The sequence below is a fragment of the Lonchura striata genome, chromosome 31 (assembly GCF_046129695.1).
Source record: "Lonchura striata isolate bLonStr1 chromosome 31, bLonStr1.mat, whole genome shotgun sequence".
Lineage (NCBI taxonomy): Eukaryota > Metazoa > Chordata > Aves > Passeriformes > Estrildidae > Lonchura > Lonchura striata.
In genome coordinates, this window is record NC_134633.1 from 4870448 (window position 1) to 5009901 (window position 139454).

At 51.1% G+C, this 139454-nt stretch overlaps 9 protein-coding genes and 1 long non-coding RNA gene across 16 annotated transcripts; 7 read left to right on the forward strand and 3 right to left on the reverse strand.

Annotated features, from left to right (window-relative positions):
- Positions 1-360: 360 nt before the first annotated feature.
- On the reverse strand, positions 361-4986 carry LOC110475817 (uncharacterized). Of its 2 annotated transcripts, none has more exons than XM_077789160.1 (2): positions 3762-4986; positions 361-3254 (listed from the first exon to the last, which is right to left on the reverse strand). In XM_077789160.1, exons 1-2 carry the CDS (start codon positions 3893-3895, stop codon positions 1652-1654), a joined length of 1737 nt encoding a protein of 578 aa, XP_077645286.1. In that variant the 5' UTR covers positions 3896-4986; the 3' UTR covers positions 361-1651. The 2 variants fall into 2 exon arrangements, with proteins under 2 accessions (XP_077645286.1, XP_077645285.1); XM_077789159.1 differs by having other exon boundaries at positions 361-3257.
- Positions 4987-5069: 83 nt separating this feature from the next.
- Positions 5070-21757, forward strand: LOC144247724 (uncharacterized). The gene is given in 4 exon segments (XM_077789171.1): positions 5070-5692; positions 6197-7608; positions 19992-21080; positions 21082-21757. Coding segments are annotated over 4 exon segments (2775 nt in total). The 5' UTR covers positions 5070-5509; the 3' UTR covers positions 21173-21757.
- LOC144247725 (uncharacterized) lies at positions 16846-18685 on the reverse strand. Its single transcript, XR_013341283.1, has 2 exons — positions 18487-18685; positions 16846-17446 (listed from the first exon to the last, which is right to left on the reverse strand). It is a non-coding gene; the product is annotated as an uncharacterized LOC144247725 (long non-coding RNA).
- Positions 21758-23353: 1596 nt separating the features above from the next.
- On the forward strand, positions 23354-26565 carry LOC144247719 (uncharacterized). Its single transcript, XM_077789165.1, has 2 exons — positions 23354-23976; positions 24484-26565. The coding sequence occupies exons 1-2, from the start codon at positions 23794-23796 to the stop codon at positions 25894-25896; spliced, it is 1596 nt and encodes a 531-aa protein (XP_077645291.1). The 5' UTR covers positions 23354-23793; the 3' UTR covers positions 25897-26565.
- A 1696-nt stretch (positions 26566-28261) lies between these two features.
- LOC110469049 (uncharacterized) lies at positions 28262-34281 on the forward strand. The gene is given in 2 exon segments (XM_077789161.1): positions 28262-28622; positions 29130-34281. Coding segments are annotated over 2 exon segments (1635 nt in total). The 5' UTR covers positions 28262-28440; the 3' UTR covers positions 30583-34281.
- A 5391-nt stretch (positions 34282-39672) lies between these two features.
- On the forward strand, positions 39673-57316 carry LOC144247723 (uncharacterized). The gene is given in 3 exon segments (XM_077789170.1): positions 39673-40023; positions 40528-41713; positions 55023-57316. Coding segments are annotated over 3 exon segments (2523 nt in total). The 5' UTR covers positions 39673-39837; the 3' UTR covers positions 56174-57316.
- A 1164-nt stretch (positions 57317-58480) lies between these two features.
- On the forward strand, positions 58481-61452 carry LOC144247717 (uncharacterized). Its single transcript, XM_077789162.1, has 2 exons — positions 58481-58867; positions 59372-61452. The coding sequence occupies exons 1-2, from the start codon at positions 58685-58687 to the stop codon at positions 60785-60787; spliced, it is 1599 nt and encodes a 532-aa protein (XP_077645288.1). The 5' UTR covers positions 58481-58684; the 3' UTR covers positions 60788-61452.
- Positions 61453-80647: 19195 nt separating this feature from the next.
- Positions 80648-119366, forward strand: LOC144247716 (uncharacterized). 6 transcript variants are annotated; one of them, XM_077789158.1, is made up of 3 exons: positions 80648-81088; positions 82148-83082; positions 87183-91360. In XM_077789158.1, the coding sequence occupies exons 1-3, from the start codon at positions 80906-80908 to the stop codon at positions 88531-88533; spliced, it is 2469 nt and encodes an 822-aa protein (XP_077645284.1). In that variant the 5' UTR covers positions 80648-80905; the 3' UTR covers positions 88534-91360. The 6 variants fall into 6 exon arrangements, 3 of the variants coding, with proteins under 3 accessions (XP_077645284.1, XP_077645282.1, XP_077645283.1); XR_013341280.1 differs by lacking the exons at positions 82148-83082; positions 87183-91360 and adding an exon at positions 81596-81679 and having other exon boundaries at positions 80977-81088; XR_013341281.1 differs by lacking the exons at positions 82148-83082; positions 87183-91360 and adding an exon at positions 81593-81654 and having other exon boundaries at positions 80983-81088.
- Positions 119367-120309: 943 nt separating this feature from the next.
- Positions 120310-123447, forward strand: LOC144247718 (uncharacterized). The gene is made up of 2 exons (XM_077789163.1): positions 120310-120819; positions 121324-123447. Exons 1-2 carry the CDS (start codon positions 120637-120639, stop codon positions 122737-122739), a joined length of 1599 nt encoding a protein of 532 aa, XP_077645289.1. The 5' UTR covers positions 120310-120636; the 3' UTR covers positions 122740-123447.
- Positions 123448-134601: 11154 nt separating this feature from the next.
- On the reverse strand, positions 134602-139203 carry LOC144247721 (uncharacterized). Its single transcript, XM_077789167.1, has 2 exons — positions 137466-139203; positions 134602-136958 (listed from the first exon to the last, which is right to left on the reverse strand). Exons 1-2 carry the CDS (start codon positions 137646-137648, stop codon positions 135798-135800), a joined length of 1344 nt encoding a protein of 447 aa, XP_077645293.1. The 5' UTR covers positions 137649-139203; the 3' UTR covers positions 134602-135797.
- Between the last annotated feature and the right edge of the window lie 251 nt (positions 139204-139454).

The following is a 139454-nucleotide window of genomic DNA, read 5'->3' on the forward strand; positions in this document are numbered from 1 at the left end:
GATTGAGTTTTAAGGTGGGAACAAGCAATTCGAGGTGGAATTTCAGGATCTGTGGGTCAAAATTCAGTTGTTTTCAGTGGAATGTGAGTGGTTTTGAGGTGAAAGATCAATTCCTCTTGGCTTTTGGAGTGCAGAGAGTTTGTGAAGATATAAAATTAAAGGTCAACACAAAAGGAGAAGCAGCCAGGTGTGTTCCCAACATGGATCACAGGGAATGTGGGTCACCAGGGCTGTGCCCAGTGTGGCTCCTTGTCATGGTTTGACACTGGCACAACACCAGCGCTCCCATGAAAATGTAATCTCTCCCTTGAATGCTGTGAAGTGGAATCAAGAACAGAGCAAAGCAGGCCCAAGCTTATTAACAGCGAAAAAAAAACTTTATTAAACTACGACTACAAAAGAAAAAAAGAAAGGAAAAAGAAAAAAAAAAAAAGCACACAAAGATCAAAATGAAAACCTTGCACAACATTCCTCCTCCCACCACTCAACTCCACCAAACCACAGCGAGACACAATCTGGACCCCAATCAGGTTTCCACCCTCCAGAGAATCAACACTCAGCCCATCAAGGGAGACAGGAGTCTCTCCTGTGCTACAGACCCCCAAAAACACAGCTGGAACATCCTGAGCTTCCATGTCACACATGGCACCGCCTGGAGAAAAGTTTGCCATGGTGACCCTTCTCCTTTCCATGCACAGTGCTCTCACCACCAATGCATGGATAGACAGACTGCTTTTAGGATTTTTCCTTTCAAGGATGCCCTGCCAAGAGGGGAGAAAACAACAGTTCAGTTTTTCACTGTTTGGGACCACAGTGCCCCCCATTTTCGCATTTCCCCTGGGGCCGAGGGTCCAAGAACAGAGATCTTCTTCTCTTCTCTTTCCTTTCCAGGACAGGGGCGCCACCACAAACCCCCTAACCTTTTCTCCGTTCACTCCACTTCTGTCTTTTTCCCAGCTGAAGCAGGTCTCTTGACTCACTGGCATCCTCCCAAAACACAGTCTCTCTTGGAGGAGAAGATTGGTTCAGGTTGTGGCTAACACGGAAAAGTCTAGCTAAAAGCTACTCTTTGTCCCCCTCCCATCTAGAATTCTTCCTTCTAACATCCCAGGGTCCAAGGGGTCCCTCTTCCTCTCTTTCAAACCGAGGAGGGGAAAGGAAAATTCACAACGTTTTCATTTCTCAAGGAAGGGTTAAAAGTCCGAACGCCCCGGATGGCCCGATGCCCAGACATTCAGCAACTCCCACGCACTGAGCACCTTGCATCTCCCCCCGCTCCTCCTTCCTCGCGGTGGAATTGCTGACGAAACTGCCGCCGCCTCTTTCTCTCTCTTTCTAAGGAGAGAAACTCTGGGGGGAGAAATGGAGACATCCCAGATTTATTCCACCCTTCCATCTGCAGGGGCCAGCCCGGTTCCAGTCCTTCCACCACCTTTAGGATTACCTTCCTCAGGCCATGGACCTTCCCTTCCCACACCCAGCTCCACGCTGGGCAGGGGAGAGCCCACACTGCGCGCTGACCAGACCAAAGAGAGTGAGTTTCCCTGGGAATGCTGCTTTTAATCCCTCTGTGTTCTCAGAGGCGTGTCCACCTTCAATTGCTCAATATCTAAATTGACCTCCTCCTTCCAGAAAAAATTCTCTTTCCGTGTCAAACCACAACAGGTCTCTCCCTGGTGTGGATCCTCTGATGCCTGATCAGGCTGGAGCTGCAGCTGAAGCTCTTCCCACACTGGGGACACTCGTAGGGCCTCTCCCCTGTGTGCATGCGCTGGTGGGAGATGAGGGTGGAGTTGTCCCTGAATCCCTTCCCACAGTCGGGGCAGCAGAAGGGCCTCTCCTTTCTGTGAACCAGATAGTGCTGGAGGAGATTGGCTCTGGTCTTAAACCTCTTCCCACACTCAGAACACTCGTAGGGCCTCTCCCCTGTGTGAATCCTCTGGTGCTGGATCAGGTGGGAGCTTCGGCTGAAGCTCTTCCCACACTCCCCACATTCGTAGGGCCGCTCCCCTGTGTGGATGCGGCGATGCTTGATGAGGGTGGAGTTCTTCCTGAATCCCTTCCCACAGTCAGGGCAGCAGAAGGGCCTCTCCTCTCTGTGAACTGGATAATGCTGGAAGAGATTGGCTCTGGTCTGAAACCGCTTCCCACACTCAGAACACTCGTAGGGCCTCTCCCCAGTGTGGATCCTCTGGTGCTGGGTCAGGCTGGAGCTGTGGCTGAAGTTCTTCCCACACTCTCCACACTCATAGGGCCTCTCCCCAGTGTGGATCCTCTGGTGCTGGATCAGGCTGGAGCTGCATCTGAAGCTCTTCCCACACTCAGAACATTCGTAGGGCCTCTCCCCAGTGTGGATCCTCTGGTGCTTGACGAGGTCTGAATTCTGCCTGAATCCCTTCCCACAGTCGGGGCAGCAAAAGGGGCTCTCCTCTGTGTGACTCTGATAGTGCCTGAGGAGATGGGAGCTGGTCTGAAACCTCTTCCCACACTCAGAACACTCGTAGGGCCTCTCCCCCGTGTGGATCCTCTGGTGCTTGATCAGGCTGGAGCTATGGGTAAAGCTCTTCCCACACTCCCCACACTCATAGGGCCTCTCCCCTGTGTGGATCCTCTGGTGATGGATCAGGTTGGAGCTGCATCTGAAGCTCTTCCCACACTCCGCACACTTGTAGGGTCTCTCCCCGGTGTGGATGCGCCGGTGGGTGATGAGGGTGGAGTTCTGCTTGAATCCCTTCCCACAGACGGGGCAGCAGAAGGGCCTCTCCTCTGTGTGAACCAGATAGTGCTGGAAGAGACAGGAGCTGGTCTGAAACCTCTTCCCACACTCAGAACACTCGTAGGGCCTCTCCCCAGTGTGGATCCTCTGGTGTACCGTCAGATTAGAGCTCCACCTGAATCCCTTCCCACACTCGGAGCACTTGTGGGGCTTCTCCCCATCACGGAGCTGCTCAGGGTCCCCCAGCTCCGAGCTCTGGCTCCGTCTCTGGCCGCCTCCCCGGCCCAGGGTGGCTCTTTCCCCCTCAGATCCCCGCGATCTGCCTTTGCAGCCCCTCCTCGTGCGGGATCTCCGGGGCTTTTCCTCCCCGTCGGGTTCCTGCGCCGTGGAGCCGCTCAAAACGGCCTCTTCCACCAGGTTCTGCCGCGGGGATTTGTCCTCCCTGCTCTCCATCCTCGGCTCCTGCTCGGGGCGAGGAAGGACCAGGAGAGGCTCTTCCTCTTCCTCGCAGCCTCCCAGGGGCTGGGAATGGGAACTCCTGCTTTGGGGAAAACAAGGGATGGGCACGATGAGCTGGAAGCTCCCTCTGTGCCAATCCATCTCGAGAAGTCCCCGGCCACCTGGGCTCCATAAGAACCTCCCAAACACCGAGATCCAGCCCTGAAAAAGCCTCCCAGGAGCTCCCCGTCCCTGCTCCCTCCCCTCGGCTCTTCGGGGCTCCCCCCTGTCCCAGCTGCGGGGGTCACGCTGGGATTGGGGGTCCCCCTTCTCCTCGCTGCCCGCCCTCCCCAGGCTGCCGGCAGTCCCGGCCATCCCAAAAGCTCCCCCCTCTTGGCTCTCCCCATTCGGGGCTGCCGGGGCTGCTCGGGCTCCCGGGCTCCCTTCTGCCCTTCTTCTCCGCTCGGGGCCGCAGGGGCTCCAAGGAGTCCCCCCGAGGGGCCTTTTCCGCTCCGCTTCGCACTTCTTCCTTCTCCAAACACGCCCCAAAAAACCCAGCCCCGGCACCCCCCAGGAGATCTGGCCCGAGCTGCCCCTCCCCGCTCACCTGCGGGATGGGGGCGATGATCCCACACGTGGGGGCTGCGAATTCAGGCAGGGCTCCACCGCGCCATCCCCTCGGCTCCGCTCCATCCGCCTTTGTCCCTCCTCTTCCTCCTCCTGCCGCTCCTCCTCTTCCATCCCCCCTGCTCCTCCTCCTCCCTGAGCCCACCTCCCGCTCCTCCTGCATCCCTGCCCTTCCCTCCCTGCCCTTCCTTCCCCCTCCTCCTGCTCTCTGTGCCCACCGCCTTCTGCTCCCTCATCCCTCCTCTTCCATCGCTCCTCCTCCTCCTCCTCCTGTGTCCCGTCCCCTCCTGCCTGTCCTCCTTCATCCCTTCCCTTCCATCCTCCTCCTCCTCCCCCTCGCCATCCCCACCTCCTTCTCCTCCTTCATCCCTCCCCCTCCTCCTCCCCGGCAGCGCTGGGAGGGACTGGGCTCTGCCGGAATCCTACTGGGATCCTACTGGGAGCGACTGGGACTGTACTGGCACCGTACCGGGATCATCCTGGAACCATACTGGTGTTATAAATGAGAATTTATTCAGCCAGATTAAAAATAAATATCATTTTGTTATGATTGAGCACAAGAGGCCATCTGATCCGATTAACATAATTAATTTAATTAATTTAATAGAGTATATGAGAGCAAAGCAAAGCAGCGCTGCGGCGACAGAGGGGAGCCAGCGCTCCGCCAAACTGCCGCGCTTGTGGTCCCTTAGTTCGCTCTTTTATCTTCCTCCTTAGTTCACTCGTTTCTTCTGCACAGTCTCATTCTGTTGCTAGGTGGTCGTTTTCTGCCTCCTGATGGTCGTGGGATGAAGGCTGGTTGTCTTCCTCACAGGTGTCCTTTGATCTGGGGATTCTCACAGTCTCAAGAATACGTGTTATCTTAGAAATGCGTGTTATCAGTTAAGCAATGCAAAGCCTATTGCCTACTACCGCTGTAAAAACTTAGGAATGCGTGTTATCAGCAATTCACAGCCTATTGCCTACTGCCCCTGTAAAAACAAATTTGCTTACATTATATCCTTGAAAAAAATTAACATCTGCAGCTACATCGAACAAAAAGGTCACCCTTCTCTTACAAAACTTTCATATTTACTGATTTCTTTGCCGTTCATTCCCAGTCCGTGGCAGGTCTGTTTGCAGAGCGCCGCCTCACAGAGCGTCCCCTCCCAGTTCCGCCCTTGGCCGGAGCTTGGCCCTTTCCCCTCCCGGTCCCGCCCTTTCCTCGCCCCTTTCCCCTCCCGGTCCCGCCCTTTCCTCGCCCCTTTCCCCTCCCGGTCCCGCCCTTTCCTCGCCCCTTTCCCCTCCCGGTCCCGCCCTTTCCTCGCCCCTTTCCCCTCACGGTTCCTCCCTTCGGGAGCGGGGATTGTGTGGGGCAGTGTGGTGTCAGTCCAAAGCCAGTACAGCCCCATTCCATCCCAGTATGGTTCCAGGATGATCCCGGTACGGTGCCAGTACAGTCCCAGTCGCTCCCAGTAGGATCCCAGTAGGATTCCGGCAGAGCCCAGTCCCTCCCAGCGCTGCCGGGGAGGAGGAGGGGGAGGGATGAAGGAGGAGAAGGAGGTGGGGATGGCGAGGGGGAGGAGGAGGACGATGGAAGGGAAGTGATGAAGGAGGACAGGCAGGAGGGGACGGGACACAGGAGGAGGAGGAGGAGGAGCGATGGAAGAGGAGGGATGAGGGAGCAGAAGGCGGTGGGCACAGAGAGCAGGAGGAGGGGGAAGGAAGGGCAGGGAGGGAAGGGCAGGGATGCAGGAGGAGCGGGAGGTGGGCTCAGGGAGGAGGAGGAGCAGGGGGGATGGAAGAGGAGGAGCGGCAGGAGGAGGAAGAGGAGGGACAAAGGCGGATGGAGCGGAGCCGAGGGGATGGCGCGGTGGAGCCCTGCCTGAATTCGCAGCCCCCACGTGTGGGATCATCGCCCCCATCCCGCAGGTGAGCGGGGAGGGGCAGCTCGGGCCAGATCTCCTGGGGGGTGCCGGGGCTGGGTTTTTTGGGGCGTGTTTGGAGAAGGAAGAAGTGCGAAGCGGAGCGGAAAAGGCCCCTCGGGGGGACTCCTTGGAGCCCCTGCGGCCCCGAGCAGAGAAGAAGGGCAGAAGGGAGCCCGGGAGCCCGAGCAGCCCCGGCAGCCCCGAATGGGGAGAGCCAAGAGGGGGGAGCTTTTGGGATGGCCGGGACTGCCGGCAGCCTGGGGAGGGCGGGCAGCGAGGAGAAGGGGGACCCCCAATCCCAGCGTGACCCCCGCAGCTGGGACAGGGGGGAGCCCCGAAGAGCCGAGGGGAGGGAGCAGGGACGGGGAGCTCCTGGGAGGCTTTTTCAGGGCTGGATCTCGGTGTGTGGGAGGTTCTTATGGAGCCCAGGTGGCCGGGGACTTGTCGAGATGGACTGGCACAGAGGGAGCTTCCAACTCATGGTGCCCATCCCTTGTTTTCCCCAAAGCAGGAGTTCCCATTCCCAGCCCCTGGGAGGCTGCGAGGAAGAGGAAGAGCCTCTCCTGGTCCTTCCTGCCCCGAGCAGGAGCCGAGGATGGAGAGCAGGGAGGACAAATCCCCGCGGCAGAACCTGGTGGAAGAGGCCGTTTTGAGCGGCTCCACGGCGCAGGAACCCGACGGGGAGGAAAAGCCCCGGAGATCCCGCACGAGGAGGGGCTGCAAAGGCAGATCGCGGGGATCTGAGGGGGAAAGAGCCACCCTGGGCCGGGGAGGCGGCCAGAGACGGAGCCAGAGCTCGGAGCTGGGGGACCCTGAGCAGCTCCGTGATGGGGAGAAGCCCCACAAGTGCTCGGAGTGTGGGAAGGGATTCCGGTGCAGCTCTGAGCTGACCAAGCACCAGAGGATCCACACTGGAGAGAAGCCCTATGAGTGTGGGGAGTGTGGGAAGAGGTTTAAGAGCAGAGCCGATCTCTTCCAGCACTATCTGGTTCACTCAGAGGAGAGGCCCTTCTGCTGCCCTGACTGTGGGAAGGGATTCAGGAAGAACTCCACCCTCATCACCCACCGGCGCATCCACACTGGGGAGAGGCCCTACGAGTGTGGGAAGTGTGGGAAGAGCTTCAGCCGGAGCTCCCACCTGACGAGGCACCAGGTGGGCCACACTGGGGAGAGGCCCTACGAGTGTTCTGAGTGTGGGAAGAGGTTTAAGACCAGAGCTGATCTCCTCCGGCACTATCTGGTTCACAGAGGAGAGAGGCCCTTCTGCTGCCCCGACTGCGGGAAGGGATTCAGGGGCAACTCCGGCCTCATCCAGCACCGGCGCATCCACACTGGGGAGAGGCCCTACGAGTGTGGGGAGTGTGGGAAGAGCTTCAGATGCAGCTCCAGCCTGATCCATCACCAGAGGATCCACACTGGGGAGAGGCCCTACGAGTGTTCCGAGTGTGGGAAGAGGTTTAAGACCAGGGCCAATCTCTTCCAGCACTATCTGGTTCACAGAGAGGAGAGGCCCTTCTGCTGCCCCGAATGTGGGAAGGGATTCAGGAGCAACTCCACCCTCATCAAGCATCGCCGCATCCACACAGGGGAGAGGCCCTACGAGTGTTCTGAGTGTGGGAAGAGGTTTAAGAGCAGAGCCGATCTCTTCCAGCACTATCTGGTTCACACAGAGGAGAGGCCCTTCTGCTGCCCCGACTGCGGAAAGGGATTCAGGGACAACTCCACCCTCATCTCCCACCGGCGCATCCACTCTGGGGAGAGGCCCTACGAGTGTGGGGAGTGTGGGAAGAGATTCACTCAGAGCTCCAGCCTGATCCAGCTCCAGAGGATCCACACGGGGGAGAGGCCCTACGAGTGTCCCCAGTGTGGGAAGAGATTCTCACAGAGCTCTAACCTGACCCAACACCAACGGAGGCACCGGTAAGGGAAGCCCTGCGAGTGCCCCGAGTGCGAGAAGAGCCAAACTCCATCCCCCACGGGAGGAGCCACACTGGGCACAGCCCTGGTGACCCACATTCCCTGTGATCCATGTTGGGAACTGTCCTAGGGTGACATTATGATGCTGGTATCCCCAGTCGTGTGTTCTGTTTTTGTTTGATATTATGTTCTGTGCTTTCAGAACTGACTCTGAAAGTGCAGGTTTGTCTTGTTATCAGCCAGCTCACCTCCCCTCATGGTGTGTTGTCTAGAAGAGGCTGGTGCTGCCTGGCTGGTTTTTGCTTGCTTTGCTTTGCTTTGCTTGCTTCTGCTTTTGCCTTTGCTTTTGAGTTAGTTTAGCTCAGCAGTCCAATTCTTTCCCTGGACTGTTTTTTTTATGTTTCCCTTTCCTGAATGTCACTCCAAGCTGCTCCGGAGTGGCACCTGGGAAACACCGAGGAGCACCCAGAGCCTGCGCTCTGTGATCTGCAGCAGCCATCCGCAGTGCCCAGAGCAATCCCCAGCGCCCAGACCCGGCGGCCACTCCCAGGAGAGACTTTCTGGATTTGTCATCTCTCCAGAGTGCTGAAAGAGTTCTCTTGTCATCTAGTGGTGTTCATTTCTTTGGTGCTGGGGAGGGTTTTGTTTAGTAAACAAACAGGTTCTTTTCCACTTCAATCTGAGAAAATTCTTTTCTAACCAGGTGAGTGGGGAGAGGCCGTGGGGATTTGTTTTCGGGGGGTTCTTTGCACAGGTTTTTATCCCAAATTTGCCCTAAGTTAGGACAGGGACACACCTGGCTCCTTCTCCTTTTATGATGACCTGAATGTGTTTCTCTTCTCAATCTCTCTGTGCTCCAGAAGCCAAGAGGGATCACTCGTTCACCTCAGATCCACTCACATCCCACTGAAAACAAGTGAATTTTAACCCTCAGAGTCTCAATCCCACGTGTCATGGTTTGACACTGGCACAATGCTAGTGCCTCAATGAAAATGTGATCCTTCTCTTGAATGCTGTGAAGTGGAATTTAGAACAGAGCAAACCGGCTTAAGCTTAATAATAGGAAAAAATCTTTATTAAGCTATTACTACAAAAGAAAAAAAGAAAGTAAAAATGAGAAAAAAAAAACAAACTACACAAAGATTAAATGAAAACTTTTCAAAGCATTCCTCCTCCCACCATTCAACTCTAACAAACTACAGTGAGACACAATCTGGACCTAAATCAGGTTTCTACCTTCTAGATAATCGATACTTAGCCCTTTCGAGGGAGGTAGGAGTCTCTCCTGTGCTACAGACTTCTTAAGAAAACACAGCTCCACATCCTGTGTTTCTATGTCACGCATGGCACTGCCTGGAGAAAAGTTTGCCATGGTGACCCTTCTCCTTTCCATGCACAGTGCTCTCACCACCAATGCATGGATGGACAGACTGCTTTTAGGATTTTTCCTTTTAAGGATGCCCTGCCAAGAGGGGAGAAAGACAACAGTTCAGGTTTTCATTTTTTGGGACCACAGTCCCCCCTATTTTCACATTTCCCCTGGGGCCGAGGGTCTAAGAAGAGAGATGTTTCCTTTAAGGTCAGGAGGCGCTACTAGAAACCTCCTAACTTTTTCTCTGTTTACTCTACTTCTTCACTGTTCTGGTTTGAAAGTAAAACCAGTGAGAGACTCCAAGTCAGAAATACAATTTATTGGGAAAAGGGGAAAAGGACAAAAATACATGCAATAATACAAAGGGAAAGGCTACTGACAAAGTCAGAATACAACCTGGCCAGCGTGCTGGTAGCAGTCCAAATGGAAGAGCTGCAGTCGTCCTGGGATGGCAGATGTAGTTGCTGTGTCTTCTCGGAGAACCTGTGAAAAGGCTCTCCTCTGTCTAGAAATCTCCACTTTTATCCAGGTGGGAATGCCTAGCTCCTCCCCTTGGGCAGAGCATCTCACAATGGGTTATTAGGAGTCACAAGGTGTGTCCTTAATCACCTCCTCCTCCTGCACAGTGTTATCTCTGAGTCATGTGGCCAGGCATTGATGGGGCCATTAAGAGCAGATAAGGAAAACTGCCCCAAGGCAACTCCTACTCAGATGGTAATTGGAAAACGTTTTTTTTTTTAAACTTGGACATTATCCACCCCTTTTCCTATTTCCATCTTCGTCATGATGAAACCTTACACATAGTTCTCACTTAAGACCAAGTTTCCCTGTGGTACACAATGGGTTTGCCCATCCTTCTGCATTACCCACCAAGTATAACCGGGTCCTTGAGCAAAAACAATCCCACGGGTGGGTTTGTCTTTGCCTGAGGTGGGATTAATCCAAACAGTCTTTCCTAAAATACCTTTCATATGGACCATAGGGACTTTATCTCCATCCACTGTCTGCAAGGGTTCAGATTGGGCAGGACCAGCTCGGTTGATGGACCCTCGGGTGTTGACCATCCAGGTAGCTTTTGCCAAGTTCAGTTCCCAATTCCTGAAAGTTCCCCCACCGAGTGCCTTTAGGGTGGTCTTAAGCAGTCCATTGCATCGTTCAACTTTCCCGGCAGCTGGAGCATGATAGGGGATATGATATATCCACTCAATCCCATGTTCTCTGGCCCAGGTGTTGATGAGGCCATTCTTGAAATGTGTTCCATTATCTGACAATTCTCTCAGGGATGCTGTGTCTCCACAAGACCTGTTTTTCTAGGCCTAAGATGGTGTTCCGGGCAGTGGCATGAGGCACAGGGTAGGTTTCCAACCATCCTGTGGTTGCTTCCACCATGGTCAGTACATAGTGCTTGCCTTGTCGGGTTTGGGGAAGCGTGATGTAGTCAATTTGCTAAGCTTCCCCATACCTGTATTTCAACCATCGCCCACCGTACCACAGAGGCTTCATCCGTTTGGCCTGTTTGATTGTAGCGCAGGTCTCGCAGTCGTGCATGACCTGTGAGATGTTGCCCATAGTAAGGTCCACCCCTCGGTCTCGTGCCCATCGGTATGTTGCGTCTCTCCCCGGATGACCAGAAGCGTCATGGGCCCTATGAGCTAGGAATAATTCTCCCTTATGCTGCCAATCTAGGTCTACTTGTGATATTTTCACTTTGGCAGCTCGGTCTACCTGTTCGTTGTTGTGATGCTCCTCAGTAGCCCGACTCTTGGGTATGTGTGCATCCACGTGTCGAATCTTCACGGTCAGCTTTTCTCCTCGGGAATCAATGTCCTGCCAGATCTCGGTGGCCCAGGTGATTTTCCCTCTGCGCTGCCAGTTAGCCTTCTTCCAGCGACTCAGCCATCCCCAGAGAGCATTAGCTATTGTCCATGAGTCGGTGTAGAGATAGAGCCTCGACCACTTCTTTCGCTCAGCAATATCTAAAGCCAGCTGGACTGCTTTAAGCTCTGCAAGCTGACTTGATCCACCTTGTCCCTCAGTAGCTTGTGCCACCTGTCGTGTGGGGCTCCACACTGCAGATTTCCATTTCCGGCTAGTGCCTATGATTCGGCAGGAACCATCCGTAAAAAGGGCATATTGTCTTTCAGTTTCTGGTAGCTCATTATATGTTGGGGCCTCTTCTTCAGCACGTGCCACTTGCTCCTCTTCTTCAGAAGACAATCCAAAAGTCTCCCCCTCAGGCCAGTTTGTTATAATTTCCAGAATCCCAGGGCGATTCGGATTTCCAATATGGGCGCGCTGAGTGATGAGGGCAATCCATTTACTCCATGTGGCATCAGTGGCATGATGTGTAGAAGGAACCTTTCCTTTAAACATCCACCCCAGCACTGGTAGTCGGGGTGCCAGAAGCAGCTGTGTTTCAGTGCCAATTACTTCTGAGGCAGCTTGAACTCCTTCATAGGCAGCCAAGATTTCCTTCTCTGTGGGAGTGTAGTTTGCTTCAGAGCCTTTGTAGCTCCGGCTCCAGAATCCCAGTGGTCGACCCCGAGTCTCCCCAGGCACCTTCTGCCAAAGGCTCCAGGACAAACCATGGTTCCCGGCTGCAGAGTAGAGTACGTTCTTGACCTCTGGTCCTGTCCTAACTGGGCCAAGGGCTACAGCATGAGCGATCTCCTGCTTGATCTGGGTGAAGGCTTGTTGCTGCTCAGGGCCCCAGTGGAAATCATTCTTTTTTCGGGTGACCAGGTAGAGAGGGCTCACAATCTGGCTGTACTCGGGAATGTGCATCCTCCAAAAGCCTATAGCACCTAGGAAAGCTTGTGTCTCCTTCTTGTTGGTAGGTGGAGACATAGCAGTGATCTTGTCGATTATTTCTGTCGGGATCTGACGACGTCCATCTTGCCACTTGACTCCTAGAAACTGAATTTCTTGAGCTGGTCCCTTAACCTTGCTTCGTTTAATGGCAAAACCAGCTTTCAGTAAAATCTGGATAATTTTTTCTCCCTTTTCGAAGACTTCCCCTGCTGTGTTCCCCCACACAATGATGTCATCGATATACTGTCGATGTTCGGGAGCCTCGTTCTTTTCCAGTGCAGCCTGGATCAGTCCATGCCAGATGGTGGGACTGTGTTTCCACCCCTGGGGCAGTCGGTTCCAGGTGTACTGCACTCCCTTCAAGGTGAAGGCAAACTGAGGTCTGCATTCCGTTGCCAAAGGAATGGAGAAGAAGGCATTTGCAACGTCAATGGTTGCATACCACTTTGCTGCCTTGGACTCCAGCTCGTACTGAAGCTCCAACATGTCTGGCATGGCAGCGCTCAGTGGTGGTGTAACCTCATTCAGGCCGCGGTAGTCCACCGTCAGTCTCCATTCCTCACTGGACTTGCGCACTGGCCATATAGGGCTGTTGAAAGGTGAATGGGCCTTGCTGACCACCCCTTGGCTCTCCAATTTACGAATCATCTCATGGATGGGGGTCACAGAGTCTCTGCTGGTACGATATTGCCGACGGTGCACTGTTGACATGGCAATTGGTACCTGCTGTTCTTCAACTCTCAGCAGTCCCACAGCAGAAGGGTCATCTGAGAGACCAGGCAAGGTATTCAGTTTCCGGATGTCTTCTGTCTCTACAGCAGCTATCCCAAAAGCCCAGCGATGTCCTTTTGGGTCTTTGAAATATCCATTTCTGAGATAGTCTATGCCAAGGATGCATGGCGCCTCTGGGCCAGTCACGATGGGGTGTTTCTGCCACCCGTTCCCAGTTAAACTCACTTCAGCCTCTAATACAGGAAGCTGCTGGGATCCTCCTGTTACCCCAGAAATAGAAATGGATTCTTCTCCTACATATCTTGATGGCATCAGGGTACATTGGGCACCGGTGTCAACCAAAGCTGTATATTTTTGTGGTTCAGATGTGCCAGGCCATCGAATCCACACGGTCCAATAGATCCGATTGTCCCTGTCCTCTACCTGGCTAGAGGCAGGGCCCCTCTATTCCTGGTCATGGTACACGTTGCTCTCTTCTGGTAAATAGGTTCTTGAGGTTCCTTCAAGAGGATCAGTTATATCATTATTCTTATATTGTCTGGAATTCTGTGTTTGAGAGACTGGAGCAGCATTGACACTTTTTGTGTTAGGTGTTCTTTTTAGTTCACGTACTCGGGCTGCTAAGGAAGAGGTGGGTTTTCCATCCCACTTCCTTATGTCTTCTCCATGCTCCTTAAGTTCCTTTTTTAGTTTCTTATGACTCTCTTCAATCAAGTCCCGGACTTGCTCAGCCAACCTTGTTTCCACGGACTAGACATGGGTACGAAATGGGGCAGTGACCATAACCTCGTAAATTCTTAATTTATTGGCTAAGACGCCCACCCTGTCCTCGCCTTCTCTCCACTGCAGTGTTGCCAGGTAACGAGAGTACATCTCTGGTCCAAGCCGTGCAAATCTCAACCACATTTGTGATGTGCACTGGACACAGTCCGGACTTTTAGGAAATCTCTCGTCTTTTGCGAAAATTATCTCCAACACAGCCAATTCCCTCAGGCATCGGATACCTTGTTCCGTGGTATTCCATTTTCCTTGGAGCACCTGGAGGTCTTCTTTATAAAGGTATCTGTCCCTCACACTTGCGAGCAGTCGCCGCCAGAGGCTGAGAGTTTCCTGGGTTCTCCCAATCCCCTGGTCAATGACCACCTCCCGGGATAGTGATCCCAGTTGCCTGGCCTCACTTCCATCCAGAATGGTGTCATTGGCTGCAGCGTCCCAGATGCGGAGAAGCCAGGTCAGGATGGACTCATTTGTCTGGCGGGTGAATTCTCTCCGCAGGTCACGTAGCTCACCCAGGGATAGAGAGCGAGTGATGATCTCTGGTTCCGTCTCTTCCGCTGGGTGTGAGGGTCCTGCAGTGTCCTCATCAGTCACTATGCGGACTGATTTGCTCCTCGATTTCTTCTTTTGAACGGGGGCAACTACTACTGGGTCAGGCGGCTCTGCTTTGGTGATGGTTTGTGTGGAGATGCTGATGGCGCTTTCGGTTCCTTCCTCCTCTGTGCCGGTCTGTGTAGACATAGACACTTTTGCTTTGTTTTTTGTTTTTTCCTTCATGACAGTCTGAGTAGACACGGACACTGTTGTTTTCCTTTTGGTTCCTTCTTTCTCTATGGCAGCCTGCGTTGACATGGATGCTGTTGTGGTATTCTGTACAGGCACGGACACTGCTGCTTTGCTTCTTGTTTCCTCTTCCTCAAGAAGATGGTGCACCACACTATGTAGTGTTTTGTTTCTAAGCATGTTGCAGATTGTGCAGAGAAGACAAAGAAGAACTAACAACAACATTATGCTGTCCTTGGCATCCAGAGGGAACTTAACATTTTCAAAAACTGCTGTGTCAAGCCTGAAAGGTTTGAAAGAATCAATCTTTACCCCTCCCCCCAGGGGCTGGGTGAGGTTGCCGAGGCCCCAGATGTAGCAGCCTAGATTAGGACAAGCAAACAGAATTGAGTACATATTCCAAATCATGTTCATTGCCTCAGAGGTCATAATGTAATAGACATAGTAGACCAATAAAGCAATTCTTATACCATACCCTGGTCTACACATGAGTATTACAATTGCCAAATGATTCCCCACATTCGGGAAAATATAGAGAACTAGGTATAAGACCCAAAAAAGCATGTTAAGCATCATAGTGAATAGGTACCCTCTACAATACAAGATTGTAATTCTGACTTCTCTCAGTACTTTCTTGCCGCACGTTGGGCACCAAAAATATGTTCTGGTTTGAAAGTAAAACCAGTGAGAGACTCCAAGTCAGAAATACAATTTATTGGGAAAAGGGGAAAAGGACAAAAATACATGCAATAATACAAAGGGAAAGGCTACTGACAAAGTCAGAATACAACCTGGCCAGCGTGCTGGTAGCAGTCCAATTGGAAGAGCTGCAGTCGTCTTGGGATGGCAGATGTAGTTGCTGCGTCTTCTCGGAGAACCTGTGAAGAGGCTCTCCTCTGTCTAGAAATCTCCACTTTTATCCAGGTGGGAATGCCTAGCTCCTCCCCTTGGTCAGAGCATCTCACAATGGGTTATTAGGAGTCACAAGGTGTGTCCTTAATCACCTCCTCCTCCTGCACAGTGTTATCTCTGAGTCATGTGGCCAGGCATTGATGGGGCCATTAACAGCAGATAAGGAAAACTGCCCCAAGGCAACTCCTACTCAGATGGTAATTGGAAAACGTTTTTTTTTTAATCTTGGACATGTACTTACTAGCATCTTTTCAAAACACGGTCTCTCTTGGAGGAGAAGATTGGTTCAAGTTGTGGCTAACACGGAAAAGTCTAGCTAAAAGCTACTCTTTGTCCCCCTCCCATCTAGAATTCTTCTTTTTAACACCCCAGGGTCTAAGGTGTCCCTCTTCCTCTCTTTTAAACTGAAGAGGGGAGGGGAAAATTTATAAAGCTTTCATTTTTTTAAGGAAGGGTTAAAAGTCTGAACTCCCTAGAGATGGCTCGATATCCAAACTCTGGCAACTGCCACGCATTAAGCACTTTACAGCTCCCCCCACTCCTCCTTCTTTGCGGTGGAATTGCTGACAGAATTGCCGCTGTCTTTTTCTCTTTCTCTCTCGGGAGAGAAACTCTGGGGGGGGGAATGGAGACATCCCAGATTTATTCCACCCTTCCATCTGCAGGGGCCAGCCCGGTTCCAGTCCTTCCACCACCTTTAGGATTACCTTCCTCAGGCCATGGACCTTCCCCTCCCACACCCAGCTCCACGCTGGGCAGGGGAGAGCCCGCACTGCGCGCTGACCAGACCAAAGAGAGTGAGGTCCCCTGGGAATTCTGCTTTTAATCCCTCTGTGTTCTCAGAGGCGTGTCCACCTTCAATTGGTCAATATCCAAATTGACCTCCTCCTTCCAGAAAAAATTCTCTTTCCGTGTCAAACCACGGCACCGCCTCAAATTGCTTGTTCCCATCTCAAAAAAAACCCTCATTCCCACGCCAAACTCAGTCGATTCCAGAGCTGCCAGGGTGGGATGGGTTTGGGAGGAGATTGGGAGAAGTGGGATCCCAATTTGGAGCGCTGGGATGGGGATTGTGTGAGGCTGGGAGGCTGGGATGTATTTGATAGCAAATAAAACTTTCATATTTACTGATTTCTTTGCCGTTCATTCTCGTTCCGTGGCAGTTCTGTTTGCAGAGCACCGCCTCACAGAGCGTCCCCTCCCAGTTCCACCCTTGGCCGGAGCTCGGCCCTTTCCCCTCCCGGTCCCGCCCTTTCCTCGCCCCTTTCCCCTCCCGGTCCCGCCCTTTCCTCGCCCCTTTCCCCTCCCGGTTCCTCCCTTCGGGAGCGGGGATTGTGTGGGGCAGTGTGGTGTCAGTCCAAAGCCAGTACAGCCCCATTCCATCCCAGTATGGTTCCAGGATGATCCCGGTACGGTGCCAGTACAGTCCCAGTCACTCCCAGTAGGATCCCAGTAGGATTCCGGCAGATCCCAGTCCCTTCCAGCGCTGCCGGGGAGGAGGAGGAGGGGGAGGGATGAAGGAGGAGAAGGAGGTGGGCTTAGGGAGGAGAAGCAGGCGGAGGAGGAGGCATGGGAGAGGAGGGATGGAAGAGGAGGAGGAGGTGGGGATGGCGAGGGGGAGGAGGAGGAGGATGGAAAGGAAGGGATGAAGGAGGACAGGCAGGAGGGGACGGGACACAGGAGGAGGAGGAGGAGGAGGAACGATGGAAGAGGAGGGATGAGGGTGCAGAAGGCGGTGGGCACAGAGAGCAGGAGGAGGGGGAAGGAAGGGCAGGGAGGGAAGGGCAGGGATGCAGGAGGAGCGGGATGTTTCGCTGTAGGACACGTGAAAGCACGACGCGAGCCACCTGCTATTTGCATGGTAAAGAAGAAAGTTTATTATCCGACTGTGTTTTTTATACTTTCCCAAATGTGACATTGGATTGGAGAGTGAATGGGCCACCTCTCCAAAGACATTCGACAAACCACCAGTACATCAAGTGTTCTCCACCCCCATAAAAGAATGTAAACAATATGTTGTTTACAGAAATTGTGTGGGAAAGTTCTCCAAAGGAATGTAAACTCAGAAGGCTTTAGAAAGTCTTAAGAATCAGGGTGACATGTCACCCTTTTTAGTTTAAAAAGAAAAAAATATAAGGTTCAATGTCCATTTGCGGAGGAGTCATCAGAGTGGTCACCCGCCATCATCCTCAACTGAGCCATCACTCGACAATCCATCCATTCAATACCTTTCAGTTTGGTCACGGTTTCCATGTTGCCGTTGACCGGGTTCTGTCTCTGTGGTTGCAGATCAGGATGAACACACTTCGAAGGTACCCAGCGCACCCCAGTATCTGTGGACACACAAGCGTACCCACGCCCCGAAGCGATAAGGTCATAGGGACCTTCCCATTGTTTAGTGACTAAATTCCGCACTTGAACTTTTGCTCGAGGCTGATGTGCCTCGTCTGAAGCCTGCAACGAGAGATGATGATTTAAAATGACAGGGTTATTTGAATTCTGCTGCCCCTTAAGATGATTGATAGTGTACAATGCTTTCTCCAACCGACTGTGCAAGGTCTCACCCTGCATTCCCCGTTTTTGTTTTTGAAGAACCCGCTTCAGAGTACCATGAGCGCGTTCTACAATAGCTTGGCCAGTTGGAGAGTGGGCAGTACCAAACTTGTGTGACACCCCCCACAACTGCAGGAACTGCCGCACCTGCTGTGATGCGTAAGCAGGACCATTGTCGGTTTTCACAGCAGAAGGTATGCCCAGAACGGCAAAGGCCTGCCTCCAGTGGGCAATGACATCACGGGCCTTTTCTCCAGCATGAGCAGAAGCCCACATTGCAGAGGAGAACGTGTCCACCGTGACATGCACATACTTGAGCCGGCCAAACTCAGCAATCTGGGTGACATCAGTCTGCCAAAGCTCCAGGGCCCTAAGGCCTCTGGGGTTTACCCCTGCTGGTAGAGGTGGAGCAAGTGCATGGCAGTCGTCACAGGACTCAACAATGCCATGAGCCTCTGTCGGTGTCAGCTGAAACTGCTTCTGCAGAGTATGTGCATTCTGATGGAAAAACCCATGCGATGCCTTGGCCTGCGCGAGTGTATCAGGCTGAGGTGCTACCCACGCTGGATTAGCCAACCTGTCAGCCCTCGCGTTACCTTCCGCCACAAACCCTGGTAAATTGGTGTGACTTCTCACATGCAGAACGTAAAATGGATGAACCCGGGCCTGAATAGCACACCACAAGGTCTTCAGTAAATGAAACAAGACAGGGTTACTGACCTCCTTCAAAACCGAATGACCCAACAGCTGTGCGATGTCAGCCACATGGGCAGAATCCGTGACCAAATTGAAAAGTTCCTGGGAAACTCTCTCAAATGCCATAACAGCAGCCCTCAACTCAACCAATTGGGCCGACCCCTCCTGAAGAGCTTTCAAAGTTCTCCATTACCAACAATACCAACAGGCAGAGCGCTGGACAGAGAGAGAGAAAAAAATCTCACCCGCGGGAGTTCAGCCTGAGCTGCAATACACGGGCGCGGTCAGCAGATGTCGCTGTAGGACACGTGAAAGCACCACGCGGGGCTCCTGCTATTCGCAAGGTAAAGAAGAAAGTTTATTATCCGACTGTGTCTTTTATACCTTCCCAAGGCTGACATTGGATTGGAGAGTGAATGGGCCACCTCTCCAAAGACATTGGACAAACCACCAGTACATCAAGTGTTCTCCACACCCATAAAAGAATGTAAACAATATGTTGTTTACAGAAATTGCGTGGGAAAGTTCTCCAAAGAAATGTAAACTCAGAAGGCTTTAGGAAGACATAAAAATCAGGGTGACACGGGAGGTGGGCTCAGGGAGGAGGAGGAGGAGCAGGGGGGATGGAAGAGGAGGAGCGGCAGGAGGAGGAAGAGGAGGGACAAAGGCGGATGGAGCGGAGCCGAGGGGATGGCGCGGTGGAGCCCTGCCTGAATTCGCAGCCCCCACGTGTGGGATCATCGCCCCCATCCCGCAGGTGAGCGGGGAGGGGCAGCTCGGGCCAGATCTCCTGGGGGGTGCCGGGGCTGGGTTTTTTGGGGCGTGTTTGGAGAAGGAAGAAGTGCGAAGCGGAGCGGAAAAGGCCCCTCGGGGGGACTCCTTGGAGCCCCTGCGGCCCCGAGCGGAGAAGAAGGGCAGAAGGGAGCCCGGGAGCCCGAGCAGCCCCGGCAGCCCCGAATGGGGAGAGCCAAGAGGGGGGAGCTTTTGGGATGGCCGGGACTGCCGGCAGCCTGGGGAGGGCGGGCAGCGAGGAGAAGGGGGACCCCCAATCCCAGCGTGACCCCCGCAGCTGGGACAGGGGGGAGCCCCGAAGAGCCGAGGGGAGGGAGCAGGGACGGGGAGCTCCTGGGAGGCTTTTTCAGGGCTGGATCTCGGTGTTTGGGAGGTTCTTATGGAGCCCAGGTGGCCGGGGACTTGTTGAGATGGACTGGCACCGAGGGAGCTTCCAGCTCATGGTGCCCATCCCTTGTTTTCCCCAAAGCAGGAGTTCCCATTCCCAGCCCCTGGGAGGCTGCGAGGAAGAGGAAGAGCCTCTCCTGGTCCTTCCTCGCCCCGAGCAGGAGCCGAGGATGGAGAGCAGGGAGGACAAATCCCCGCGGCAGAACCTGGTGGAAGAGGCCGTTTTGAGCGGCTCCACGGCGCAGGAACCCGACGGGGAGGAAAAGCCCCGGAGATCCCGCACGAGGAGGGGCTGCAAAGGCAGATCGCGGGGATCTGAGGGGGAAAGAGCCACCCTGGGCCGGGGAGGCGGCCGGAGACGGAGCCAGAGCTCGGAGCTGGGGGACCCTGAGCAGCTCCGTGATGGGGAGAAGCCCCACAAGTGCTCGGAGTGTGGGAAGGGATTCAGGTGGAGCTCTAATCTGACGGTACACCAGAGGATCCACACTGGGGAGAGACCCTACGAGTGTGGGGAGTGTGGGAAGAGGTTTAAGACCAGAGCCAATCTCTTCCAGCACTATCTGGTTCACAGAGAGGAGAGGCCCTTCTGCTGCCCCGTCTGTGGGAAGGGATTCAAGCAGAGCTCCACCCTCATCACCCACCGGCGCATCCACACAGGGGAGAGACCCTACGAGTGTGGGGAGTGTGGGAAGAGCTTCAGATGCAGCTCCAAGCTGATCAAGCACCAGAGGATCCACACTGGAGAGAAGCCCTATGAGTGTGGGGAGTGTGGGAAGAGCTTTACCCAGAGCTCCAGCCTGATCAAGCACCAGAGGATCCACACTGGGGAGAGGCCCTACGCGTGTTCTGAGTGTGGGAAGAGGTTTAAGACCAGAGACAATCTCTTCCAGCACTATCTGGTTCACACAGAGGAGAGGCCCTTCTGCTGCCCCGACTGCGGGAAGGGATACAGGAGCAAATCAGAGCTCATCAAGCACCATAGGACCCACACGGGGGAGAGACCCTACGAGTGTGGGGAGTGTGGGAAGAGCTTCAGATGCAGCTCCAGCCTGATCCAGCACCAGAGGATCCACACAGGGGAGAGGCCCTATGAGTGTGGAGAGTGTGGGAAGAACTTCAGCCACAGCTCCAGCCTGATCAAACATCAGAGGACCCACACAGGTGAGAGGCCCTACGAGTGTTCTGAGTGTGGGAAGAGGTTTCGGACCAGCTCCTGTCTCTTCCAGCACTATCCGGTTCACAGAGAGGAGCGGCCCTTCTGCTGCCCCGACTGTGGGAAGGGATTCAGGGACAACTCCACCCTCATCCAGCATCGCCGAATCCACACTGGGGAGAGGCCCTACGAGTGTGGGGAGTGTGGGAAGAGCTTCAGCCACAGCTCCCACCTGATCCAGCACCAGAGGATTCACACAGGGGAGAGGCCCTACGAGTGTTCTGAGTGTGGGAAGAGGTTTAAGAGCAGAGGCAATCTCTTCCAGCACTATCTGGTTCACACAGAGGAGAGGCCCTTCTGCTGCCCCGACTGTGGGAAGGGATTCAGGGACAACTCCACCCTCATCTCCCACCGGCGCATCCACACTGGGGAGAGGCCCTACGAGTGTCCCCAGTGTGGGAAGAGATTCTTAGTGAGCTCCCACCTGAAACGACACCAGCGGAGGCACCGGTAAGGGAAGCCCTGCGAGTGCCCCGAGTGCGAGAAGAGCTAAACTCCATCCCCCACGGGAGGAGCCACACTGGGCACAGCCCTGGTGACCCACATTCCCTGTGATCCATGCTGGGAACTGTCCTAGGGTGACATTATGATGCTGGTATCCCCAGGCGTGTGTTCTGTTTTTGTTTGATATTATGTTCTGTGCTTTCAGAACTGACTCTGAAAGTGAAGGTTTGTTTTGTCTTGTTATCAGCCAGCTCACCTCCCCTCATGGTGTGTTGTCTAGAAGAGGCTGGTGCTGCCTGGCTGGTTTTTGCTTGCTTTGCTTTGCTTTGCTTGCTTCTGCTTTTGCCTTTGCTATTGAGTTAGTTTAGCTCAGCAGTCCAATTCTTTCCCTGGACTGTTTTTTTTATCTTTCCCTTTCCTGAATGTCACTCCAAGCTGCTCCGGAGTGGCACCTGGGAAACACCGAGGAGCACCCAGAGCCTGCGCTCTGTGATCTGCAGCAGCCATCCGCAGTGCCCAGAGCAATCCCCAGCGCCCAGACCCGGCGGCCACTCCCAGGAGAGACTTTCTGGATTTGTCATCTCTCCAGAGTGCTGAAAGAGTTCTCTTGTCATCTAGTGGTGTTCATTTCTTTGGTGCTGGGGAGGGTTTTGTTTATTAAACAAACAGGTTCTTTTCCACTTCAATCTGAGAAAATTCATCCCGAACCAGGTGAGTGGGGAGAGGCCATGGGGATTTCTTTTCCGGGGGTTCCTTCCACAGGTTTTTCTCCCAAATTTGCCCTAAGTTACGACAGGGACACGCCTTGCTCTTTCTCCTTTTATGACGACCTGAATGTATTTCTCTTCTCAATCTCTCTGTGCTCCAAAGGCCAAGAGGGATCGCTCGTTCACCTCAGATCTTCTCACATCCCACTGAAAACAAGTGAATTTTAACCCTCAGAGACTCAGTCCCACCTCAAGTTGCTTGTTCCCATCTCAAAAAAAAAACCACCTCAATCTCACGCCAAACTCACTCGATTCCAGAGCTGCCAGGGTGGGATGGGTTTGGGAGGTGTCTAGGTTCGAGACAGGAATCTGCGAAGGAGGGCTAAAGGCTCCTGTGCAATGGAGAAGGTAAACCCCCTCCCTCTGAATTACTAGGAGTTTTAAATCAAAAGGCTCTCAGGCAAAGATATGGGAATGGGAGTAACAATTCTTTACTAGGAGAAAACTAGACAACAATTTAAAAAGGCAAATGCAATCGGTACAAACAAAACCAGTGAAAAAGTCCAGAACCTGAGAATTCGGGGTGTCAGTAGCAGTCCTGCTGGGACGATTGATCCCCTTGCAGTAGTTGATGAATTGCAGATGCAGTGGACCTTTAGAAGGGTATAGTTTTCCTCTGAAGATCTGGTGGCAGTGAGGCCGGTCTTCCTCTGCGCCGGGGTTGCCCCCGAGCTCCGCCGCTGTCGCCTCAGCGCGCTCCGGCTGCTTCGCTGCAAGTGCCGCCGAAGAGAGCTGCTTCTCTGGGAATCCCACGAAGAGAGAGAGCCAGCTGCCTCTCTCCCCAAAAGCTACCCCTTTTTTACAATAATAGAGTGCTTGGCTTCCCCCTCTGGGTGGGACCCCTTAGTTCGCTCTTTTATCTTCCTCCTTAGTTCACTCGTTTCTTCTGCACAGTCTCATTCTGTTGCTAGGTGGTCGTTTTCTGCCTCCTGATGGTCGTGGGAGGAAGGCTGGTTGTCTTCCTCACAGGTGTCCTTTGATCTGGGGATTCTCACAGTCTCAAGAATACGTGTTATCTTAGAAATGCGTGTTATCAGTTAAGCAATGCAAAGCCTATTGCCTACTACCGCTGTAAAAACTTAGGAATGCGTGTTATCACCAATTCACAGCCTAGTGCCTACTACCGCTGTAAAAACAAATTTCCTTACATTATATCCTTGAAAAAAATTAACATCTGCAGCTACATCGAACAAAAAGGTCACCCTTCTCTTACAAAACTTTCATATTTACTGATTTCTTTGCCGTTCATTCCCAGTCCGTGGCAGTTCTGCTTGCAGAGCGCCGCCTCACAGAGCGTCCCCTCCCAGTTCCGCCCTTGGCCGGAGCTCGGCCCTTTCCCCTCCCGGTCCCGCCCTTTCCTCGCCCCTTTCCCCTCCCGGTCCCGCCCTTTCCTCGCCCCTTTCCCCTCCCGGTCCCGCCCTTTCCTCGCCCCTTTCCCCTCCCGGTCCCCCCCTTTCCTCGCCCCTTTCCCCTCCCGGTCCCGCCCTTTCCTCGCCCCTTTCCCCTCCCGGTCCCGCCCTTTCCTCGCCCCTTTCCCCTCACGGTTCCTCCCTTCGGGAGCGGGGATTGTGTGGGGCAGTGTGGTGTCAGTCCAAAGCCAGTACAGCCCCATTCCATCCCAGTATGGTTCCAGGATGATCCCGGTACGGTGCCAGTACAGTCCCAGTCGCTCCCAGTAGGATCCCAGTAGGATTCCGGCAGAGCCCAGTCCCTCCCAGCGCTGCCGGGGAGGAGGAGGGGGAGGGATGAAGGAGGAGAAGGAGGTGGGGATGGCGAGGGGGAGGAGGAGGAGGATGGAAGGGAAGGGATGAAGGAGGACAGGCAGGAGGGGACGGGACACAGGAGGAGGAGGAGGAGGAGCGATGGAAGAGGAGGGATGAGGGAGCAGAAGGCGGTGGGCACAGAGAGCAGGAGGAGGGGGAAGGAAGGGCAGGGAGGGAAGGGCAGGGATGCAGGAGGAGCGGGAGGTGGGCTCAGGGAGGAGGAGGAGCAGGGGGGATGGAAGAGGAGGAGCGGCAGGAGGAGGAAGAGGAGGGACAAAGGCGGATGGAGCGGAGCCGAGGGGATGGCGCGGTGGAGCCCTGCCTGAATTCGCAGCCCCCACGTGTGGGATCATCGCCCCCATCCCGCAGGTGAGCGGGGAGGGGCAGCTCGGGCCAGATCTCCTGGGGGGTGCCGGGGCTGGGTTTTTTGGGGCGTGTTTGGAGAAGGAAGAAGTGCGAAGCGGAGCGGAAAAGGCCCCTCGGGGGGACTCCTTGGAGCCCCTGCGGCCCCGAGCGGAGAAGAAGGGCAGAAGGGAGCCCGGGAGCCCGAGCAGCCCCGGCAGCCCCGAATGGGGAGAGCCAAGAGGGGGGAGCTTTTGGGATGGCCGGGACTGCCGGCAGCCTGGGGAGGGCGGGCAGCGAGGAGAAGGGGGACCCCCAATCCCAGCGTGACCCCCGCAGCTGGGACAGGGGGGAGCCCCGAAGAGCCGAGGGGAGGGAGCAGGGACGGGGAGCTCCTGGGAGGCTTTTTCAGGGCTGGATCTCGGTGTGTGGGAGGTTCTTATGGAGCCCAGGTGGCCGGGGACTTCTCGAGATGGACTGGCACAGAGGGAGCTTCCAACTCATCGTGCCCATCCCTTGTTTTCCCCAAAGCAGGAGTTCCCATTCCCAGCCCCTGGGAGTCTGCGAGGAAGAGGAAGAGCCTCTCCTGGTCCTTCCTGCCCCGAGCAGGAGCCGAGGATGGAGAGCAGGGAGGACAAATCCCCGCGGCAGAACCTGGTGGAAGAGGCCGTTTTGAGCGGCTCCACGGCGCAGGAACCCGACGGGGAGGAAAAGCCCCGGAGATCCCGCACGAGGAGGGGCTGCAAAGGCAGATCGCGGGGATCTGAGGGGGAAAGAGCCACCCTGGGCCGGGGAGGCGGCCGGAGACGGAGCCAGAGCTCGGAGCTGGGGGACCCTGAGCAGCTCCGTGATGGGGAGAAGCCCCACAAGTGCTCGGAGTGTGGGAAGGGATTCAGGTGCAGCTCTGAGCTGATGGTGCACCAGAGGATCCACACTGGGGAGAGGCCCTACGAGTGTGGAGAGTGTGGGAAGAGCTTCAGCCGGAGCTCCAGCCTGATGAGGCACCAGGTGAGCCACACTGGGGAGAGGCCCTACGAGTGTTCTGAGTGTGGGAAGAGGTTTAAGACCAGAGCTGATCTCCTCCGGCATTATCTGGTTCACAGAGGAGAGAGGCCCTTCTGCTGCCCCGACTGCGGGAAGGGATTCAGGGGCAACTCCGGCCTCATCCGGCACCAGCGCATCCACACTGGGGAGAGGCCCTACGAGTGTGGGGAGTGTGGGAAGAACTTCAGCCATAGCTCCAGCCTGATCCATCACCAGAGTATCCACTCTGGGGAGAGGCCCTACAAGTGTTCCAAGTGTGGGAAGATGTTTCACACCAAGTCCTGTCTCCTCCGGCACTATCTGGTTCACACAGAGGGGAGGCCCTTCAGCTGCACCGACTGTGGGAAGGGATTCAGGGACAACTCAGAGCTCGTCATGCACAAGCGCATCCACAACGGGGAGAGGCCCTACGAGTGTGGGGAGTGTGGGAAGAGCTTCAGCCGGAGCTCCCAACTCCTCACACACCAGAGGACCCACACCGGGGAGAGGCCCTACGAGTGTTCTGAGTGTGGGAAGAGCTTCAGATGCAGCTCCAGCCTGATCCATCACCAGAGGATCCACTCTGGGGAGAGGCCCTACGAGTGTTCCGAGTGTGGGAAGAGGTTTAAGACCAGAGCCAATCTCTTCCAGCACTATCTGGTTCACACAGAGGAGAGGCCCTTCTGCTGCCCCGACTGTGGGAAGGGATTCAGGCACAACTGTTCCCTCATCTCCCACCGGCGCATCCACACAGGGGAGAGGCCCTACGAGTGTGGGGAGTGTGGGAAGAGCTTCACCCAGAGCTCCAGCCTGATCCAGCACCAGAGGATCCACACGGGGGAGAGGCCCTACGAGTGTCCCCAGTGTGGGAAGAGATTCTCACGGAGCTCCCACCTGACCCAACACCAGCGGAGGCACCAGTAAGGGAAGCCCTGCGAGTGCCCCGAGTGCGAGAAGAGCTAAACTCCATCCCCCACGGGAGGAGCCACACTGGGCACGGCCCTGGTGACCCACATTCCCTGTGATCCATGCTGGGAATTGTCCTAGGGTGACATTATGATGCTGGTATCCCCAGTCGTGTGTTCTGTTTTTGTTTGATACTATGTTCTGTGCTTTCAGAACTGACTCTGAAAGTGAAGGTTTGTTTTGTCTTGTTATGAGCCAGCTCACCTCCCTTCATGGTGTGTTGTCTAGAAGAGGCTGGTGCTGCCTGGCTGGTTTTTGCTTGCTTTGCCTTGCTTGCTTGCTTCTGCTTTTGCCTTTGCTTTTGAGTTAGTTTAGCTCAGCAGTCCAATTCTTTCCCTGGACTGTTTTTTTTATCTTTCCCTTTCCTGAATGTCACTCCAAGCTGCTCCGGAGTGGCACCTGGGAAACACCGAGGAGCACCCAGAGCCTGCGCTCTGTGATCTGCAGCAGCCATCCGCAGTGCCCAGAGCAATCCCCAGCGCCCAGACCCGGCGGCCACTCCCAGGAGAGACTTTCTGGATTTGTCATCTCTCCAGAGTGCTGAAAGAGTTCTCTTGTCATCTAGTGGTGTTCATTTCTTTGGTGCTGGGGAGGGTTTTGTTTATTAAACAAACAGGTTCTTTTCCACTTCAATCTGAGAAAATTCTTTCCTAACCAGGTGAGTGGAGAGAGGCCGTGGGGATTTGTTTTCGGGGGGGTTCCTTCCACAGGTTTTTCTCCCAAATTTGCCCCAAGTTAGGACAGGGACACACCTGGCTCCTTCACCTTTTATGACAACCTGAATATATTTCTCTTCTCAATCTCTCTGTGCTCCAAAGCCAAGAGGGATCGCTCGTTCACCTCAGATCCACTCGCATCTTACCGAAAACAAGTGAATTTTTACCCTCAGATACTCAGTCCCACCTCAAGTTGCTTGTTCCCATCTCAAAAAACCCCTCAATCCCATGCCAAACTCACTCGATTCCAGAGCTGCCAGGGTGGGATGGGTTTGGGAGGAGACTGGCAGAAGTGGGATCCCAATTTGGAGGGGCGGGATGGGGATTGTGTGGGGCTGAGTGGCTGGGATGTATTTGATAGCAAATAAAACTTTCATATTTACAGATTTCTTTGCCGTTCATTCCCAGTCCGTGGCAGTTCTGTTTGCAGAGCGCCGCCTCACAGAGCGTCCCCTCCCAGTTCCGCCCTTGGCCGGAGCTCGCCCCTTTCCCCTCCCGGTCCCGCCCTTTCCTCGCCCCTTTCCCCTCCCGGTCCTGCCCTTTCCTCGCCCCTTTCCCCTCCCGGTCCCGCCCTTTCCTCGCCCCTTTCCCCTCCCGGTCCCGCCCTTTCCTCGCCCCTTTCCCCTCACGGTTCCTCCCTTCGGGAGCGGGGATTGTGTGGGGCAGTGTGGTGTCAGTCCAAAGCCAGTACAGCCCCATTCCATCCCAGTATGGTTCCAGGATGATCCCGGTACGGTGCCAGTACAGTCCCAGTCGCTCCCAGTAGGATCCCAGTAGGATTCCGGCAGAGCCCAGTCCCTCCCAGCGCTGCCGGGGAGGAGGAGGGGGAGGGATCTGAAATGTAAACTTTAAGGTATTTTGAGGAGCTAAGATTACCGTTATAAATAAGCCTTACTAGAGTTATTTAAAAGAATAATAATAATTGAGTCGGCCTTGATGAAGTAAGGAGTCAGTAGGTTACTAATAATTGATTGCTTGACCGTACAATGTTTTATTCGCCGCGTTTATAATGAAGAGTATAGAAACTGTCAAATAGCTTTTAGGAACATAAGACAATTGTGGGTCTCCTCTCAAACCAGTTGAAGACAAGGAACGTGGAGTTCTACCAAGAGTTCATTTCTCATATTTCTACTGAAAAGGTAGAAAGGTCAGAGCTAGGAAGACTTCATTAATTCCTCATTCTGGGACCCCTCCGCATGAAAGGGACACTGAGCCGTTTCAAGGGACAAACTACGTATGCTTAATAGCTTTTGGAGTAATTAGCATACGAAGCGGGGAATGGGATGCACCAAAATTATGAATATATATTTGTGTTTTGTGTATTCAATACTTGTATGGATAAAAGGACTCTGTAATCGCCTGGAAGGCGGAGTGCGTTTGGGAGCTATCCCGCGCGCTGCTCGGTGTTGAATAAACATACAGTTCCTAACTTTAAACTGTGAGAGAGCTTTTCTCCGTCACAGTCGGATAGCGGTACTAGATCAATATCCATATTTTTTCAATAAATAAGCTGAAGTAGGAGAAGGAGGAGGGCTTAGGGAGGAGAAGGAGGCGGAGGAGGAGGCATGGGAGAGGAGGGATGGAAGAGGAGGAGGAGGTGTGGATGGCGAGGGGGAGGAGGAGGAGGATGGAAGGGAAGGGATGAAGGAGGACAGGCAGGAGGGGACGGGACACAGGAGGAGGAGGAGGAGGAGGAGCGATGGAAGAGGAGGGATGAGGGAGCAGAAGGCGGTGGGCACAGAGAGCAGGAGGAGGGGGAAGGAAGGGCAGGGAGGGAAGGGCAGGGATGCAGGAGGAGCGGGAGGTGGGCTCAGGGAGGAGGAGGAGCAGGGGGATGGAAGAGGAGGAGCGGCAGGAGGAGGAAGAGGAGGGACAAAGGCGGATGGAGCGGAGCCGAGGGGATGGCGCGGTGGAGCCCTGCCTGAATTCGCAGCCCCCACGTGTGGGATCATCGCCCCCATCCCGCAGGTGAGCGGGGAGGGGCAGCTCGGGCCAGATCTCCTGGGGGGTGCCGGGGCTGGGTTTTTTGGGGCGTGTTTGGAGAAGGAAGAAGTGCGAAGCGGAGCGGAAAAGGCCCCTCGGGGGGACTCCTTGGAGCCCCTGCGGCCCCGAGCGGAGAAGAAGGGCAGAAGGGAGCCCGGGAGCCCGAGCAGCCCCGGCAGCCCCGAATGGGGAGAGCCAAGAGGGGGGAGCTTTTGGGATGGCCGGGACTGCCGGCAGCCTGGGGAGGGCGGGCAGCGAGGAGAAGGGGGACCCCCAATCCCAGCGTGACCCCCGCAGCTGGGACAGGGGGGAGCCCCGAAGAGCCGAGGGGAGGGAGCAGGGACGGGGAGCTCCTGGGAGGCTTTTTCAGGGCTGGATCTCGGTGTTTGGGAGGTTCTTATGGAGCCCAGGTGGCCGGGGACTTGTCGAGATGGACTGGCACAGAGGGAGCTTCCAACTCATCGTGCCCATCCCTTGTTTTCCCCAAAGCAGGAGTTCCCATTCCCAGCCCCTGGGAGGCTGCGAGGAAGAGGAAGAGCCTCTCCTGGTCCTTCCTCGCCCCGAGCAGGAGCCGAGGATGGAGAGCAGGGAGGACAAATCCCCGCGGCAGAACCTGGTGGAAGAGGCCGTTTTGAGCGGCTCCACGGCGCAGGAACCCGACGGGGAGGAAAAGCCCCGGAGATCCCGCACGAGGAGGGGCTGCAAAGGCAGATCGCGGGGATCTGAGGGGGAAAGAGCCACCCTGGGCCGGGGAGGCGGCCGGAGACGGAGCCAGAGCTCGGAGCTGGGGGACCCTGAGCAGCTCCGTGATGGGGAGAAGCCCCACAAGTGTTCGGAGTGTGGGAAGGGATTCAGGTGCAGCTCTGAGCTGACCAAGCACCAGAGGATCCACACTGGAGAGAGGCCCTACGAGTGTGGGAAGTGTGGGAAGAGCTTCAGGCAGAGATCCCACCTCTTCTGTCACCAGGTGATGCACACAGGGAAGAGGCCCTACGAGTGTGGGGAGTGTGGGAAGAGCTTCAGTCGGAGCTTCATCCTGATCAAGCACCAGAGGATCCACACTGGGGAGAGACCCTACGAGTGTTCTGAGTGTGGGAAGAGGTTTCAGACCAGCTCCTGTCTCCTGCGGCACTATCTGGTTCACACAGAGGAGAGGCCCTTCTGCTGCCCCGACTGTGGGAAGGGATTCAAGGACAACTCACAGCTCATCACCCACTGGCGCATCCACACGGGGGAGAGGCCCTACGAGTGTGGCGAGTGTGGGAAGAGCTTTAGCCATAGCTCCAGCCTGATCCAGCACCAGAGGATCCACACAGGGGAGAAGCCCTATGAGTGTGGGGAGTGTGGGTAGAGCTTTACCCACAGCTACAGCCTGACCCAGCACCAGAGGACCCACACAGGGGAGAGGCCCTACGAGTGTTCTGAGTGTGGGAAAAGGTTTCAGACCAGAGCCTATCTCTTGAAGCACTATCCGGTTCACAGAGAGGAGAGGCCCTTCTGCTGCCCCGACTGCGGAAAGGGATTCAGGAGCAACTCTACCCTCATCCAGCATCGCCGCATCCACACAGGGGAGAGGCCCTACGAGTGTGGGGAGTGTGGAAAGAGCTTCATCCTGAACTCCCACCTGATCCAGCACCAGAGGATTCACACCGGGGAGAGGCCCTACGAGTGTTCTGAGTGTGGGAAGAGGTTTCAGACCAGCTCCTGTCTCCTCCGGCACTATCACAGTCACACAGAGGAGAGACCCTTCCACTGCACCGACTGCGGGAAGGGATTCAAGGGCAACTCAGAGCTCGTCAAGCACCAGAGGATCCACACGGGGGAGAGGCCCTACGAGTGTCCCCAGTGTGGGAAGAGATTCTCACAGAGCTCTAACCTGATCCAACACCAACGGAGGCACCAGTAAGGGAAGCCCTTCGAGTGCCCCGAGTGCGAGAAGAGCTAAACTCCATCCCCCACGGGAGGAGCCACACTGGGCACGGCCCTGGTGACCCACATTCCCTGTGATCCATGCTGGGAATTTTCCTAGTGTGACATTATGATGCTGGTATCCCCAGTCGTGTGTTCTGTTTTTGTTTGATATTATGTTCTGTGCTTTCAGAACTGACTCTGAAAGTGAAGGTTTGTCTTGTTATGAGCCAGCTCACCTCCCCTCATGGTGTGTTGTCTAGAAGAGGCTGGTGCTGCCTGGCTGGTTTTTGCTTGCTTTGCTTTGCTTTGCTTGCTTCTGCTTTTGCCTTTGCTATTGAGTTAGTTTAGCTCAGCAGTCCAATTCTTTCCCTGGACTGTTTTTTTTATCTTTCCCTTTCCTGAATGTCACTCCAAGCTGCTCCGGAGTGGCACCTGGGAAACACCGAGGAGCACCCAGAGCCTGCGCTCTGTGATCTGCAGCAGCCATCCGCAGTGCCCAGAGCAATCCCCAGCGCCCAGACCCGGCGGCCACTCCCAGGAGAGACTTTCTGGATTTGTCACCTCTCCAGAGTGCTGAAAGAGTTCTCTTGTCATCTAGTGGTGTTCATTTCTTTGGTGCTGGGGAGGGTTTTGTTTATTAAACAAACAGGTTCTTTTCCACTTCAATATGAGAAAATTCTTTTCTAACGAGGTGAGTGGAGAGAGGCCGTGGGGATTTGTTTTCGGGGGGTTCCTTGCACAGGTTTTTATCCCAAATTTGCCCTAAGTTAGGAGAGGGACACACCTGGCTCCTTCTCCTTTTATGATGACCTGAATGTATTTCTCTTCTCAATCTCTCTGTGCTCCAAAAGCCAAGAGGGATCACTCGTTCACCTCAGATCCACTCACATCCCACTGAAAACAAGTGAATTTTAACCCTCAGAGTCTCAATCCCACGTGCCATGGTTTGACACTGGCACAATGCTAGTGCCTCAATGAAAATGTGATCCTTCTCTTGAATGCTGTGAAGTGGAATTTAGAACAGAGCAAACCGGCTTAAGCTTAATAATAGGAAAAAATCTTTATTAAGCTATTACTACAAAAGAAAAAAAGAAAGTAAAAATGAGAAAAAAAAAACAAACTACACAAAGATTAAATGAAAACTTTTCAAAGCATTCCTCCCCCCACCATTCAACTCTAACAAACTACAGTGAGACACAATCTGGACCTAAATCAGGTTTCTACCTTCTAGATAATCGATACTTAGCCCTTTCGAGGGAGGTAGGAGTCTCTCCTGTGCTACAGACTTCTTAAGAAAACACAGCTCCACATCCTGTGTTTCTATGTCACACATGGCACTGCCTGGAGAAAAGTTTGCCATGGTGACCCTTCTCCTTTCCATGCACAGTGCTCTCACCACCAATGCATGGATGGACAGACTGCTTTTAGGATTTTTCCTTTTAAGGATGCCCTGCCAGGAGGGGAGAAAGACAACAGTTCAGGTTTTCATTTTTTGGGACCACAGTCCCCCCTATTTTCACATTTCCCCTGGGGCCGAGGGTCTAAGAAGAGAGATCTTTCCTTTAAGGTCAGGAGGCGCTACTAGAAACCTCCTAACGTTTTCTCTGTTTACTCTACTTCCTTACTGTTCTGGTTTGAAAGTAAAACCAGTGAGAGACTCCAAGTCAGAAATACCCAGCGATGTCCTTTTGGGTCTTTGAAATATCCATTTCTGAGATAGTCTATGCCAAGGATGCATGGCGCCTCTGGGCCAGTCACGATGGGGTGTTTCTGCCACCCGTTCCCAGTTAAACTCACTTCAGCCTCTAATACAGGAAGCTGCTGGGATCCTCCTGTTACCCCAGAAATAGAAATGGATTCTTCTCCTACATATCTTGATGGCATCAGGGTACATTGGGCACCGGTGTCAACCAAAGCTGTATATTTTTGTGGTTCAGATGTGCCAGGCCATCGAATCCACACGGTCCAATAGATCCGATTGTCCCTGTCCTCTACCTGGCTAGAGGCAGGGCCCCTCTATTCCTGGTCATGGTACACGTTGCTCTCTTCTGGTAAATAGGTTCTTGAGGTTCCTTCAAGAGGATCAGTTATATCATTATTCTTATATTGTCTGGAACTCTGTGTTTGAGAGACTGGAGCAGCATTGACTCTTTTTGTGTTAGGTGTTCTTTTTAGTTCACGTACTCGGGCTGCTAAGGAAGAGGTGGGTTTTCCATCCCACTTCCTTATGTCTTCTCCATGCTCCTGAAGAAAAAACCAGAGGTTTCCTCATGGAGTGTATCCTCTCTCCTTGGTTTGGGAGCGCTGGCTCCTAATGGCAGAGATTCTTCTTGGTTCTGGTGAAATATTGTAGCCTTCTTCCTTAAGTTCCTTTTTTAGTTTCTTATGACTCTCTTCAATCAAGTCCCGGACTTGCTCAGCCAACCTTGTTTCCACGAACGAGACATGGGTACGAAATGGGGCAGTGACCGTATCCTCGTAAATTCTTAATTTATTGGCTAAGACGCCCACCCTGTCCTCGCCTTCTCTCCACTGCAGTGTTGCCAGGTAACGAGAGTACATCTCTGGTCCAAGCCGTGCAAATCTCAACCACATTTGTGATGTGCACTGGACACAGTCTGGACTTTTAGGAAATCTCTCGTCTTCTGCGAAAATTATCTCTAACACAGCCAATTCCCTCAGGCATCGGATACCTTGTTCCGTGGTATTCCATTTTCCTTGGAGCACCTGGAGGTCTTCTTTATAAAGGTATCTGTCCCTCACACTTGCGAGCAGTCGCCGCCAGAGGCTGAGAGTTTCTTGGGTTCTCCCAATCCCCTGGTCAATGACCACCTCCCGGGATAGTGATCCCAGTTGCCTGGCCTCACTTCCATCCAGAATGGTGTCATTGGCTGCAGCGTCCCAGATGCGGAGAAGCCAGGTCAGGATGGACTCATTTGTCTGGCGGGTGAATTCTCTCCGCAGGTCACATAGCTCACCCAGGGATAGAGAGCGAGTGATGATCTCTGGTTCTGTCTCTTCCGCTGGGTGTGAGGGTCCTGCAGTGTCCTCATCAGTCACTATGCAGACTGATTTGCTCCTCGATTTCTTCTTTTGAACGGGGGCAACTACTACTGGGTCAGGCTGCTCTGGTTTGGTGATGGTTTGTGTGGAGATGCTGATGGTGCTTTCGGTTCCTTCCTCCTCTGTGCCGGTCTGTGTAGACATAGACACTTTTGCTTTGTTTTTTGTTTTTTCCTCCATGACAGTCTGAGTAGACACGGACACTGTTGTTTTCCGTTTGGTTCCTTCTTTCTCTATGGCAGCCTGCGTTGACATGGATGCTGTTGTGGTATTCTGTACAGGCACGGACACTGCTGCTTTGCTTCTTGTTTCCTCTTCCTCAAGAAGATGGTGCACCACACTATGTAGTGTTTTGTAGTGTTTTGTCTCTAAGCATGTTGCAGATTGTGCAGAGAAGACAAAGAAGAACTAACAACAACATTATGCTGTCCTTGGCATCCAGAGGGAACTTAACATTTTCAAAAACTGCTGTGTCAAGCCTGAAAGGTTTGAAAGAATCAATCTTTACCCCTCCCCCCAGGGGCTGGGTGAGGTTGCCGAGGCCCCAGATGTAGCAGCCTAGATTAGGACAAGCAAACAGAATTGAGTACATATTCCAAATCATGTTCATTGCCTCAGAGGTCATAATGCAATAGACATAGTAGACCAATAAAGCAATTCTTATACCATACCCTGGTCTACACATGAGTATTACAATTGCCAAATGATTCCCCACATTCGGGAAAATATGGAGAGCTAGGTATAAGACCCAAAAAAGCATGTTAAGCATCATAATGAATAGGTACCCTCTACAATACAAGATTGTAATTCTGACTTCTCTCAGTACTTTCTTGCCCCACATTGGGCGCCAAAAATATGTTCTGGTTTGAAAGTAAAACCAGTGAGAGACTCCAAGTCAGAAATACAATTTATTGGGAAAAGGGGAAAAGGACAAAAATACATGCAATAATACAAAGGGAAAGGCTACTGACAAAGTCAGAATACAACCTGGCCAGCGTGCTGGTAGCAGTCCAATTGGAAGAGCTGCAGTCGTCTTGGGATGGCAGATGTAGTTGCTGCGTCTTCTCGGAGAACCTGTGAAGAGGCTCTCCTCTGTCTAGAAATCTCCACTTTTATCCAGGTGGGAATGCCTAGCTCCTCCCCTTGGTCAGAGCATCTCACAATGGGTTATTAGGAGTCACAAGGTGTGTCCTTAATCACCTCCTCCTCCTGCACAGTGTTATCTCTGAGTCATGTGGCCAGGCATTGATGGGGCCATTAACAGCAGATAAGGAAAACTGCCCCAAGGCAACTCCTACTCAGATGGTAATTGGAAAACGTTTTTTTTTTTAATCTTGGACATGTACTTACTAGCATCTTTTCAAAACACAGTCTCTCTTGGAGGAGAAGATTGGTTCAAGTTGTGGCTAACACGGAAAAGTCTAGCTAAAAGCTACTCTTTGTCCCCCTCCCATCTAGAATTCTTCTTTTTAACACCCCAGGGTCTAAGGTGTCCCTCTTCCTCTCTTTTAAACTGAAGAGGGGAGGGAAAAATTTATAAAGCTTTCATTTTTTTAAGGAAGGGTTAAAAGTCTGAACTCCCTAGAGATGGCTCGATATCCAAACTCTGGCAACTGCCACGCATTAAGCACTTTACAGCCCCCCCCACTCCTCCTTCTTTGCGGTGGAATTGCTGACAGAATTGCCGCTGTCTTTTTCTCTTTCTCTCTCGGGAGAGAAACTCTGGGGGGGGGAATGGAGACATCCCAGATTTATTCCACCCTTCCATCTGCAGGGGCCAGCCCGGTTCCAGTCCTTCCACCACCTTTAGGATTACCTTCCTCAGGCCATGGGCCTTCCCCTCCCACACCCAGCTCCACGCTGGGCAGGGGAGAGCCCGCACTGCGCACTGACCAGACCAAAGAGAGTGAGTTCACCTCGGAATTCTGCTTTTAATCCCTCTGTGTTCTCAGAGGCGTGTCCACCTTCAATTGGTCAATATCCAAATTGACCTCCTCCTTCCAGAAAAAATTCTCTTTCCGTGTCAAACCACGAAGCCGCCTCAAATTGCTTGTTCCCATCTCAAAAAAAACCTCAATTCCACACCAAATTCACTCAATTCCAGAGCTGCCAGGGTGGGATGGGTTTGGGAGGAGATTGGGAGAAGTGGGATCCCAGTTTGAAGCGCTGGGATAGGGATTGTGTGGGGCTGGGTGGCTGGCATGTATTTGATAGCAAATAAAACTTTCATATTTACTGATTTCTTTGCCGTTCATTCCCAGTCCGTGGCAGTTCTGTTTGCAGAGCGCCGCCTCACAGAGCGTCCCCTCCCAGTTCCGCCCTTGGCCGGAGCTCGGCCCTTTCCCCTCCCGGTCCCGCCCTTTCCTCGCCCCTTTCCCCTCCCGGTCCCGCCCTTTCCTCGCCCCTTTCCCCTCCCGGTCCCGCCCTTTCCTCGCCCCTTTCCCCTCCCGGTCCCGCCCTTTCCTCGGCCCTTTCCCCCCCCGGTCCCTCCCTTCGGGAGCGGGGATTGTTTGGGGCACTGTGGTGTCAGTCCAAAGCCAGTACAGCCCCATTCCATCCCAGTATGGTTCCAGGATGATCCCGGTACGGTGCCAGTACAGTCCCAGTCGCTCCCAGTAGGATCCCAGTAGGATTCCGGCAGAGCCCAGTCCCTCCCAGCGCTGCCGGGGAGGAGGAGGGGGAGGGATCTGAAATGTAAACTTTAAGGTATTTAGAGGAGCTAAGATTACAGTTATAAATAAGCCTTACTAGAGTTATTTAAAAGAATAATAATAAATGAGTCGGCCTTGATGAAGTAAGGAGTCAGTAGGTTACTAATAATTGATTGCTTGACCGTACAATGTTTAATTTGCCGCATTTATAATGAAGAGTATAGAAACTGTCAAATAGCTTTTAGGAACATAAGACAATTGTGGGCCTCCTCTGCTCTCAAACCAATAGAAGACAAGGAATGTGGAGTTCTGTCTTGGTTTGACAAGACAGGAATCTGCGAAGGAGGGCTAAAGCCTCCTGTGCAATGGAGAAGGTAAACCCCCTCCCTCCGAATTACTAGGAGTTTTAAATCAAAATTCCCCCGGTTAGAGTTTCCCTCCTTGAGGTGACGCACCCGTGCTGCCAGGACAGAAGTGGGTTTCCCATCCCACCTCCCCATGTCTTCCCCATGGTCACGCAGGAAGAACCACAGATTAGCCCTTGGGGTGTACCCTCTCTCTCTAGCTGGGGATTGTTGGGCGCTGATTCTGGGGCCTGTGACTCTCACGGGTGCTGTATTAACCTTCCTCATCTCCTCCCTCATCTCCTCTTTAAACTCCTTAATCACGGCTGAGATATGAGCCTGCATTGGGCCATTAATCATACTCTCATAATTCCTAAGTTTGTTGGCAACAGAACCTATTGTCTCCCGGTGGGTGTCAGCATTGATTGTTGCAATGAAGGTGGTGTATTGAGATGGCCCAAGATTTGCCAGACTCCACAGCATTTGTCCCGTACACCTGACCTTGTCGGGGTCATTATTGTGTCGTCCATCCCTCCCAAAGAGTACCTCCAATACTGCCACTTCCCTCAGCTGTTGGATCCCTTCCTCGAGGGTCTTCCAGCGCATTCTATGATGGTGCTCTTGCATTCTCTCTCTGTGGACAAACCTCTCCCTGACACTCATTAAGAGCCGCTCCCAGAGAGAAAGGGACCCTGGTTCCCTTACAAAAACCTGATTTATACCCGAGTCCTGGGTCAAGGGTCCCAAGTTCCTTGCCTCACCACCGTCCAGCTGCACGCCTGTACCCATAAGATCCCAAACCCGGAGCAGCCAGGTAGCATAAGCCTCACGCCCTTGTCGCACAATGTCTTTATGCAGATTACAAAGACTTTCGTACGTCAGGGACTCGGTGATGATAGCAATCTCTGGCTCCCCTGTGGGTTGTGAGGTTCCTCCATTCCTGTCCCTATCTGCAGGGTGCTCTGCTTTCACCTTAGACTTCCTTGTTTCTACCGGGGCCACTGCTGCTGACCGTGATTGCCTTTGTGCTTCAGCTGGAACCTGGACAGTTGTAACATCTGTGGGTTCCACAGCTGTACTATTAGACTGTCCCTCCTCAAGGCAAAGGGCCGGTTTCTCACCAGCTGGGGAAATGCACTCCTTCAGCATCTCTCGTATCTCCTTAACCAGAACCCTCACCCAATCTGGGCGGTTCATTTCTGAGGTCGGCTGTGGGGCAGGGTCAGGCTCTGGAGCAGCAGCATCTCGAGTCTGTGGTGTAGGTGTGAGGGTAGTTATCCAGGTTAATCTTCCCTTATCTCTGAATGCTAAATATAACAGGACTATCAGCAACACCACCCATTGTATGGTATCATTAGCACTTAGAAAGGATCTTAACCCTTTGAGAACTGGTGGAGCAGACCCAAAAAGATGGTTAAAAGGTTGGGAGAAAGTTTGCCCAGGTGCTATTTCCTCGCAGTAGGTACCGTTATTAAAGTAACCCCAAAAACATACAGTTAATGTGTGATAGCTATGAATCCATGTACCTGCCTTCCAGAGGAAATTAAAGATCCATGAATTCCTCACCCAATTAACCCAGAAGCCAAACTTGATAACAGACACCGTAGCCTTAGTTATAGGACCCATTTTAGATAAGGGTCTGCAAATGGGAAAAGTATAGCTACGATCACATGCCACCCAAACCAAGGTAAACTAGACCACATGGTGATGCTGAAGATGTTTTTACACACAACAAAAAACCAAATTACTTAAGAACTGTTAATCCTTTTTCCCTCTCAATGCCCTCGGGCCTCATGTTGATGCGCCAAAATCTGTCTTGGTTCGACAAGACAGGAGTCTGTGAAAGAGGGCAAAGCCTCCTGTGCAATGGAGAACGGCAAACCCCCCTCCCTCTGAATTACCAGGATCTTTAAATTAAAAGGCTCTCAGGCAAAGATATGGGAATGGGAGTAACAATTCTTTACTAGGAGAAAACTAGACAACAATTTAAAAAGGCAAATGCAATCGGTACAAACAAAACCTGTGAAAAAGTCCAGAACCTGAGAATTCGGGGTGCCAGTAGCAGTCCTGCTGGGACGATTGCTCCCCTTGCAGTTTTTGATGAACTGCAGCTGCAGTGGTGATCTTTAGAAGGGTATAGTTTTCCTCTGAAGATCTGGTGGCAGTGGGGCCGGTCTTCCTCTGCGCCGGGGTTGCCCCCAAGCTCCGCCGCTGTCGCCTCAGCGCGCTCCGGCTGCTTCGCTGCAAGTGCCGCCAAAGAGAGCTGCTTCTCTGGCAATCCCCCAAAGTAAAGAGCTGCTCTGTCCCCAAAAAGGTACCCCCTTATATCCAATAAAAGAGTGCTTGGCTTCCCCCTCTGGGTGGAACATCTCACAATAGGATGGTGTTATGTTACCAGCCCTGCATTGAATCAGTCAATGGCCCACTAACAAACCATTACCTCTTAGGAGCAAAACCGGTTCTTGGAAAAGATAACAAAACCTGCCCAACAGGTTTGCCTTCAACAGATGGCAAATAGAATACAAGCTTATCTTACAAACCAGGACAAGTTCTACCCAGAGTTCATTTCTCATATTTCTACTGAAAAGGTAGAAAGGTCAGAGCTAGGAAGACTTCATTAATTCCTCATTCTGGGACCCCTCCGCATGAAAGGGACACTGAGCCGTTTCAAGGGACAAACTACGCAGGCTTAATAGCTTTTGGAGTAATTAGCATACGAAGCGGGGAATGGGATGCACCAAAATTATGAATATGTATTTGTGTTTTGTGTATTCAATACTTGTATGGATAAAAGGACTCTATAATCGCCTGGAAGGCGGAGTGCGTTTGGGAGCTATCCCGCGCGCTGCTCGGTGTTGAATAAACATACAGTTCCTAACTTTGATCTGTGAGAGAGCTTTTCTCCATCACAGTCGGATAGCGGTACTAGATCAATATCCATATTTTTTCAATAAATAAGCTGAAGGAGGAGAAGGAGGTGGGCTAAGGGAGGAGAAGGAGGCGGAGGAGGAGGCATGGGAGAGGAGGGATGGAAGAGGAGGAGGAGGGGGGATGGCGAGGGGGAGGAGGAGGAGGATGGAAGGGAAGGGATGAAGGAGGACAGGCATGAGGGGACGGGACACAGGAGGAGGAGGAGGAGGAGCGATGGAAGAGGAGGGATGAGGGAGCAGAAGGCGGTGGGCACAGAGAGCAGGAGGAGGGGGAAGGAAGGGCAGGGAGGGAAGGGCAGGGATGCAGGAGGAGCGGGAGGTGGGCTCAGGGAGGAGGAGGAGGAGCAGGGGGGATGGAAGAGGAGGAGCGGCAGGAGGAGGAAGAGGAGGGACAAAGGCGGATGGAGCGGAGCCGAGGGGATGGCGCGGTGGAGCCCTGCCTGAATTCGCAGCCCCCACGTGTGGGATCATCGCCCCCATCCCGCAGGTGAGCGGGGAGGGGCAGCTCGGGCCAGATCTCCTGGGGGCTGCCGGGGCTGGGTTTTTTGGGGCGTGTTTGGAGAAGGAAGAAGTGCGAAGCGGAGCGGAAAAGGCCCCTCGGGGGGACTCCTTGGAGCCCCTGCGGCCCCGAGCGGAGAAGAAGGGCAGAAGGGAGCCCGGGAGCCCGAGCAGCCCCGGCAGCCCCGAATGGGGAGAGCCAAGAGGGGGGAGCTTTTGGGATGGCCGGGACTGCCGGCAGCCTGGGGAGGGCGGGCAGCGAGGAGAAGGGGGACCCCCAATCCCAGCGTGACCCCCGCAGCTGGGACAGGGGGGAGCCCCGAAGAGCCGAGGGGAGGGAGCAGGGACGGGGAGCTCCTGGGAGGCTTTTTCAGGGCTGGATCTCGGTGTGTGGGAGGTTCTTATGGAGCCCAGGTGGCCGGGGACTTCTCGAGATGGACTGGCACAGAGGGAGCTTCCAACTCATGGTGCCCATCCCTTGTTTTCCCCAAAGCAGGAGTTCCCATTCCCAGCCCCTGGGAGTCTGCGAGGAAGAGGAAGAGCCGCTCCTGGTCCTTCCTGCCCCGAGCAGGAGCCGAGGATGGAGAGCAGGGAGGACAAATCCCCGCGGCAGAACCTGGTGGAAGAGGCCGTTTTGAGCGGCTCCACGGCGCAGGAACCCGACGGGGAGGAAAAGCCCCGGAGATCCCGCACGAGGAGGGGCTGCAAAGGCAGATCGCGGGGATCTGAGGGGGAAAGAGCCACCCTGGGCCGGGGAGGCGGCTGGAGACGGAGCCAGAGCTCGGAGCTGGGGGACCCTGAGCAGCTCCGTGATGGGGAGAAGCCCCACAAGTGCTCGGAGTGTGGGAAGGGATTCAGGTGGAGCTCTGCTCTGATGGTGCACCAGAGGATCCACACTGGGGAGAAGCCCTATGAGTGTGGGGAGTGTGGGAAGAGCTTCAGGCAGAGATCCCACCTCTTCTGTCACCAGGTGATTCACAGAGGGGAGAGGCCCTACGCGTGTTCCAGGTGTGGGAAGAGGTTTAAGAGCAGAGGCAATCTCTTCCAGCACTATCCGGTTCACACGGAGAGGCCCTTCTGCTGCCCCGACTGTGGGAAGGGATTCAAGAAGAACTCAGCCCTCATCACCCACCGGCGCATCCACACAGGGGAGAGGCCCTACGAGTGTGGGGAGTGTGGGAAGAGCTTCAGCCGGAGCTCCCAACTCCTCAAGCACCAGAGGACCCACACTGGGGAGAGGCCCTACGAGTGTTCTGAGTGTGGGAAGAGGTTTCAGACCAGAGGCGATCTCTTCCAGCACTATCTGGTTCACACGGAGGAGAGGCCCTTCTGCTGCCCCGACTGCGGGAAGGGATTCAAGAGCAAGTCACAGCTCGTCAAACACCAGAGGATTCACACCGGGGAGAGGCCCTACGAGTGTTCTGAGTGTGGGAAGAGGTTTCAGACCAGCTCCTGTCTCTTCCGGCATTATCTGGTTCACACAGAGGAGAGGCCCTTCTGCTGCCCCGACTGTGGGAAGGGATTCAGGAGCAACTCTTCCCTCATCTCCCACAGGCGCATCCACACTGGGGAGAGGCCCTATGAGTGTCCCCAGTGTGGGAAGAGATTCTCATGGAGCTCTATCTTGAACAAACACAAGGAGAGGCACCGGTAAGGGAAGCCCTGCGAGTGCCCCGCGTGCGAGAAGAGCTAAACTCCATCCCCCACGGGATGAGCCACACTGGGCACAGTCCTGGTGACCCACTTTCCCTGTGACCCATGTTGGGAGCACGCCTGGCTGCTTCTCCTTTTCTGTTGGCCTTCATTTGTTTTCTCTCCTCAACCGCTTTGCGCTCCAAAAGCCAAGAGGGATCACTCGTTCACCTCAGATCTTCTCACATCCCACTGAAAACAAGTGAATTTTAACCCTCAGAGACTCAATCCCACCTCAAATTCCTTGTTCCCATCTCAAAAAAACCTCAATCCCCTGCCAATCTCACTCGATTCCAGAGCTGCCAGGGTGGGATGGGTTTGGGAGAAGATGGGGAGAAGTGGGATCCCAATTTGGAGCGCTGGGATGGGGATTGTGTGGAGCTGGGTGGCTGGGATGTATTTGATAGCAAATAAAACTTTCAGACCTACTGATTTCTTTGCCGTTCATTTCCAGTCCATGGCAGTTCTGTTTTTCTCAGTGCCACCTTCTCAGCTGGTTGTGTTTGTGTCCTCCATTTCCTCCCGCCTCTCTTTCCCTGCTCTGTTTCTCTCTCCGTGTCTCCCTTGACCCAGGGACCTCCAAAAACCCTCCCCAGATTTAATTGCCCCAGGATCCACCAAAGATCCTCCCCTGATTTAATGGACCCCTCCCCTAATTTAATTGCCCCCAATGACCCGCCCCTGATTTTTTAGTGATTTAATTTCCCAATTATTTTTTTAATTCTTAGTTCAGGAGCTGAAGTTATGGAGACCAGCAGTGAAATGTCTCTGTAGGATTTTGCTCCGCTTGGTTTTCAGCCCCTTCTCAAGAGCTTTGCCTTCAAGGGCAAAGGGAACGTCTTTTCCTGGCTGGGAGCTGAAATTCCAGACCTCTGGAATGTGTGCAGGGCCATATGGACTGGCATCAATTAGGGACTGGGATCAAATATGGAATGAGATCCCATGGACTGGGATGAAATAGGGACTGGGATAAATTAGGGACTGGTATGAAATAGGGACTGGGATAAATTAGGGACTGGGATCCTACAGACTGGGATTGTGCAGACTGGGATCAAATATGGACTGGGATCACCTATGGACTGGGATAAAATAGGGATTGGGGCCCTACAGACTGGGATACACTGGACTGGGATTATATGGAACTGGGATCCTATGGACTGGGATAAACTGCACTGGGATTTATGGAACTGGGATCCTATGGACTGGGTTAATCTGGACTGGGATTATATGGATCGGGGATCCTATGGACTGGGATAAACTGGACTGGGATTATATGGAACTGGGATCCTATAGACTGGGATAAACTGGGAGAAACTGGACCGGGATCCTATGGATCTGGGATCCTATGGAGAGGGATGAACTGGACTGGGATTAAATGGAATTGAGATACTATGGAACGGGATAAACTGGACTGGGATTATATGGAACTGGGATCCTATAGACTGGGATAAACTGGACTGGGATTATATTGAACTGGGATCCTATAGACTGGGATAAACTGGGAGAAACTGGACTGGGATCCTATGGATCTGGGATCCTATGGAGAGGGATGAACTGGACTGGGATTTTATGGAATTGAGATACTATGGAACGGGATAAACTGGACTGGGATTATATGGAACTGGGATCCTATGGACTGGGATAAACTGGACTGGGATTATATGGATCGGGGATCCTATAGACTGGGATAAACTGGACTGGGATTATATTGAACTGGGATCCTATAGACTGGGATAAACTGGGAGAAACTGGACTGGGATCCTATGGATCTGGGATCCTATGGAGAGGGATGAACTGGACTGGGATTTTATGGAATTGAGATACTATGGAACGGGATAAACTGGACTGGGATTATATGGAACTGGGATCCTATAGACTGGGATAAACTGGACTGGGATTATATGGATCGGGGATCCTATAGACTGGGATAAACTGGACTGGGATTATATTGAACTGGGATCCTATAGACTGGGATAAATTGGACTGGGATTATATTGAACTGGGATCCTATAGACTGGGATAAACTGGGAGAAACTGGACTGGGATCCTATGGATCTGGGATCCTATGGAGAGGGATGAACTGGACTGGGATTTTATGGAATTGAGATCCTATGGAACGCGATAAACTGGACTAGGATAGCCTGGAATGGAATGGAATTAAATAGGGCCGAGAACCCTATGGAATGGGATTATATGGATCTGGGATTTTATGGACAGGGATTATATGGAATTGGGATTTTACGAACTGGAATAATCTGGGATAAACTGGACTGGGATTATATGGATTGGGGATCCTATGGACTGGAATAATCTGGGATAAACCGGACTGGGATTATATGGATCAGGGATCCTATGGACTGGGGAAAAATTAAGAATGTGATCAAATAGGGACTAGGACAAGGATAAAATAGAATGGGATGAAATAGGGAATGGGATCAAATAAAGATTGGGACTGTATGGACTGGGATGAACTGGACTGGATTTATATGGAACTGGGATGCCATGGACCGGGATAAAAAAGCGACTGGGACCCTGTGGAATGCGATCCTATGGATTGGGATCATACAGCCCGGGATAACCTGGCCTGGGATCCTACAGACTGGGACTGCACAGACCGGGACCACAGGGATCAGGAGCAAACAGACTGGGATAAACAGGAATGAGGTGACATGGACCGGGATCCTACAGACACGGACCGGACAAATCCCAGCACAAACTGGGATGGCATGGAAGAGAGGGGGTGAAGGAGGAGAGTGAGTAGGGCTGGAAACAGGAGAAGGAAATGGGGAAAGGGAGGAGGAGGAGGGGGATGAAGGAGGAGAAGGAGGTAGGGATGGCGAGGAGGAGAAGGATGGAAGGGAAGGGATGAAGGAGGACAGGCAGAAGGGGACGGGACACAGGAGGAGGAGGAGGAGGAGCGATGGAAGAGGAGGGATGAGGGAGCAGAAGGCGGTGGGCACAGAGAGCAGGAGGAGGGGGAAGGAAGGGCAGGGAGGGAAGGGCAGGGATGCAGGAGGAGCGGGAGGTGGGCTCAGGGAGGAGGAGGAGCAGGGGGGATGGAAGAGGAGGAGCGGCAGGAGGAGGAAGAGGAGGGACAAAGGCGGATGGAGCGGAGCCGAGGGGATGGCGCGGTGGAGCCCTGCCTGAATTCGCAGCCCCCACGTGTGGGATCATCGCCCCCATCCCGCAGGTGAGCGGGGAGGGGCAGCTCGGGCCAGATCTCCTGGGGGGTGCCGGGGCTGGGTTTTTTGGGGCGTGTTTGGAGAAGGAAGAAGTGCGAAGCGGAGCGGAAAAGGCCCCTCGGGGGGACTCCTTGGAGCCCCTGCGGCCCCGAGCGGAGAAGAAGGGCAGAAGGGAGCCCGGGAGCCCGAGCAGCCCCGGCAGCCCCGAATGGGGAGAGCCAAGAGGGGGGAGCTTTTGGGATGGCCGGGACTGCCGGCAGCCTGGGGAGGGCGGGCAGCGAGGAGAAGGGGGACCCCCAATCCCAGCGTGACCCCCGCAGCTGGGACAGGGGGGAGCCCCGAAGAGCCGAGGGGAGGGAGCAGGGACGGGGAGTGTTATGAGTGAGCACAAGAGGCCATCCGATCCGATTAACAGAATTTATTTAAATTCATTTAATTGAGTATATGAAAGCAAAGCAGTGCTGCGCGACAGAGGGGAGCCACAGCTCCGCCAAACTGCCGCGCTTCTGGTCCCTTAGTTCGCTCTTTTATCTTCCTCCTTAGTTCACTCGTTTCTTCTGCACAGTCTCATTCTGTTGCTAGGTGGTCGTTTTCTGCCTCCTGGTGGTCGTGGGATGAAGGCTGGTTGTCTTCCTCACAGGTGTCCTTTGATCTGGGGATTCTCACAGTCTCAAGAATACGTGTTATCTTAGAAATGCGTGTTATCAGTTAAGCAATGCAAAGCCTATTGCCTACTACCGCTGTAAAAACTTAGGAATGCGTGTTATCAGCAATTCACAGCCTAGTGCCTACTGCCGCTGTAAAAACAAATTTGCTTAAATTATATCCTTGAAACAAATTAACATCTGCAGCTGCATCGAACAAAAAGGTCACCCTTCTCTTACAATTTCCCCCATTCCCTTTTATCCTTCTTTTTGTTCGTTGAACCGTATTAATTCTTTTCTACTAAGCTCTAGATAGTCTTCGGCCTCTACCCGAGTGAGTGGTTCATATTTTGATCTTACCAGCATCAAATGAGCGGCCTCTAACCTACTCTTTACTATAGCAATAAGCTTATTAAAGATGCAGGGTCCGAAAGTTAGCACTAAGATGAGCAGAATTGCCGGTCCTGCAATGGTAGACAAAAGAGTTGTTAGCCAAGGGGAATGAGTAAACCATGATTCATACCAACTTTGTTGAGCTTCTTGCTCTTTCTTTCCTTGCTCTATTTGTTTGCGTAGCTCAGTCATAGTATCAACTACAATTCCTGTGTGGTCTGCATAAGTGCAACATTCTTCTCGTAAGGCAACGCAGAGCCCCCCTTATTGTAAAAATAATAGATCAAGTCCCCGTCTATTTTGTAACACAACCTCAGAGAGGGATCTGACTGATTTTACTAACCCATCTATGGCCTTTTCGATTCTGCTCAAGTCTTCATCTACGGATACCCGTAAATTTTTCATACCTTGTTATTGATTTACTAGGGAGGCTACCCCCGTTCCCACTCCAGCTCCACCCACACTAAGCAAGACTGCTACCGTTAATACGGTGAGTGGTTCTCTTTTGACTAGATGGTGTTCGGGAGTTATTTGATGCTCTAGTACATACTCCTTTGGGTGATAAGATATGCGAGGGACAATTAACACCTGTACACAATAATCTGAACTTTCATTGAAAAGCCTTATGGATAAGCAAGGGGTGGTTTCGAGTGTATTACATATCCATTTGGTGTTAGGCGCCGGCAGGAGCCATTCTGCCGGTTTATCTTTTCTCTTGATGCTGATTGTCGTCTCACACAAGTGTTGCATTATTGCGGGTACTTTTCCTACACATTTCCCTTTCCCTCTTACTTGTGCTAGGGTTATTCCTGGGGTGCTATCTTTTCCCTGTTTCCACAGACATTCTCTTGGGTTTGTCCCATTAATTCTTTTGGTTTTGGCAAAGGATCCTATCGCCTCATAAAAGGGTGGATTCATCATGTAACAGAGCCAGCAACCCTCTGTCAGGTTTGGGTATGTATAGTTTAAGACGCCGAATGTGGCTTGCATTATTTTCCACAAGGTGGCATGTTCGGGTTTAGGAGCACCTGGCTCATCTATACTAATGTGGTTGGTAATAACCTCTGTCTCCGTGTAGTTGATTGTTTTAGTTTTAATGTCACTTATTACTTTGTTGGGTCCAATTGGTGCTGGGTCATAGGGAATAGGTTCTTTTTTTTTTTTTTTTTTTTAATAAGTATTAGGTTTCCCAAATCGTGTCCCTCTATCCAATGCCTAATTCCCCATGTCTTTCCCAGCAGCCACCCTGGGTCATTTGGATGAGTAACATTGAGGTATACGAAAGTACAGTTCCCGAGTAAATTCTTCCCTGCCCATGGCCATTCTTGTGGCTTTACACATCCAGCTGGTCCATATCCCACCCTTAGGTATTTATCTGACCCTCCCCCCGGGGCCCATGCCGATGCTATTGTCTCACAACCCCAATAACCACAGTAGTAATGCCCGGGGAGGTTACAATATGACCTCCCCAAATTTGAAGCAGGGCACTTGTCAAATTTAACAGCCGCCCACAGCTTGGATTCTTGGTCATGTTACATACTCCAGCTTTAAAGCTTGGCGCCCCGGGGGTCATCACAGTCTGCAGGTTGTAACGAGTATCATGATTTTCCCACCTACTTAATGTCCATTTAAAGGGTTCATGGGTTTCAGTAGCAACACTTTGGAGAGGAAAGCATATCATCACAAACGCAAGAATCTTTAGGGCTGAGTAGTACGCACTGCAGGGGATGCTGCTTATCACGCCCAATTTCACATTCCCACTTTTTCTCATTCCCACTTTTTCTCATTCCATTGTCACCATTCCCGTGCCTATGGTGGTCAGTGTTTCTTCTTAAGATTTGGGAGGGTCCCTCATCCCCACTAGCTACCTCTCTGTCTCGCCTGTCAACTTGGTTGCTACAAGCTACAGGGTAGGCCATCTTCTTGACAGCAGAGATATTCTTCAGGGGCGGGATTATTTCCTCTCTGCCACTTCAACCTCCGGGAGTTCCAATTTTTCTCATTTAATTGTGGGGTGTCATACCTAAGCCCTTTGACCAGTCTGCGACACTTGACCTGGACTATGTCCGTAAGAAATGGACTTGAAAGCTCGTTGGAGTGGTAGCAATGGAATTCAGGGTTTATTCCCTTCACAAAAATTCTCCACCACTCGGGAGATTCCTTAGTCAATTCCCGAGTGGCGACCTTATAATTCAATATTTCAGAGGTCAACTTGCGTTGTTCTAGCCAGCAGCGTTGGCACACACTTTTTGGAGCCCTCCCCTTTCTACAGTGAGCCCACCACAGCCCTTTACAAATTTTACAAGAAAAGCAAGCAAAAGGGTAACAATCACAATCTAACCAGCTACATTTTACTCTAATATCTTCATGCTCGGCATGGCCCTCCCCTTCCCAAGGTCTCTGCTCCTTTTCGAGTCGGATGGGCCGATAATAGGGCTGCTGAGCTAAGTCTTCTAAATGCTTACAGTATCCTGGGGGTTTTGTTTCTCCTATCAGTTGTGTTTGCAATCCCCAGTCATTCCTGACCCAAATGTCTCCGGAACTGGCAGTGTCCATTAAAATTACTTGAGAGTTCTCTTTACTGTTAGCTTCAAATCCCCCGGCTTCCCATCAATCTTCCAGCTCGTCTCTCTGGAAGTTGCATGGAATCGAGTCGGGTCCACTGGCCCCTTTATTCTGCTAGCATGGGTCCATCCCTTTTCTGCCGTACAAACTGCGGAATCAGTGGTGATTAAAACCAGATACGGTCCGTCCCACCTTGGGGTGATTGAATCTTCCTTCCAGCTTTGGATGAGAACCCAGTCGCCGGGTTGTACCTGGTGTAATACAAGATCTAATGGTGGTCTTTGGGCCCACATCCCCTTTTCCCATAACTGTTTCTTGTATTTCATTAAAACAGTTAAATATTTGTTAATACTTTGGTCAGTGATATTAGGATTAGATTGAATTTTCTCCAGGGAGTAGGGCATTCCATACAACATTTCAAATGGGGAAAGCCCAATGTTTGCTCGTGGTTGAGTCCGAATATTTAATAATGCTAGTGACAGACATTTTATCCAAGATAACTTAGTTTCTAGTACCAATTTAGTGAGTTGTTTCTTAATTTCTCCATTCATTCTTTCCACCCTCCCTGAACTCTGGGGGTGCCAGGGAGTATGTTGTTCCCATTTTATGCCCAGGGCTTCTGCCAGCAGCTGTGTTATTTTTGAAGTAAAGTGGGGGCCCTTATCGGAGTCTATTGTTTCTGGGACCCCATACCTGGGTATTATTTCCTCTAGCAGGGCCTTTGTCACCGTTCGGGCTGTCTCTCTAGCGGTGGGGATTGCTTCCACATAATGCGTTAGATGATCTACTATAACTAAAAGATATTTTACCCTCCCCACTTTGGGAAGCTCAGTAAAGTCCACCTGTAAATTTGTAAAAGGCCTCTTTGCCACTGGTCTCCCTCCCAAGGGTGGCTTCCTTAAATTCTTCCTATTTACACGTAAACAGGTTGGACAACCCTTAGTAATACTTTTTGTTAGATCATGGAGACCCACAGTCATGTAATGGGTGGCAAAGTGGTCTACCAGCCCTTGAGCGCCCCAGTGTGTTTTCTGGTGTAATTTATTAAGCATCTGCTGGGCTACGGCCCTAGGCAGAACCTCCCTCCCATCCTTCAACAGCCACTTCCCCGATTCTTCTTTTATCCCCAATTTCGCAAGTTTCTCCCGCTCTTCTACAGTAAATACAAGCTTCTCCTGGGTGGTCAACCCAGGATTCTCTGGGGTATCTGTAGGATCCCTCCCAGCTCTCTCGCTCAAGGTCAGTGCCTCGATAATTGCAGCCTTCTTTGCTTCATGGTCCGCCGCGTTGTTACCCCTACTCCGGTAATCCATTCCCCGCTGAGGCCCTTTTAAATGAACTACAGCTATCTTTGCAGGGCCTCTCAAGGCCTTCAGGAGGGCTACTATTAATCTCTGATGCACCAGGTCCTTTCCTTGTGAATTCACGAGGCCCCTTTCCTCCCATAATTTCCCAAATGTATGTACTACCCCGTACCCATATTTAGAATCTGTATAAATGGTTCCCTCTTTTCCCTTTAATAATTCCAAGGCTCTTAGGATGGCGTATATTTCACAGGCTTGGGCTGACCATGCTTTGTCTAGGGCTCCGGACTCAATTACTTCTAGGTCAGGTCCCCCTATTATGGCATACCCTGATTTTCTTTGGCCCTCTACTACTCTGGATGATCCATCTACAAACAGTTTTTCTCCAGTCTCTAACTCCTCCTCTTCCAAGTCAGGTCTAATTTTAGTTTGCTCTTCTATAGTGATCACACAGTCGTGAGTCAGTGGGTCAGTCTCTGGCTCTCCGAAGAGGAAGGAGGCTGGATTTTGCAATGAGGTGATTTCTAAAGTGAAATTAGGGGTTTCTAATAAAATCCCCTCATACTTTAGGAGCCTGGCATCAGATATCCATTTGTCTGCTTTTTGTTGCATCACACTCCGTATGTTATGTGGAGTTAATACCTTCAGGGTGGCATTAAAGGTGATCTTCCTTGTTTCTTCTACTAACGCTGCACAGCCTGCAATTATTCGTAAGCAGCCCGGCCATCTCCTACTTACAGGGTCTAAAATTTTAGATAGATATGCAATAGGTTTCTTTTTCCCCGCCCAGTCCTGGGTAAGTACTCCATAAGTTACCCCATCTGTGATATTGACAAATGAAAAGAAGGGCCTCTTTAAATCTGGGAGGCTCAGGACTGGAGCATGGACCAGAGTTTCTTTTAATTCTTGGAATTTAGATTTTTCCTCTTCTGTCCACTTAAGGTGCCCATCTTGGGTAAGTTTTTGATACAGAAATCTTGCCTTCCCGCTATAGTTTTCAATTCCCTGCCTATAATACCCTGTAAGTCCTAATATCTGACGAATTTGTCGTTTATTTTGCGGTAAAGGCAGGGATAGGATTGCTTGTACTCTATCTGGATCAATTTTCTTCTCTCCCTTTTTCAAATAATGTCCCAGGTACCTAACTTCTTCTTCCACAAATTGTAGTTTTGCTTTAGAAACTTTCAATCCCTTCAGCCCCAGGAAATTTAATAGTTTGACACTTTCTTTCCGGACTTTGTCTTCTTCTTTACCTGCTATTAACAAATCATCCACATACTAAACTAGCTTTACCTCTGGGTCTGTTTTATAATCTTGCAAAATTTGTTCCAGGGCTTGCCCGAATAAATTGGGAGACTCGGTGAACCCCTGAGGTAACACTGTCCACCTGAGTTGCTGTCGCCTCCCCGTATCAGGGTCCTTCCATTCAAAGGCAAAATAGTCTCGACTGGATTCGTCCAGAGGGCAGGCCCAAAAGGCATCTTTCAGGTCTATGACACTATACCACTCGTTTTCAGGTCCCAATTTACTCAAAAGGGTATAGGGGTTTGCCCCTACTGGGAACCGAGCTACGGTTCGCTTATTAATTTCCCTAAGGTCATGCACCAGCCGATAGGATCCGTCTGCCTTTTTAACTGGGAGTATGGGGGTGTTAAAAGGCGACAGACATGGTTCCAATAATCCTTTATTTAGTAATCTTTCAATTTCGGGTTTCAATCCTTCCCTTCCCTCTAGTGAAATAGGGTACTGTTTTATTCTCACCAGGACCTCAGGGTTTCTGATCTTTACCGTGAATGGAGTCATATTCAATTTGCCCACGGTTCCCGGATTGTACCATACTTCAGGATTTATTTTCTCTTCATCTTCCAATCAGAGAGGGCAGAGCCTGATTTTCAATTCCTTTTCTACCACTTCGATTTGAATTCCCAATTCAACAATTAAATCCCTTCCCAATAAGTTGTAATCTGTTTCAGGGACTAATAAGAAGTCACCCACCCCCATTTTAGTTTCTGATTCTACCATTACATCTTTAATAATTTGTACTTCAAATGGTTCCCCTTTTGTCCCTACTACCATGGCTGTCTGTTTTGACAGGGTACAGCCTTGGGGCAGGAATTGAATGGTAGATCTTTCCGCCCCTGTATCGACCAAGAATTCTATTTCCTGGCCTTGGGGACCCACCTTTAATTTTATCAAGGGCTCCTTTTGATGTCTCCAGGTCCCCATAAAGTAGAGCCCCTGACCCCCCTAGTCGGCCTTGAATTCTTTCTCATCTCTAAGCCGCACCCTGCACTCCCTCTTGAAATGTCCCTTTTTGCCACAGTAATAACAAGTCTTTTCTTCTGTTTCCCCCCCCCTTTCTTTATTACCCGCTTTGTCTCGAGTAAACTTCTTCTGTCCTGTCTCTATGCTCCTACTTTCCCTTACCGCAGCAACCATCATTTTAACTTGCCTCCTCTGACTCTCTTCCTCTCTCCGGATGTACACTTTCTGCGCCTCCCGCAGCAGCTCTGCCAAATCCCTATCCTGCCAATCCTCCATCTTTTGTATCTTCTTCCTAATATCGTCCCAAGACTTAGATACAAAATGCACTTTTAATATTGCCTGCCCCATTGGATCATTCGGTTTTAATCCTGAATATAATTGGAAGTTCTTTTGCAGCCTCTCCAGCCACTCAGTGGGTGTTTCATCTTTCCTCTGTCTGTCATTGAATGCTTTATTGATGTTTTGACCCCTGGGGACTGATTCCCGAATACCGTCAATTATTCTGGTTCGGAAGTCCCGCATATTGGCCCTATGAGCCTGGTCTTGGTTATTCCAAATAGGATTTTGAAGAGGCCACTTAGTGTCAGCTGGGTGTTGAGCATGTGCCGGCTGGGCATCCCAGACCCGCATCCCAGCTGCCCTAATCATGTTCTTTTCTTCAACCGTAAATAGGATATTCAGTATGGACTGCAGTTCTTCCCAAGTGTATATATTGGGGCCCAAAAATTGATCCACTCTTTCTGCCACACCTAAAGGATCCTCTAATAAGTTTCCCATCTCCTTCTTGAAATCTCTCACATCTCCCGAGCTCAAGGGAACAGAAATGAATCCTATTCCTGATTGTGGCCCCCCCATGGGCATTTCCCTCAAGGGAAACAGTTTGCCTTTTGCCCTGCTCCGGGTGACTGGACCAGGCTGCTCGGAATCTGAGTCAGACTCATCATCCGATGAGGGGAGAGGGGGTGCTCGTGGTACAGGAGGAACATAAGGAGGTGGGGCTACTATCAGTTCCTCTGGTCGTCCCTTTCTTTTCCCCTTAGGTTTTTTGGAAAGTTTGAACACAAGCACCTCCGGTCGGCTCACCCAGATCTTGGCATAGTCACTCTCCTCCGGGTTAGGGGGTTGTTTAGTGCTCACCCAGATGTTTAGAGCTTGTCTAACCCATTCCTCTGAGGACCCGAATATGGGCCAAAATGCATTTTTGGAAACTTCCTTCCCTCCCCACACTTCTATACAGTAATGTATCATTTTTGCTTTATCCTTCCCCCTCGTTCCTGGGAAGTGTTCCCAATTGGTCAACCTGAACCCCAGGGGACTGTCCTTAGGAACCGAAGGGAGTTTTACCCCCACTGGGGAGGGGGATTTACTCTTCCCCTGCCCCATTCCTCCGGAGTGCCTTCTAACACACACAGATAATCAAATAATCACAATCACTTCCCCTGGTTCGTGGCCCAGGCCCTCGCGGGCTTTGGGAACCGCACTACTAAGGGTTCGCGTTCACTTGGGGAGTCCAGCTGCCGGCTCCCCTCTCATGCAACTCACACACTCGCCACACTCCGGGATCCCGACCCTGCCCGAACGGAACCCTCATACTTATGCGTCCTGCGCCTTCGTCCGGACTTTGTGCACAAAATTTAAGGGGTATCTTGGGCCCGCTTCCCTTTCTTTGCTTTCCTCTCAAGGCTTTTGGGTTCGTCGGTCGGGATGAGGACAAGACCCCCAGTCTAAGTCCGCTCAAAAGAGCGGAGTGGTGGCGCCTCTCCCAGAGAGGGGTCCTCCAAATCCACGATCCGAGTCACGGCACCAAATTGTTATGAGTGAGCACAAGAGGCCATCCGATCCGATTAACAGAATTTATTTAAATTCATTTAATTGAGTATATGAAAGCAAAGCAGCGCTGCGCGACAGAGGGGAGCCACAGTTCCGCCAAACTGCCGCGCTTGTGGTCCCTTAGTTCGCTCTTTTATCTTCCTCCTTAGTTCACTCGTTTCTTCTGCACAGTCTCATTCTGTTGCTAGGTGGTCGTTTTCTGCCTCCTGATGGTCGTGGGAGGAAGGCTGGTTGTCTTCCTCACAGGTGTCCTTTGATCTGGGGATTCTCACAGTCTCAAGAATACGTGTTATCTTAGAAATGCGTGTTATCAGTTAAGCAATGCAAAGCCTATTGCCTACTACCGCTGTAAAAACTTAGGAATGCGTGTTATCAGCAATTCACAGCCTATTGCCTACTGCCGGTGTAAAAACAAATTTGCTTAAATTATATCCTTGAAACAAATTAACAGCTGCAGCTACATCGAACAAAAAGGTCACCCTTCTCTTACAGAGAAGAAGGGCAGAAGGGAGCCCGGGAGCCCGAGCAGCCCCGGCAGCCCCGAATGGGGAGAGCCAAGAGGGGGGAGCTTTTGGGATGGCCGGGACTGCCGGCAGCCTGGGGAGGGCGGGCAGCGAGGAGAAGGGGGACCCCCAATCCCAGCGTGACCCCCGCAGCTGGGACAGGGGGGAGCCCCGAAGAGCCGAGGGGAGGGAGCAGGGACGGGGAGCTCCTGGGAGGCTTTTTCAGGGCTGGATCTCGGTGTGTGGGAGGTTCTTATGGAGCCCAGGTGGCCGGGGACTTGTCGAGATGGACTGGCACAGAGGGAGCTTCCGACTCATGGTGCCCATCCCTTGTTTTCCCCAAAGCAGGAGTTCCCATTCCCAGCCCCTGGGAGGCTGCGAGGAAGAGGAAGAGCCTCTCCTGGTCCTTCCTGCCCCGAGCAGGAGCCGAGGATGGAGAGCAGGGAGGACAAATCCCCGCGGCAGAACCTGGTGGAAGAGGCCGTTTTGAGCGGCTCCACGGCGCAGGAACCCGACGGGGAGGAAAAGCCCCGGAGATCCCGCACGAGGAGGGGCTGCAAAGGCAGATCGCGGGGATCTGAGGGGGAAAGAGCCACCCTGGGCCGGGGAGGCGGCCAGAGACGGAGCCAGAGCTCGGAGCTGGGGGTCCCTGAGCGGCTCCGTGATGGGGAGAAGCCCCACAAGTGCTCGGAGTGTGGGAAGGGATTCAGGTGCAGCTCTGATCTGATGGTGCACCAGAGGATCCACACTGGAGAGAGGCCCTACGAGTGTGGGGAGTGTGGGAAGAGCTTCAGATGCAGCTCCCACCTGATCAAGCACCAGAGGACCCACACTGGAGACAGGCCCTACGAGTGTGGAGAGTGTGGGAAGGGCTTCAGGAGGAGCTCTGATCTGATGGTGCACCAGAGGATCCACACTGGGGAGAGACCCTACGAGTGTGGGGAGTGTGGGAAGAGCTTCAGTTGCAGCTCCAACCTGATCAAGCACCAGAGGATCCACACTGGAGAGAAGCCCTACGAGTGTGGGGACTGTGGGAAGAGCTTCAGGCAGAGATCCCAACTCTTCTGTCACCAGATGATTCACACAGGGGAGAGGCCCTACGAGTGTTCTGAGTGTGGGAAGAGGTTTAAGACCAGAGCCAATCTCTTCAAGCACTATCTGGTTCACACAGAGGGGAGGCCCTTCTGCTGCCCCGACTGCGGGAAGGGATTCAGGGACAACTCAGAGCTCGTCATGCACAAGCGCATCCACACCGGGGAGAGGCCCTACGAGTGTGGGGAGTGTGGGAAGAGCTTCAGCCGGAGCTCCCAACTCCTCAAGCACCAGAGGACCCACACTGGGGAGAGGCCCTACGAGTGTTCTGAATGTGGGAAGGGCTTCATGATGAGATCACAGTTGATCCGGCACCAGAGGACCCACACCGGGGAGAGGCCCTTCAAGTGTTCTGAGTGTGGGAAGAGCTTCAGCTGCTGCTCCAACCTGATCAAGCACCAGAGGATTCACACCGGGGAGAGACCCTACGAGTGTTCTGAGTGTGGGAAGAGGTTTCAGACCAGCTCCTGTCTCCTGCGGCACTATCTGGTTCACACAGAGGAGAGGCCCTTCACCTGCACTGACTGCGGGAAGGGATTCAAGTACAACTCACAGCTCATCACCCACCGGCGAATCCACACGGGGGAGAGGCTCTACGAGTGTCCCCTGTGTGGGAAGAGATTCTCAGAGAGCTCTAACCTGACCCAACACCAATGGAGGCACCGGTAAGGGAAGCCCTGCGAGTGCCCCGAGTCCGAGAAGAGCCAAACTCCATCCCCCACGGGAGGAGCCACACTGGGCACAGCCCTGGTGACCCACATTCCCTGTGATCCATGCTGGGAATTGTCCTAGGGTGACATTATGATGCTGGTATCCCCAGTCGTGTGTTCTGTTTTTGTTTGATATTATGTTCTGTGCTTTCAGAACTGACTCTGAAAGTGAAGGTTTGTTTTGTCTTGTTATCAGCCAGCTCACCTCCCCTCATGGTGTGTTGTCTAGAAGAGGCTGGTGCTGCCTGGCTGGTTTTTGCTTGCTTTGCTTTGCTTTGCTTGCTTCTGCTTTTGCCTTTGCTTTTGAGTTAGTTTAGCTCAGCAGTCCAATTCTTTCCCTGGACTGTTTTTTTTATCTTTCCCTTTCCTGAATGTCACTCCAAGCTGCTCCGGAGTGGCACCTGGGAAACACCGAGGAGCACCCAGAGCCTGCGCTCTGTGATCTGCAGCAGCCATCCGCAGTGCCCAGAGCAATCCCCAGCGCCCAGACCCGGCGGCCACTCCCAGGAGAGACTTTCTGGATTTGTCATCTCTCCAGAGTGGTGAAAGAGTTCTCTTGTCATCTAGTGGTGTTCATTTCTTTGGTGCTGGGGAGGGTTTTGTTTATTAAACAAACAGGTTCTTTTCCACTTCTCTCCCATAAAATTCACCCCTAACCAGGTGAGTGGGGAGAGGCCGTGGGAATTTCTTTTCCGGGGGTTCCTTCCACAGGTTTTTCTCCCAAATTTGCCCTAAGTTAGGACAGGGACACACCTGGCTCTTTCTCCTTTTATGACGACCTGAATATATTTCTCTTCTCAATATCTCTGTGCTCCAAAGGCCAAGAGGGATCGCTCATTCACTCAGATCCACTCACATCCCACTGAAAACAAGTGAATTTTAACCCTCAGAGACTCAGTCCCACCTCAAGTTGCTTGTTCCCATCTCAAAAAAACCCTCAATCCCACGCCAAATTCACTCGATTCCAGAGCTGCCAAGGTGGGATGGGTTTGGGAGGAGATGGGGAGAAGTGGGATCCCAATTTGGACCGCTGCGATGGGTTTGTGTGGGGCTGGGTGGCTGGGATGTATTTGATAGCAAATAAATCTTTCATATTTACAGATTTCTTTGCCGTTCATTCCCAGTCCGTGGCAGTTCTGTTTGCAGAGCGCCGCCTCACAGAGCGTCCCCTCCCAGTTCCGCCCTTGGCCGGAGCTCGGCCCTTTCCCCTCCCGGTCCCGCCCTTTCCTCGCCCCTTTCCCCTCCCGGTCCCGCCCTTTCCTCGCCCCTTTCCCCTCCCGGTCCCGCCCTTTCCTCGCCCCTTTCCCCTCACGGTTCCTCCCTTCGGGAGCGGGGATTGTGTGGGGCAGTGTGGTGTCAGTCCAAAGCCAGTACAGCCCCATTCCATCCCAGTATGGTTCCAGGATGATCCCGGTACGGTGCCAGTACAGTCCCAGTCGCTCCCAGTAGGATCCCAGTAGGATTCCGGCAGAGCCCAGTCCCTCCCAGCGCTGCCGGGGAGGAGGAGGGGGAGGGATCTGAAATGTAAACTTTAAGGTATTTAGAGGAACTAAGATTATCGTTATAAATAAGCCTTACTAGTGTTATTTAAAATAATAATAATAAATGAGTCGGCCTTGATGAAGTAAGGAGTTAGTAGGTAACTAATAATTGGTTGCTTGACCGTACATTGTTTAATTCTCCGTGTTTATAATGAAGAGTATAGAAACTGTCAAATAGCTTTTAGGAACATAAGACAATTGTGGGCCTCCTCTGCTCTCAAACCAATTGAAGCAAGGAATGTGGAGTTCTACCAAGAGTTCATTTCTCATATTTCTACTGAAAAGGTAGAAAGGTCAGAGCTAGGAAGACTTCATTAATTCTTCATTCTGGGACCCCTCCGCATGAAAGGGACACTGAGCCGTTTCAAGGGACAAACTACGCAGGCTTAATAGCTTTTGGAGTAATTAGCATACGAAGCGGGGAATGGGATGCACCAAAATTATGAATATGTATTTGTGTTTTGTGAATTCAATACTTGTATGGATAAAAGGACTCTGTAATCGCCTGGAAGGCAGAGTGCGTTTGGGAGCTATCCCGCGCGCTGCTCGGTGTTGAATAAACATACAGTTCCTAACTTTAAACTGTGAGAGAGCTTTTCTCCATCACAGTCGGATAGCGGTACTAGATCAATATCCATATTTTTTCAATAAATAAGCTGAAGGAGGAGAAGGAGGTGGGCTTAGGGAGGAGAAGGAGGCGGAGGAGGAGGCGTGGGAGAGGAGGGATGGAAGAGGAGGAGGAGGTGTGGATGGCGAGGGGGAGGAGGAGGAGGATGGAAGGGAAGGGATGAAGGAGGACAGGCAGGAGGGGACGGGACACAGGAGGAGGAGGAGGAGGAGCGATGGAAGAGGAGGGATGAGGGAGCAGAAGGCGGTGGGCACAGAGAGCAGGAGGAGGGGGAAGGAAGGGCAGGGAGGGAAGGGCAGGGATGCAGGAGGAGCGGGAGGTGGGCTCAGGGAGGAGGAGGAGCAGGGGGGATGGAAGAGGAGGAGCGGCAGGAGAAGGAAGAGGAGGGACAAAGGCGGATGGAGCGGAGCCGAGGGGATGGCGCGGTGGAGCCCTGCCTGAATTCGCAGCCCCCACGTGTGGGATCATCGCCCCCATCCCGCAGGTGAGCGGGGAGGGGCAGCTCGGGCCAGATCTCCTGGGGGGTGCCGGGGCTGGGTTTTTTGGGGCGTGTTTGGAGAAGGAAGAAGTGCGAAGCGGAGCGGAAAAGGCCCCTCGGGGGGACTCCTTGGAGCCCCTGCGGCCCCGAGCGGAGAAGAAGGGCAGAAGGGAGCCCGGGAGCCCGAGCAGCCCCGGCAGCCCCGAATGGGGAGAGCCAAGAGGGGGGAGCTTTTGGGATGGCCGGGACTGCCGGCAGCCTGGGGAGGGCGGGCAGCGAGGAGAAGGGGGACCCCCAATCCCAGCGTGACCCCCGCAGCTGGGACAGGGGGGAGCCCCGAAGAGCCGAGGGGAGGGAGCAGGGACGGGGAGCTCCTGGGAGGCTTTTTCAGGGCTGGATCTCGGTGTGTGGGAGGTTCTTATGGAGCCCAGGTGGCCGGGGACTTGTCGAGATGGACTGGCACAGAGGGAGCTTCCGACTCATGGTGCCCATCCCTTGTTTTCCCCAAAGCAGGAGTTCCCATTCCCAGCCCCTGGGAGGCTGCGAGGAAGAGGAAGAGCCTCTCCTGGTCCTTCCTGCCCCGAGCAGGAGCCGAGGATGGAGAGCAGGGAGGACAAATCCCCGCGGCAGAACCTGGTGGAAGAGGCCGTTTTGAGCGGCTCCACGGCGCAGGAACCCGACGGGGAGGAAAAGCCCCGGAGATCCCGCACGAGGAGGGGCTGCAAAGGCAGATCGCGGGGATCTGAGGGGGAAAGAGCCACCCTGGGCCGGGGAGGCGGCCGGAGACGGAGCCAGAGCTCGGAGCTGGGGGACCCTGAGCAGCTCCGTGATGGGGAGAAGCCCCACAAGTGCTCGGAGTGTGGGAAGGGATTCAGGTGCAGCTCTGAGCTGACCAAGCACCAGAGGATCCACACTGGAGAGAAGCCCTACGAGTGTGGGGAGTGTGGGAAGAGCTTCAGGCAGAGATCCCACCTCTTCTGTCACCAGCTGATGCACACAGGGGAGAGGCCCTACGAGTGTGGGGAGTGTGGGAAGAGCTTCAGCCGGAGCTTCATCCTGATCAAGCACCAGAGGATCCACACTGGGGAGAGACCCTACGAGTGTTCTGAGTGTGGGAAGAGGTTTCAGACCAGCTCCTGTCTCCTGCGGCACTATCTGGTTCACACAGAGGAGAGGCCCTTCTGCTGCCCCGTCTGTGGGAAGGGATTCAAGGACAACTCACAGCTCATCACCCACCGGCGCATCCACACGGGGGAGAGGCCCTACGAGTGTGGCGAGTGTGGGAAGAGCTTCAGCCATAGCTCCAGCCTGATCCAGCACCAGAGGATCCACACAGGGGAGAAGCCCTATGAGTGTGGGGAGTGTGGGAAGAGCTTTACCCACAGCTACAGCCTGACCCAGCACCAGAGGACCCACACAGGGGAGAGGCCCTACGAGTGTTCTGAGTGTGGGAAAAGGTTTCAGACCAGAGCCTATCTCTTGAAGCACTATCCGGTTCACAGAGAGGAGAGGCCCTTCTGCTGCCCCGACTGCGGAAAGGGATTCAGGAGCAACTCTACCCTCATCCAGCATCGCCGCATCCACACCGGGGAGAGGCCCTACGAGTGTGGGGAGTGTGGGAAGAGCTTCATCCTGAACTCCCACCTGATCCAGCACCAGAGGATTCACACCGGGGAGAGGCCCTACGAGTGTTCTGAGTGTGGGAAGAGGTTTCAGACCAGCTCCTGTCTCCTCCGGCACTATCACAGTCACACAGAGGAGAGACCCTTCCGCTGCACCGACTGCGGGAAGGGATTCAAGGGCAACTCAGAGCTCGTCAAGCACCAGAGGATCCACACGGGGGAGAGGCCCTACGAGTGTCCCCAGTGTGGGAAGAGATTCTCACAGAGCTCTAACCTGACCCAACACCAACGGAGGCACCAGTAAGGGAAGCCCTTCGAGTGCCCCGAGTGCGAGAAGAGCTAAACTCCATCCCCCACGGGAGGAGCCACACTGGGCACAGCCCTGGTGACCCACATTCCCTGTGATCCATGCTGGGAATTTTCCTAGGGTGACATTATGATGTTGGTATCCCCAGTCGTGTGTTCTGTTTTTGTTTGATATTATGTTCTGTGCTTTCAGAACTGACTCTGAAAGTGCAGGTTTGTCTTGTTATGAGCCAGCTCACCTCCCCTCATGGTGTGTTGTCTAGAAGAGGCTGGTGCTGCCTGGCTGGTTTTTGCTTGCTTTGCTTTGCTTTGCTTGCTTCTGCTTTTGCCTTTGCTTTTGAGTTAGTTTAGCTCAGCAGTCCAATTCTTTCCCTGGACTGTTTTTTTTATCTTTCCCTTTCCTGAATGTCACTCCAAGCTGCTCCGGAGTGGCACCTGGGAAACACCGAGGAGCACCCAGAGCCTGCGCTCTGTGATCTGCAGCAGCCATCCGCAGTGCCCAGAGCAATCCCCAGCGCCCAGACCCGGCGGCCACTCCCAGGAGAGACTTTCTGGATTTGTCATCTCTCCAGAGTGCTGAAAGAGTTCTCTTGTCATCTAGTGGTGTTCATTTCTTTGGTGCTGGGGAGGGTTTTGTTTATTAAACAAACAGGTTCTTTTCCACTTCAATATGAGAAAATTCTTTTCTAACGAGGTGAGTGGAGAGAGGCCGTGGGGATTTGTTTTCGGGGGGTACCTTGCACAGGTTTTTATCCAAAATTTGCCCTAAGTTAGGACAGGGACACACCTGGCTCCTTCTCCTTTTATGATGACCTCAATGTATTTCTCTTCTCAATCTCTCTGTGCTCCAGAAGCCAAGAGGGATCACTCGTTCACCTCAGATCCACTCACATCCCACTGAAAAGAAGTGAATTTTAACCCTCAGAGTCTCAATCCCACGTGCCATGGTTTGACACTGGCACAATGCTAGTGCCTCAATGAAAATGTGATCCTTCTCTTGAATGCTGTGAAGTGGAATTTAGAACAGAGCAAACCTGCTTAAGCTTAATAATAGGAAAAAATCTTTATTAAGCTATTACTACAAAAGAAAAAAAGAAAGTAAAAATGAGAAAAAAAAAACTACACAAAGATTAAATGAAAACTTTTCAAAGCATTCCTCCCCCCACCATTCAACTCTAACAAACTACAGTGAGACACAATCTGGACCTAAATCAGGTTTCTACCTTCTAGATAATCGATACTTAGCCCTTTCGAGGGAGGTAGGAGTCTCTCCTGTGCTACAGACTTCTTAAGAAAACACAGCTCCACATCCTGTGTTTCTATGTCACGCATGGCACTGCCTGGAGAAAAGTTTGCCATGGTGACCCTTCTCCTTTCCATGCACAGTGCTCTCACCACCAATGCATGGATGGACAGACTGCTTTTAGGATTTTTCCTTTTAAGGATGCCCTGCCAGGAGGGGAGAAAGACAACAGTTCAGGTTTTCATTTTTTGGGACCACAGTCCCCCCTATTTTCACATTTCCCCTGGGGCCGAGGGTCTAAGAAGAGAGATCTTTCCTTTAAGGTCAGGAGGCGCTACTAGAAACCTCCTAACGTTTTCTCTGTTTACTCTACTTCCTTACTGTTCTGGTTTGAAAGTAAAACCAGTGAGAGACTCCAAGTCAGAAATACCCAGCGATGTCCTTTTGGGTCTTTGAAATATCCATTTCTGAGATAGTCTATGCCAAGGATGCATGGGGCCTCTGGGCCAGTCACGATGGGGTGTTTCTGCCACCCGTTCCCAGTTAAACTCACTTCAGTCTCTAATACAGGAAGCTGCTGGGATCCTCCTGTTACCCCAGAAATAGAAATGGATTCTTCTCCTACATATCTTGATGGCATCAGGGTACATTGGGCACCGGTGTCAACCAAAGCTGTATATTTTTGTGGTTCAGATGTGCCAGGCCATCGAATCCACACGGTCCAATAGATCCGATTGTCCCTGTCCTCTACCTGGCTAGAGGCAGGGCCCCTCTATTCCTGGTCATGGTACACGTTGCTCTCTTCTGGTAAATAGGTTCTTGAGGTTCCTTCAAGAGGATCAGTTCTATCATTATTCTTATATTGTCTGGAACTCTGTGTTTGAGAGACTGGAGCAGCATTGACTCTTTTTGTGTTAGGTGTTCTTTTTAGTTCACGTACTCGGGCTGCTAAGGAAGAGGTGGGTTTTCCATCCCACTTCCTTATGTCTTCTCCATGCTCCTGAAGAAAAAACCAGAGGTTTCCTCGTGGAGTGTATCCTCTCTCCTTGGCTTGGGAGCGCTGGCTCCTAATGGCAGAGATTCTTCTTGGTTCTGGTGAAATATGGTAGCCTTCTTCCTTAAGTTCCTTTTTTAGTTTCTTATGACTCTCTTCAATCAAGTCCCGGACTTGCTCAGCCAACCTTGTTTCCACGGACGAGACATGGGTACGAAATGGGGCAGTGACCGTATCCTCGTAAATTCTTAATTTATTGGCTAAGACGCCCACCCTGTCCTCGCCTTCTCTCCACTGCAGTGTTGCCAGGTAACGAGAGTACATCTCTGGTCCAAGCCGTGCAAATCTCAACCACATTTGTGATGTGCACTGGACACAGTCTGGACTTTTAGGAAATCTCTCGTCTTCTGCGAAAATTATCTCTAACACAGACAATTCCCTCAGGCATCGGATACCTTGTTCCGTGGTATTCCATTTTCCTTGGAGCACCTGGAGGTCTTCTTTATAAAGGTATCTGTCCCTCACACTTGCGAGCAGTCGCCGCCAGAGGCTGAGAGTTTCTTGGGTTCTCCCAATCCCCTGGTCAATGACCACCTCCTGGGATAGTGATCCCAGTTGCCTGGCCTCACTTGCATCCAGAATGGTGTCATTGGCTGCAGCGTCCCAGATGCGGAGAAGCCAGGTCAGGATGGACTCATTTGTCTGGCGGGTGAATTCTCTCCGCAGGTCACGTAGCTCACCCAGGGATAGAGAGCGAGTGATGATCTCTGGTTCCGTCTCTTCTGCTGGGTGCGAGGGTCCTGCAGTGTCCTCATCAGTCACTATGCGGACTGATTTGCTCCTCGATTTCTTCTTCTGAACGGGGGCAACTACTACTGGGTCAGGCTGCTCTGGTTTGGTGATGGTTTGTGTGGAGATGCTGATGGCGCTTTCGGTTCCTTCCTCCTCTGTGCCGGTCTGTGTAGACATAGACACTTTTGCTTTGTTTTTTGTTTTTTCCTCCATGACAGTCTGAGTAGACACGGACACTGTTGTTTTCCGTTTGGTTCCTTCTTTCTCTATGGCAGCCTGCGTTGACATGGATGCTGTTGTGGTATTCTGTACAGGCACGGACACTGCTGCTTTGCTTCTTGTTTCCTCTTCCTCAAGAAGACGCTGCACCACACTATGTAGTGTTTTGTAGTGTTTTGTAGTGTTTTGTTTCTAAGCATGTTGCAGATTGTGCAGAGAAGACAAAGAAGAACTAACAACAACATTATGCTGTCCTTGGCATCCAGAGGGAACTTAACATTTTCAAAAACTGCTGTGTCGAGCCTGAAAGGTTTGAAAGAATCAATCTTTACCCCTCCCCCCAGGGGCTGGGTGAGGTTGCCGAGGCCCCAGATGTAGCAGCCTAGATTAGGACAAGCAAACAGAATTGAGTACATATTCCAAATCATGTTCATTGCCTCAGAGGTCATAATGCAATAGACATAGTAGACCAATAAAGCAATTCTTATACCATACCCTGGTCTACACATGAGTATTACAATTGCCAAATGATTCCCCACATTCGGGAAAATATAGAGAACTAGGTATAAGACCCAAAAAAGCATGTTAAGCATCATAGTGAATAGGTGCCCTCTACAATACAAGATTGTAAGTCTGACTTCTCTCAGTACTTTCTTGCCCCACATTGGGCGCCAAAAGTATGTTCTGGTTTGAAAGTAAAACCAGTGAGAGACTCCAAGTCAGAAATACAATTTATTGGGAAAAGGGGAAAAGGACAAAAATACATGCAATAATACAAAGGGAAAGGCTACTGACAAAGTCAGAATACAACCTGGCCAGCGTGCTGGTAGCAGTCCAATTGGAAGAGCTGCAGTCGTCTTGGGATGGCAGATGTAGTTGCTGCGTCTTCTCGGAGAACCTGTGAAGAGGCTCTCCTCTGTCTAGAAATCTCCACTTTTATCCAGGTGGGAATGCCTAGCTCCTCCCCTTGGGTAGAGCATCTCACAATGGGTTATTAGGAGTCACAAGGTGTGTCCTTAATCACCTCCTCCTCCTGCACAGTGTTATCTCTGAGTCATGTGGCCAGGAATTGATGGGGCCATTAACAGCAGATAAGGAAAACTGCCTCAAGGCAACTCCTACTCAGATGGTAATTGGAAAACGTTTTTTTTTTAATCTTGGACATGTACTTACTAGCATCTTTTCAAAACACAGTCTCTCTTGGAGGAGAAGATTGGTTCAAGTTGTGGCTAACACGGAAAAGTCTAGCTAAAAGCTACTCTTTGTCCCCCTCTCATCTAGAATTCTTCCTTCTAACATCCCAGGGTCCAAGGGGTCCCTCTTCCTCTCTTTTAAACTGAAGAGGGGAGGGAAAAATTTATAAAGCTTTCATTTTTTTAAGGAAGGGTTAAAAGTCTGAACTCCCTAGAGATGGCTCGATATCCAAACTCTGGCAACTGCCACGCATTAAGCACTTTACAGCTCCCCCCACTCCTCCTTCTTTGCGGTGGAATTGCTGACAGAATTGCCGCTGTCTTTTTCTCTTTCTCTCTCGGGAGAGAAACTCTGGGGGGGGGAATGGAGACATCCCAGATTTCTCCCAGCCTTCCATCTGCAGGGGCCAGCCCGGTTCCAGTCCTTCCACCACCTTTAGGATTACCTTCCTCAGGCCATGGGCCTTCCCCTCCCACACCCAGCTCCACGCTGGGCAGGGGAGAGCCCGCACTGCACGCTGACCAGACCAAAGAGAGTGAGTTCCCCAGGGAATTCTGCTTTTAATCCCTCTGTGTTCTCAGAGGCGTGTCCACCTTCAATTGGTCAATATCCAAATTGACCTCCTCCTTCCAGAAAAAATTCTCTTTCCGTGTCAAACCACGAAGCCGCCTCAAATTGCTTGTTCCCATCTCAAAAAAAACCTCAATCCCACACCAAATTCACTCGATTCCAGAGCTGCCAGGGTGGGATGGGTTTGGGAGGAGATTGGGAGAAGTGGGATCCCAGTTTGAAGCACTGGGATGGGGATTTTGTGGGGCTGAGTGGCTGGGATGTATTTGATAGCAAATAAAACTTTCAGATTTACTGATTTCTTTGCCGTTCATTCCCAGTCCGTGGCAGTTCTGTTTGCAGAGCGCCGCCTCACAGAGCGTCCCCTCCCAGTTCCGCCCTTGGCCGGAGCTCGGCCCTTTCCCCTCCCAGTTCCGCCCTTTCCTCGCCCCTTTCCCCTCCCGGTCCCGCCCTTTCCTCGCCCCTTTCCCCTCCCGGTCCCTCCCTTCGGGAGCGGGGATTGTTTGGGGCAGTGTGGTGTCAGTCCAAAGCCAGTACAGCCCCATTCCATCCCAGTATGGTTCCAGGATGATCCCGGTACGGTGCCAGTACAGTCCCAGTTGTTCCCAGTAGGATCCCAGTAGGATTCCGGCAGAGCCCAGTCCCTCCCAGCGCTGCCGGGGAGGAGGAGGGGGAGGGATCTGAAATGTAAACTTTAAGGTATTTAGAGGAGCTAACATTACAGTTATAAATAAGCCTTACTAGAGTTATTTAAAAGAATAATAATAAATGAGTCGGCCTTGATGAAGTAAGGAGTCAGTAGGTTACTAATAATTGATTGCTTGACCGTACAATGTTTAATTTGCCGCATTTATAATGAAGAGTATAGAAACTATCAAATAGCTTTTAGGAACATAAGACAATTGTGGGCCTCCTCTGCTCTCAAACCAATAGAAGACAAGGAATGTGGAGTTCTGTCTTGGTTTGACAAGACAGGAATCTGCGAAGGAGGGCTAAAGCCTCCTGTGCAATGGAGAAGGTAAACCCCCTCCCTCCGAATTACTAGGAGTTTTAAATCAAAACTCCCCCGGTTAGAGTTTCCCTCCTTGAGTTGACGGACCCGTGCTGCCAGGACAGAAGTGGGTTTCCCATCCCACCTCCCCATGTCTTCCCCATGGTCACGCAGGAAGAACCACAGATTAGCCCTTGGGGTGTACCCTCTCTCTCTAGCTGGGGATTGTTGGGCGCTGATTCTGGGGCCTGTGACTCTCACGGGTGCTGTATTAACCTTCCTCATCTCCTCCCTCATCTCCTCTTTAAACTCCTTAATCACGGCTGAGATATGAGCCTGCATTGGGCCATTAATCATACTCTCATAATTCCTAAGTTTGTTGGCAACAGAACCTATTGTCTCCCGGTGGGTGTCAGCATTGATTGTTGCAATGAAGGTGGCGTATTGAGATGGCCCAAGATTTGCCAGACTCCACAGCATTTGTCCCGTACACCTGACCTTGTCGGGGTCATTATTGTGTCGTCCATCCCTCCCAAAGAGTACCTCCAATACTGCCACTTCCCTCAGCTGTTGGATCCCTTCCTCGAGGGTCTTCCAGCGCATTCTATGATGGTGCTCTTGCATTCTCTCTCTGTGGACAAACCTCTCCCTGACACTCATTAAGAGCCGCTCCCAGAGAGAAAGGGATCCTGGTTCCCTTACAAAAACCTGATTTATACCCGAGTCCTGGGTCAAGGGTCCCAAGTTCCTTGCCTCACCACCGTCCAGCTGCACGCCTGTACCCATAAGATCCCAAACCCGGAGTAGCCAGGTAGCATAAGCCTCACGCCCTCGTCGCACAATGTCTTTATGCAGATTACGAAGACTTTCGTACGTCAGGGACTCGGTGATGATAGCAATCTCTGGCTCCCCTGTGGGTTGTGAGGTTCCTCCATTCCTGTCCCTATCTGCAGGGTGCTCTGCTTTCACCTTAGACTTCCTTGTTTCTACCGGGGCCACTGCTGCTGACCGTGACTGCCCTTGTGGTTCAGCTGGAACCTGGACAGTTGTAACATTAGTGGGTTCCACAGCTGTACTATTAGACTGTCCTTCCTCAAGGCAAAGGGCCGGTTTCTCACCAGCTGGGGAAATGCACTCCTTCAGCATCTCTCGTATCTCCTTAACCAGAACCCTCACCCAATCTGGGCGGTTCATTTCTGAGGTCGGCTGTGGGGCAGGGTCAGGCTCTGGAGCAGCAGCATCTCGAGTCTGTGGTGTAGGTGTGAGGGTAGTTATCCAGGTTAATCTTCCCTTATCTCTGAATGCTAAATATAACAGGACTATCAGTAACACCACCCATTGTATGGTATCATTAGCACTTAGAAAGGATCTTAACCCTTTGAGAACTGGTGGAGCAGACCCAAAAAGATAGTTAAAAGGTTGGGAGAAAGTTTGCCCAGGCGCTATTTCCTCGCAGTAGGTACCGTTATTAAAGTAACCCCAAAAACATACAGTTAATGTGTGATAGCTATGAATCCATGTACCTGCCTTCCAGAGGAAATTAAAGATCCATTAATTCCTCACCCAATTAACCCAGAAGCCAAACTTGACAATAGACACCGTAGCCTTAGTTATAGGACCCATTTTAGATAATGGTCTGCAAATGGGAAAAGTATAGCTACGATCACATGCCACCCAAACCAAGGTAAACTAGACCACATGGTGATGCTGAAGATGTTTTTACACACAACAAAAAACCAAATTACTTAAGAACTGTTAATCCTTTTTCCCTCTCAATGCCCTCGGGCCTCACGTTGATGCGCCAAAATCTGTCTTGGTTCGACAAGACAGGAGTCTGTGAAAGAGGGCAAAGCCTCCTGTGCAATGGAGAACGGCAAACCCCCCTCCCTCTGAATTACCAGGATCTTTAAATTAAAAGGCTCTCAGGCAAAGATATGGGAATGGGAGTAACAATTCTTTACTAGGAGAAAACTAGACAACAATTTAAAAAGGCAAATGCAATCGGTACAAACAAAACCAGTGAAAAAGTCCAGAACCTGAGAATTTGGGGTGCCAGTAGCAGTCCTGCTGGGACGATTGCTCCCCTTGCAGTTTTTGATGAACTGCAGCTGCAGTGGTGATCTTTAGAATGGTATAGTTTTCCTCTGAAGATCTGGTGGCAGCGGGGCTGGTCTTCCTCTGCGCCGGGGTTGCCCCCGAGCTCCGCCGCTGTCGCCTCAGCGCGCTCCAGCTGCTTCGCTGCAAGTGCCGCCAAAGAGAGCTGCTTCTCTGGCAATCCCCCAAAGTAAGGAGCTGCTCTGTCCCCAAAAAGGTACCCCTTATATCCAATAAAAGAGTGCTTGGCTTCCCCCTGTGGGTGGAACATCTCACAATAGGATGGTGTTATGTTACCAGCCCTGCATTGAATCAGTCAATGGCCCACTAACAAACCATTACCTCTCAGGAGCAAAACCGGTTCTTGGAAAAGATAACAAAACCTGCCCAACAGGTTTGCCTTCAACAGATGGCAAATAGAATACAAGCTTATCTTACAAACCAGGACAAGTTCTACCCAGAGTTCATTTCTCATATTTCTACTGAAAAGGTAGAAAGGTCAGAGCTAGGAAGACTTCATTAATTCCTCATTCTGGGACCCCTCCGCATGAAAGGGACACTGAGCCGTTTCAAGGGACAAACTGCGCAGGCTTAATAGCTTTTGGAGTAATTAGCATACGAAGCGGGGAATGGGATGCACCAAAATTATGAATATGTATTTGTGTTTTGTGTATTCAATACTTGTATGGATAAAAGGACTCTGTAATCGCCTGGAAGGCAGAGTGCGTTTGGGAGCTACCCGCACGCTGCACGGTGTTGAATAAACATACAGTTCCTAACTTTAAACTGTGAGAGAGCTTTTCTCCGTCACAATCGGATAGCGGTACTAGATCAATATCCATATTTTTTCAATAAATAAGCTGAAGGAGGAGAAGGAGGTGGGCTTAGGGAGAAGGAGGCGGAGGAGGAGGCGTGGGAGAGGAGGGATGGAAGAGGAGGAGGAGGGGGGATGGCGAGGGGGAGGAGGAGGAGGATGGAAGGGAAGGGATGAAGGAGGACAGGCAGGAGGGGACGGGACACAGGAGGAGGAGGAGGAGGAGCGATGGAAGAGGAGGGATGAGGGAGCAGAAGGCGGTGGGCACAGAGAGCAGGAGGAGGGAGAAGGAAGGGCAGGGAGGGAAGGGCAGGGATGCAGGAGGAGCGGGAGGTGGGCTCAGGGAGGAGGAGGAGCAGGGGGGATGGAAGAGGAGGAGCGGCAGGAAGAGGAAGAGGAGGGACAAAGGCGGATGGAGCGGAGCCGAGGGGATGGCGCGGTGGAGCCCTGCCTGAATTCGCAGCCCCCACGTGTGGGATCATCGCCCCCATCCCGCAGGTGAGCGGGGAGGGGCAGCTCGGGCCAGATCTCCTGGGGGGTGCCGGGGCTGGGTTTTTTGGGGCGTGTTTGGAGAAGGAAGAAGTGCGAAGCGGAGCGGAAAAGGCCCCTCGGGGGGACTCCTTGGAGCCCCTGCGGCCCCGAGCGGAGAAGAAGGGCAGAAGGGAGCCCGGGAGCCCGAGCAGCCCCCGCAGCCCCGAATGGGGAGAGCCAATAGGGGGGAGCTTTTGGGATCGCCGGGACTACCGGCAGCCTGGGGAGGGCGGGCAGCGAGGAGAAGGGGGACACCCAATCCAAGCGTGACCCCCGCAGCTGGGACAGGGGGGAGCCCCGAAGAGCCGAGGGGAGGGAGCAGGGACGGGGAGTGTTATGAGTGAGCACAAGAGGCCATCCGTTCCGATTAACAGAATTTATTTAAATTCATTTAATTGAGTATATGAAAGCAAAGCAGCGCTGCGCGACAGAGGGGAGCCACAGCTCCGCCAAACTGCCGCGCTTGTGGTCCCTTATTTCACTCTTTTATCTTCCTCCTTAGTTCACTCGTTTCTTCTGTGCAGTCTCATTCTGTTGCTAGGTGGTCGTTTTCTGCCTCCTGGTGGTCGTGGGATGAAGGCTGGTTGTCTTCCTCACAGGTGTCCTTTGATCTGGGGATTCTCACAGTCTCAAGAATACGTGTTATCTTAGAAATGCGTGTTATCAGTTAAGCAATGCAAAGCCTATTGCCTACTACCGCTGTAAAAACTTAGGAATGCGTGTTATCAGCAATTCACAGCCTATTGCCTACTGCCCCTGTAAAAACAAATTTGCTTACATTATATCCTTGAAACAAATTAACATCTGCAGCTGCATCGAACAAAAAGGTCACCCTTCTCTTACAATTTCCCCCATTCCCTTTTATCCTTCTTTTTGTTCGTTGAACCGTATTAATTCTTTTCTACTAAGCTCTAGATAGTCTTCGGCCTCTACCCGAGTGAGTGGTTCATATTTTGATCTTACCAGCATCAAATGAGCGGCCTCTAACCTACTCTTTACTATAGCAATAAGCTTATTAAAGATGCAGGGTCCGAAAGTTAGCACTAAGATGAGCAGAATTGCCGGTCCTGCAATGGTAGACAAAAGAGTTGTTAGCCAAGGGGAATGAGTAAACCATGATTCATACCAACTTTGTTGAGCTTCTTGCTCTTTCTTTCCTTGCTCTATTTGTTTGCGTAGCTCAGTCATAGTATCAACTACAATTCCTGTGTGGTCTGCATAAGTGCAACATTCTTCTCGTAAGGCAACGCAGAGCCCCCCTTATTGTAAAAATAATAGATCAAGTCCCCGTCTATTTTGTAACACAACCTCAGAGAGGGATCTGACTGATTTTACTAACCCATCTATGGCCTTTTCGATTCTGCTCAAGTCTTCATCTACGGATACCCGTAAATTTTTCATACCTTGTTATTGATTTACTAGGGAGGCTACCCCCGTTCCCACTCCAGCTCCACCCACACTAAGCAAGACTGCTACCGTTAATACGGTGAGTGGTTCTCTTTTGACTAGATGGTGTTCGGGAGTTATTTGATGCTCTAGTACATACTCCTTTGGGTGATAAGATATGCGAGGGACAATTAACACCTGTACACAATAATCTGAACTTTCATTGAAAAGCCTTATGGATAAGCAAGGGGTGGTTTCGAGTGTATTACATATCCATTTGGTGTTAGGCGCCGGCAGGAGCCATTCTGCCGGTTTATCTTTTCTCTTGATGCTGATTGTCGTCTCACACAAGTGTTGCATTATTGCGGGTACTTTTCCTACACATTTCCCTTTCCCTCTTACTTGTGCTAGGGTTATTCCTGGGGTGCTATCTTTTCCCTGTTTCCACAGACATTCTCTTGGGTTTGTCCCATTAATTCTTTTGGTTTTGGCAAAGGATCCTATCGCCTCATAAAAGGGTGGATTCATCATGTAACAGAGCCAGCAACCCTCTGTCAGGTTTGGGTATGTATAGTTTAAAACGCCGAATGTGGCTTGCATTATTTTCCACAAGGTGGCATGTTCGGGTTTAGGAGCACCTGGCTCATCTATACTAATGTGGTTGGTAATAACCTCTGTCTCCGTGTAGTTGATTGTTTTAGTTTTAATGTCACTTATTACTTTGTTGGGTCCAATTGGTGCAGGGTCATAGGGAATAGGTTCTTTTTTTTTTTTTTTTTTTTTAATAAGTATTAGGTTTCCCAAATCGTGTCCCTCTATCCAATGCCTAATTCCCCATGTCTTTCCCAGCAGCCACCCTGGGTCATTTGGATGAGTAACATTGAGGTATACGAAAGTACAGTTCCCGAGTAAATTCTTCCCTGCCCATGGCCATTCTTGTGGCTTTACACATCCAGCTGGTCCATATCCCACCCTTAGGTATTTATCTGACCCTCCCCCCGGGGCCCATGCTGATGCTATTGTCTCACAACCCCAATAACCACAGTAGTAATGCCCGGGGAGGTTACAATATGACCTCCCCAAATTTGAAGCAGGGCACTTGTCAAATTTAACAGCCGCCCACAGCTTGGATTCTTGGTCATGTTACATACTCCAGCTTTAAAGCTTGGCGCCCCGGGGGTCATCACAGTCTGCAGGTTGTAACGAGTATCATGATTTTCCCACCTACTTAATGTCCATTTAAAGGGTTCATGGGTTTCAGTAGCAACACTTTGGAGAGGAAAGCATATCATCACAAACGCAAGAATCTTTAGGGCTGAGTAGTACGCACTGCAGGGGATGCTGCTTATCACGCCCAATTTCACATTCCCACTTTTTCTCATTCCCACTTTTTCTCATTCCATTGTCACCATTCCCGTGCCTATGGTGGTCAGTGTTTCTTCTTAAGATTTGGGAGGGTCCCTCATCCCCACTAGCTACCTCTCTGTCTCGCCTGTCAACTTGGTTGCTACAAGCTACAGGGTAGGCCATCTTCTTGACAGCAGAGATATTCTTCAGGGGCGGGATTATTTCCTCTCTCCCACTTCGACCTCCCGGAGCTCCAATTTTTCTCATTTAATTGTGGGGTGTCGCACCTAAGTCCCTTGACCAGCCTGCGACATTTGACCTGGACTATGTCCGTAAGAAATGGACTTGAAAGCTCGTTGGATTGGTAGCAATAGAATTCAGGGTTTATTCCCTTCACAAAAATTCTCCACCACTCGGGAGATTCCTTAGTCAATTCCCGAGTGGCGACCTTATAATTCAATATTTCAGAGGTCAACTTGCGTTGTTCTAGCCAGCAGCGTTGGCACACACTTTTTGGAGCCCTCCCCTTTCTACAGTGAGCCCACCACAGCCCTTTAAAAATTTTACAAGAAAAGCAAGCAAAAGGGTAACAATCACAATCTAACCAGCTACATTTTACTCTAATATCTTCATGCTCGGCATGGTCCTCCCCTTCCCAAGGTCTCTGCTCCTTTTCGAGTCGGATGGGCCGATAATAGGGCTGCTGAGCTAAGTCTTCTAAATGCTTACAGTATCCTGGGGGTTTTGTTTCTCCTATCAGTTGTGTTTGCAATCCCCAGTCATTCCTGACCCAAATGTCTCCGGAACTGGCAGTGTCCATTAAAATTACTTGAGAGTTCTCTTTACTGTTAGCTTCAAATCCCCCGGCTTCCCATCAATCTTCCAGCTCGTCTCTCTGGAAGTTGCATGGAATCGAGTTGGGTCCACCGGCCCCTTTATACTGCTAGCATGGGTCCATCCCTTTTCCGCCGTACGAACTGCGGAATCAGTGGTGATTAAAACCAGATACGGTCCGTCCCACCTTGGGGTGATTGAATCTTCCTTCCAGCTTCGGATGAGAACCCAGTCGCCGGGTTGTACCTGGTGTAATACAAGATCTAATGGTGGTCTTTGGGCCCACATCCCCTTTTCCCATAACTGTTTCTTGTATTTCATTAAAACAGTTAAATATTTGTTAATACTTTGGTCAGTGGTATTAGGATTAGATTGAACTTTCTCCAGGGAGTAGGGCATTCCATACAACATTTCAAATGGGGAAAGCCCTATGTCTGCTTGTGGTTGAGTCCGAATATTTAATAATGCTAGTGACAGACATTTTATCCAAGATAACTTAGTTTCTAGTACCAATTTAGTGAGTTGTTTCTTAATTTCTCCATTCATTCTTTCCACCCTCCCTGAACTCTGGGGGTGCCAGGGAGTATGTTGTTCCCATTTTATGCCCAGGGCTTCTGCCAGCAGCTGTGTTATTTTTGAAGTAAAGTGGGGGCCCTTATCGGAGTCTATTGTTTCTGGGACCCCATACCTGGGTATTATTTCCTCTAGCAGGGCCTTTGTCACCGTTCGGGCTGTCTCTCTAGGGGTGGGGATTGCTTCCACATAATGTGTTAGATGATCTACTATAACTAAAAGATATTTTACCCTCCCCACTTTGGGAAGCTCAGTAAAGTCCACCTGTAAATTTGTAAAAGGCCTCTTTGCCACGGGTCTCCCTCCCAAGGGTGGCTTCCTTAAATTCTTCCTATTTACACGTAAACAGGTTGGACAACCCTTAGTAATACTTTTTGTTAGATCATGGAGACCCACAGTCATGTAATGGGTGGCAAAGTGGTCTACCAGCCCTTGAGCGCCCCGGTGTGTTTTCTGGTGTAATTTATAAAGCATCTGCTGGGCTACGGCCCTAGGCAGAACCTCCCTCCCATCCTTCAACAGAAATTTCTCCGATTCTTCTTTTATCCCCAATTTCGCAAGTTTCTCCTGCTCTTCTACAGTAAATACAAGCTTCTCCTGGGTGGTCAACCCAGGATTCTCTGGGGTATCTGTAGGATCCCTCCCAGCTCTCTCGCTCAAGGTCAGTGCCTCGATAATTGCAGCCTTCTTTGCTTCATGGTCTGCCGCGTTGTTACCCCTACTCCGGTAATCCGTTCCCCGCTGATGCCCTTTTAAATGAACTACAGCTATCTTTGCAGGGCCTCTCAAGGCCTTCAGGAGGGCTACTATTAATCTCTGATGCACCAGGTCCTTTCCTTGTGAATTCACGAGGCCCCTTTCCTCCCATAATTTCCCAAATGTATGTACTACCCCGTACCCATATTTAGAATCTGTATAAATGGTTCCCTCTTTTCCCTTTAATAATTCCAAGGCTCTTAGGATGGCATATATTTCACAGGCTTGGGCTGACCATGCTTTGTCTAGGGCTCCGGACTCAATTACTTCTAGGTCAGGTCCCCCTATTATGGCATACCCTGATTTTCTTTGGCCCTCTACTATTCTGGATGATCCATCTACAAACAGTTTTTCTCCAGTCTCTAACTCCTCCTCTTCCAAGTCAGGTCTAATTTTAGTTTGCTCTTCTATAGTGATCACACAGTCGTGAGTCAGTGAGTCAGTCTCTGGCTCTCTGAAGAGGAAGGAGGCTGGATTTTGCAATGAGGTGATTTCTAAAGTGAAATTAGGGGTTTCTAATAAAATCCCCTCATACTTTAGGAGCCTGGCATCAGATATCCATTTGTCTGCTTTTTGTTGCATCACACTCCGTATGTTATGTGGAGTTAATACCTTCAGGGTGGCATTAAAGGTGATCTTCCTTGTTTCTTCTACTAACGCTGCACAGCCTGCAATTATTCGTAAGCAGCCCGGCCATCTCCTACTTACAGGGTCTAAAATTTTAGATAGATATGCAATAGGTTTCTTTTTCCCCGCCCAGTCCTGGGTAAGTACTCCATAAGTTACCCTATCTGTGATATTGACAAATGAAAAGAAGGGCCTCTTTAAATCTGGGAGGCTCAGGACTGGAGCATGGACCAGAGTTTCTTTTAATTCTTGGAATTTAGATTTTTCCTCTTCTGTCCACTTAAGGTGCCCATCTTGGGTAAGTTTTTGATACAGAAATCTTGCCTTCCCGCTATAGTTTTCAATTCCCTGCCTATAATACCCTGTAAGTCCTAATATCTGACGAATTTGTCGTTTATTTTGCGGTAAAGGCAGGGATAGGATTGCTTGTACTCTATCTGGATCAATTTTCTTCTCTCACTTTTTCAAATAATGTCCCAGGTACCTAACTTCTTCTTCCACAAATTGTAGTTTTGCTTTAGAAACTTTCAATCCCTTCAGCCCCAGGAAATTTAATAGTTTGACACTTTCTTTCCAGACTTTGTCTTCTTCTTTACCTGCTATTAACAAATCATCCACATACTAAACTAGCTTTACTTCTGGGTCTGTTTTATAATCTTGCAAAATTTGTTCCAGGGCTTGCCCGAATAAATTGGGAGACTCGGTGAACCCCTGAGGTAACACTGTCCACCTGAGTTGCTGTCGCCTCCCCGTATCAGGGTCCTTCCATTCAAAGGCAAAATAGTCTCGACTGGATTCGTCCAGGGGGCAGGCCCAAAAGGCATCTTTCAGGTCTATGACACTATACCACTCGTTTTCAGGTCCCAATTTACTCAAAAGGGTATAGGGGTTTGCCCCTACTGGGAACCGAGCTACGGTTCGCTTATTAATTTCCCTAAGGTCATGCACCAGCCGATAGGATCCGTCTGCCTTTTTAACTGGGAGTATGGGGGTGTTAAAAGGCGACAGACATGGTTCCAATAATCCTTTATTTAGTAATCTTTCAATTTCGGGTTTCAATCCTTCCCTTCCCTCTAGTGAAATAGGGTACTGTTTTATTCTCACCAGGACCTCAGGGTTTCTGATCTTTACCGTGAATGGAGTCATATTCAATTTGCCCACGTTTCCCGGATTGTACCATACTTCAGGATTTATTTTCTCTTCATCTTCCAATCGGAGAGGGCAGAGCCTGATTTTCAATTCCTTTTCTACCACTTCGATTTGAATTCCCAATTCAACAATTAAATCCCTTCCCAATAAGTTGTAATCTGTTTCAGGGACTAATAAGAAGTCACCCACCCCCATTTTAGTTTCTGATTCTACCATTACCTCTTTAATAATTTGTACTTCAAATGGTTCCCCTTTTGTCCCTACTACCATGGCTGTCTGTTTTGACAGGGTACAGCCTTGGGGCAGGAATTGAATGGTAGATCTTTCCGCCCCTGTATCGACCAAGAATTCTATTTCCTGGCCTTGGGGACCCACCTTTAATTTTATCAAGGGCTCCTTTTGATGTCTCCGGGTCCCCATAAAGTAGAGCCCCTGACCCCCCCTAGTCGGCCTTGAATTCTTTCTCATCTCTAAGCCGCACCCTGCACTCCCTCTTGAAATGTCCCTTTTTGCCACAATAATGACAAGTCTTTTCTTCCGTTTCCCCCCCCCTTTCTTTATTACCCGCTTTGTCTCGAGTAAACTTCTTCTGTCCTGTCTCTATGCTCCTACTTTCCCTTACCGCAGCAACCATCATTTTAACTTGCCTCTTCTGACTCTCTTCCTCTCTCCGGACGTACACTTTCTGCGCCTCCCGCAGCAGCTCTGCCAAATCCCTATCCTGCCAATCCTCCATCTTTTGTATCTTCTTCCTAATATCGTCCCAAGACTTAGATACAAAATGCACTTTTAATATTGCCTGCCCCATTGGATCATTCGGTTTTAATCCTGAATATAATTGGAAGTTCTTTTGCAGCCTCTCCAGCCACTCAGTGGGTGTTTCATCTTTCCTCTGTCTGTCATTGAATGCTTTATTGATGTTTTGACCCCTGGGGACTGATTCCCGAATACCGTCAATTATTATGGTTCGGAAGTCCCGCATATTGGCCCTATGAGCCTGGTCTTGGTTATTCCAAATAGGATTTTGAAGAGGCCACTTAGTGTCAGCTGGGTGTTGAGCATGTGCCGACTGGGCATCCCAGACCCGCATCCCAGCTGCCCTAATCATGTTCTTTTCTTCAACCGTAAATAGGATATTCAGTATGGACTGCAGTTCTTCCCAAGTGTATATATTGGGGCCCAAAAATTGATCCACTCTTTCTGCCACACCTAAAGGATCCTCTAATAAGTTTCCCATCTCCTTCTTGAAATCTCTCACATCTCCCGAGCTCAAGGGAACAGAAATGAATCCTATTCCTGATTGTGGCCCCCCCATGGGCATTTCCCTCAAGGGAAACAGTTTGCCTTTTGCCCTGCTCCGGGTGACTGGACCAGGCTGCTCGGAATCTGAGTCAGACTCATCATCCGATGAGGGGAGAGGGGGTGCTCGTGGTACAGGAGGAACATAAGGAGGTGGGGCTACTATCAGTTCCTCTGGTCGTCCCTTTCTTTTCCCCTTAGGTTTTTCGGAAAGTTTGAACACAAGCATCTCCGGTCGGCTCACCCAGATCTTGGCATAGTCACTCTCCTCCGGGTTAGGGGGTTGTTTAGTGCTCACCCAGATGTTTAGAGCTTGTCTAACCCATTCCTCTGAGGACCCGAATATGGGCCAGAATGCATTTTTGGAAACTTCCTTCCCTCCCCACACTTCTATACAGTAATGTATCATTTTTGCTTTATCCTTCCCCCTCGTTCCTGGGAAGTGTTCCCAATTGGTCAACATGAACCCCAGGGGACTGTCCTTAGGAACCGAAGGGAGTTTTACCCCCACTGGGGAGGGGGATTTACTCTTCCCCTGCCCCATTCCTCCGGAGTGCCTTCTAACACACACAGATAATCAAATCATCACAGTCACTTCCCCTGGTTCGTGGCCCAGGCCCTCGCGGGCTTTGGGAACCGCACTACTAAGGGTTCGCGTTCACTTGGGGAGTCCGGCTGCCGGCTCCCCTCTCATGCAACTCACACACTCGCCACACTCCGGGATCCCGACCCCGCCCGAACGGAACCCTCATACTTATGCGTCCTGCGCCTTCGTCCGGACTTTGTGCACAAAATTTAAGGGGTATCTTGGGCCCGCTTCCCTTTCTTTGCTTTCCTCTCAAGGCTTTTGGGTTCGTCGGTCGGGATGAGGACAAGACCCCCAGTCTAAGTCCGCTCAAAAGAGCGGAGTGGTGGCGCCTCTCCCAGAGAGGGGTCCTCCAAATCCACGATCCGAGTCACGGCACCAAATTGTTATGAGTGAGCACAAGAGGCCATCCGATCCGATTAATAGAATTTATTTAAATTCATTTAATTGAGTATATGAAAGCAAAGCAGCGCTGCGCGACAGAGGGGAGCCACAGCTCCGCCAAACTGCCGCGCTTGTGGTCCCTTAGTTCGCTCTTTTATCTTCCTCCTTAGTTCACTCGTTTCTTCTGCACAGTCTCATTCTGTTGCTAGGTGGTCGTTTTCTGCCTCCTGATGGTCGTGGGAGGAAGGCTGGTTGTCTTCCTCACAGGTGTCCTTTGATCTGGGGATTCTCACAGTCTCAAGAATACGTGTTATCTTAGAAATGCGTGTTATCAGTTAAGCAATGCAAAGCCTATTGCCTACTACCGCTGTAAAAACTTAGGAATGCGTGTTATCACCAATTCACAGCCTAGTGCCTACTACCGCTGTAAAAACAAATTTCCTTACATTATATCCTTGAAAAAAATTAACATCTGCAGCTACATCGAACAAAAAGGTCACCCTTCTCTTACAAAACTTTCATATTTACTGATTTCTTTGCCGTTCATTCCCAGTCCGTGGCAGTTCTGTTTGCAGAGCGCCGCCTCACAGAGCGTCCCCTCCCAGTTCCGCCCTTGGCCGGAGCTCGCCCCTTTCCCCTCCCGGTCCCGCCCTTTCCTCGGCCCTTTCCCCTCCCGGTCCCGCCCTTTCCTCGCCCCTTTCCCCTCACGGTTCCTCCCTTCGGGAGAGGGGATTGTGTGGGGCAGTGTGGTGTCAGTCCAAAGCCAGTACAGCCCCATTCCATCCCAGTGTTTTGTGTAATTAATATAATTCGCCCCATTCCTCGTATGAAATATGTAATATTGGATATTTGTTAAATCATGCCCGTCGTATTAGTTCCCCCCCCCTTATAGGCAAGACTGGATGTATATTAGAAACTGATTTACAAGTAAAAGGATGTGGCTTGGCCAGGAGATGGGCCATGTCTGGGCTCCAGGTGTTGATAATCACGATCATCAGTGCTGATCGTCCAAGATGGATATCATGGAAATCCTCAGACAGATCCATGTGAATGCAGCGTTCGAGTAAACTCTCACCAAGAATTCAACTACTCCGGACATTGAATTATTTCTCCTCATCACCAGAAAGAAATCCTTATTAACATATGGACACCGAATAGAAGAAAGGACTGATTGCTAAAACCTTGGCCTCAGGCGGAATTTTCCCTATAAAAACCGCCTGTGCCAGGATGGAAGTGTGTGGGCATAGGAGAAAACCTCTGCTGAGGCTGACTCCTTGTTGCACACCCAGGGTCGACCCCGGGCTCGGCTCTGTCCTTTCCGTGTGGCTGACTAGATGGAATCTGACCGCAAATAAAATGATTTTTATTTTTAATCTGGCTGAATAAATTCTCATTTATAACACCAGTATGGTTCCAGGATGATCCCGGTACGGTGCCAGTACAGTCCCAGTCGCTCCCAGTAGGATCCCAGTAGGATTCCGGCAGAGCCCAGTCCCTCCCAGCGCTGCCGGGGAGGAGGAGGGGGAGGGATGAAGGAGGAGAAGGAGGTGGGGATGGCGAGGGGGAGGAGGAGGAGGATGGAAGGGAAGGGATGAAGGAGGACAGGCAGGAGGGGACGGGACACAGGAGGAGGAGGAGGAGGAGCGATGGAAGAGGAGGGATGAGGGAGCAGAAGGCGGTGGGCACAGAGAGCAGGAGGAGGGGGAAGGAAGGGCAGGGAGGGAAGGGCAGGGATGCAGGAGGAGCGGGAGGTGGGCTCAGGGAGGAGGAGGAGCAGGGGGGATGGAAGAGGAGGAGCGGCAGGAGGAGGAAGAGGAGGGACAAAGGCGGATGGAGCGGAGCCGAGGGGATGGCGCGGTGGAGCCCTGCCTGAATTCGCAGCCCCCACGTGTGGGATCATCGCCCCCATCCCGCAGGTGAGCGGGGAGGGGCAGCTCGGGCCAGATCTCCTGGGGGGTGCCGGGGCTGGGTTTTTTGGGGCGTGTTTGGAGAAGGAAGAAGTGCGAAGCGGAGCGGAAAAAGCCCCTCGGGGGGACTCCTTGGAGCCCCTGCGGCCCCGAGCGGAGAAGAAGGGCAGAAGGGAGCCCGGGAGCCCGAGCAGCCCCGGCAGCCCCGAATGGGGAGAGCCAAGAGGGGGGAGCTTTTGGGATGGCCGGGACTGCCGGCAGCCTGGGGAGGGCGGGCAGCGAGGAGAAGGGGGACCCCCAATCCCAGCGTGACCCCCGCAGCTGGGACAGGGGGGAGCCCCGAAGAGCCGAGGGGAGGGAGCAGGGACGGGGAGCTCCTGGGAGGCTTTTTCAGGGCTGGATCTCGGTGTTTGGGAGGTTCTTATGGAGCCCAGGTGGCCGGGGACTTCTCGAGATGGACTGGGACAGAGGGAGCTTCCAGCTAATCGTGCCCATCCCTTGTTTTCCCCAAAGCAGGAGTTCCCATTCCCAGCCCCTGGGAGGCTGCGAGGAAGAGGAAGAGCCTCTCCTGGTCCTTCCTGCACCGAGCAGGAGCAGAGGATGGAGAGCAGGGAGGACAAATCCCCGCGGCAGAACCTGGTGGAAGAGGCCGTTTTGAGCGGCTCCACGGCGCAGGAACCCGACGGGGAGGAAAAGCCCCGGAGATCCCGCACGAGGAGGGGCTGCAAAGGCAGATCGCGGGGATCTGAGGGGGAAAGAGCCACCCTGGGCCGGGGAGGCGGCCGGAGACGGAGCCAGAGCTCGGAGCTGGGGGACCCTGAGCAGCTCCGTGATGGGGAGAAGCCCCACAAGTGCTCCGAGTGTGGGAAGGGATTCAGGTGGAGCTCTGCTCTGATGGTGCACCAGAGGATCCACACTGGGGAGAGACCCTACGAGTGTGGGGAGTGTGGGAAGAGCTTCAGGCAGAGATCCCACCTCTTCTGTCACCAGGTGATTCACAGAGGGGAGAGGCCCTACGCGTGTTCCAGGTGTGGGAAGAGGTTTAAGACCAGAGGCAATCTCTTTCAGCACTATCCGGTTCACACGGAGAGGCCCTTCTGCTGCCCCGACTGTGGGAAGGGATTCAAGAAGAACTCAGCCCTCATCACCCACCGGCGCATCCACACAGGGGAGAGGCCCTACGAGTGTGGGGAGTGTGGGAAGAGCTTCAGCCAGAGCTCCCAACTCCTCAAGCACCAGAGGACCCACACTGGGGAGAGGCCCTACGAGTGTCCCCAGTGTGGGAAGGGCTTCCGGGTGAGATCCCACTTTATCCGGCACCAGAGGACCCACACCGGGGAGAGGCCCTTCGAGTGTTCTGAGTGTGGGAAGAGCTTCAGCCGCAGCTCCAACTTGATCAGGCACCAGGTGAGCCACACAGGGGAGAGACCCTACGAGTGTTCCAAGTGTGGGAAGAGGTTTCAGACCAGAGGCGATCTCTTCCAGCACTATCTGGTTCACACGGAGGAGAGGCCCTTCTGCTGCCCCGACTGCGGGAAGGGATTCAAGAGCAAGTCACAGCTCGTCAAACACCAGAGGATTCACACCTGGGAGAGACCCTACGAGTGTTCTGAGTGTGGGAAGAGGTTTCAGACCAGAGACAATCTCCTCCGGCACTATCTGGTTCACAAGGACGAGAGGCCCTTCAGCTGCACCGACTGTGGGAAGGGATTCAGGCGCAACTCAGAGCTCATCCAGCACCAGAGGATTCACACCGGGGAGAGACCCTACGAGTGTTCTGAGTGTGGGAAGAGGTTTCAGACCATATCCAATCTCCTCCGGCACTATCTGGTTCACACAGAGGAGAGGCCCTTCTGCTGCCCCGACTGTGGGAAGGGATTCAGGAGCAACTCTTCCCTCATCTCCCACAGGCGCATCCACACTGGGGAGAGGCCCTATGAGTGTCCCCAGTGTGGGAAGAGATTCTCACAGAGCTCTATCTTGAACAAACACAAGGAGAGGCACCGGTAAGGGAAGCCCTGCGAGTGCCCCGCGTGCGAGAAGAGCTAAACTCCATCCCCCACGGGATGAGCCACACTGGGCACAGCCCTGGTGACCCACATTCCCTGTGATCCACGTTGATAGCACGCCTGGCTGCTTCTCCTTTTCTGTTGGCCTTCATTTGTTTTCTCTCCTCAACCGCTTTGCGCTCCAAAAGCCAAGAGGGATCACTCGTTCACCTCAGATCTTCTCACATCCCACTGAAAACAAGTGAATTTTAACCCTCAGAGACTCAATCCCACCTCAAATTCCTTGTTCCCATCTCAAAAAACCCTCAATCCCCCGCCAATCTCACTCGATTCCAGAGCTGCCAGGGTGGGATGGGTTTGGGAGAAGATGGGGAGAAGTGGGATCCCAATTTGGAGCGCTGGGATGGGGATTGTGTGGAGCTGGGTGGCTGGGATGTATTTGATAGCAAATAAAACTTTCAGACCTACTGATTTCTTTGCCGTTCATTTCCATTCCATGGCAGTTCTGTTTTTCTCAGTGCCACCTTCTCAGCTGGTTGTGTTTGTGTCCTCCATTTCCTCCCACCTCTCTTTCCCTGCTCTGTTTCTCTCTCCGTGTCTCCCTTGACCCAGGGACCTCCAAAAACCCTCCCCTGATTTAATTGCCCCAGGATCCACCAAAGATCCTCCCCTGATTTAATGGACCCCTCCCCTAATTTAATTACCCCCAATGACCTGCCCCTGATTTTTTAGTTATTTAATTTCCCAATTATTTTTTTAATTCTTAGTTCAGGAGCTGAAGTCGGAGACCAGCAGTGAAATGTCTCTGTAGGATTTTGCTCCGCTTGGTTTTCAGCCCCTTCTCAAGAGCTTTGCCTTCGAGGACAAAGGGAACGTCTTTTCCTGGCTGGGAGCTGAAATTCCAGACCTCTGGAATGTGTGCAGGGCCATATGGACTGGGATCAATTAGGGACTGGGATCAAATATGGAATGAGATCCCATGGACTGGGATGAAATAGGGACTGGGATAAATTAGGGACTGGTATGAAATAGGGACTGGGATAAATTAGGGACTGGGATCCTACAGACTGGGATTGTGCAGACTGGGATCAAATATGGACTGGGATCACCTATGGACTGGGATAAAATAGGGATTGGGGCCCTACAGACTGTGATACACTGGACTGGGATTATATGGAACTGGGATCCTATGGACTGGGATAAACTGCACTGGGATTTATGGAACTGGGATCCTATGGACTGGGTTAATCTGGACTGGGATTATATGGATCGGGGATCCTATGGACTGGGATAAACTGGACTGGGATTATATGGAACTGGGATCCTATAGACTGGGATAAACTGGGAGAAACTGGACTGGGATCCTATGGATCTGGGATCCTATGGAGAGGGATGAACTGGACTGGGATTAAATGGAATTGAGATACTATGGAACGGGATAAACTGGACTGGGATTATATGGAACTGGGATCCTATGGACTGGGATAAACTGGACTGGGATTATATGGATCGGGGATCCTATAGACTGGGATAAACTGGGAGAAACTGGACTGGGATCCTATGGATCTGGGATCCTATGGAGAGGGATGAACTGGACTGGGATTTTATGGAATTGAGATACTATGGAACGGGATAAACTGGACTGGGATTATATGGAACTGGGATCCTATGGACTGGGATAAACTGGACTGGGATTATATGGATCGGGGATCCTATAGACTGGGATAAACTGGACTGGGATTATATTGAACTGGGATCCTATAGACTGGGATAAACTGGGAGAAACTGGACTGGGATCCTATGGATCTGGGATCCTATGGAGAGGGATGATCTGGACTGGGATTAAATGGAATTGAGATACTATGGAACGGGATAAATTGGACTGGGATTATATGGAACTGGGATCCTATGGACTGGGATAAACTGGACTGGGATTATATGGATCAGGGATCCTATAGACTGGGATAAACTGGACTGGGATTATATGGATCGGGGATCCTATAGACTGGGATAAACTGGACTGGGATTATATTGAACTGGGATCCTATAGACTGGGATAAATTGGACTGGGATTATATTGAACTGGGATCCTATAGACTGGGATAAACTGGGAGAAACTGGACTGGGATCCTATGGATCTGGGATCCTATGGAGAGGGATGAACTGGACTGGGATTTTATGGAATTGAGATCCTATGGAACGGGATAAACTGGACTAGGATAGCCTGGAACGGAATGGAATTAAATAGGGCCGAGAACCCTATGGACTGGGATTATATGGATCTGGGATTTTATGGACAGGGATTATATGGAATTGGGATTTTACGAACTGGAATAATCTGGGATAAACTGGACTGGGATTATATGGATCGGGGATCCTATGGACTGGAATAATCTGGGATAAACCGGACTGGGATTATATGGATCAGGGATCCTATGGACTGGGGAAAAATTAAGAATGTGATCAAATAGGGACTAGGACAAGGATAAAATAGAATGGGATGAAATAGGGAATGGGATCAAATAAAGATTGGGACTGTATGGACTGGGATGAACTGGACTGGATTTATATGGAACTGGGATGCCATGGACCGGGATAAAAAAGCGACTGGGACCCTGTGGAATGCGATCCTATGGATTGGAACCATACAGCCCGGGATAACCTGGCCTGGGATCCTACAGACTGGGACTGCACAGACCGGGACCACAGGGATCAGGAGCAAACAGACTGGGATAAACAGGAATGAGGTGACATGGACCGGGATCCTACAGACACGGACCGGACAAATCCCAGCACGAACTGGGATGGCATGGAACACAGGGGGTGAAGGAGGAGAGCGAGTAGAGCTGGAAACAGGAGAAGGAAATGGGGAAAGGGAGGAGGAGGAGGGGGATGAAGGAGGAGAAGGAGGTAGGGATGGCGAGGAGGAGAAGGATGGAAGGGAAGGGATGAAGGAGGACAGGCAGGAGGGGACGGGACACAGGAGGAGGAGGAGGAGGAGCGATGGAAGAGGAGGGATGAGGGAGCAGAAGGCGGTGGGCACAGAGAGCAGGAGGAGGGGGAAGGAAGGGCAGGGAGGGAAGGGCAGGGATGCAGGAGGAGCGGGAGGTGGGCTCAGGGAGGAGGAGGAGCAGGGGGGATGGAAGAGGAGGAGCGGCAGGAGGAGGAAGAGGAGGGACAAAGGCGGATGGAGCGGAGCCGAGGGGATGGCGCGGTGGAGCCCTGCCTGAATTCGCAGCCCCCACGTGTGGGATCATCGCCCCCATCCCGCAGGTGAGCGGGGAGGGGCAGCTCGGGCCAGATCTCCTGGGGGGTGCCGGGGCTGGGTTTTTTGGGGCGTGTTTGGAGAAGGAAGAAGTGCGAAGCGGAGCGGAAAAGGCCCCTCGGGGGGACTCCTTGGAGCCCCTGCGGCCCCGAGCGGAGAAGAAGGGCAGAAGGGAGCCCGGGAGCCCGAGCAGCCCCGGCAGCCCCGAATGGGGAGAGCCAAGAGGGGGGAGCTTTTGGGATCGCCGGGACTACCGGCAGCCTGGGGAGGGCGGGCAGCGAGGAGAAGGGGGACCCCCAATCCCAGCGTGACCCCCGCAGCTGGGACAGGGGGGAGCCCCGAAGAGCCGAGGGGAGGGAGCAGGGACGGGGAGCTCCCGGGAGGCTTTTACAGGGCTGGATCTCGGTGTTTGGGAGGTTCTTATGGAGCCCAGGTGGCCGGGGACTTCTCGAGATGGACTGGGACAGAGGGAGCTTCCGACTCATCGTGCCCATCCCTTGTTTTCCCCAAAGCAGGAGTTCCCATTCCCAGCCCCTGGGAGGCTGCGAGGAAGAGGAAGAGCCTCTCCAGGTCCTTCCTCCCCCGAGCAGGAGCCGAGGATGGAGAGCAGGGAGGACAAATCCCCGCGGCAGAACCTGGTGGAAGAGGCCGTTTTGAGCGGCTCCACGGCGCAGGAACCCGACGGGGAGGAAAAGCCCCGGAGATCCCGCACGAGGAGGGGCTGCAAAGGCAGATCGCGGGGATCTGAGGGGGAAAGAGCCACCCTGGGCCGGGGAGGCGGCCGGAGACGGAGCCAGAGCTCGGAGCTGGGGGACCCTGAGCAGCTCCGTGATGGGGAGAAGCCCCACAAGTGCTCCGAGTGTGGGAAGGGATTCAGGTGGAGCTCTAATCTGACGGTGCACCAGAGGATCCACACTGGGGAGAGACCCTACGAGTGTGAGGAGTGTGGGAAGAGCTTCAGCCGGAGCTTCAGCCTGATCAAGCACCAGAGGATTCACACAGGGGAGAGGCCCTACGAGTGTTCTGAGTGTGGGAAGAGGTTTAAGACCAGAGCCAATCTCTTCCAGCACTATCTGGTTCACAGAGAGGAGAGGCCCTTCTGCTGCCCCGTCTGTGGGAAGGGATTCAAGCAGAGCTCCACCCTCATCACCCACCGGCGCATCCACACAGGGGAGAGACCCTACGAGTGTGCGGAGTGTGGGAAGGGATTCAGATGCAGCTCCAAGCTGATCAAGCACCAGAGGATCCACACTGGAGAGAAGCCCTATGAGTGTGGGGAGTGTGGGAAGAGCTTTACCCAGAGCTCCAGCCTGATCAAGCACCAGAGGATCCACACTGGGGAGAGGCCCTACGAGTGTTCTGAGTGTGGGAAGAGGTTTAAGACCAGAGACAATCTCTTCCAGCACTATCTGGTTCACACAGAGGAGAGGCCCTTCTGCTGCCCCGACTGCGGGAAGGGATACAGGAGCAAATCAGAGCTCATCAAGCACCATAGGACCCACACGGGGGAGAGACCCTACGAGTGTGGGGAGTGTGAGAAGAGCTTCAGATGCAGCTCCAGCCTGATCCAGCACCAGAGGATCCACACAGGGGAGAGGCCCTATGAGTGTGGAGAGTGTGGGAAGAACTTCAGCCACAGCTCCAGCCTGATCAAACATCAGAGGACCCACACAGGTGAGAGGCCCTACGAGTGTTCTGAGTGTGGGAAGAGGTTTCGGACCAGCTCCTGTCTCTTCCAGCACTATCCGGTTCACAGAGAGGAGAGGCCCTTCTGCTGCCCCGACTGCGGAAAGGGATTCAGGGACAACTCCACCCTCATCCAGCATCGCCGAATCCACACTGGGGAGAGACCCTACGAGTGTGGGGAGTGTGGGAAGAGCTTCAGCCACAGCTCCCACCTGATCCAGCACCAGAGGATTCACACAGGGGAGAGGCCCTACGAGTGTTCTGAGTGTGGGAAGAGGTTTAAGAGCAGAGGCAATCTCTTCCAGCACTATCTGGTTCACACAGAGGAGAGGCCCTTCTGCTGCCCCGACTGTGGGAAGGGATTCAGGGACAACTCCACCCTCATCTCCCACCGGCGCATCCACACTGGGGAGAGGCCCTACGAGTGTCCCCAGTGTGGGAAGAGATTCTTAGTGAGCTCCCACCTGAAACGACACCAGCGGAGGCACCGGTAAGGGAAGCCCTGCGAGTGCCCCGAGTGCGAGAAGAGCCAAACTCCATCCCCCACGGGAGGAGCCACACTGGGCACAGCCCTGGTGACCCACATTCCCTGTGATCCATGCTGGGAACTGTCCTAGGGTGACATTATGATGCTGGTATCCCAGGGCGTGTGTTCTGTTTTTGTTTGATATTATGTTCCGTGCTTTCAGAACTGACTCTGAAAGTGAAGGTTTGTTTTGTCTTGTTATCAGCCAGCTCACCTCCCCTCATGGTGTGTTGTCTAGAAGAGGCTGGTGCTGCCTGGCTGGTTTTTGCTTGCTTTGCTTTGCTTTGCTTGCTTCTGCTTTTGCCTTTGCTTTTGAGTTAGTTTAGCTCAGCAGTCCAATTCTTTCCCTGGACTGTTTTTTTTTATCTTTCCCTTTCCTGAATGTCACTCCAAGCTGCTCCGGAGTGGCACCTGGGAAACACCGAGGAGCACCCAGAGCCTGCGCTCTGTGATCTGCAGCAGCCATCCGCAGTGCCCAGAGCAATCCCCAGCGCCCAGACCCGGCGGCCACTCCCAGGAGAGACTTTCTGGATTTCTCATCTCTCCAGAGTGCTGAAAGAGTTCTCTTGTCATCTAGTGGTGTTCATTTCTTTGGTGCTGGGGAGGGTTTTGTTTATTAAACAAACAGGTTCTTTTCCACTTCAGTATGAGAAAATTCTTTTCTAACGAGGTGAGTGGAGAGAGGCCGTGGGGATTTGTTTTCGGGGGGTTCCTTGCACAGGTTTTTATCCCAAATTTGCCCTAAGTTAGGACAGGGACACACCTGGCTCCTTCTCCTTTTATGATGACCTCAATGTATTTCTCTTCTCAATCTCTCTGTGCTCCAAAAGCCAAGAGGGATCACTCGTTCACCTCAGATCCACTCACATCCCACTGAAAACAAGTGAATTTTAACCCTCAGAGTCTCAATCCCACGTGCCATGGTTTGACACTGGCACAATGCTAGTGCCTCAATGAAAATGTGATCCTTCTCTTGAATGCTGTGAAGTGGAATTTAGAACAGAGCAAACCGGCTTAAGCTTAATAATAGGAAAAAATCTTTATTAAGCTATTACTACAAAAGAAAAAAAGAAAGTAAAAATGAGAAAAAAAAAACAAACTACACAAAGATTAAATGAAAACTTTTCAAAGCATTCCTCCCCCCACCATTCAACTCTAACAAACTACAGTGAGACACAATCTGGACCTAAATCAGGTTTCTACCTTCTAGATAATCAATACTTAGCTCTTTCGAGGGAGGTAGGAGTCTCTCCTGTGCTACAGACTTCTTAAGAAAACACAGCTCCACATCCTGTGTTTCTATGTCACACATGGCACTGCCTGGAGAAAAGTTTGCCATGGTGACCCTTCTCCTTTCCATGCACAGTGCTCTCACCACCAATGCATGGATGGACAGACTGCTTTTAGGATTTTTCCTTTTAAGGATGCCCTGCCAGGAGGGGAGAAAGACAACAGTTCAGGTTTTCATTTTTTGGGACCACAGTCCCCCCTATTTTCACATTTCCCCTGGGGCCGAGGGTCTAAGAAGAGAGATCTTTCCTTTAAGGTCAGGAGGCGCTACTAGAAACCTCCTAACGTTTTCTCTGTTTACTCTACTTCCTTACTGTTCTGGTTTGAAAGTAAAACCAGTGAGAGACTCCAAGTCCGAAATACCCAGTGATGTCCTTTTGGGTCTTTGAAATATCCATTTCTGAGATAGTCTATGCCAAGGATGCATGGGGCCTCTGGGCCAGTCACGATGGGGTGTTTCTGCCACCCGTTCCCAGTTAAACTCACTTCAGTCTCTAATACAGGAAGCTGCTGGGATCCTCCTGTTACCCCAGAAATAGAAATGGATTCTTCTCCTACATATCTTGATGGCATCAGGGTACATTGGGCACCGGTGTCAACCAAAGCTGTATATTTTTGTGGTTCAGATGTGCCAGGCCATCGAATCCACACGGTCCAATAGATCCGATTGTCCCTGTCCTCTACCTGGCTAGAGGCAGGGCCCCTCTATTCCTGGTCATGGTACACGTTGCTCTCTTCTGGTAAATAGGTTCTTGAGGTTCCTTCAAGAGGATCAGTTCTATCATTATTCTTATATTGTCTGGAACTCTGTGTTTGAGAGACTGGAGCAGCATTGACTCTTTTTGTGTTAGGTGTTCTTTTTAGTTCACGTACTCGGGCTGCTAAGGAAGAGGTGGGTTTTCCATCCCACTTCCTTATGTCTTCTCCATGCTCCTGAAGAAAAAACCAGAGGTTTCCTCGTGGAGTGTATCCTCTCTCCTTGGCTTGGGAGCGCTGGCTCCTAATGGCAGAGATTCTTCTTGGTTCTGGTGAAATATGGTAGCCTTCTTCCTTAAGTTCCTTTTTTAGTTTCTTATGACTCTCTTCAATCAAGTCCCAGACTTGCTCAGCCAACCTTGTTTCCACGGACGAGACATGGGTACGAAATGGGGCAGTGACCGTATCCTCGTAAATTCTTAATTTATTGGCTAAGACGCCCACCCTGTCCTCGCCTTCTCTCCACTGCAGTGTTGCCAGGTAACGAGAGTACATCTCTGGTCCAAGTGTAGTAGATAGGGACAGGCGAACGGAAGATTTCGGGATGTGACGGAAAGAAAGACCCCTTCCCCCTCTCACCCTGCAACATGTTATCCATTTACCCCAAAGAATGTAACCACACCTAACCCAGTAGTTTTCCACTCCTGACTAACCCTAGAGACCCTATCAACCCCCCCTGACGTAGCAGAGTCCCCCAAGACTATTTAAACCCATGAGATAAGATAATAAAGGCTTTCGACCGTCCACCACATTGGTGTCCTGCGTGTGTCGTTGGCCCGAGTGGCCCAGGGGAGACTGGGCTGCCATGCTGTTCCTTGAAACCAGGTCGCCTTGCCTTCCCCTGAAGGCAACATAACTGGTGCCGAAGCCCGGGAATAATTCGCTCGGGTAGCGGGTGTCGCCTGGACAAGAGCAGCGGCCGGACCGGTGGAACCGTGTTCTCGGCAAGGGAGACGTCCCAGGACCCGCGATCATCATGGATGCCATCGCCAGGGTCGTAAGTGAGGTTCATAAGCAATGGGGAATTGAGTGTAAGCTCAAAGACTTTTATCTTGCTATAGCAAGGCTGCTTGAGCTTGGGGCAATTGAGCGCCCTGTGGATGTTTTGCATCCGGAGATATGGGAAAAATGCACAGCCGCGCTGGCCGAGGACACGAAATCCTCAGGCAGCGGCAAATGCCTTAAGGCGTGGGAAAAAGTAGAGAAAGCCCTGCGCAGAGCAATAGAAGAGCAGGAGACATGGAGCGCGGCGCGTACGTGTTTATTGGTTACACCCAAGCTAGGGGTAGGAGTGGCAACGCAAACCGCCCCTGAGGGTAATCCGCCCAGGAGCGGAGATCCGGGGGGGCCCGGCGCGTCGCCCCCCTCCCCGGGCGGGGGCCCGGGACCCCCCACGGAAACCTCCCAAAAATCCGCGGCTTCCCCATCCGCCCCGCCACCGCCGGTCGGTGACCCGGTACCGGAGGTGCAGCAGCGCGCAGAGCTCTGTTGGCAGGGACTGGCGGGGGAAGCCAGAGGCGTGGGAGCCGCGGCTCGGGAGGAGATCTTGCCCACGCCGCCTCCATACGCCTTTGAAAATGGCGCCGGCAGCCAAGGGGAGGGGCGGGGCGCGGGCAGTCTCGGCGCGAAGAGCCCAGAGGCGCGGAGTTTTGCTAATGTGCGTGTGCGGGAGAAAGAGGAGGAGAGCGGCAGAGGGCTCGGAGCCGATCGGCAGCCGCGCCTGACGCTGCCACCATATAAGGGAGAAACCTCCCCCTGCAGGAGGCAGGGCGAGCCCGGGGAGCGGCAGCGGCGCCACCCCCGGGGGGAGGAGCGGGGTCGGAGCCGCGCAAAACGGCACCGAGCCCCAGAAGTTTGCTGGCATTCGACTTCCGACTCGGAGTCCGGCAGCAGCTCCGGCAGCTCGGAAGAGCTGCCGGGAGCCGGCTGGGACTCTGAGACGAAGAGAATAGAGCCAATGCAATTTAAAACAAAACCAAGTAAAGCTTTAAGCCGCACCGAAAAGCAGCCACAATACAAACCAGCCCAGTTTACCGACTGGGGAGAAATAAAAATAGCCTGCGCTGAGCTGTCCCCAGCTGGCATGGCAGCCCGCCGCGGCGCCTCCACCCCAAGCACGCCCGAGAAGAGCCTGTTTGGGGCTGCGGGAGGAAGGGGCATCTGGCCAAGGAATGCAGGTCCCGGCCCCAGGGAAACGGGAGAGGGAGGGGGCGTGCGGGCCGCACTCAGCCTCCTCCCGCTGCAAATGCAAAGCAGCCCATCTATGCCAACCCCCAGTGAAACGGGGCGCCCTTATACCCCATACCCCCACAGGAGGCAGCCAGCTTCGTACCCTCACCAGCGAATTTCGCAACACAGCCTGCGGTACCTTCGTACCCACTACCACCGCAAGCAGCGCCTGTGCCGCAGGGTCAGCAGGGAACGCCCCAGAACGGGACCCCTGGGTGGCCCTGGCCATGAAAATAGGGAAAGAGCCACCGAAGGTGTGGGGGACGTGCCGCCTTTATGGCAGTCAGGACCACCATGTCATAGGGCTTCAGTTTTGGGTGGCAACCACAGGAGCCCGACAAATTCTTACAGTTCACCTGGGCACCCTTTGACTGCGGAGATCACAATGCACAGCCTAGATATCGGGGATGTGTAAGTTATAACATGACCGTTTTACAGCCAGACCACCCTAGTTGGACCACGGGTAGAACGTGGACAGTGGTCCTCAGAGGACCGAGAAGGTGGGTGAATGTACGAATTATCAAACTCCAACCACCAGCACCTCGACCAGTAGGACCCAATAAAGTTATCAAGAATGTGCTCAAAGGGAAAAACACAACCCACCCCAAAACCTTGCCCCCAAAAGTCACCGACACCCCGGCTGGCCATGCAGATGTATTCCAGATAAGCCGCACAGCCGAGTCCGATCCAAACCCAATTTTTCGTATGCTAGAAGCTACCTTTCTAACCCTAAACGAAACCAAACCGAACCTAACTCCTGTTAGCTTTGTTATGATGTTAAACCCCCTTTCTACGAAGGCATCGCTTTAGACACCCCCTTCAGTTACTCCACAGCCAGTGCCCCCCAGCAGTGCAGATGGGACACTCCCCGCAGAGGAATCACCCTGAGTCAAATCACAGGACAAGGCAAATGTTTTGGTAATGCAACTTTAGCAAAGCAGAAAGGCAACTTCTGCACTAAAGTTGTCAAGCCCAACAGAAAGATCGGTAAGTGGGTGGTCCCATCCGCATCTGGGATGTGGGTTTGCCAGCAATCCGGAGTGAGTCCTTGTGTGTTCCTTGCCAAATTTAATGACTCTATTGACTTCTGTGTCCAAGTTCTGATTGTTCCTAGGGTCCTATACCACTCAGATGAAGAAGTGTACCACCTTTTCAAAGAACCTGACAGACTCCACAAAAGAGAAATAATCACAGGTATAACTATCGCAATGCTGCTCGGCCTGGGAGCAGCTGGTACAGCCACAGGTGTCTCAGCCATCGCAACCCAACAGCACGGACTCTCTCAGCTGCAAATGACCATCGATGAAGACCTGCAGAGGATCGAGAAATCCATCTCCTATCTAGAGAAATCAGTCTCTTCGCTTTCAGAAGTAGTTTTACAGAATAGGCGAGGACTGGACCTCTTGTTCATGCAACAAGGAGGACTGTGTGCAGCTTTGAAAGAGGAATGCTGCTTTTATGCAGATCATACAGGAGTCGTTAAAGACTCCATGGCAGAACTCCGAGATAGACTGGCTCAAAGAAAGAGAGACAAGGAAACCCAGCAGAGCTGGTTCGAATCCTGGTTCAATCAATCACCTTGGCTCACCACTTTAATTTCTGCCCTGGTAGGTCCACTGGCAATACTGCTTTTAGCTGTTACCATAGGACCATGCCTGCTGAACAAGTTAGTCTCATTTGTTCAGGCCCGTCTAGAACGGGCGAACATTCTGTTTGTAAGCCAGCAACAAATGCTGTAAACCAAAAAGTGCGAACACAGTCAGCTGCAAAAGCCTTCGAAACTCACCTTGCGAGATTTACTCAGGTTTACCAAAAACCCTTTTTTCCTTACCAAGTTACAAGTTTGTACCTCACTCCAGTGCCTATATCTACGACTACCTCATGTTACTTATGAAAAGGAGGGGGGAGATGTAGTAGATAGGGACAGGCGAACGGAAGATTTCGGGATGTGACGGAAAGAAAGACCCCTTCCCCCTCTCACCCTGCAACATGTTATCCATTTACCCCAAAGAATGTAACCACACCTAACCCAGTAGTTTTCCACTCCTGACTAACCCTAGAGACCCTACCAACCCCCCCTGACGTAGCAGAGTCCCCCAAGACTATTTAAACCCATGAGATAAGATAATAAAGGCTTTCGACCGTCCACCACATTGGTGTCCTGCGTGTGTCGTTGGCCCGAGTGGCCCAGGGGAGACTGGGCTGCCGTGCTGTTCCTTGAAACCAGGTCGCCTTGCCTTCCCCTGAAGGCAACACCAAGCCGTGCAAATCTCAACCACATTTGTGATGTGCACTGGACACAGTCTGGACTCTTAGGAAATATCTCGTCTTCTGCGAAAATTATCTCTAACACAGCCAATTCCCTCAGGCATCGGATACCTTGTTCCATGGTATTCCATTTTCCTTGGAGCACCTGGAGGTCTTCTTTACAAAGGCATCTGTCCCTCACACTTGCGAGCAGTCACCGCCAGAGGCTGAGAGTTTCTTGGGTTCTCCCAATCCCCTGGTCAATGACTACATCCCGGGATAGTGATCCCAGTTGCCTGGCCTCACTTGCATCCAGAATGGTGTCATTGGCTGCAGCGTCCCAGATGCGGAGAAGCCAGGTCAGGATGGACTCATTTGTCTGGCGGGTGAATTCTCTCCGCAGGTCACGTAGCTCACCCAGGGATAAAGAGCGAGTGATGATCTCTGGTTCTGTCTCTTCCGCTGGGTGCGAGGGTCCTGCAGTGTCCTCATCAGTCACTATGCGGACTGATTTGCTCCTCGATTTCTTCTTTTGAACGGGGGCAACTACTATGGGTTCAGGCTGCTCTGGTTTGGTGATGGTTTGTGTGGAGATGCTGATGGTGCTTTCGGTTCCTTCCTCCTGTGTGCCGGTCTGTGTAGACATAGACACTTTTGCTTTGCTTTTTGTTTTTTCCTCCATGACAGTCTGAGTAGACACGGACACTGTTGTTTTCCGTTTGGTTCCTTCTTTCTCTATGGCAGCCTGCGTTGACATGGATGCTGTTGTGGTATTCTGTACAGGCACGGACACTGCTGCTTTGCTTCTTGTTTCCTCTTCCTCAAGAAGACGGTGCACCACACTATGTATGTTTTGCTGCAGCACACTATGTAGTGTTTTGTTTCTAAGCATGTTGCAGATTGTGCAGAGAAGACAAAGAAGAACTAACAACAACATTATGCTGTCCTTGGCATCCAGAGGGAACTTAACATTTTCAAAAACTGCTGTGTCGAGCCTGAAAGGTTTGAAAGAATCAATCTTTACCCCTCCCCCCAGGGGCTGGGTGAGGTTGCCGAGGCCCCAGATGTAGCAGCCTAGATTAGGACAAGCAAACAGAATTGAGTACATATTCCAAATCATGTTCATTGCCTCAGAGGTCATAATGCAATAGACATAGTAGACCAATAAAGCAATTCTTATACCATACCCTGGTCTACACATGAGTATTACAATTGCCAAATGATTCCCCACATTCGGGAAAATATAGAGAACTAGGTATAAGACCCAAAAAAGCATGTTAAGCATCATAGTGAATAGGTACCCTCTACAATACAAGATTGTAATTCTGACTTCTCTCAGTACTTTCTTGCCGCACGTTGGGCGCCAAAAATATGTTCTGGTTTGAAAGTAAAACCAGTGAGAGACTCCAAGTCAGAAATACAATTTATTGGGAAAAGGGGAAAAGGACAAAAATACATGCAATAATACAAAGGGAAAGGCTACTGACAAAGTCAGAATACAACCTGGCCAGCGTGCTGGTAGCAGTCCAATTGGAAGAGCTGCAGTCGTCTTGGGATGGCAGATGTAGTTGCTGCGTCTTCTCGGAGAACCTGTGAAGAGGCTCTCCTCTGTCTAGAAATCTCCACTTTTATCCAGGTGGGAATGCCTAGCTCCTCCCCTTGGTCAGAGCATCTCACAATGGGTTATTAGGAGTCACAAGGTGTGTCCTTAATCACCTCCTCCTCCTGCACAGTGTTATCTCTGAGTCATGTGGCCAGGCATTGATGGGGCCATTAACAGCAGATAAGGAAAACTGCCCCAAGGCAACTCCTACTCAGATGGAAATTGGAAAACGTTTTTTTTTTTAATCTTGGACATGTACTTACTAGCATCTTTTCAAAACACAGTCTCTCTTGGAGGAGAAGATTGGTTCAAGTTGTGGCTAACACGGAAAAGTCTAGCTAAAAGCTACTCTTTGTCCCCAGTCCCATCTAGAATTCTTTTTAACATCCCAGGGTCTAAGGTGTCCCTCTTCCTCTCTTTTAAACTGAAGAGGGGAGGGGTAAATTTATAAAGCTTTCATTTTTTTAAGGAAGGGTTAAAAGTCTGAACTCCCTAGAGATGGCTCGATATCCAAACTCTGGCAACTGCCACGCATTAAGCACTTTACAGCTCCCCCAACTCCTCCTTCTTTGCGGTGGAATTGCTGACAGAATTGCCGATGTCTTTTTCTCTTTCTCTCTCGGGAGAGAAACTCTGGGGGGGGGGGAATGGAGACATCCCAGATTTATTCCACCCTTCCATCTGCAGGGGCCAGCCCGGTTCCAGTCCTTCCACCACCTTTAGGATTACCTTCCTCAGGCCATGGGCCTTCCCCTCCCACACCCAGCTCCACGCTGGGCAGGGGAGAGCCCGCACTGCGCGCTGACCAGACCAAAGAGAGTGAGTTCCCCTGGGAATTCTGCTTTTAATCCCTCTGTGTTCTCAGAGGCGTGTCCACCTTCAATTGGTCAATATCCAAATTGACCTCCTCCTTCCAGAAAAAATTCTCTTTCCGTGTCAAACCACGAAGCCGCCTCAAATTGCTTGTTCCCATCTCAAAAAAAAACTCAATCCCACACCAAATTCACTCAATTCCAGAGCTGCCAGGGTGGGATGGGTTTCGGAGGAGATTGGGAGAAGTGGGATCCCAGTTTGAAGCGCTGGGTTAGGGATTGTGTGGGGCTGGGTGGCTGGCATGTATTTGATAGCAAATAAAACTTTCATATTTACTGATTTCTTTGCCGTTCATTCCCAGTCCGTGGCAGTTCTGTTTGCAGAGCGCCGCCTCACAGAGCGTCCCCTCCCAGTTCCGCCCTTGGCCGGAGCTCGGCCCTTTCCCCTCCCGGTCCCGCCCTTTCCTCGCCCCTTTCCCCTCCCGGTCCCGCCCTTTCCTTGGCCCTTTCCCCTCCCGGTCCCTCCCTTCGGGAGCGGGGATTGTTTGGGGCACTGTGGTGTCAGTCCAAAGCCAGTACAGCCCCATTCCATCCCAGTATGGTTCCAGGATGATCCCAGTACGGTGCCAGTACAGTCCCAGTCGCTCCCAGTAGGATCCCAGTAGGATTCCGGCAGAGCCCAGTCCCTCCCAGCGCTGCCGGGGAGGAGGAGGGGGAGGGATCTGAAATGTAAACTTTAAGGTATTTAGAGGAGCTAAGATTACAGTTATAAATAAGCCTTACTAGAGTTATTTAAAAGAATAATAATAAATGAGTCGGCCTTGATGAAGTAAGGAGTCAGTAGGTTACTAATAATTGATTGCTTGACCGTACAATGTTTAATTTGCCGCATTTATAATGAAGAGTATAGAAACTGTCAAATAGCTTTTAGGAACATAAGACAATTGTGGGCCTCCTCTGCTCTCAAACCAATAGAAGACAAGGAATGTGGAGTTCTGTCTTGGTTTGACAAGACAGGAATCTGCGAAGGAGGGCTAAAGCCTCCTGTGCAATGGAGAAGGTAAACCCCCTCCCTCCGAATTACTAGGAGTTTTAAATCAAAACTCCCCCGGTTAGAGTTTCCCTCCTTGAGTTGACGGACCCGTGCTGCCAGGACAGAAGTGGGTTTCCCATCCCACCTCCCCATGTCTTCCCCATGGTCACGCAGGAAGAACCACAGATTAGCCCTTGGGGTGTACCCTCTCTCTCTAGCTGGGGATTGTTGGGCGCTGATTCTGGGGCCTGTGACTCTCACGGGTGCTGTATTAACCTTCCTCATCTCCTCCCTCATCTCCTCTTTAAACTCCTTAATCACGGCTGAGATATGAGCCTGCATTGGGCCATTAATCATATTCTCATAATTCCTAAGTTTGTTGGCAACAGAACCTATTGTCTCCCGGTGGGTGTCAGCATTGATTGTTGCAATGAAGGTGGTGTATTGAGATGGCCCAAGATTTGCCAGACTCCACAGCATTTGTCCTGTACACCTGACCTTGTCGGGGTCATTATTGTGTCGTCCATCCCTCCCAAAGAGTACCTCCAATACTGCCACTTCCCTCAGCTGTTGGATCCCTTCCTCGAGGGTCTTCCAGCGCATTCTATGATGGTGCTCTTGCATTCTCTCTCTGTGGACAAACCTCTCCCTGACACTCATTAAGAGCCGCTCCCAGAGAGAAAGGGATCCTGGTTCCCTTACAAAAACCTGATTTATACCCGAGTCCTGGGTCAAGGGTCCCAAGTTCCTTGCCTCACCACCGTCCAGCTGCACGCCTGTACCCATAAGATCCCAAACCCGGAGTAGCCAGGTAGCATAAGCCTCACGCCCTCGTCGCACAATGTCTTTATGCAGATTACGAAGACTTTCGTACGTCAGGGACTCGGTGATGATAGCAATCTCTGGCTCCCCTGTGGGTTGTGAGGTTCCTCCATTCCTGTCCCTATCTGCAGGGTGCTCTGCTTTCACCTTAGACTTCCTTGTTTCTACCGGGGCCACTGCTGCTGACCGTGATTGCCTTTGTGGTTCAGCTGGAACCTGGACAGTTGTAACATCTGTGGGTTCCACAGCTGTACTATTAGACTGTCCCTCCTCAAGGCAAAGGGCCGGTTTCTCACCAGCTGGGGAAATGCACTCCTTCAGCATCTCTCGTATCTCCTTAACCAGAACCCTCACCCAATCTGGGCGGTTCATTTCTGAGGTCGGCTGTGGGGCAGGGTCAGGCTCTGGAGCAGCAGCATCTCGAGTCTGTGGTGTAGGTGTGAGGGTAGTTATCCAGGTTAATCTTCCCTTATCTCTGAATGCTAAATATAACAGGACTATCAGCAACACCACCCATTGTATGGTATCATTAGCACTTAGAAAGGATCTTAACCCTTTGAGAACTGGTGGAGCAGACCCAAAAAGATGGTTAAAAGGTTGGGAGAAAGTTTGCCCAGGTGCTATTTCCTCGCAGTAGGTACCGTTATTAAAGTAACCCCAAAAACATACAGTTAATGTGTGATAGCTATGAATCCATGTACCTGCCTTCCAGAGGAAATTAAAGATCCATTAATTCCTCACCCAATTAACCCAGAAGCCAAACTTGATAACAGACACCGTAGCCTTAGTTATAGGACCCATTTTAGATAAGGGTCTGCAAATGGGAAAAGTATAGCTACGATCACGTGCCACCCAAACCAAGGTAAACTAGACCACATGGTGATGCTGAAGATGTTTTTACGCACAACAAAAAACCAAATTACTTAAGAACTGTTAATCCTTTTTCCCTCTCAATGCCCTCGAGCCCCACGTTGGTGCGCCAATATCTGTCTTGGTTTGACAAGACAGGAGTCTGTGAAAGAGGGTAAAGCCTCCTGTGCAATGGAGAACGGCAAACCCCCCTCCCTCTGAATTACCAGGATCTTTAAATTAAAAGGCTCTCAGGCAAAGATATGGGAATGGGAGTAACAATTCTTTACTAGGAGAAAACTAGACAACAATTTAAAAAGGCAAATGCAATCGGTACAAACAAAACCAGTGAAAAAGTCCAGAACCTGAGAATTTGGGGTGCCAGTAGCAGTCCTGCTGGGACGATTGCTCCCCTTGCAGTGACTGATGAACTGCAGCTACAGTGGTGATCTTTAGAAGGGTATAGTTTTCCTCTGAAGATCTGGTGGCAGTGGGGCCGGTCTTCCTCTGCACCGGGGTTGCCTCCGAGCTCCGCCGCCGCCGCCTCCCCGGCTGTTTCGCTGCGAGATCCCGCGAAGAAGAGAGAGAGCTGCTTCTCCGGGAATCCCGCAAAGAGAGAGCGAGCTGCTTCTCTCGGAGTCCCGCCCAGAGAGCTGCCTCATCTCCCCAAAAAGCTACCCCTTTAAACAATAATAGAGTGCTTGGCTTCCCCCTCTGGGTGGGACCCCTCACGGTGTTACATTTACCAGCCCGGCAGTGAGTCAGTCAATAGTGTATAAACAAACCATTGCCTCTACGGGGAAACCATTGTCTTTGGGAGAGATAACAAAACCTGCCCAACCTTTCGACAGATGGCAAATAGAATACAAGCTTATCTTACAACCCAGGACATTATCCACCCCTTATTCTATTTCCATCTGCACACCATGAAATCTTACACCCAGTTCTCTCTTAAGACCAAGTTTCCCTGTGGTACACAGCGGGTCTCCCCATCTTTCTGCATTACCCACCAAGTGTAACCAGGTCCTTGAGCAAAGACAATCCCACGAATGGGTTGGTCTTTGCCTGAGGTGGGATTAATCCATACAGTTTTCCCTAAAATACCTTTCATATGTACTACAGGGACCTTATCTCCATCTACTGTGTGTAAGGGTTCTGACTGAGCAGGGCCAGCTCGATTGATAGACCCTCGGGTGTTGACCATCCAGGTTGCTTTTGCCAGGTTAATTTCCCAGTTTCTAAATGTTCCCCCACCAAGTGCCTTCAGGGTAGTCTTAAGGAGTCCGTTGCACCGTTCAACTTTGCCGGCAGCTGGAGCATGATAGGGAATATGATAGATCATTCAATACCATGTTCTCTGGCCCAGGTGTTGATAAGGCTGTTCTTGAAATGGGTGCCCTTGTCAGACTCAATTCTCTCAGGGGTGCCGTGTCTCCACAGGACTTGCTTTTCCAAGCCTAAGATGGTGTTCCGGGCAGTGGCATGGGGTACAGGGAAAGTCTCCTGCCATCCAATGGTGGCTTCTACCATGGTCAACACGTAGTGCTTGCCTTGGCGTGTCTGGGGCAGTGTGATGTAGTCAATCTGCCAGGCCTCCCCATACTTGTACTTGGACCACCACCCACCATACCATAGGGGCTTCACTCTCTTGGCCTGTTTGATGGCAGCACACGTCTCACAGTCATGGATAACCTGGGAAACACTGTCCATGGTTAGATCCACCCCTCGGTCTCGTGCCCACTTGTAGGTGGCATCTCTGCCCTGATGACCTGAGGCATCATGAGCCCATCGAGCCAGGAACAACTCCCCCTTATGGTGCCAATCTAAGTCTATCTTTGACACCTCTATTTTTGCTGCCTGATCTAGCTGCTCGTTGTTTCGGTGCTCCTCATTAGCCCGACTTTTGGGGACATGGGCATCTACATGACGGACTTTCACCGTCAGCTTTTCCACCCGAGAGGCAATGTCTTTCCATATATCAGCAGCCCAGATTGCCTTTCCTCTACGTTGCCAGTTGGCCTTCCTCCACCTTCCCAGCCAGCCCCACAGAGCATTGGCTACCATCCATGAATCAGTATAAAGGTAGAGCTTTGGCCACTTCTCCCTTTCAGCAATGTCCAGAGCCAGCTGAACGGCCTTGAGTTCGGCGAGTTGGCTCGATCCACCTTCTCCTTCGGTAGCTTGTGCAACTTGGCGTGTGGGGCTCCATACGGCTGCTTTCCACTTCCGGTTCATCCCTACAATGCAACAGGAACCGTCAGTGAAAAGAACGTAGCAGGTCTCCTCTGCTGGTAGTTGGTTGTATGGTGGAGCTTCTTCAGCCCTTGTCACTTGTACCTGCTCCTCATCATCAGTGAGACCAAAGTTTTCACCTTCTGGCCAGTTCGTAATTATCTCCAAAATCCCAGGGCGATTCAGGTTTCCAATACGGGCGTGTTGAGTGATGAGGGCAATCCGTTTGCTCCATGTGGCGTCAGTGGCATGGTGGGTAGTAGGAACCTTTCCTTTAAAGCACCGGTAGTCGGGGTGCCAGGAGGAGTTGTGTTTCTGTGCCAATTACCTCCGAGGCGGCTTGAACTCCTTCAAAGGCAGCCAAGATTTCCTTCTCTGTGGGAGTGTAGTTGGCTTCAGACCCTCTGTAACTTCGGCTCCAGAATCCCAGTGGTCGGCCTCGAGTCTCCCCAGGCACTTTCTGCCAAAGGCTCCAGGACAAACCATGGTTCCCGGCTGCAGAGTAGAGCACATTCTTGACCTCTGGTCCCGTTCTGACTGGGCCAAGGGCTACAGCATGAGCGATCTCCTGCTTGATCTGGGTGAAGGCTTGTTGCTGCTCAGGGCCCCAGTGGAAATCATTCTTCTTTCGGGTAACCAGATAAAGAGGGCTCACAATCTGGCTATACTCAGGAATGTGCATTCTCCAGAAACCTATGGCACCCAGGAAAGCTTGTGTTTCCTTTTTGCTGGTTGGTGGGGACATAGCTGTGATCTTGTTGATGACCTCAGTGGGAATCTGGCGCCGTCCATCTTGCCATTTCACTCCCAGGAACTGGATTTCTCGGGCAGGTCTATGGAGAGTTTTGTGGAAGAATGGCTTCGTGAGAAAGGACATGACTACGTGCAGTTAGTGAAGCAGTAGCTGAAAATTGCACAGTGCAGCAATAGCAGATGTAGCAATAATATCTTATGTCCTTGGCTAAGCTGGTTCTCAACAGTAGAATGTTCAGCAAAAAGATAAATGTAAGGGAAAACAAAGCAAGCTTAGAAAGCTCCAAAGGCGGGGTTGACCTGTTTTCCATACACCAATGATGAGCTTAAATTTTGCAATATGCATGAGCTTCATTATAACGGGTATAACTATACATGTGTGCTTGAAATAAACTGAGACTTGTTGACATTATAGAATGGACTTGTCTCCCGTCATTTTTTCCACACAGGTCCCTTGACTTTGCTCTTCTTGATGGCGAAGCCAGCTTCTAGTAGTATCTGGATGATCCTCTCACCTTTCTCAAACACTTCTGCCGCTGTGCTCCCCCACACAATGATGTCATCAATGTATTGCAGGTGTTCTGGAGCCTCACCCTTTTCTAGTGCAGCCTGGATCAGTCCATGGCAGATGGTGGGGCTGTGTTTCCACCCCTGGGGCAGTCGGTTCCAGGTGTACTGCACGCCCCTCCAGGTGAAAGCGAACTGAGGCCTGCATTCTGCTGCCAGAGGAATGGAGAAAAACGCATTAGCAATATCAATGGTGGCATACCACTTTGCTGCCTTGGACTCCAGCTCGTACTGGAGTTCCAGCATATCCGGTACAGCAGCGCTCAGCGGTGGAGTCACTTCATTTAAGCCACGATAGTCCACAGTCAATCTCCATTCTTTGTCAGATTTGCGCACAGGCCAGATGGGGCTGTTGAAGGGTGAGTGGGTTTTGCTGACCACCCCTTGGCTCTCCAGCTCCCGAATCATTTTGTGGATGGGGATCACGGCATCTCGATCCATCCGATACTGCCGGCGGTGCACTGTCGAGGTCGCAATTGGCACGCGTTGTTCTTCCACCCTTAGGAGTCCTACTGCAGAGGGGTTTTCTGACAGTCCAGGCAAGGTGTTCAATTGCTTAATGTCTTCTGCCTCTACAGCGGCTATTCCAAAAGCCCACCTGAGTCCCTTTGGGTCTTTGTAATATCCATTCTGGAGGAAGTCTATGCCTAGGATACACGGAGCATCTGGGCCAGTCACTATAGGGTGTTTCTTCCACTCCTTCCCAGTCAGGCTCACCTCGGCTTCCACCAGAGTCAATTGTTGTGATCCCCCTGTCACACCAGCAATGGAGACAGGCTCTGCCCCCACATGTCCCGATGGTATCAGAGTACACTGTGCACCAGTATCAACTAAAGCATCATATTTTTGTGGCTCTGATGTGCCAGGCCATCGGATCCACACTGTCCAGAAGATCCGGTTTTCCCGTGCCTCTCCCTGGCTAGAGACAGGGCCCCTCTAACACTGGTTATCATTCCTTTCCTGGGCATACATACTAGAGGTCCCTTCAAGGGGGTCTGACAGATCGTACCCACAAGCTTGGTCACGGGAGGTTGAGGCTACCTTCACTTTGGTGGAACTCCCCCGGTTAGAGTTTCCCTCCTTAAGTTGACGGACCCGTGCTGCCAGGACAGAAGTGGGTTTCCCATCCCACCTCCCCATGTCTTCCCCATGGTCACGCAGGAAGAACCACAGATTAGCCCTTGGGGTGTACCCTCTCTCTCTAGCTGGGGATTGTTGGGCGCTGATTCTGGGGCCTGTGACTCTCACGGGTGCTGCATTAACCTTCCTCATCTCCTCCCTCATCTCCTCTTTAAACTCCTTAATCACAGCTGAGATATGAGCCTGCATTGGGCCATTAATCATACTCTCATAATTCCTAAGTTTGTTGGCAACAGAACCTATTGTCTCCCGGTGGGTGTCAGCATTGATTGTTGCAATGAAGGTGGTGTATTGAGATGGCCCAAGATTTGCCAGACTCCACAGCATTTGAGCTGTACACCTGACCTTGTCGGGGTCATTATTGTGTCGTCCATCCCTCCCAAAGAGTACCTCCAATACTGCCACTTCCCTCAGCTGTTGGATCCCTTCCTCGAGGGTCTTCCAGCGCATTCTATGATGGTGCTCTTGCATTCTCTCTCTGTGGACAAACCTCTCCCTGACACTCATTAAGAGCCGCTCCCAGAGAGAAAGGGATCCTGGTTCCCTTACAAAAACCTGATTTATACCTGAGTCCTGGGTCAAGGGTCCCAAGTTCCTTGCCTCACCACCGTCCAGCTGCACGCCTGTACCCATAAGACCCCAAACCCGGAGTAGCCAGGTAGCATAAGCCTCACGCCCTCGTCGCACAATGTCTTTATGCAGATTACGAAGACTTTCGTACGTCAGGGACTCGGTGATGATAGCAATCTCTGGCTCCCCTGTGGGTTGTGAGGTTCCTCCATTCCTGTCCCTATCTGCAGGGTGCTCTGCTTTCACCTTAGACTTCCTTGTTTCTACCGGGGCAACTGCTGCTGACCGTGATTGCCTTTGTGGTTCAGCTGGAACCTGGACAGTTGTAACATCTGTGGGTTCCACAGCTGTACTATTAGACTGTCCCTCCTCAAGGCAAAGGGCCGGTTTCTCGCCAGCTGGGGAAATGCACTCCTTCAGCATCTCTCGTATCTCCTTAACCAGAACCCTCACCCAATCTGGGCGGTTCATTTCTGAGGTCGGCTGTGGGGCAGGGTCAGGCTCTGGAGCAGCAGCATCTCGAGTCTGTGGTGTAGGTGTGAGGGTAGTTATCCAGGTTAATCTTCCCTTATCTCTGAATGCTAAATATAACAGGACTATCAGCAACACCACCCATTGTATGGTATCATTAGCACTTAGAAAGGATCTTAACCCTTTGAGAACTGGTGGAGCAGACCCAAAAAGATGGTTAAAAGGTTGGGAGAAAGTTTGCCCAGGTGCTATTTCCTCGCAGTAGGTACCGTTATTAAAGTAACCCCAAAAACATACAGTTAATGTGTGATAGCTATGAATCCATGTACCTGCCTTCCAGAGGAAATTAAAGATCCATTAATTCCTCACCCAATTAACCCAGAAGCCAAACTTGATAACAGACACCGTAGCCTTAGTTATAGGACCCATTTTTAGATAAGGGTCTGCAAATGGGAAAAGTATAGCTACGATCACGTGCCACCCAAACCAAGGTAAACTAGACCACATGGTGATGCTGAAGATGTTTTTACACACAACAAAAAACCAAATTACTTAAGAACTGTTAATCCTTTTTCCCTCTCAATGCCCTCGAGCCCCACGTTGGGCGCCAATATCTGTCTTGGTTTGACAAGACAGGAGTCTGTGAAAGAGGGTAAAGCCTCCTGTGCAATGGAGAACGGCAAACCCCCCTCCCTCTGAATTACCAGGATCTTTAAATTAAAAGGCTCTCAGGCAAAGATATGGGAATGGGAGTAACAATTCTTTACTAGGAGAAAACTAGACAACAATTTAAAAAGGCAAATGCAATCGGTACAAACAAAACCAGTGAAAAAGTCCAGAACCTGAGAATTTGGGGTGCCAGTAGCAGTCCTGCTGGGTCGATTGCTCCCCTTGCAGTGACTGATGAACTGCAGCTACAGTGGTGATCTTTAGAAGGGTATAGTTTTCCTCTGAAGATCTGGTGGCAGTGGGGCCGGTCTTCCTCTGCGCCGGGGTTGCCTCCGAGCTCCGCCGCCGCCGCCTCCCCGGCTGTTTCGCTGCGAGATCCCGCGAAGAAGAGAGAGCAAGCTGCTTCTCTCGGAGTCCCGCCCAGAGAGCTGCCTCATCTCCCCAAAAAGCTACCCCTTTAAACAATAATAGAGTGCTTGGCTTCCCCCTCTGGGTGGGACCCCTCACGCTGTTACTTTTACCAGCCCGGCAGTGAGTCAGTCAATAGTGTATAAACAAACCATTGCCTCTACGGGGCAAACCATTGTCTTTGGGAGAGATAACAAAACCTGCCCAACCTTTCGACAGATGGCAAATAGAATACAAGCTTATCTTACAACCCAGGACACCTGGTGACCCACATTCTCTGTGATCCATTTTGGGAGCATGCCTGGCTGCTTCTCCTTTTCTGTTGACCTTTATTTTTAGGTCTTTGAGATTTCTGTGGTCCAAAAGTCAAGAGGGACTGATATTTCACCACAAAACCACGCCCATCCTACTGAAAAGAACTGAATTTCTACCCACAGAGCGTCAATCCCTCCTCAAATTGCTTATTCCTATTAAAAAAAAAAAAAATTCAATCTCACACCAATCTCAGTTGATTCCAGAGCTGCTAGGATGCGATGGCTTGGGGAGGTGACTGGGAGAAGTGGGATCCCAGTTTGAAGTGCTGGGATGGGGATTGTGTGGGGCTGGGTGGCTGGGATGTATTTGATAGCAAATAAAACTTTCAGATTTACTGATTTCTTTGCCGTTCATTCCCAGTCCGTGGCAGTTCTGTTTGCAGAGCGCCGCCTCACAGAGCGTCCCCTCCCAGTTCCGCCCTTGGCCGGAGCTCGGCCCTTTCCCCTCCCGGTCCCGCCCTTTCCTCACCCCTTTCCCCTCCCGGTCCCGCCCTTTCCTCGCCCCTTTCCCCTCACGGTTCCTCCCTTCGGGAGAGGGGATTGTGTGGGGCAGTGTGGTGTCAGTCCAAAGCCAGTACAGCCCCATTCCATCCCAGTGTTTTCTGTAATAAATATAATTCGCCCCATTCCTCGTATGAAATATGTAATATTGGATATTTGTTAAATCATGCCCGTCGTATTAGTTCCGCCCCCCTTACAGGCAAGACTGGATGTATATTGGAAACTGATTTACAAGTAACAGGATGTGGCTTGGCCAGGAGATGGGCCATGTCTGGGCTCCAGGTGTTGATCATCACGATCATCAGTGCTGATCGTCCAAGATGGATATCATGGAAATCCTCAGACAGATCCATGTGAATGCAGCCTTCCCCTAAACTGTCATCAAGAATTCAACTACTCCGGACATTGAATTATTTCTCCTCATCACCAGAAAGAAATCCTTATTAACATATGGACACCGAATAGAAGAAAGGACTGATTGCTAAAACCTTGGCCTCAGGCGGAATTTTCCCTATAAAAACCGCCTGTGCCAGGATGGAAGTGTGTGGGCATAGGGGAAAACCTCTGCTGAGGCTGACTCATTGTTGCACACCCAGGTTTGACCCCGGGCTCGGCTCTGTCCTTTCCGTGTGGCTGACTAGATGGAATCTGACCGCAGATAAAATTATTTTTATTTTTAATCTGGCTGAATAATTTCTCATTTATAACAATCTTGGTGACCCCGACGCGGTCTGGTTTGGGGGTATCCAGGGGGTTCCCCTATCCTTGATCCGGGCGGCGCCCCGCTGATTTCAGCGGCTGGACAGGACTGAGGAACTCCACGGGACCAACCAGATTCCGAAAACAGCCGAAAAGCCACGTTAAGGAAAGGGTATAAACGGGCCCAGAGCTCTCGGAACTCGGAGCTAAATCTCCGAGGCTGCAGCAGCAAACTTTCACTCGTAAAATCAACGTGCACGAAGAACCCACACGGGAAAAGGAGCCGTGAATATCGCGCGGTTGAGTGGGGCGTGAGTGGGTGTGTGTGTGAGACGTGACATAGTCACGGCGCGAGTTCGGACCCCAACGAGCCGCAGTTCCACTAGCCCGAGAGGGAGGTGGTCGGTCACGGGGGAAGCGAAAGGATTCCGGTATACTCACAACACGCATACGACCTGAAACTCGGGGAGTTACGGGGATCCACCCACGGACGGGTCGGGGGAGGGAAGGTACGTTCTCGTGGATTTGAGAAACTGGTAAACCTCACTGGCCCCGGGCTCGGGGAGCCCGACAAAAAGGTAAAAGAGAGCTCGCTGTTCTTCCAACTGAAAACCCACGGACCGGTTCGCCGTGAGGTAACTCAGTTGGCAAGTTTCGGTCGGGAATAGATCGGTTTAAACACTTGGTAAGACTCAGTCCGGGACAGGACTGAAATACACATTTTAGCTCGCGGGTTGCTGACTTCTTGGAACGGCTTACAGACACTGACTTAGAATACGGTAAGGAAAACTTTTAAATATGGGACACGGGAGCAGTAAAATGGCCCTTGGGTTAATGTTTTAAAAAGGCTGCGCAGCCCCGTGCAGCCGCAGGCAGCGTGGCTCTGCAGTCTTTAGAACCCGCGCGGCAGCGGCAGAGGCGGCGGTGCCGGCTCAGAGGGAGTGGGGGGCTCTGCCTGCCCCTGCCCTTCGCAGCGGTGCGGAGCGGCTTTGGTTTCTCCGTGGCGGGAGGGGGAGAGGGCTCCGACCTACCCCGATAGTGGCGGGGAGCACGGCTCGGGCTTCCCTGACACCCATGGGCGGCGGGGGGAGCCCGGCTCGGCCACGTAGCATGAGAAGTCTCCGTTCCTGCAGGCGGCAGTTTTAAAAGCAGCACAAGCTGCTGCTGCTCTGCAGGGTTGAAATCTAAGAGCGTTTTGCTTCTCAACCACAATTTTTAGAAATCAGTAGTGAATTTGTTTTGTTGCTAGTCAGTATAAAGTTGTGTTGTGCATTTTACGCCTAAAATGAGAATGGGACCAAACTATTACAATATGTAGATGACTTATTGGTAGCTGGCTCTAAGGAGGAAGAAGTCAGGGCTGGAACCATAGCTTTATTAAACTTCCTGGGAGGACAAGGGTTGAAAGTTTCAAAGTCTAAATTACAATTCACTGAACCTGAAGTAAAATATTTAGGGCACTAGTTAACAAAACGGAAAAAGAAACTAGATCCAGACCGGGTGGCAGGAAAATTGCATTACCCTCTCCTAAGACAAAAAGAGAAATCGGGCAATTGATGGGACTTTTGGGCTTTTGCAGACAATGGATCGAAGGATACAGTGAAAAGGTAAGGTTTTTATATGACAAACTTACCACAGACAGACTTAAGTGGACTAAAAAATAATGAAGAGGGTTACCAAGGATTAAAAGAAACCCTCATAGCAGCTCTATAACTCTCTAACATAAAAAGGCCCTTTCAGCTCTTTGTGGATGTTAGTAACCACACTGCCCACGGGGTTCTGACCCAGGACTGGGCAGGGGCCAAGAAACCAGTCGGTTATCTATCCAAGCTCCTGGACCCTGTCAGCAGGGGGTGGCCCACCTGTTTACATGCAATTGTGGCAGTGGCAATATTAGTAGAAGAAGCCAAAAAGGTAACATTTGGGGCTTCATTAACCATCTACTCCCCCATAATGTAAGAAGCATCTTGCAGCAAAAAGCTGACAAGTGGCTGACAGACACCAGGCTTCTGAAATACGAAGCCATCCTAACCCATTCCCAGCACCTGGAGCTAAAGACTACCCCGGCACAAAATCCTGCCCAATTCCTGTTTGGGGCAGTCCCAGGGGACCCCCTCCATAACTGTGCTGAAATTATAGAATTACAGACCAAAATACGACCAGATTTAGAAGAAGAACTCGAAGAAGGGAAAAATGGTTTGTGGACGGTTCTGCAAAAATTGTGGAAGGTAAAAGAAAGTCAGGATATGCAGTCATAGACGGGAAGACGGGAATGGTGGTAGAATCCAGGCCCCTGAGTGCAGGGTGGTCGGCTCAGGCCTGTGGGCTGCATGTTGTATACAGGGCTCTACTGGGACTTGAAGGGAAAAAGGGAACAATTTTCACTGACTCCAAATACGCATTTGGGGTAGTACACATCTTTGGAAAATAGGGGGTCTGCTAAACACATGGGGAAAAGGGCTAATTCATGAAGAAATAATTAGACAAATCCTAAAAGCCATCAGGGGACCAGAAGCTATTGCTGTGGTCCATGTAAAGGGACACCAAACTGGGATGCAATTCAGGACTCGAGGAAACAATTTAGCCGACAAAGAGGCTGTTGCAGTCATGCTGGCATGGTAGCGTGGAGGAAGATTTTAGAAAGGCCTTGGGAATGGTAAACTGAGGGAAAGGATACATTCATGTATGCCCCATTGTTTTAGAAAGGCTTTGGGAATGAGAAACTGAGGGAAAAGATACATTTATGTATGCTCCACTGTTTCGGGAAAGTCCCGCTTCAGCATTCCTCTGTAGACCCCCTTCTCCCCACCCCTGAGCAGTTCCCATTGGACCTGGCCCCTGGGGTGGTTCTGATGTGCCTTAGCTGAACACTGTCTCTATTGTTTAAGACCTTATCTCTTAATTTTGCTGTATAAAACTGTATCTGGGCAATAGCCCAGGGCCTTTGGTCACTGCAATGCTTCAGGCAATACAATCTCTCTGGACAAGCATACCATTGGTCTCTCTTGGTCTCTTTATCTCGAACCCTTGCGGCGACTGAGGCAGCGCCGCAGCTCGGACCGTGCTAACCCAGACGCTGCCTGGTAAGCCCAGGGCAGCGGGACCGCGGAAAACCCCGGCCCCGGAGGGGACAGCTAGCCGGAGGGTCCCGGGGGGCCGGGGAGGGACGGGGGACAGCGGCGAGAAACCCCCGAGAGCAAAGTGGCGGTCGAAAGAGAAGCAACAAGTGGCGCACCAACGTTGGGCTTTGCACTGGTCTGAGCAAGCCTGCCGCAGCCGTCGTGGACAGTGCACTGGCTAGGAGCTTTTCCAGACACCGCAGTGTCACCGCGAGCTGCAGAGCGGTGAGCGGTGTGAATAAATCGCTACGCAGGCTGTCGGCTGTGCGGGGAGAAGCTCTGGGATCACGCTGGTGGTGTGAGGCACTTGCCTCTCCACACAGCCCAGCGGGACTGTTGCCGTGGAGACAGACGCCGATTTCTGTCCGGCGAGGTCGCCACGGGTCGGACGGCACCTCTCTACACCCGGGAGACCGCCCGGGGTTCGGGAACCGTTGCTGCAGTGGTGTCTAAAGGACGGCGGTGGGTGAGTCTCGTACTGGGGGGCAGGGGCCCGGCCAGGAGACATCGGCTCCTGTGTGCCCACGGGGGGACACGCCAGCGCGCAGGCGTGACGGGAGTCTCCGTCCTAGCTTTAGAACTTTGGGTTTGCTGCAGTAATTGGTTGAGATTTGCTGTGAAGCCAGCCATGGGTGTTAGGCTGACTACACAGCAGAAAGAGATTTATAAACAAGTTCAGGAGCCCCTGCTGAGTGCAGGTGTCAAATTTCCTAAGAGCCTTGTAAAAGAGTTTGTCAGATGGTTATCAGTAAGTATTCCGGAGATAACAGAGCAAATAGTGAGAGAAAGACGATTTTGGAAGCGTGTTGGTGCAGTGCTGAGTGAAAGGACAAAGGCAGGAGATCCCTCAGTGAAAGAAGGTTTTATGAGAATGTTTTTGGTCGTTTACGATGTTGTGAAAGAGAGTGCGGACACTCAGGGCGCCCAGGGAGCAGAAAAGCGCCCTGTCGAGTCCCCGGTGCCCCCCCGCACCCCCTGCGGTGAGAAAACTAACTGTGCAGATGTAGATTTAGTTTCTAACCCTTCTCCGCCTCCTGCTTTTGCTCCCGCAGCTGAAAATCCATGCTTTGCACCCCCCATTCCCCCTCCCGTGCAGCCCCCACAAGATGGAGGTGGCCACGCGGTTTTCCCTTCTCCATCCCCGCATTTCCTGCTCCCTGTGCCAGCCCAGAACATGCCCCCAGCCCTCGCATTCCCCCCCCCGCCTGTCCCTGACCCCAACCCCTCCTCCCTTGCGGCGATCCAGCCCACATTCCAGCCCCCGGTCCAGCCCTCAGCTCCTCCTCTCGCAGTTCCATCGCCACCCCCTGTCCCTGTCCCTGCCCCGCTCCACGCAGCCCCGCCGGCTGCGGCCACTCCCTCACAAGCTGGCCCTCCTCCCCCTCCCTCTCCCGGACTCCCTGGCAACGGCAGCGCCCAGGCTGTCAGCCGGGAAGTGCTCAGAGAGACCGAGCCTGCGTTCTTAGCCCCTGTGATTTATAATGCCAGGGGACAGAACGCCAAATGGGAGCTCCTTTCGTGTGATAGTATTAGGGAACTTTGCAAAACGAAGCGTGAGTTTGGGGAAAGAAGTGAATTTTTTAAGAGCATTTTGAAAGCTACGCTATGCTCCAAGACATTTGTCCCCGCTGATTTGAGGCGTCTTTTCAGTTGCTTGCTCCCTCAGTCTGAGTTTAGATTGTGGGAAAGAACGTGGAAAAGACTTGCAGCAGATCTCCTCCCAGAGATTCTGCAAAGTCCAAGCCTTTCCACAGATATAGAGGATGAGGAAATCACTTTAGAACATCTAGTGGGTGAGGGTGATTGGAGCCCAGCTGAAAAGCAAGCAGCAGGCATTCCCAGAGCAGTGTTAGACCTGTCCAGGGATGCAGCAGAACGTGCATTTTTTAATATGCCTTCTAAAGACCCTGTTGTCTCATATACTGCTTTAAAGCAGTCTGTTTCAGAACCATTCATGGATTTTGTGGATCGAGTGCGAGCCTCTGTGGAAAAGAGGGTGCAAAATCCAGAGCTCCAAGACCAACTTACATTAGAACTGGTCACCACAAATGCAAATGAAGTCTGTCAGCGAGTCATCCTGGCTCTTCCATCATCGCCTCCCCCCACACTCGATCAGCTCATCGAGGAGTGCACCAGGAAAGCTGTGCTGATGACAGAGGACTCAGTGATAAAACCACGGGAAAGGGTGGTTGCTTCAGCAGCAGCAACCCCGAGGACTCCAGGGTCCGAAGGGCCTCCTCGACAAGGGGGGAAAGTGGGAGGGGGGAGAATCATTTTCCTTTATACTGGCAGAGCAAATTGTATCTTTTTCAGAGTTAGTTCACTTTGTTGTATGATTTTATCTCTCTTTCAGACTAGCAGAATGTCAATTTCCACATTCCTGCTCATCGTTTGGTTCCAGGGAATGGTCATCTACCCTTCCACAGTGGATGCATGGATTGTTCCACAGCCCAAGAAAAATGTGTGGGTCACGCTAGCCCAAGCCTTGCAACAGGATCATATGTGTTTATCCACTGCCTCAGCAGAAAATCCGATGTCCACATGTTTAATAGGGGTTCCAAGTAAGGGGGAGGAGTTTCCAATTGATCTGGTCCGTTTGCAAAAGCAGGTGAACGAAAATAAAATACCTAAAGGTGCAGGACAAGTTGAAGCACAAGTGCGAAATCCCCTCATTTTGTGGCAAGGGTGGGTTTCACATTTGCCCACTGCTGAGGGGGAGCCCCAGGAATTAGAACTCCTAGGCTCTGCAAAAGCTGAATTTTGCATTCAATTTGATTTTTCCCCAACCAAAGAAGTAAAATTATATGAGCATGTTAAACAGTACAAGGTAGAATTCAGAGCAGGTCAATGGTGCACAGCTGTCTACAAGCTGAAATTTGCATCCACCACTGATTTCCGTCCACGCAAGCTGGACAAGGGAATGTTTCTTATCTGTGGGGACAGAGCATACCCAGGAATCCCATCTCGTCTTATTGGAGGTCCATGTACTTTTGGGCATCTGACCCTTGCTTCCCCCAACATGACCCAAATTCCAATTGGGCAAGCAAAAAGTGGAAAAAAATTACTAAGCGGAGTGCAAGCCAATTTGATGAACATTGTGATGCAGAAATTTATCATTGGGCAAAATCCAAAAGAGTTGCTGTCTCTGTGTTTTTACCATGGGTTGCAGCAGCCAAAGCATTGAGTGAATTAGGCAATCTAGAATGCTGGGTGACCAAGCAGGCAAATTTAACATCAGCAGCCCTGAGTGACCTCCTAGAAGACGAGGAAATAACCAGAAAGGCTACCCTCCAAAATAGGGCAGCTATTGATTTCCTGCTGTTGGCACATGGTCATGGATGTAAAGAATTTGATGGGTTGTGTTGTTTTGATCTGTCATCTAAAGGACAGAGTGTCCACTCGTCCATTCAGGAAATGAGAAGCCTCATTGGGAATGTGAAGCAAGAAAATAAGGATTGGTTTAAAAATCTGTTCAAAGACTGGGACCTTTCTGGGTGGGCAGTGTCTCTTTTAAAAGACATCTTTTACTTTCTAGTTGCATTGTTTTTAGTTCTGTTAGCATTTGGGATTCTGAAGCGGATCGTCTCCAAGGTCATCACCTCGAAGCCGAAGGCTTCTGCGCCGGTTTTCATCGCTGCTACCGCCACGGAAAGCGATTGGTGGGAAGACGACAAGCAGAAAGACACTGCAGTTTAAGAGCCACAGTTTACCTTCTCCCAAGGCATCGTTCATCCTGGTAATTGAAAAACGGGGAATTGTTGCAGTCATGCTGGCATGGTAGCGTGGAGGAAGATTTTAGAAAGGCCTTGGGAATGGTAAACTGAGGGAAAGGATACATTCATGTATGCCCCATTGTTTTAGAAAGGCTTTGGGAATGAGAAACTGAGGGAAAAGATACATTTATGTATGCTCCACTGTTTCGGGAAAGTCCCGCTTCAGCATTCCTCTGTAGACCCCCTTCTCCCCACCCCTGAGCAGTTCCCATTGGACCTGGCCCCTGGGGTGGTTCTGATGTGCCTTAGCTGAACACTGTCTCTATTGTTTAAGACCTTATCTCTTAATTTTGCTGTATAAAACTGTATCTGGGCAATAGCCCAGGGCCTTTGGTCACTGCAATGCTTCAGGCAATACAATCTCTCTGGACAAGCATACCATTGGTCTCTCTTGGTCTCTTTATCTCGAACCCTTGCGGCGACTGAGGCAGCGCCGCAGCTCGGACCGTGCTAACCCAGACGCTGCCTGGTAAGCCCAGGGCAGCGGGACCGCGGAAAACCCCGGCCCCGGAGGGGACAGCTAGCCGGAGGGTCCCGGGGGGCCGGGGAGGGACGGGGGACAGCGGCGAGAAACCCCCGAGAGCAAAGTGGCGGTCGAAAGAGAAGCAACAAGAGGCAAAGAGTGCTGCTTTGTTAAAACTGAGTACCCCAGAACTTGGGAAAGGAAAAGCTCAAGAATTCCCCCACCACCCCTCTGAAAAAGAGATAAAGGCTTATCAAGAGATGGGGGGACGGTTAGAAGAAGGTAAGTGGAAGCTATCAGACGGGCGGGAATTGTTATCAAAGGAATACACCAGGAAAATTTTAAAAAGATTACATCAACAAACACACTGGGGGGCCCGAGCTCTGGCAGAACAATTCCTAAGATTCTTCGGCTGCAGAGGTATATACAAATTGGCTAAACAAGAGGTACAGGGGTGTATAATTTGCAGAAAAATAAATCGAGCAAACTCCCAAAGGTCAACAATGGGGAGTCGCCCAGCAGCTTACCGGCCTTTTGAAAGGGTCCAGGTAGATTTCACTGATCTACCTAAGGTCGGGAGATACAAATTCCTACTAGTCATAGTGGACAAACTAACCCACTGGGTAACCACGATAGGGGTTAGTAAGCTACATTGATTCTGACCAGGGAACACATTTCACATCAAAAATTATTAAGCAATTGGCAGATGCTTTAGGCATTCGGTGGGAATACCACACCCCGTGGCACCCCCAGAGCTCAGGACAAGTTGAGAGGATGAATCAAACACTAAAAGCCCAATTAGCCAAATTGATGTTAGAAACAAGAATGTCATGGACAAAATGCCTCCCGTTGTCCTTATTAAATATAAGGACTATGCCTCACTCTGAAACAGGATTTTCACCTTTTGAAATGTTATACAGGATGCCTTATACCCACGGTATGCCTGTAGGGCATCCGAGATTAGAGGATAGACAAATACAACCATATCTAATAGCATTAAATAAGAATCTTGAAGAATTGCGAAAGCAGGGGGTGATCATGCAGCACAGTCCTCTTGGCTTCTCCATACATAAAATACAACCTGGGGACAAAGTGCTTGTGAAAGCATGGAGGGAATCGCCATTAACGCCTCATTGGGAAGGACCCTTCATTGTTCTTTTAACCACAGATACTGCTATAGGAACTGCAGAAAAGGGGTGGACACACGCATCAAGGATAAAGAAAGTCGAACTCCAGGATCATGCACCAGAGTGGAAAATCACCTCCCGCCCTGGAGATATGAAGATAACCCTGCACCCGCAAAGTAACTGACTGAAAACATCCCAATCAAACTTTCTGGGCCAGAGTGTAACTATTATCCTTTTTGTGTGCTTCCCCTATGAATACTGTTAGACTGCTCCAACTAAGTGGGTTATGTGGGAGTGCTTTGAGCAGGAGTTAGAGCTGACTATCCGCTTTCTGGTAATAGCCACAAGGCTGAGATTGTTTCAAATTAAATTCAATAAGCTGATGTTTTCCCATATTAGAACGGATTAAGGGAAAAATTACTTGGAAAACTAAAATTATGATTGTTGAGTGTCATAGGTTGAACAACGCGCAGGCTCTGCTGAACTACACCAGGGAGGCATTTCTAAACAGGTCTGCAACTCAGCCTGAGCATGAAACCACAGACGAAGATTCCTGCTGCCAAGAAGATGGTTTGCCCCGCCGCTGGAAGCACCCCAGTGGGCGCTGGGAACGGCAGAGGGATCCTAGCAGTGGGAGTAATCCTGGTGAGCCTGAGCCTAGCCATGTGCCTCAAGGGGGAACTTAGAGATAAATACCCAGAGAAGTTATCCCTCACCTCATGGAACTGCAGCAGGGGTAAGCCTAATTAACAGTATCTTGAGACAAACACTCAACAAGGGGTATACAAATTAAAGGGGAAATCAAAAACATACCATAAAAACAGACAGTCAGCTCATCAACTGCATCAAAAGAGCACAGGGAAATCTCAATTCCAGTTTATAATGAATGTAACTGTACTGGATGGGTCGTGGGGATACCAAACCCCCATCTATTTAAATCGCTTAATAAAGTTGCAAGTTGTAGTGGAGATTGTATCCAATCACACTTCAGGTACTCTTTTGAATTATTATCCCAGCAACACTCTCAAATGAGGGCTTTTGTATATCAAAATAGGATAGCCCTTGATTACTTACTAGCTGGAGAAGGAGGTGTGTGTGGAAAATTTAACGAATCTCAGTGCTGTGTAGAAATAGATGATTATAGAAAAACCATTAGAAATCTAACCACAAAAATTAAACAAGTAGCCCATGTTCCAGTACAAAAGTGGAACTCGCTTCTCCCAGCATCTTGGTGGGATCATTTGTTTGATGGAACTTGGTGGAAGAAAATAATTTTCTTCATTTTATGTTCAATAGCAGGAGTCATATTCCTACCCTGTTTCGTCCCCTGTTTTATAAGACTCATCCATTCCGTAGTACAGGGGATGCAAATAGCAGCTTTACCCATAGACCCAGAAGCTGCACTTGGAAAAACAAATCAAATACCAAAAATAATGACACTGGGAGAAGAAATTCCTCACAGCAGGGCGGCTGAGGCTCTAGCAAAAATTTGAAAGGCGAATAAAGGGAAAAGAACAAAACTACAAAATTTACCAAGATATTCCATATGTAAACTAAAACCCAGTCTCAAGGTAGTCAACACACTACCTTGGAAGTGAATAGAGGTAGAAATTAAGGCGCAAATTAATGAGTTAATATAGAAGGTGGGGGATTGTTATGTGTAATAAATATAATTCGCGCCATTCCTCGTATGAAATATGTAATATTGGATATTTGTTAAATCATGCCCGTCGTATTAGTTCCCCCCCCCCCCCCCCCTTTACAGGCGAGACTGGATGTATATTGGGAACTGATTTACAAGTAAAAGGATGTGGCTTGGCCAGGAGATGGGCCATGTCTGGGCTCCAGGTGTTGATCATCACGATCATCAGTGCTGATCGTCCAAGATGGATATCATGGAAATCCTCAGACAGATCCATGTGAATGCAGCCTTCCCGTAAACTCTCACCAAGAATTCAACTACTCCGGACATTGAAAAAAGAAAATCTTTTTAACCTATAGACTCTGAATAGAAGAAAAGACTAACTACTCAAATCTTGGCCTCAGGTGGAATTTTCCCTATAAAAACCGCCTGTGCCAGGATGGAAGTGTGTGGGCATAGGAGAAAACCTCTGCTGAGGCTGACTCCTTGTTGCACACCCAGGGTCGACCCCGGGCGCAGCTCTGTCCTTTCCGTGCGGCTGACTAGATAGAATTTGACTGCAAATAAAATGATTTTTATTTTTAATCTGGCTGAATAAATTCTCATTTATAACATGGACTTTATCACTAGTTTTTGTTTGTACCAATTGCATTTGCCTTTTTAAATTGTTATCTAGTTTTCTCCTAGTAAAGAATTGTTACTCCCATTCCCATATCTTTGCCTGAGAGCCTTTTTATTTAAAAATCCTAGTAATTCGGAGGGAGGGGGTTTACCTTCTCCACTGCACAGGAGGCTTTGCCCTCTTTCACAGACTCCTGTCTTGTCAAACCAAGACAGGAGGTGAGCCGACTGATAACAAGACAAATAAAACCTTCACTTTCAGAGTCAGTTCTGAAAGCACAGACCATAATATCAAACAAAAACAGAACACCCGACTGGGGATACCAGCATCATAATGTCACCCTAGGACAGTTCTCAACATGGATCACAAGGAATGTGGGTCACCAGGGCTGTGCCCAGTGTGGCTCCTCCCGTGGAGGATGGAGTTTAGCTCTTCTCGCACCCGGGGCACTCGCAGGGCTTCCCTTACCGGTGCCTCTGCTGGTGTCGGGTCAGGTGGGAGCTCACTGAGAATCTCTTCCCACACTCGGAACACTCGTAGGGCCTCTCCCCCGTGTGGATCCTCTGGTGCTTGACGAGCTCTGAGTTGCCCTTGAATGCCTTCCCGCAGTCGGTGCAGCAGAATGTCTCTCCTCTGTGTGACTGTGATAGTGCCGGAGGAGACAGGAGCTGGTCTGAAACCTCTTCCCACACTCAGAACACTCGTAGGGCCTCTCCCCAGTGTGGATGCGCTGGTGGGTGATGAGCTGTGAGTTGTCCTTGAATCCCATCCCACAGAAGGGATAAATGAGAATTAATTCAGCCAGATTAAAAATAAAAATCATTTTTGTTATGATTGAGCACAAGAGGCCATCTGATCCGATTAACAGAATTTATTTAATTCATTTAATAGAGTATATTTGAGCAAAGCAAAGCAGCGCTGCGGCGACAGAGGGGAGCCACCGCTCCGCCAAACTGCCGCGCTTCTGGTCCCCTAGTTCGCTCTTTTATCTTCCTCCTTAGTTCACTCGTTTCTTCTGCACAGTCTCGTTGACTCGTATGGTTCCAGGATGATCCCGGTACGGTGCCAGTACAGTCCCAGTCGCTCCCAGTAGGATCCCAGTAGGATTCCGGCAGAGCACAGTCCCTCCAAGCGCTGCAGGGGAGGAGGAGCGGGAGGGATGAAGGAGGAGAAGGAGGTGGGGATGGCGAGGGGGAGGAGGAGGACGATGGAAGGGAAGGGATGAAGGAGGACAGGCAGGAGGGGACGGGACACAGGAGGAGGAGGAGGAGCGATGGAAGAGGAGGGATGAGGGAGAAGAAGGCGGTGGGCACAGAGAGCAGGAGGAGGGGGAGGGAAGGGCAGGGAGGGAAGGGCAGGGATGCAGGAGGAGCGGGAGGTGGGCTCAGGGAGGAGGAGGAGCAGGGGGGATGGAAGAGGAGGAGCGGCAGGAGGAGGAAGAGGAGGGACAAAGGCGGATGGAGCTGAGCCGAGGGGATGGCGCGGTGGAGCCCTGCCTGAATTCGCAGCCCCCACGTGTGGGATCATCGCCCCCATCCCGCAGGTGAGCGGGGAGGGGCAGCTCGGGCCAGATCTCCTGGGGGGTGCCGGGGCTGGGTTTTTTGGGGCGTGTTTGGAGAAGGAAGAAGTGCGAAGCGGAGCGGAAAAGGCCCCTCGGGGGGACTCCTTGGAGCCCCTGCGGCCCCGAGCGGAGAAGAAGGGCAGAAGGGAGCCCGGGAGCCCGAGCAGCCCTGGCAGCCCCGAATGGGGAGAGCCAAGAGGGGGGAGCTTTTGGGATGGCCGGGACTGCCGGCAGCCTGGGGAGGGCGGGCAGCGAGGAGAAGGGGGACCCCCAATCCCAGCGTGACCCCCGCAGCTGGGACAGGGGGGAGCCCCGAAGAGCCGAGGGGAGGGAGCAGGGACGGGGAGCTCCTGGGAGGCTTTTTCAGGGCTGGATCTCGGTGTTTGGGAGGTTCTTATGGAGCCCAGGTGGCCGGAGACTTGTCGAGATGGACTGGCACAGAGGGAGCTTCCGACTCATCGTGCCCATCCCTTGTTTTCCCCAAAGCAGGAGTTGCCATTCCCAGCCCCTGGGAGGCTGCGAGGAAGAGGAAGAGCCGCTCCTGGTCCTTCCTGCCCCGAGCAGGAGCCGAGGATGGAGAGCAGGGAGGACAAATCCCCGCGGCAGAACCTGGTGGAAGAGGCCGTTTTGAGCGGCTCCACGGCGCAGGAACCCGACGGGGAGGAAAAGCCCCGGAGATCCCGAACGAGGAGGGGCTGCAAGGGCAGATCGCGGGGATCTGAGGGGGAAAGAGCCACCCTGGGCCGGGGAGGCGGCCGGAGACGGAGCCAGAGCTCGGAGCTGGGGGACCCTGAGCAGCTCCGTGATGGGGAGAAGCCCCACAAGTGCTCGGAGTGTGGGAAGGGATTCAGGAGGAGCTCTAATCTGATGGTGCACCAGAGGACCCACAACGGGGAGAGACCCTACGAGTGTGAGGAGTGTGGGAAGAGCTTCAGCCGGAGCTTCAGCCTGATCAAGCACCAGAGGATTCACACAGGGGAGAGGCCCTACGAGTGTTCTGAGTGTGGGAAGAGGTTTAAGAGCAGAGACAATCTCTTCCAGCACTATCTGGTTCACAGAGAGGAGAGGCCCTTCTGCTGCCCCGTCTGTGGGAAGGCATTCAAGCAGAGCTCCACCCTCATCACCCACCGGCGCATCCACACAGGGGAGAGACCCTACGAGTGTGCGGAGTGTGGGACGGGATTCAGATGCAGCTCCAAGCTGATCAAGCACCAGAGGATCCACACTGGAGAGAAGCCCTATGAGTGTGGGGAGTGTGGGAAGAGCTTTACCCAGAGCTCCAGCCTGATGAAGCACCAGAGGATCCACACTGGGGAGAGGCCCTATGAGTGTGGAGAGTGTGGGAAGAACTTCAGCCACAGCTCCAGCCTGATCAAACATCAGAGGACCCACACAGGTGAGAGGCCCTACGAGTGTTCTGAGTGTGGGAAGAGGTTTCGGACCAGCTCCTGTCTCTTCCAGCACTATCTGGTTCACAGAGAGGAGAGGCCCTTCTGCTGCCTCGACTGCGGAAAGGGATTCAGGGACAACTCCACCCTCATCCAGCATCGCCGAATCCACACAGGGGAGAGGCCCTACGAGTGTGGGGAGTGTGGGAAGAGCTTCAGCCACAGCTCCCACCTGATCCAGCACCAGAGGATTCACACAGGGGAGAGGCCCTACGAGTGTTCTGAGTGTGGGAAGAGGTTTAAGAGCAGAGGCAATCTCTTCCAGCACTATCTGGTTCACACAGAGGAGAGGCCCTTCACCTGCACTGACTGCGGGAAGGGATTCAGGGACAACTCCACCCTCATCTCCCACCGGCGCATCCACACTGGGGAGAGGCCCTACGAGTGTCCCCAGTGTGGGAAGAGATTCTCACAGAGCTCTAACCTTACCCGACACCAGCAGAGGCACCGGTAAGGGAAGCCCTGCGAGTGCCCCGAGTGCGAGAAGAGCTAAACTCCATCCCCCACGGGAGGAGCCACACTGGGCACAGCCCTGGTGACCCACATTCCCTGTGATCCATGTTGGGAACTGTCCTAGGGTGACATTATGATGCTGGTATCCCCAGGCGTGTGTTCTGTTTTTGTTTGATATTATGTTCTGTGCTTTCAGAACTGACTCTGAAAGTGAAGGTTTGTTTTGTCTTGTTATCAGCCAGCTCACCTCCCCTCATGGTGTGTTGTCCAGAAGAGGCTGGTGCTGCCTGGCTGGTTTTTCCTTGCTTTGCTTTGCTTGCTTGCTTCTGCTATTGCCTTTGCTTTTGAGTTAGTTTAGCTCAGCAGTCCAATTCTTTCCCTGGACTGTTTTTTTTTATGTTTCCCTTTCCTGAATGTCACTCCAAGCTGCTCCGGTGTGGCACCTGGGAAACACCGAGGAGCATCCCACTGAAAACAAGTGAATTTTAACACTCAGAGACTCAGTCCCACCTCAAATTCCTTGTTCCCATCTCAAAAAAACCCCTCAATCTCACGCCAAACTCACTCGATTCCAGAGCTGCCAGGGTGAGATGGGTTTGGAGGAGATTGGGAGAAGTGTGATCCCAATTTGGAGCGGCGGGATGGGGATTATGTGGTGCTGGGTGGCTGGGATGTATTTGATAGCAAATAAAACTTTCATATTTACTGATTTCTTTGCCGTTCATTCCCAGTCCGTGGCAGTTCTGTTTGCAGAGCGCCGCCTCACAGAGCGTCCCCTCCCAGTTCCGCCCTTGGCCGGAGCTCGGCCCTTTCCCCTCCCGGTCCCGCCCTTTCCTCGCCCCTTTCCCCTCCCGGTCCCGCCCTTTCCTCGCCCCTTTCCCCTCCCGGTCCCTCCCTTCGGGAGCGGGGATTGTGTGGGGCAGTGTGGTGTCAGTCCAAAGCCAGTACAGCCCCATTCCATCCCAGTGTTTTGTGTAATTTATATAATTCGCCCCATTCCTCGTATGAAATATGTAATATTGGATATTTGTTAAATCATGCCCGTCGTATTAGTTCCCCCCCCCTCACAGGCAAGACTGGATGTATATTAGAAACTGATTTACAAGTAAAAGGATGTGGCTTGGCCAGGAGATGGGCCATGTCTGAGCTCCAGGTGTTGATCATCACTATCATCAGTGCTGATCGTCCAAGATGGATATCATGGAAATCCTCAGACAGATCCATGTGAATGCAGCCTTCCCGTAAACTCTCATCAAGAATTCAACTACTCTGGACATTGAATTATTTCTCCTCATCACCAAAAAGAAATCCTTATTAACATATGGACACCGAATAGAAGAAAGGACTGATTGCTAAAACCTTGGCCTCAGGCGGAATTTTCCCTATAAAAACCGCCTGTGCCAGGATGGAAGTGTGTGGGCATAGGGGAAAACCTCTGCTGAGGCTGACTCCTTGTTGCACACCCAGGGTCGACCCCGGGCTCGGCTCTGTCCTTTCCGTGTGGCTGACTAGATGGAATCTGACCGCAAATAAAATGATTTTTATTTTTAATCTGGCTGAATAATTTCTCCTTTATAACAATCTTGGTGACCCCGACGTGATCTGGTTTGGGGGTATCCAGGGGGTTCCCCTATCCTTGATCCGGGCGGCGCCCCGCTGATTTCAGCGGCCGGACAGGACTGAGGAACTCCACGGAACCAACCAGATTCCGAAAACAGCCGAAAAGCCACGTTAAGGAAAGGATATAAACGGGCCCAGAGCTTTAGGAACTTGGAGCTAAATCTCCGAGGCTGCAGCAGCAAACTTTCACTCATAAAATCAACGTGCACGAAGAACCCACGCGGGAAAAGGAGCCGTGAGTATCGCGCGGTTGAGTGGGGCGTGAGTGGGTGTGTGTGTGAGACGTGACATAGTCACGGCGCGAGTTCGGACCCCAACGAGCCGCAGTTCCACTAGCCCGAGAGGGAGGTGGTCGGTCACGGGGGAAGTGAAAGGATTCCGGTATACTCACAACACGCATACGACCTGAAACTCGGGGAGTTACGGGGATCCACCCACGGACGGGTCGGGGGAGGGAAGGTACATTCTTGTGGATTTGAGAAACTGTTAAACCTCACTGGCCCCGGGCTCGGGGAGCCCGACAAAAAGGTAAAAGAGAGCTCGCTGTTCTTCCAACTGAAAATCCTCGGACCAGTTCGCCGTGAGGTAACTCGGTTGGCAAGGTTCGGTCGGGAATAGATCGGTTTAAACACTTGGTAAGACTCGGTCCAGGACAGGACTGAAATACACATTTTAGCATGCGGGTTGCTGACTTCTTGGAACGGCTGGCAGACACTGACTTGGAATACAGTAAGGAAAACTTTTAAATATGGGTCACGGGAGCAGTAAAATGCCCCTTGGGTTAATGTTTTGAAAAGGCTGCGCAGCCCCGTGCAGCCGCAGGCAGCGTGCCTCTGCAGTTTTTAGAACCCGCGCGGCAGCGGCAGAGGTGGCGGTGCCGGCTCAGAGGGAGCGGGGGGCTCTGCCTGCCCCTGCCCTTCGCAGCGGTGCGGAGCGGCTTTGGTTTCTCCGTGGCGGGAGGGGGAGAGGGCTCCGACCTACCCCGATAGTGGCGGGGAGCACGGCTCGGGCTTCCCTGACACCCACGGGCGGCGGGGGGAGCCCGGCTCGGGCTTCCCTGACACCCATGTGGTATAAATTGTGACACGGCAATTTGAAGTGTCTTAATCCAATAAAGCAATTTTATTTAAAATAGCAAGCGAGTAAGGCAGGCAAAGCACAGCGCTGGGCGGCCGGGGAGTCTCCTGCTCCACCAACGGCGCGCAAAAATGTTCTGTCCCAACCTTCCTTTTATCCCCCCCCTTCTCCTTGCAGGCGTGACTCTCCAGATGTAGTCTGAGTCTGGTCGTTGTGATAGCTTCTAAGTCTCTTCTTTTGAGATACAGCGAGCAGACCAGATACACACACCAGGGCTCTAATCTCAACCTCCTTATCACCTTGTAAGCAAATAAGCATTTCAAAGACACACCAGTACATTCTTATGCAAACCAAGGTAAGCGAGTATATCACAGTGAACAAATTATTTTCCACTTATCTTAATTCCCCCCTTTTTCTTGTTCATCTTTATTTTGTTCACTGAATCTTTGTAACTCTTGGTGACTTAGTATTAGGGTCTCATCTACATTGTGTATGGGTTATATTTTGCCCTAATGAGCATTAAATGTGCTGCCTCTAAGCGTCCCTTCACTATTTTTATTGCCTTATTGAAGATGCATGGCCCAAAGGTCAGTCCCAATATTATCAGTATCAGAGGTCCTGCAAGGGTGGATAACAAGGTAGTTAACCAAGGAGATTGATTGAACCATGATTCATACCAACTTTGCTGTGCCTCTCTTTCCCTCTTTCTCTGCTCTAATCTTCTCCTTAATTCTGCCATGGTGTCTGTAACAACTCCAGTATGATCAGCGTATGCACAGCATTCCTCCTTCAGGGCTACACACAATCCCCCTTGTTGTAATAATAGCAAGTCTAAACCCCTTCTGTTCTGCAACACCACCTCAGATAGGGACCTTAATGATTTTACCAATCCATCGATGGCCTGCTCAATTTTACTCAGATCTTCATCTACTGAAATTCTTAATGCTTTAAATTCCTTTTGTTGATTTACTAGGGATGCCACCCCAGTTCCAGCTCCTATTCCCCCGATGGTAAGGAGAGTTGCAATAGTTAAGGCAGTGAGGGGTTCCCTTTTCATTAGATGGTGTTCTGGCACAGTTTGTTGTTCATATATGTAGTCACTTGTATGGTAGGTAATTCTGGGCATAATCGTTACCTGGATGCAGTAGTCTTGGCTTGGATTAAACAGTTTCAGTGAGATGCACGGTGTGACACCCAGAGTGTTACATACCCACTTAGTGTTAGCTGCTGGCAATAGCCAGTCAGCCGTTTTCTTTCCACCTGTTTCTATTACTCCACAAAGGTATTCTCTTTGTGTTGGGATTTTTCCTATGCATCTCCCTTTCCCTGTTACCTGAGCCAAGGTAAGCCCCGGTGTTGTCTCTTTACCCTTTTTCCACAAACACTGATTCGGATTAGTTCCATTCACCCTTCTGGGCTTTGCAGTGACCCCTATGGCTTCATAAAATGGGGGTCTTAAATTATAGCACAGCCAACAGTCTTCCGTCAGTTTTGGGTTGGTTCTATTTAGGACACCATAACTCGCTTTCATAACCTTCCAGAGTATATTACCCTCCTGGGTTTTTTCCTGTTCGTCTCCTGAAGTATTTTCATTCTGAATTTTATTCTGGGTCTGATCCCTTTCTTTTGTTTGGTTGGCTAAAACAACCACCTTTTCTAATAACACTGGGTTTGGCCCTACAGGTTCAGGATCAGGGGGCACAATTTCCTTCTTTATAAATATTAAGCTACCAAAATTGCCAAAATCAGCCGAATATAAACGAACGCCCCAAGTTTTTCCAATTAACCATATACTATCCTCTGGCCTTAATGCAGTAATTTGTATATTCCTGCAAATATTTTCTGGGGGTTTATGACCTGTCCAGTAGCCGGGAGGAATACAACCATCTGGCTTCCAGACCACCTTAATGTATGGATCAGGAGTGGGGGGGTCCCATGTACCAGCTATTGTTTCACAACCCCAATATACACAGTAATATTGTCCAGGACTATTGCAATACCCTTTACCAGGATTCGAAGCAGGACACATATAAAACGATGAAACCCAATGGGAACCCCAACGAGTACCTAAGGATGCCACAGGTAACTGGAAAGTGGGAGCTCCAGCTGTAGTATTGCTCCTTATAACTCGTGAATCCTCCCATCTTCCTAAAGTCCACTTGAAAGGTTCATGAGTTGTTATTTCTGCAGTTTTACAAGATATACAAAGGAAAATCACAAGCAGTAAGCAAATGGCATGTGGGGTCTGGTTTCTCACACTGCAACAATTATACCCTTGTGACTTCTTTCCCTCTATTAGCTGGTTATCACCAAAATACCCTTGAGCCCAAAAACTATTTCTGCCTTTGTTACTCCCAGTCCCGGGGTAGTTCCGCAAATATTGCTTGCGTATTCCATCCTGAGGGCTCCTTCCTCCACAGCTGTTTACTCCTCTGCCTCGCCCGTCGACTCGGGTGCTTTGAGCCACAGGGTGTACCATCTTCTCGGCAGCAAGAGTATTCTTCAGGAGGGGATTTATGCCCTCTAGTGCCTTGCCGCATGCAGTAAGAACGCCAATTCTGATCTTTTACCTCCGGTGCGGTACAACTGACTCCTTTTAGGTCTTTCCTACAAAGGCCTTCTATGATCTCTGCCACAAATGGGCTCGGCTCATTTGTATGGTAGCAGTAATAGTCTGGGTGAATGCCCTTTGAGAAAATTTCCCACCACTCTTTAGATTCCAATCGGATTTCCCCTCTAGTCACTTTACAGGTCAGTACCCAAGCTGTAATCTCTCTTTGTACGTTCCAACAGGAATTGCAAGTTCCTCGTGGAGGATACCCTCTGTTGCAATGTGACCACCACCGTTCCCCACACACCTTACAGATATAGCATACAAAAGGATAGCAATTACAATTTTGATTTTTACACTTTAACACTTGAATTACTAATTAGTCCACTATCTAAGTAATATAAGTCTGATGTGTATTCAATCTGATAAGAGTCCATTAGTTTCTCTGTAACTTCAATTTCAGGTTCCCGGGAGGACTGGTTATTTGCCACACAGTGTTGTTAACTGGTCCTTTTACTCGACTGGCATGTGTCCCTCCTCTTTCTGCAGTCCGAATTGTAGTTTCTGTAGTGAGTAACACAAGATAAGGACCTTCCCATTGTGGGGTTAGTGTAGATTCTTTCCAGGATTTTATTAACACATAGTCTCCTGGGTATATTTTATGTATTTTTAAATCTAAAGGGGGTCTTTGCGTAATGATTCCTTTTTCCCAAAGTTCATTGCGGCGTTTCATTAAGGCAATAATATATGAGGTTATTTTATAGTCCTTCAACCAGGGGTGGTCTCGGGGTTCCTCCAAATCATATGGCATGTGGGGTCCCCTATCAGAATCTATTGTTTCTACTATCCCATATCTAGGGATTATTTCTTCTAATAATATTCTGACCACTGTCTGAGCAGTAGTCCGAGTAGTGGGGTAAGCTTCTACAAAATGGGTGAGATGATCTACTATTACTAACAAATATTTATATCTACCCACTTTAGGCAATTCAGTGAAGTCTATTTTTATTTTGGCAAAAGGCCTGTGAGCTAATTCCCTTCCTCCCATGGGCCTTTCCCTAAGATGTTTTCTGTTTACTTTTTGACAGATCAGACAATCTCCCACTACTCTTTTAGCCAAATCATAGATTCCAATACTCACATATTTAGTGGCAAATTGATCTACTAATGCCTGAGTTCCCCAATGAGTCTGGTCATGCAATCTTTGCAAAATTTCTGAGGCCTTGCTTTTAGGTAAAACAGTTCTCCCATCTGGGAGCTTCCATTGCCCTTCAGACCCCTCCTCAATTCCCATCTTTTGTAATTTTTCCTTTTCTTGAGTGGTAAAACTATATATTTGCCATTTTTCTTTGGGGGAGTCCACAGATACAGTGTCGCTCTGCCCCATGTCCCCTGAGTTCGTAGGGCTGCTTTCTTGGCTTCTTGGTCAGCTAAATTATTTCCCCTGTTTCTAAAGTCCAGTCCTCTCTGGTGTCCCCTTAAGTGGACCACAGCAATTTGAGCCGGGCCCCTTAAGGCATTTAAAACTTGGACAATTAGCTCTTGATGAATTAGATCTTTTCCCTGTGAGTTTATAAGTCCCCTCTCTTCCCAAATTTTTCCAAATGTGTGCACTATCCCATATGCATATTTAGAGTCTGTGTATATTGTTCCAATTTTTCCTTTTAATAACCTTAAAGCCCTGAGTACTGCATATAATTCACAAGCTTGTGCAGACCAGGAGTTACTTAGTGGTCCGGATTCAATTACCTTTAAATCTTTTTATGGATTTGCAACTACTGGAAACCGGGCCAAAGTCCTCTTATTTATTTCTCTTAAATCGTGCACCAATCTGTAGGACCCATCTGACTTCTTTACAGGCAGGATGGGAGTATTGAAGGGAGACACACAGGGCTCTAAAAGCCCTTTTTCCAATAACCTATCTATTTCAGGTTTTAGTCCTAATTTTCCCTCCCTAGGGATAGGGTATTGTTTTATTCTTACGGGTTTGCCAGGATCACTTATTTCCACTGAGAAAGGCTTAATCTGCAATTTCCCCACCGTTTCTGGGGTATACCACACCTCAGGATTAATTTTCTTTTCATCCTCCACCCTTAAAGGGCAGAGCTTTATCTGTAATTCTTTATTTACAACTTCTAAATTAATACCCAATTCTATTATCAGATCTCTCCCTAATAAATTGTAATCTGCTTCAGGTACCAGTAGTAAAGAACCTATACCACATTTGGAATCAGTTTCTACCATCACATCCTTGATAACAGATACCTCAAAGGGCTCTCCTTTTGCCCCAATTACATGTACATGTCAGATGACTTTTTACATCCAAGCGGCAAGGCTTGCACCGTGGATCTTTCAGCCCCGGTATCCACTAAAAATTCCATCTCTTGTTGTTGGGGTCCCACTTTAAGCTTTACCAAGGGCTCCTCATGATGTTTCTTCCCCAACAAATAGAGCCCTTGACACCCCTAATCTTCCTTAAAGGCCTTCTCATCCGCTATCCGTTGTCTGCATCCCCTCTTCATATGTCCCTTCTTTCCACAGTAGAAGCAGACAATTTCACGACCTCTTTCTTTTCCTTCCCTAGAAATATAACTCTGCTCCTGATTCTCCCTTTGTTCTACATTCCTTGCACAGGAATTAGGCTTAGGCCCTTCCCGCATACTTCCATACAATAATGTATCATTTTAACTTTGTCTTTCCCTTTTCTAGATGGGAAAGCATCCCAATTAATTATCATCAAACCCAAGGGGCTATCCCTGGGAATCTGGGGAAGCTTAGCATGGGTCCCCTCTCCCATGGGACCAGAGGGCTTGCTTTTCCTCTGTCCCATCTTCCGGAGTGCACTCAATTTCTCACACACGTGCTCCCCTGGTTCGTGGCCCAGCCCCTCGCAGGGAATGGAAAACGCACTAATACAGAGTCCGCACTCACTTGGTCTCCACGAGACCTCTCACACACAGCACTCCGGGAAAACCACCCCAAACCGAGCGGGAAACGGTCCTATACTCACGCGTCCTGCGTCTTCGCTGGTTCTTCGTGCACAAAGATTACAGGGGTAACCGGTTCTCCTTTGCCCGTTACTCAATTTAGGTTCGTCGGTGGAGAGTGATCAGAAAGCCTGGGGCAGCCGGGCCGCCATAAGGGCGGGGCGCCTCCCGATCGTCCCGTAGCGACTGATCTACTTCTCCATCCGAGTCACGGCACCAAATTGTTATAAATTGTGACACGGCAATTTGAAGTGTCTTAATTCAATAAAGCAATTTTATTTAAAATTAGCAAGCAAGTAAGGCAGGCAAAGCACAGCGCTGGGCGGCCGGGGAGTCTCCTGCTCCACCAACGGCGCGCAAAAATGTTCTGTCCCAACCTTCCTTTTATCCCCCCCCTTTCTCCTTGCAGGCGTGACTCTCCAAATGTAGTCTGAGTCTGGTCGTTGTGATAGCTTCCAAGTCTCTTCTTTTGAGATACAGCAAGCAGACCAGATACACACACCCAGGACTGTAATCTCAACCTCCTTATCACCTTGTAAGCAAATAAGCATTTCAAAGACACACCAGTACATTCTTAGCCACTATCTTATGTAAAACAAATTAGGTTAATATACCACAGTATATTCTTATGCAAACCAAGGTAAGCAAGCATATTACAGTGAACAAATTATCTTTTACTTATCTCACAAAATACTACCAGATTTAGGAGAAGAACTCGAAGAAGGGGAAAAATGGTTTGTGGACGGTTCTGCAAAAATTGTGGAAGGTAAAAGAAAGTCAGGATATGCAGTCATAGACGGGAAGACGGCAAGGGTGGTAGAATCCAGGCCCCGGAGTGCAGGGTGGTTGGCTCAGGCCTGTGGGCTGTATGTTGTATACAGGGCTCTACTGGGACTTGAAGGGAAAAAGGGAACAATTTTCACTGACTTCAAATACGCATTTGGGGTAGTACACACCTTTGGAAAATAGGGGGTCTACTAAACACACGGGGAAAAGGGCTAATTCATGAAGAAATAATTAGACAAATCCTAAAAGCCATCAGGGGACCAGAAGTTATTGCTGTAGTCCATGTAAAGGGACATCAAACTGGGATGTGATTCAGGACTCGAGGAAACAATTTAGCCGACAAAGAGGCAAAGAGTGCTGCTTTGTTAAAACTGAGTACCCCAGAACTTGGGAAAGGAAAAGCTCAAGAATTCCCCCACCACCCCTCTGAAAAAGAGATAAAGGCTTATCAAGAGATGGGGGGACGGTTAGAAGAAGGTAAGTGGAAGCTATCAGACGGGAGGGAATTGTTATGAAAAGAAATACACCAGGAAAACTTTAAAAAGATTACATCAACAAACACTGGGGGGCCCGAGCTCTGGCAGAACAATTCCTAAGATTCTTCGGCTGCAGAGGTATATACAAATTGGCTAAACAAGAGGTACAGGGGTGTATAATTTGCAGAAAAATAAATCGAGCAAACTCCCAAAGGTCAACAATGGGGAGTCGCCCAGCAGCTTACCGGCCCTTTGAAAGGGTCCAGGTAGATTTCACTGATCTACCTAAGGTCGGGAGATACAAATTCCTACTAGTCATAGTGGACAAACTAACCCACTGGGTAACCACGATAGGGGTTAGTAAGCTACATTGATTCAGACCAGGGAACACATTTCACATCAAAAATTATTAAGCAATTGGCAGATGCTTTAGGCATTCGGTGGGAATACCACACCCCGTGGCACCCCCAGAGCTCAGGACAAGTTGAGAGGATGAATCAAACACTAAAAGCCCAATTAGCCAAATTGATGTTAGAAACAAGAATGTCATGGACAAAATGCCTCCCGTTGTCCTTATTAAATATAAGGACTATGCCTCACTCTGAAACAGGACTTTCACCTTTTGAAAAGTTATACAGGATGCCTTATACCCACGGTATGCCTGTAGGGCATCCGAGATTAGAGGATAGACAAATACAACCATACCTAATAGCAGTAAATAAGAATCTTTAAAAAATTGTGAAAGCAGGGGGTGATCATGCAGCACAGTCCTCTTGGCTTCTCCATACATAAAATACAACCTGGGGACAAAGTGCTTGTGAAAGCATGGAGGGAATCTCCATTAACGCCTCATTGGGAGGGACCCTTCATTGTTCTTTTAACCACAGATACTGCTATAGGAACTGCAGAAAAGGGGTGGACACACGCATCAAGGATAAAGAAAGTCGAACTCCAGGATCAGGCACCAGAGTGGAAAATCACCTCCCGCCCTGGAGATAGAAGATAACCCTGCACCGGCAAAGTAACTGACTGAAAACATCCCAATCAAACTTTCTGGGCCAGAGTGTAACTATTATCCTTTTTGTATGCTTCCCCTATGAATACTGTTAGACTGCTCCAACTAAGTGGGTTATGTGGGAGTGCTTTGAGCAGGAGTTAGAGCTGACTATCCGTTTTCTGGTAATAGCCACAAGGCTGAGATTGTTTCAAATTAAATTCAATAAGCTGATGTTTTCCCATATTAGAACGGATTAAGGGAAAAATTACTTGGAAAACTAAAATTATGATTGTTGAGTGTCATGGGTTGAACAACGCGCAGGCTCTGCTGAACTACACCAGGGAGGCATTTCTAAACAGGTCTGCAGCTCAGCCTGAGCATGAAACCACAGACGAAGATTCCTGCTGCCAAGAAGATGGTTTGCCCCGCCGCTGGAAGCACCCCAGTGGGCGCTGGGAACGGCAGAGGGATCCTAGCAGTGGGAGTAATCCTGGTGAGCCTGAGCCTAGCCATGTGCCTCAAGGGGGAACTTGGGGATCAATACCCAGAGAAGTTATCCCTCACCTCATGGAACTGCAGCAGGGGTAAGCCTAATTAACAGTATCTTGAGACAAACACTCAACAAGGGGTATACAAATTAAAGGGGAAATCAAAAACATACCATAAAAACAGACAGTCAGCTCATCAACTGCATCAAAAGAGCACAGGGAAATCTCAATTCCAGTTTATAATGAATGTAACTGTACTGGATGGGTCGTGGGGATACCAAACCCCCATCTATTTAAATCGCTTAATGAAGTTGCAAGTTGTAGTGGAGATTGTATCCAATCACACTTCAGGTACTCTTTTGAATTATTATCCCAGCAACACTCTCAAATGAGGGCTTTTGTATATCAAAATAGGATAGCCCTTGATTACTTACTAGCTGGAGAAGGAGGTGTGTGTGGAAAATTTAACAAATCTCAGTGCTGTGTAGAAATAGATGATTATAGAAAAACCATTAGAAATCTAACCACAAAAATTAAACAAGTAGCCCATGTTCCAGTACAAAAGTGGAACTCGCTTCTCGCAGCATCTTGGTGGGATCATTTGTTTGATGGGGCTTGGTGGAAGAAAATAATTTTCTTCATTTTATGTTCAATAACAGGAGTCATATTCCTACCCTGTCTCATCCCCTGTTTTATAAGACTCATCCATTCCGTAGTACAGGGGATGCAAATAGCAGCTTTACCCACAGACACAGAAGCTGCCCTTGGAAAAACAAATCAAATACCAAAAATAATGACACTGGGAGAAGAAATTCCTCACAGCAGGGCGGCTGAGGCTCTAGCAAAAATTTGAAAGGCGAATAAAGGGAAAAGAACAAAACTACAAAATTTACCAAGATATTCCAGATGTAAACTAAAAGCCAGTCTCAAGGTAGTCAACACACTACCTTGGAAGTGAATAGAGGTAGAAATTAAGGCGCAAATTAATGTGTTAATATAGAAGGTGGGGGATTGTTATGTGTAATAAATATAATTCACGCCATTCCTCGTATGAAATATGTAATATTGGATATTTGTTAAATCATGCCCGTCGTATTAGTTCCCCCCCCGCTTACAGGCGAGATTGGATGTATATTAGAAACTGATTTACAAGTAAAAGGATGTGGCTTGGCCAGGAGATGGGCCATGTCTGGGCTCCAGGTATTGATCATCACGATCATCAGTGCTGATCGTCCAAGATGGATATCATGGAAATCCTCAGACAGATCCATGTGAATGCAGCCTTCCCATAAACTCTCATCAAGAATTCAACTACTCCGGACATTGAAAAAAAGAAAATCTTTTTAACCTATAGACTCTGAATAGAAGAAAAGACTAACTACTCAAATCTTGGCCTCAGGCGGAATTTTCCCTATAAAAACCGCCTGTGCCAGGATGGAGGTGTGTGGGCATAGGAGAAAACCTCTGCTGAGGCTGACTCCTTGTTGCACACCCAGGGTCGACCCCGGGCGCAGCTCTGTCCTTTCCGTGCGGCTGACTAGATAGAATTTGACTGCAAATAAAATTATTTTTATTTTTAATCTGGCTGAATAAATTCTCATTTATAACATGGACTTTGTCACTAGTTTTTGTTTGTACCAATTGCATTTGCCTTTTTAAATTGTTATCTAGTTTTCTCCTAGTAAAGAATTGTTACTCCCATTCCCATATCTTTGCCTGAGAGCCTTTTAATTTAAAAATCCTAGTAATTAGGAGGGGGTTTACCTTCTCCACTGCACAGGAGGCTTTGCCCTCTTTCACAGACTCCTGTCTTGTCAAACCAAGACAGGAGGTGAGCCGACTGATAACAAGACAAATAAAACCTTCACTTTCAGAGTCAGTTCTGAAAGCACAGACCATAATATCAAACAAAAACAGAACACCCGACTGGGGATACCAGCATCATAATGTCACCCTAGGACAGTTCTCAACATGGATCACAGGGAATGTGGGTCACCAGGGCTGTGCCCAGTGTGGCTCCTCCCGTGGGGGATGGAGTTTAGCTCTTCTCGCACCCGGGGCACTCGCAGGGCTTCCCTTACCGGTGCCTCCGCTGGTGTCGGGTCAGGTGGGAGCTCAATGAGAATCTCTTCCCACACTGGGGACACTCGTAGGGCCTCTCCCCAGTGTGGATCCTCTGGTGCTTGACGAGCTGTGAGTTGCTCTTGAATCCCTTCCCACAGTCGGGGCAGCAGAAGGGCCTCTCCTCTCTGTGAACCAGATAGTGCTGGAAGAGATTGGCTCTGGTCTTAAACCTCTTCCCACACTCAGAACACTCGTAGGGCCTCTCCACGGTGTGAATCCTCTGGTGCTGGATTAGGCTGGAGCTGCATCTGAATCTCTTCCCACACTCAGAACACTCGAAGGGCCTCTCCCCAGTGTGGGTCCTCTGGTGATTGAGGAGTTGGGAGCTCCATCTGAAGCTCTTCCCACACTCCCCACACTCGTAGGGCCTCTCCCCTGTGTGGATGCGCTTGTGCATGATGAGCTCGGAGTTGTGCCTGAATCCCTTCCCACAGACAAGGCAGCAGAAGGGCCTCTCCTCTCTGTGAACCAGATAGTGCCGGAGGAGACTGGAGCTGGTCTGAAACCTCTTCCCACACTCGGAACACTCGTAGGGCCTCTCCCCTGTGTGAATCACCTGGTGACAGAAGAGGTGGGATCTACGCCTGAAGCTCTTCCCACACTCCGCACACTCATAGGGCTTCTCCCCAGTGTGGATCCTCTGGTGCTTGATCAGGCTGGAGCTCTGGGTAAAGCTCTTCCCACACTCCCCACACTCATAGGGCTTCTCCCCAGTGTGGATCCTCTGGTGCACCATCAGATTAGAGCTCCACCTGAATCCCTTCCCACACTCTGAGCATTTGTGGGGCTTCTCCCCATCACGGAGCTGCTCAGGGTCCCCCAGCTCCGAGCTCTGGCTCCGTCTCCGGCCGCCTCCCCGGCCCAGGGTGGCTCTTTCCCCCTCAGATCCCCGCGATCTGCCTTTGTAGCCCCTCCTCGTGCGGGATCTCCGGGGCTTTTCCTCCCCGTCGGATTCCTGCGCCGTGGAGCCGCTCAAAACGGTCTCTTCCACCAGGTTCTGCCGCGGGGATTTGTCCTCCCTGCTCTCCATCCTCGGCTCCTGCTCGGGGCAGGAAGGACCAGGAGAGGCTCTTCCTCTTCCTCGCAGCCTCCCAGGGGCTGGGAATGGGAACTCCTGCTTTGGGGAAAACAAGGGATGGGCACCATGAGTTGGAAGCTCCCTCTGTGCCAGTCCATCTCGACAAGTCCCCGGCCACCTGGGCTCCATAAGAACCTCCCACACACCGAGATCCAGCCCTGAAAAAGCCTCCCAGGAGCTCCCCGTCCCTGCTCCCTCCCCTCGGCTCTTCGGGGCTCCCCCCTGTCCCAGCTGCGGGGGTCACGCTGGGATTGGGGGTCCCCCTTCTCCTCGCTGCCCGCCCTCCCCAGGCTGCCGGCAGTCCCGGCCATCCCAAAAGCTCCCCCCTCTTGGCTCTCCCCATTCGGGGCTGCCGGGGCTGCTCGGGCTCCCGGGCTCCCTTCTGCCCTTCTTCTCTGCTCGGGGCCGCAGGGGCTCCAAGGAGTCCCCCCGAGGGGCCTTTTCCGCTCCGCTTCGCACTTCTTCCTTCTCCAAACACGCCCCAAAAAACCCAGCCCCGGCACCCCCCAGGAGATCTGGCCCGAGCTGCCCCTCCCCGCTCACCTGCGGGATGGGGGCGATGATCCCACAGGTGGGGGCTGCGAATTCAGGCAGGGCTCCACCGCGCCATCCCCTCGGCTCCGCTCCATCCGCCTTTGTCCCTCCTCTTCCTCCTCCTGCCGCTCCTCCTCTTCCATCCCCCCTGCTCCTCCTCCTCCCTGAGCCCACCTCCCGCTCCTCCTGCATCCCTGCCCTTCCCTCCCTGCCCTTCCTTCCCCCTCCTCCTGCTCTCTGTGCCCACCGCCTTCTGCTCCCTCATCCCTCCTCTTCCATCGCTCCTCCTCCTCCTCCTCCTGTGTCCCGTCCCCTCCTGCCTGTCCTCCTTCATCCCTTCCCTTCCATCCTCCTCCTCCTCCCCCTCGCCATCCCCACCTCCTTCTCCTCCTTCATCCCTCCCCCTCCTCCTCCCCGGCAGCGCTGGGAGGGACTGGGCTCTGCCGGAATCCTACTGGGATCCTACTGGGAGCGACTGGGACTGTACTGGCACCGTACCGGGATCATCCTGGAACCATACTGGTGTTATAAATGAGAATTTATTCAGCCAGATTAAAAATAAAAATCATTTTATTTTCGGTCAAATTCTATCTAGTCAGCCACACGGAAAGGACAGAGCCGAGCCCGGGGTCGACCCTGGGTGTGCAACAAGGAGTCAGCCTCAGCAGAGGTTTTCTCCTATGCCCACACACTTCCATCCTGGCACAGGCGGTTTTTATAGGGAAAATTCCGCCTGAGGCCAAGGTTTTAGCAATCAGTCCTTTCTTCTATTCGGTGTCCATATGTTAATAAGTATTTCTTTTTGGTGATGAGGAGAAATAATTTAATGTCCGGAGTAGTTGAATTCTTGATGAGAGTTTACGGGAAGGCTGCATTCACATGGGTCTGTCTGAGGATTTCCATGATATCCATCTTGGACGATCAGCACTGATGATCGTGATGATCAACACCTGGAGCCCAGACATGGCCCATCTCCTGGCCAAGCCACATCCTTTTACTTGTAAATCAGTTCCCAATATACATCCAGTCTCGCCTGTAATGGGGGGGGAACTAATACGACGGGCATGATTTAACAAATATCCAATATTACATATTTCATATGAGGAATGGCGCGAATTATATTTATTACACATAACAATCCCCCACCTTCTATATTAACTCATTAATTCGCGCCTTAATTTCTTCCTCTATTCACTCTCAAGGTAGTGTGTTGACTACCTTGAGACTGGCTTTTAGTTTACATCTGGAATATCTTGGTAAATTTTGTAGTTTTGTTCTTTTCCCTTTATTCGCCTTTCAAATTTTGCAAGAGCCTCAGCCGCCCTGCTGTGAGGAATTTCTTCTCCCAGTGTCATTATTTTTGGTATTTGATTTCTTTTTCCAAGGGCAGCTTCTGTGTCTGTGGGTAAAGCTGCTATTTGCATCCCCTGTACTACGGAATGGATGAGTCTTATAAAACAGGGGATGAGACAGGGTAGGAATATGACTCCTGCTATTGAACATAAAATGAAGAAAATTATTTTCTTCCACCAAGCCCCATCTAACAAATGATCCCACCAAGATTCTTGGAGAAGTGAGTTCCACTTTTGTACTGGAACATGGGCTACCCATTTAATTTCTGTGGCCAGATTTCTAATGGTTTCTCCATAATCATCTATTTCTACACAGCACTGAGATTCGTTACATTTTCCACACACACCTCCTTCTCCAGCTAGTAAGTAATCAAGGGCTATCCTATTTTGATATACAAAAGCCCTCATTTGAGAGTGTTGTTGGGATAATAATTCAAGAGCATCTGAGGTGTGATTGGAGACAATCTCCACTACAACTTGCAACTTTATTAAGCGATTAAGTAAATAGATGAGGGTTTGGTATCCCCACGACCCATCCTGAGCCCATGTGGCAGGACCATAATATTCAATGATCCTTTCAGCAGGCCATTCATCCTCTCCCCACGTTTGTTTCCCTCCGATGAGAGGGAATTTTTCCTTTAAGCCC

Coding starts and splice junctions, on each gene's coding strand:
- LOC110475817 (XM_077789159.1), bottom strand. CDS start 3,895: ATGGAAGAGGAGGAGCGGCAGGAGGAGGAAGAGGAGGGACAAAGGCGG. Junction 3,258..3,761: donor TCATCGCCCCCATCCCGCAG/GTGAGCGGGGAG, acceptor TTTTCCCCAAAG/CAGGAGTTCCCATTCCCAGC.
- LOC144247719 (XM_077789165.1), top strand. CDS start 23,794: ATGCAGGAGGAGCGGGAGGTGGGCTCAGGGAGGAGGAGGAGCAGGGGG. Junction 23,977..24,483: donor TCATCGCCCCCATCCCGCAG/GTGAGCGGGGAG, acceptor TCCCCAAAGCAG/GAGTTCCCATTCCCAGCCCC.
- LOC144247717 (XM_077789162.1), top strand. CDS start 58,685: ATGCAGGAGGAGCGGGAGGTGGGCTCAGGGAGGAGGAGGAGCAGGGGG. Junction 58,868..59,371: donor TCATCGCCCCCATCCCGCAG/GTGAGCGGGGAG, acceptor TTTTCCCCAAAG/CAGGAGTTCCCATTCCCAGC.
- LOC144247716 (XM_077789158.1), top strand. CDS start 80,906: ATGCAGGAGGAGCGGGAGGTGGGCTCAGGGAGGAGGAGGAGCAGGGGG. Junction 81,089..82,147: donor TCATCGCCCCCATCCCGCAG/GTGAGCGGGGAG, acceptor AATCTCTTTCAG/CACTATCCGGTTCACACGGA. Junction 83,083..87,182: donor AACAAACACAAGGAGAGGCA/CCGGTAAGGGAA, acceptor TGAGCAGCTCCG/TGATGGGGAGAAGCCCCACA.
- LOC144247718 (XM_077789163.1), top strand. CDS start 120,637: ATGCAGGAGGAGCGGGAGGTGGGCTCAGGGAGGAGGAGGAGCAGGGGG. Junction 120,820..121,323: donor TCATCGCCCCCATCCCGCAG/GTGAGCGGGGAG, acceptor TTTTCCCCAAAG/CAGGAGTTGCCATTCCCAGC.
- LOC144247721 (XM_077789167.1), bottom strand. CDS start 137,648: ATGCAGGAGGAGCGGGAGGTGGGCTCAGGGAGGAGGAGGAGCAGGGGG. Junction 136,959..137,465: donor TCATCGCCCCCATCCCGCAG/GTGAGCGGGGAG, acceptor TCCCCAAAGCAG/GAGTTCCCATTCCCAGCCCC.